Source organism: Orbicella franksi, chromosome 2, assembly GCF_964199315.1.
Source record: "Orbicella franksi chromosome 2, jaOrbFran1.1, whole genome shotgun sequence".
In the NCBI taxonomy this organism is placed as follows: Eukaryota; Metazoa; Cnidaria; class Anthozoa; order Scleractinia; family Merulinidae; genus Orbicella; species Orbicella franksi.
The window spans coordinates 21,982,624-22,091,677 of record NC_138146.1 but is presented as its reverse complement, the minus strand read 5'-3'; the positions used below and the strand labels follow the sequence as shown (position 1 = coordinate 22,091,677).

The following is a 109,054-nucleotide window of genomic DNA, read 5'->3' as shown; positions in this document are numbered from 1 at the left end:
AGCCTTTTTTAGCAAACAACCTACAACAGGTGGCGAAAACGACACAACAATCCAGTGAGTACCCTCACTTTGACCGGTCACCCCAAAACGCAGACCATGCAGACTGCAGACTGCAGACCGCAGACCGTGCAGACCATGCAGACTGTACAGACTGAGTACTTTTTTTTCTTATTCTTGTTTTTGCATTTACTTTTGAATCGCGTAATTCCAAATGGCTGTTGGAGTGTGACTGCGATCAAGCCAAAAAAAGCCTAGCGCATGGAAAGATCGATCACAGAAAACCGAATAGCATTTGAAATTCTCAGGGCAGTACGGTTACCGTGATGAGTTGATGCGATGGTTAATTTATCTGTCCTTAAGGCAGTTCTGTTTTTATGGCGATCTACGAGTGATCCCTCTTTCGCTTAGTCCACCGTGCCTGACGCATGAGAATACCTCGAGGAAAAAATTCATGCGAGCATTTTTTTTCCTCGAGGTTTACTTACGGTCATGTTCAACTAAGCGAAAGAGGGAATCAAATACTCCTGGTCTAATGGCGATTCTGTGCTTTGTGAAGCAAAAGCGATTTGTGGAGCGAGGTCGCTTAGAGTCACCGTCCTTGCTTTGTTTTATGAATCAGTTAAGAGGAGAACGAAGACTAAGAAAATCGAAAAAAAAAACAACAACAACAACAACAAATAGGACAAAATAAATTAAACCACAAACCCGTCGAAAATTGTCGCAATTGGCGCCCAGAATATATGGAAGTTTATATTTATGCTTGATTTTAGTACATTTAGGACCAGTAAAGGGAATTTCCCATAGAAAGTCTATTAAACGCGTGAATCAACAGTCAGATATTGAGTTTGTGCCGCCTGAGGATAAATAACAAACATTAGGACATATTGAAAACTATTTTGTTACTAGAAGCGAAAAAAGTGAGTCAAGTGTTAGGAAAAAAGCACTCACTCGGCACAGTCTGCATGGTCTGCACGGTCTGCAGTCTGCGGTCTGCAGTCTGCATGGTCTGCGTTGTGGGGTGACCGCACTTTGACACAGTGTGGATCTCCCTTTGAAAAAACTTGGCTACGCCCCTGCTTAACGGTTTCAGCAAATGGTGCGCAGAGATCGTGCGGTGATAAAGAGAGGGGATGCCATTGAAAGAGGAAATGAAAGATTCGAAAAGCGAGATTTAAGTATTTTCGCTGACTTCCTTTCAATAGTTTCCTGCAAAGCAAATGCAAAGCGTCATCATGGCTGCCGTTCATTTTGGCGCGCTGATGAAGTCATGATAACCCTATACAGCTTGTTAAAGAAATTGGCACGTTAATTGGGGCAGAGATCGACGACAGCCATATTGCTGCTGCTCACAGGCTTCCAGACTCGAAAAATGTAAAAAATCGAATGATTGTTAAATTTCTCCAAAGGGACAAGAGAGAAGAAGTATTTAAGAAACGCAAACATCTTGTTGGAAAGAATATTCGACATTTGCCTTCTTTACAAACTGAAATAGGCGAATCCATCTCTCGAAGTAACAAGATCTACATAAACGAGTCCTTGACCGGCTACCGTAAAAGGCTCTTTGGACGAATCAAGGAATACAAGAGGAAGAACAATGTCAAGTTCCTGTGGACCAGTAATGGCAAGATCATGCTGAAAGTTAGTGAAACGTCTGCCACAGAAGCTTTTACTACGCATGAAGAGTTTGAGGACTACCTCGACCAGATAAGCAATACTTAGAAAATAATCTCTTAATGTACCGCTCTAAATTGTCAAATTCTACGTCGTAAACACTCTGCAATTTCTTCCCTTCTATAATTTAGACGACAGGGAATTTAGCTTTGCTATTAGTAATTGGTCTAGGAATATAAATCAATTAATCGAGCTTGATCTTTACAACCTTCTACCAAATCCAGATAAAAATGATGAAGCTGACCCTGATCTAATGTTTATAAATACTCAGTCTGAATACTATGATATCCCTAAGCTTGATAATATCCTATGTAATGCTCAAGGTAAAGGTATTTCTCTTTTCCATTGTAATATTAGAAGTTTGCCAAAAAACTTGACCTTACTGAATGACATGCTGTACTCTATTGATTCAAGGCCAGACATAATTGCTGTCACAGAAACCAGATTAAATCCTAATTCGATCTCAAATGTAGACCTATCAAATTACAATTTTTTTCATAGTGATTCACCAAAACTTGCAGGAGGCACAGCTATTTATGTCAATGATACTCTTAAAACTATCCCCAGGCCTGACTTGATAATAGATCTTTCATCAGTAGAATCCTGTTGGGTTGAAATTGACCCTGGTAACAATAAGAAGCATATTATGATTGGCTGCATTTATAAGTACCCATCTGCAAATGTGGATGAATTCACATCGATACTCAATGAATTCCTGCAAGAATTAAATATGAACAGATATGAAGTATATATATTAGGGGATATGAATATTGACCTTTTAAAACATCACACACACCTGCAAACAGGTAGATACCTTGACATGATTTATTCCCACAATCTATTACCAGTGATAACAAAACCCACTAGAATCACCAGTCATACTGCGACCTTAATTGATCATATTTATACAAATACAGTTAACAGGTTGATCTCAGGGGTTATAGCCATTGATATCTCAGATCATTTACCAATTTTCTGCACAGTCGAAACATCACTTAGAAAACAAAGTGGGCAACTTTACTTCAGAGACTACAGTAAGTTCAACCCTGAATCATATCTTCAAGACATCAGTGCTGTGGATTGGAATTTCATCTCTGGTAAATGTAATAATTTGCATGAAACAACAGCTAGAACTATTAATACACTCAAATTAATTGTCAATAAGCATGCACCCCTAAAACAAGTGTCTAGAAATAGACAAAAGCAATTAAGAAAACCTTGGATCTCAAAGGGAATGCTCAAATCCATTAAAACTAAACATGCTATGTACAAAACCCATTATCTATCCAATGACCCAGTCAAAATTTGTGAATTTAAAAAATACTCAAATAGATTAAACCATCTCAAAAACATTAATAAGAAAGCCTATTTTTGTAAAAAATTTGACTTGTGTAAAAATAACTTAAAGGCTACATGGAAAATAATTGGTAATTTAATTAAAAGGAAGACAAAGGGACAGACCTCACCTCAAAGGATAGTAAGGAACAACAAGACTTTCACTAGTAATGAAGATATTGCTGATCAGTTTAATAAACATTTTGTCAATGTTGGCCCAAGCTTGGCCAGCAGAATTGAAGATAGCTTTGAAAACCCTACACAATATATCCTGTCATCTCCAGCTAATAGTTTTGTTATGTCCACTGTTACAGAAACCCAGGTTTCAAACTTGTTTAAGACATTAGATAAGAACAAATCATCAATTGATATACCTAATAATTTAATAAAAATAGCAGCTGAACCCTTATCAGTACCTTTCACTCAAATCTATAATCAATCAATACAAACTGGTGTTGTACCAAATATTTTGAAAGTCTCTCAAGTTACTCCGGTTTACAAAAGTGGTGATGTAACTGACCCAGGAAACTATAGGCCCATTTCAACTCTTTCACCTTTCAGTAAGGTACTTGAAAAATTAATTTATAATCAACTATATGATTTTCTGGAAAAACACAACATTCTGTATAGATATCAGTTTGGTTTTAGGAAAGGGCACTCAACAGAGCAAGCCATTTTTGAGATCACTGACACCCTCAAACAGGCAATGGATAAAAAGCTGGTTACCTGTGGTGTTTTTTTAGATTTTTCTAAAGCATTTGATACTGTGAATCATAATATTCTTTTATCTAAACTCAACCACTATGGCATACGAGGAATAACCCTTAACTGGTTTGAAAACTATCTACATAATCGCACTCAGTTTGTTAAGATTGGTAGCATCCAATCTAGTCCTGAAACCATTAGTTGTGGAATACCACAGGGATCAACTTTGGGTCCTCTTCTATTCCTGCTTTATATTAATGACTTACCTAACTGCTCAAAAAAACTATCCTTCCGTATATTTGCTGATGATACAAATATGTTTTATACAAGTGATAATCTGCATCAGCTTGAGTATGTCATGAATGAGGAATTGAAATTAGTTTTTAAATATTGTATCATCAACAAACTATCTATAAATCTTACCAAGACTAATTACATGATAATTTCATCTACAAGACTAAGACCGTATATACATATTCCTAACATTGCACATAAAAGTCAAATTAAGTATTTAGGTATTTATATGGATCAAAATTTACAATGGGGACCGCAGATCCAGCACATTAATAATAAATTAGCAAAAAATATAGCAATTATTAATAAATTAAGATATTTTGTTGATCTTCATACATTGAAACAATTGTATTATTCTTTCATATATCCATACTTATCCTATGCTATCATAAGTTGGGGTAGTGCATGTAAAACTAATTTACGTAAAATCATAACTAAGCAGAATAAATGTGTCCGAAGCATATTCTTTGCTTATAGCAGGGAAAATGCTTCACCATATTACAATCTTTTAGGAATTCTCAAATTTGAGAATGTGTACAAATTAAAAGTGGCTCTATTTACTCATAAAATTTTAAATGACTCAACAAACATTCCAACTATATTCCATAGAACCCTTACTCAGGCATCTGAAGTCCATACCTACAATACAAGATTTGCTGCGAATTTGAATTTTCATAGGCCAAAAGTAAATAATAACTATGGGTCCTCTACTTTCTCTTTTGTTACATCAAAACTTTGGGAAATTATTCCAACAGAATTTAAAAAACTGCCTTACACTTCCTTTTATAAGCAATATAAACTATACCTTTTAAATACTCAATATTACTCTTCAGCATTATGATTTATTCATTTAACTTGTTTATTTCGAATACTTTTGTTATTCACATTTTACTTCCTTTATTGCATTGTTTCTATTAATTGATGTGTCTTGTCTTTTATTTTTGAACGTGTCAGTGACCAACACGATAGCATATGCTTCTTTGGTCACTGAGCACATTTTGTTTTGGTTTTATTATTATTATATTTTCCTTATTTTAATTAATGAATTTTTTGTAATAGTGTGCGATAGTGAAATATGTCTGTAAATAGTGTCAATTAATAAAAATCTGAAATCTGAAATCTTCCCACAATCACTCCCATCACTTTTTGAATAGCTGTCCACGTGGCTCGCTTTCGTTTAGAAAGTCAACTAGTCCCGACTTTTTTTCTTTACTTTCTCATTTCCACTTGATGCACTAAATGTCTCTAAGCTTCGGAATCACTTCGCAGACGTAGTGACCAATCACAACCAAACTTTAAATTTTCCATGTCTTTCTCTTTTACCCGCGCCTCCCCTCCCTTCCCGTTTTGTTGTGCTACTTCCCACTACTCTTTGCAAGTGTATTTCGTCTCCGCCATTGTGCACGTGTGAAAGAAAACAGAGGAAAATAGAGCGCGCGCCACTTTCACAGGTTTGTTCTTCATCAGCGTGACCCAGCGATATTTCTGAAGGTGAAATGTTGTTAACTTGCCTCAACTTTTTTTGCTTGTCGCAGCCAGGAGGCGGAATGAGGAGGCGTTTTGTTTGACGACCTCGGCCTGCACCTGTAGTCGTCCAGAATAAGGTAAAGCGCGTGTTTGATTGCTTAGCAGTTTAACTTAATAACTACTAGACCAGTTAATGAAAAAGGAAATTATCGTTGCATATGTGTACATAAGAGTTTCCTTTGCCTTCGTAGAGGTACATTTACCTGCTTACCAACAGTGTTGTGGTAGGGGATAGGGGGTAGGGGGTGGGGACTCCGCATTCAAAATTAATCTTTTTACGATAAGCTTAAGCTTAAGTTAACGTACCTTCGGCTTACCTAATAAATAAAAGTCGTTAAGTGATAAATACATTGTACCAGCTCAAATATGTTTTCTGATTGGAGGAGAACATGTCACGTGTCACGGGTTAAAACTCACCAACTCCCTTGGGAAACAACAACTTGAACGTGATCAGGTCTTGCTCCTTGAAACTGCGGCAAATTTATGTGCCAGCCAGCATCAGGCAAACAATTTTTTTGCAGTTTTTCTTTCTATTTTTGGGTTGGAAGGTATAACAGAACACTCAATGACTGGCCCCGTGGGAAACGGTGAGTTTTGTTTCCCTTCGACCTCAATGTTCCTCTTGGCTTCACCTCGGGGAACATTGAGGGTCTCGGGAAAGCAAAACTCATTGTTTTTCTTGGGGTCAGTCATTAAGTGCTTAATAAATCCATTATGGGAAAAAATAATTTTGAGTCCAGCATGTTTGGGTGTGACAGAAACTAACAGTTTGCGGTACTTTAAAACCAATGATTGAATATCAGTTTTACGAAGGTTACAGTAGGAAGGACGTTTCAAATTATCAGAACACTGAATTTGACAAAAAGTAATTTTTAAACTTAGCAACCCAATAATATCATTTTTGAACAGAGCAACAAAACAATTTCCAATTCAGAGTCAGGAAACAAAACATTTATACCAAGTGATGAGAATAATAATATTATTTTGAGCTTAGCCGAACGCCACCCTGCATGAAATTATTTCGTGCAGAGTGACTTTCCGCTTAACTCAAAACCTCTTGTTCTGATTGTTCAAGAAGCACCAAGATGTTGGGCAATTTCCTGGGGCATGAATTTTTTTTCACCTTAAGGTTGTGCATGACTTTTTTTGGTGTGCATTATAGTTTGTGCATTGATTATTTTAACATCAAAAAATTGGTTAGTAGAAAGTTCTTAATGCTCAATTTTTTTTCATAGCTCAACTTGCACGATTTTTTTTCAGCACTTTTGCTGTGCAGGAATTTTTTTTTTGTAATTGCCCAACGCTCCATCAAAAAAGTAATGGTCCATCCTTAATAATATTGTTTTGAGCTTAACTGAAAAGTCACTGTGTGTAAAATTATTTCATGCAGAGTAACTTTTTTTATTAAGGTATCAGTATAACCCAAATGACCATCAGCGCTGCTTTATGGTTGGACGTTTGATGCAAACCCCAGTAAAGTATATAATTATTTTCTGAAAGCTTATGAATTGTAGATTACGAAGGTATATTCATTAAAATAAAAATAATTAACTAAAGGCTTTCCGAATGTAGTGTCTTATTTCCTAAAGTACAGAGGTTTACTAATCAAGTTTGTTTCCAATTTGATTTGAGTGGGAGGACGCAATCAACATCGCTATGTGTGGTTTTCTGTTGGCTGAGGAACGAAAGAAGCAGAAAACGTTTTTCTCACACACAGCTGGGAGTCTGGGTACAGGTGTACGGGGGGTTTCAGGTCACATGGCCTGTGTAAGGTTTCAGTTTTTGTTTTGCCATCCACTGTTGCCTGACATGCCCCACCCACCCACCCGTGAAGTACTTGTAGAATGTGTTAAGTTGAGGTGAAATTATTCTCTAGCCATTTTTTGTGTCATTGTAAGACAATTATGTTCTTATGTTAATTAAGGTCAGGCTGTGTGGTTCGGCTTGGCATGGCTCCCAGCGGTGTGTGAGAGGTCTTCTTGACACCTTTTTCTATAAAGCAGTTAAACTTTGAGAGTTGATAAAACATGCATTATATTCACTAAAATAGTCAGAACTTTCAAAAGAAGCCAAAAGTAAAACCTCACTGACACCGTTTTTTTGCGTGATTTTGGGCAATGTTTCCTCCAAGTTTCAGTGAAAAACATTGAAAACTTGCCAGAAACAAACTTAAAATGTGCTCTTCACTTGCTGAAATTTTTGTTTCGAGATACAAAGGAAATATACTTTGGGGCGTTCTTCTGGTGTAATGAGATAATTAGTACAAAACATGTGATAATAATGACATGTTTATTGATAAAGCGAAGACTCATTTTACTTTAACAATATCTAGCTCATATCAGTTACAAAGGAGTCTCAAATGTTGCCTCCAGCAGGAAATATCCTTTGCAAGATCTGAATAAAATAATTTTCGTTTCTGTTTCTTCCTTTTGATTTTGAAAACACCTTAGCTTAGAGATGCTGTAGACAACAAAAGAGCACATTCATAAACAATGTGTGTAATGGCCATGAGAATGTGATACTGATTGAACTGACATGTTACTGTGAAACGGCGAAAGCACCAATGAAGTAATGCTTAGAGAATGTCAAACATCTTCCTCATCCAGTGCAAGCAACTTCTCCTGCTCAAAGCAGGATCAAACCTTTGTTACTAGAAGCTATTGTAACGTATCAGCCCAATTCTGATTGAATGTCTTTGAAACCTTCCCCCGGCCTTTTCCTCTGTGGTGCTTCTTCACACTTGCAAATGGAAAGGAACGTTTACGTTTCTTCAATGACAGATTTATGTTTAATTCAACAATCTACAAATGTAGAACACTCCGAACAGCTTGTCGACAAACAAATGTTTGACAGTTGTAAATACACGGCAATTGGTCATGCAACCTTTTAATACAAAGAAATGCTTTTCGTTCATAACTTTGCTTTATAGAATCAATCTTTTTTTATGGAAATTTTTTTCAATGAAAGATCACAATGAGATCTATCTGAAAAAGCAAAAAACATTTTTTTTTGAAAAGTGGTCAATTTTGGGGTATACTGATACCTTAACTCAAAACCTCTTGTTCTCATTGTTCAGCAAGCACTGAGTTGCTGGTTCAACTTCAGGTTGAAGTTGTTATGCTGGTAAAGTCCTTTTTGTGTACTTTCCTTTTCTTTGATCTTTTTAAAAGGCATGTCTTAGAACAGTGAGTATACTTTAGTTCTTTTCCCCCAGGTGGCTGATGGGGCCAGATTGGGTAAATCCTTTAACTATATACTCAGATTTTTGGTGTAAACCCTAGGGCAGATTTAGGGGGATTCAGGAGGTTCAGTTGATCCCCCTGAATTAAAAAAAAAAACAATGAGACATAATAACACTCTGACTTGGCCTAAGAATGCTGGAAATCCCATTTCCAAGGAAGGATATCCCCGGACCCCCCTGCCTACAGGGGACTGCCTTTGGTGGTCCATATCTTGAACCCCCTTCTCTAAAATCCTGTATCTGCTCCAGAAACCCAAACACTGTGGAGATACAGCATATTATGTTTATCTGTACGAACTCTCAATGTTTTCTTGGCAGCTTGTTAGTAGAATTAGAATTTTTGCTTTAGTGGCAACTAATAGGGGACTTTAATCTTGTATTTCAGAAGAAATGTCAACAGGAAAGAAATTGGATCAAAACCTTGACAATAAGGATGATGTAGAACTAGACCATGGCAGGTAAGCAAAGTAAATAACAACTCTTGATTAATCAAATAAGTGATTGTTGGTCTTTTTCATGACTTCCAAAAATGTTCCCTCAAAATGATAATTCGTGATTCCAGAAAATATCCATAGCTATACCACGGGTGGCTTTTGGGAATTCTGAGAGCAAGGGGGGTTCTTTGAACTGGAAATCCAAAGGCATGGGAGGTACTTATGATTGGAATTCTGAGGGCATGGGGGGTTTTGTAGAGGGGACAGACCAGAATGTGAAAGCACAAATGAACTGACAACACTGTTGACTACTGCGGAAAACAAGATGTGTTCACGTTCATTTAGAGACGAAAAGCAATAAAATCTGGATCGTACAGTGGGCTCCACAGGCCTTAAAGTTGATGAATTTCTTGTCCTTAAATCATTTGCAACAAATGCTGACCCGTGATGTTTGTTTACCATGCGCCAGATACATTCATAAAGAAACAGCGTAAATGGCATCTGAACAAGTGTCAATACCATTTGTAATATCAAAGGTAAATTAAGCAGGATTTGCCAATGCATGTTCCAATTTCCATGGTAATTAATACACAAAACAATAATTGAAGTTTTATCCTTTCACTAGTTTAGCCGAAAACTAATTGCAAAATATCAACTGAAGAGGAGGAAGTTTTAGTCACTGAACATTTAGTCACGAATGTATGTGATCATAATTGGTCGCAATTTGAAGCCCTGTGGACAGTTGGTAAACTTCTGGGAAGATGTAAAAGTGTAAAATCTCTTTCATTGGAAGTGGTAGGGAGTCAAACTAGGATTCCAGGTGCTTGAAGTAAACAATGGAACTCTGGAAGGGTGGGGGTTAACAATTTTGGAATTCAGAGGGCATGGGGGGTAGAGCATTTTGGAATTTCCAAAGGCAAGGGATGGTTAAAATGCTCATGCCACCCGTGGTAGGGTATGGATATTTTCTGGAATCACCCATTTTGTTTTTATTTTGAAAATGGTCATAGAATTATTGATATCACTCATAAAAAATTATTATTTTATAAACAATTATGATTATGTAATTAACTATGTGAAAAGTGTTATTCACTTATAATTAACTAGACAAGTTTACATTTTGTTTAAAATACACGTTTCATTTGTAATGGAAATATCCATCCTTCAAATAACTATTTTCTTTCATACATGTAAACCGTCACTATGCTGATTTCATAGCATGTATTATTGAGACATAAAGAGGATGATTATGAGTATCACAAGAATCGGGCTTTTGAGTCATTCAAGAGCCTGTCGACACTGATGCGCTGACCATCGCCTCTCCGAGATGAGGATGCCAACATACATACATAATTTTGACTAGACACAATGCAAGCTGACTGACTGATGGACTCATGAATAGACTGATTGACTGACAGGTTGACTGTAAGACTAACTTATTGACTAACTAATTTACAGACTGGTGAGTTGAGTACTACTTAGCCCAAGATTAACTTCCCCTAAGCTACATTTAGCCACATTGCAAGCCTGCAAATAACAGTCAGTCATTGGGCAATTGTTTGGTAAATTTGAGGTTTTGACAGGGAAAAGCTTAGCCTGGTCCAACACTCTGACCGCGCATTTCTGCTACAATGAAAATGTTTCAACTAGCAATTTGTGGCCAAATATGGAATAAGTTATTATAATACTGCCACACAATTAACTACACAGAAAAGTTTGTTATCAGTTTCATTTTTATTCCATTTTATCATGCGCAATACGTTGTCTCTAATGTCATGTTGAATTGTAAAAGACACCACATCAGCACCACTATTCAGGCTACGTGTTAACTTGCGCTTGCGGTGGCGTCGTGAAAGATTGTGAAGCCCCATTTTGTCTGAATGACATTCGTCTGAAAAACTACGAAAATCTTAGGTCTTATGTTGTTGTTTGTTATCTGCAAGTGTTGTGGAATTAATTTTCAGTTGTAATTTGACCCCAATAAAATATTATGCAAATTGAATACACAGCCCAAGTTCTCACGTTTCATTTATCGACTTTATCTGAATGCAATTGCTTTCAAAACTTTAAAACCTCTAAAACGTAACCAAATGTTTTTTCTGGTCCATATGATCAAAAATCAGCTTTAAAGCTCTTCATAGTTTTTTTTACATCTGTGGTTCAAATATAGTTTCCATAGCACAGACAAGTTTTGTGAAATGCTGTGGCTAAATGACCGGCAGCTGGTCAAGGTTTTCAAATCACTAAATGACCAGCAGTCTGTTATTTTTCTCAAATTTAAGGAATCAAAGGAACCCATCCAATTCAAACTATCATATGTCGATTAAGAACTGCCAAGTGATAAGAACTGTATAGATTGCAAGCATAACGCTTAGTTTATGCTCGGCTCAGAGAGCGAGACCATGGTTTGTAACACTTGCAACTTTTTTAGGTCAACTCCTGGTCAAGGTTTTCAAATCACTAAATGACCAGCAGTCTGATATTTTTCTCAAATGTTAAGGAATCGAAGGAACCCATCCAATTCAAACTATCATATGTCGATTAAGAACTGCCAAGGGATTCAGAAGAGCTGTATAGATCGCAAGTCCATGACCGGCAGTCCGATATTTTTCCCAAATTTAAGGAATGAATGAGTTGCCAGTAATTGGATACCCGTGTTTGCATGAAGAACTCTGGGATCATTGGGGGGCAAACATTGCTAGTCGCTAGAAGGAAATGTATGGCAAAAAGTTGTTTCGAGGTACAAGAAAATAAGTTTTGAGAGATATCAACGCTTTTTCGATGTCGTTTTTATCGCGAATGGATTTTGGCAATGTTGATATGTGGAATATGTAAGTTTTTGTTTGAATAACCGTGAAATATGTAACAAAATCTACCGATAAACTCTGTTGCTTGCGTGAGGTTTATTGTGAAATTTACATCACGTAATGGTCTGAAAATATTACAAAATTAATTAGGTATAATTCAAGAGGAAATAACCCAGTAAAGCCTTTTAAGTTGTGCACAGGCTACTTTTGGCTTATTTGAAAGCACAGTCATACAAATAATACTGGAAATAAGCCCGCTGGTGATCATTGTGCTGTCTGGAGTTGATTTAATGACAAATGAGTCAGCACGACTCATGCTGTGTGGCTACTGTGTTGCTCAAAGCCTTTGTTTTGCTTTTACAAGCATGTATTTCAGTGATTTTCCTTTTCTATAACAGATCAAGGATGGCTCCTTGAATATATCTCTGAGTATTTGTATTTAAAAGTGCCATTTGTGCGTGATTATGCTTTCCAAAGTTTGGTCTTGACGGTTGAGTGAAATTGCCCGACACAAAGGGTAGTAGTTCCTTCTGCAATTTTCGATTTCTCTTTTAGAGCTTCTTTTCTGTCTTTACATTTAACTTCTCGGAGGGTCTTTTCTACCATTTGCTCTGGGTAGCCTCTCGAGATCAGGCGTGTATTGAAATTTTCAATATTCTCTTCAATGTATTTCACAATAAACCTCACACAAGCAAAGGGAGTTTATCAGTAAATTTTATCACTTATTTCATGGTTATTCAAACAAAAACTTACATTTTCCACTTATCAACTTTGCCAAAATCCATTCGCGATAAAACAATGGCGAAAAAGCGTTGATCTGTCCCCAAAACCGTGTTTTTGGGCGTCAAAACAACTTTTCACCATACATTTCCTTCTAGCGACTTGCAATGTCTGCCCCCTGACGATCCCAGAGTTCTTTGCGCAAACACGGGTATCTGATTACTGGCAACTCATTCATTGAAGAAATCCATCCAATTCAAACTATCATATGTCGATTAAGAACTGCCAAGTGATCCAGAAGAGATGAATAAAATCTAAGTGTCACAAACATCTCTGAGCCCAACGTAAACCAAGAGTTAGACTTTTGATCTACAAGAATCTGCAAGATTGCTTCACAGTTCTTATTCGAAATATAATAATTTGGATATGATCGGTTCGCTCAATTCCCTAAACTCGGACTGCCGGTCATTTAGTAATTGAAAACCGTGACCAGCAGTCGATCTAAAAAAAACGTAAGTGTCACAAACCATGGTTTCGCTATGTGAGCTGAGCGTGAACCAAGCGTTAGACTTGCGATCTATACAGCTCTTCTGAATCCCTTGGCAGTTCTTAATCGACATATGATAGTTTGAATTGGATGGGTTCCTTTGATTCCTTAACATTTGAGAAAAATATCAGACTGCTGGTCATTTAGTGATTTGAAAACCTTGACCGTCATTTAGCAACAGCATTTGTAAAAAGCGTGAATGTACAAATTAGTCACGCTTTCTAGTCAGGACCACTTCAAATGCCAATTTCATCTATTATTCAATTGACCCCGAATAGAATTTTCAGGGGAAACTTGCTTTCAGAAAAAGTCAAAGAATTCATTTCAGCCAAGTCTCTGAATGTTATCGTGAGTTTTTATACTGACAAGCTATCCATGTGGGAGATCATTTTATCATTTTTCCCATAGTTTTCCTTGGACGTTGTAGGAAACTTGATACACGAGAAAATATGGAGTACATGTGTGATCAAGTGGGAAGTGAGTGAAGGCAAACTAGGGGTACCAACGTTTGTAAATTTGTCAATTTTCAATGGGTAAGAATAATACCTGACTTATGTAAAGGTCTCCTTTCTGGTGCTAGCTAGTATCGATTTTCCACTCCGTTGACTTTACTTTTGAGCCATTTGAATTTGCAACCAACATTTTGGTGAAGGGTCTACAATGAAATGCCAACATGTCTCAAATGTCTCTTATTCTTAATTTCTAATGACAAGAAAAATTTTGTCGGACTAGACTGGCTTTTCGTCAGGTCAAAACTTGTCCTTGGCCTGACAAATGACCTGCTTATAGACAAAAATTATTTGCAGGCTTGACGTTGAAATCTCAAAATATCAAAGTGTTCAAGGTTTCCTGACTTTCACAGTTAAATTAAGTTTTTATCTAAAAAAACTTGTGTAATAAATGATTTGCGCAGGCTTGTGATGTTTAGGGGTGGACCATCAACTTAAGAGACTGGAAATTTCCACTAACATCCCATCAATACCTCATTAATTTTTCATACTCTTGCTCCCTTGAATGCACTGCTCTAATCTTTGATTACTACTCGTTTATGGATAGAGTAGCTGCATGAGTAAAATAGAGGTTTCAAAGGAGTGGCACATTGACACACTTCAATATTGACACAAAATCCAAAACAGGCAAATAATGTAAAACAGAGACTTGTATGCAAACGTAAGCACTACACTTGTTTAATGTTTGAGGCAAAAAATTCTCAGTGTTCTGTCTTGTATGAAACTGCAGTGCAAGTAACTTTTTAAACCTGCTCTGGGTTATTATACTTCCAGATGGGAACTTTACTTTGTCTCAGACCAATACCTTGGCCTGTATTTTTGTATCTAAACGTTGCTTATGTAAGATTTACAAACATTTACCACACGAGTTGATTACTGAGTTAATTTTATTCTACTGGAAGCTATTACAAATGTTAATTGTGGTTAGTGATTATTGTGGTTGGGTTGTCCGTTATTTCTCCTCTTGCAGCCAGGCCCTTCATTTCACAGAAAAATGGTTGCCCAGTGAATTGTCAAATTTCAGTATTATCTCAAAAAAAAATACTACCGGTATTACCAGCTGAGGGCTTCTTTTGGATGGTAAAATGCAAGCAATTAATTAATAATTAATCAGTTGCTTGCATTTCACTATAGGGTTAGTCAGTCCATCAGTTATTGATGGACTGACTGACTGACTGATTGATTAAACAGATTTAGTAGTTGTCTTACTTATTGATGAACAGATGGACAAACGGATGGATAGACAGAGAGACTGTCATCTGAACATACATGTACCAGTTGACAAGTTTAAATGTCAAAACCAGTGTCTGAATCACTCACTGACTGATTGCCACCCCCCTTCCTTCCTGTAACTACATGTAATTGACAAGCATTAATAAGATTATTTGATTAAATCCCTTTTATAAATGGGATGTTTAGTAGATGGTAATAAGTGAACTTGTAAGTTAAGTTTGTAAGTTAAGCTTGCAAGGTAAGCTTAAGTAATAAATGTTGTTAAGCTTGTCACTGAGAGTAATTGTCACATTGTAATCTTGCTTCTCCAGATCAAATACCCACAAGGACAGTGTCTCACAGCCTCAAGCAGCAGTAGAACTTGCTCTATGTTCTATTTTGCAATTCAACCCTTGGGGAAGCCAGTTAAACAGCACTTGAATAAGCCAAGTTCTGCTCAGCTTTGTTGACCTCAGACATGCAATCAATTCTGCCTTGGTCCATTTGCATAATGAATAAGAAGAGCTCTCATTTAAACAGTGCATTTTTCAAACCAATGGGAATAAATGAAATTGTTTTGCTTTTAAATTATTCTTCAGCCAAATTGGTTCAAAGATTGCACTCAATATGGTTTGAATGTTTACTTGTGAAGAAAATTGTTGAACTTGATGGATGACTGTGAAGCTGAATTCACTAATTGGGCTACTGTAATGATTGACTGGTTGATTCACTTACAGGCTGATCTTTTGACCAAGTGATTCACTACATGTATATGTCAGACAAACTAAACTATTATCTGACTGATTTTTACATGATTTACTCCATGATGGACATACAGTGATTTTTTGAACCTCCTGGGGAAACAAAAACTGGTTCGAAAAATTGGAGATCTTGAGAAATTGGTTTAAAATTACAGTGTTTGACTGAGGAGAGGGAAAGATCTTTGGTTCGAGTTATAGGGAGGTTTGAAAATATGATGGTTCCAGAAATTGGGATTGCGCTGTATTGACAAAGTGATTGAGTACTGAACTGATTGATGAACCAAATGAAAAACAGTTACATCTGAATTTAATTATTTATTATTACTCAAGAGCTGACGGGTGCATCAAGATTTAAAAATAAATTGTCAGATTAAATGCATCAAATTAAGAGATTGACAGGCTATTGATTGAAATTGATTGGTACCTCATTGACTGGAAGCTGATGGATTGAATGACGAGAGATTGATTGATTGATTATCTGATTGTTTAATGCTTTTATTGAGAAACTGGCAAAGAAATAATTCTAGAGATTGAATCGGCAAATTTCACACAGACAGACAGGCAGACTCACCAACTGATCAACAAACAAACAGATAACTGATTAGCAAACTGACTCACAAACTACATAGACAGATATACTGGCGAACTGTTCGACCGGTTCATTAGTTGATGAGTTGGTCCCTGATTGACACACTGACAGACAGAGCCACAAACCAATGGACCAAGAAACGGTCCAGTGATTGGTGAACTGACTCACAAAGCAGATAGACAGATATACTCGCCAACCATTCAACCAGTTCACTAATAATTGATGAGCTGGTTGCCTGATTGACAGACAGACAGACCCAGCAAACGATCGACTAACAGACAGTCTAGTGATTGGTAAACTGACTCACAAACTAGATATAGACATATTCTGGCCAATTGTTTGACCAGTTCATTGATTGCTGAGTTGCATCTGACTGACAGACTGACAGACGGACAGACCCAGCAAACGATCGACCAACAGACACTCTAGTGATTGGTAAACTGACTCACCAACTAGATATAGAAAGATATACTGGCCAACTGTTTGACCAGTTCTGTGATTGTTGAGTTGCACCTGACTGACAGACAGACAGACAGACCAACAATCAGAAAGACTGAGCCATTTTCGATCAACCAACCAAAAGACTACTGATTGGTAAGATGACTCATCAGCTAAATTTTAACTTCGGTTTTAAAAGAGAGCCTCTGTCTATTCATGTGCTCATGGGCTGTACTGTGCGGCGCTGTTTACAGCTTCTACAAATAGTGTGATTTTGATACAGAACATTGCATGTCTGAGTTATTTAATGCAGTTGAACCTCCCTTAGTGATCACCCTGTGAAAAGAAGCCATCTCGAGTTTCATATACGACTATGTTTTAAAGTTCCCAAAATTGTCTTACACAGCCAAGTTACTAACTTTTTGTAAGTAGTACAGGGGTGATGCAAAATTCATAGGTGGTCTCCTATGGGTGGTTCAGTTGTATCTTCAATTTATTTACTGTAAACCTTATGGGTACATTTTCCTTACCTCTCCTCCACTGAGTCGAATGTTATTGAAGTCTTGAAGAACGCACATTCAATTTTTCGTGTCGTCGAATTTTTTTACTTTTGCATCAAGTTCTTGAAAAAAAAAAAACGTCACTAGATGTCATTTGATTAAAATACTTATTGTTTTTCTGCATCTACTTCATCAAGCAACTGTAGACGGAATGAGGAAAGATCGCATATTTTTGGAACCTATTTTTGCAAGTCTGTTCGGAAAAAAAGAAAAGAACTTTAAAGAAATTTTTTAGTTATTAATTAGCGTTTCTTTTCAGTTGATTTCGGGTGTTTTTATAACCGCTGATAAACGGCCTTTCCCACAATTGTTTTGATCTACTGAAGTGCATAAAGAATTACACGGTGCGTGCAAACAGCATTTTGTTTTTACTAGTTGTTTTGCATAAATTTAAATTGTAGGTGTCACTACAGTTTTGCTGTAATCTGGAATAAATTTCTTCATGTCAAGCAGTTCAAAAATTGCGGAATTGAATTTGCACTCTAGAAATTTGAGCGTCAAGTTGAAAGGTTGGTTATCGTACAGTTGCTGGAGTTGTTTCATTTTGAGCGCTTAATTTATCGTGTGCACAACAAATTTCTTTCGGAACGTTTTTTCTTTGATTTATGAGCGAACATAAGCAGGACAAAGAACAAAAAATATTCAGTTCGTATCCGGCTTTAAATTTTTTCAATTTTACCGGCGATTATTTGGAAACCGGTTTTTAAAAGGAAGCCCAGTGGAGAGGTATTGGAAAACGTTCTCAAACCAGTTCAAGAGGGATGAACATTTTATTTCTCCTTACCGTGTCAATATATTTCCAAGTAGACGAGTTATAAGAGTGCTTGCGATACTGTCTTGATGTACAACCAAATTCTCATAACATCAGAGAAACGTCGGGAATTATCAAGGAGAAATAATGTGTTCAGCTTGGGACATATATAGGTGTTTACAGTAAATGTTGAGGTCTCGTTCAAACTTAACGGTGCGCTTGTAGACTGGTTTTAGTACACGGTTTGTTTCTGTTCCAATGTACGCCACAGATATGTTTAAAATTTAATTTAGAATCTTAAACAACTCGGTACGCGGCTTTTCTAAGGGTCGTCACGCAACCAGACGCGACACCATGTCACGCCTTTTTTCTTTGCGTGACGACCTCAAGAAGGGTTGTATGTGAAGAAAAAACTAAAATAGTTGGCAAGAAATGCTAAAAAGACGTATCTGTGGCGTACTTTGACATGAGAAACGAACTGTTTACTGAAACTAAGTGCCAATCGCACTGCATAGTTTTCTCAAGACCTCTCCAGAACTTGGCTTATTCCAGAGAGTTTATCTGGTTCACTCAAACGGTTGGATTGCAAAATAAAACAAAACGGGAGAGAAGATAACAATATTTTATTGAAATAAAATTGTCTCTGTTGTCCATTACTTTTATTAAAAAAAATAAAAGTAAAAAACCAAAAAAAAAAAATAGCCAAACTCGCCCCTGCTTTTGGGTTGCTTCCACTCTGCTTATCCGAGTCGATGTTGTTTCTTTAGTCCTCATTTAATATTCCAACTTTGAAATGCTGCTCTGTTTTATCTGACCCCTTCATCCCAGCCGGGCACAGTTAAACACTTGGAAGAGTTGACAGTTTACTCCCAAGTGGGATGGACAGCGTAAAGGAAAGTGAGAGTTTGCTCCCCATGCCTCCGGGGTCTCAGTCTTAATTTGTCACAATACCACACTCGAGTAATTTTGGAATTAATAAGTTGGAAATAAATTAAATGCCAAATTCGTAATTTGACGGAAGATGCTAATTCGCAAGTCAATGCATCGAAAAAAGTAATGATTTGCCAGAGTGCCAAGATATTAAATAAGCTCGCCCTCCCGGAATATTTTGGATGAAAACCTTTTTAACACTGGAAATTTCCGCAACCTGGACAAGAAAAACCGAAGCGCTAAAGTATGGCGCTCAATTTCAGTGCATCACCGTTGAAATCAAGGAAAGAATTGAACACAGAATCCGCCAGTCTGACCTCCCGACCAAACCACCGACCGACCGTCATTCCACAAACTTCACCAAAGAGCACAAGTCGCTAAAAGTCTCTCACCTGTGAAACTACTGCGGTCAGGTTTCTCTTTAAATTTGGATGAAAGAAATCGGCCGTGATTTATGATGAAAACTCAAAGGAAAAAAGTTTTAGTGTTGTTTAATAAATAAATTAATATAGTGCGAAGGTTTTAGTTATTTTATCTTATTCAGCTTGTTTGTTTGTTGTCCCATTGCAGATCACGTGATGTGACCCTGGAGAGTTGTTTTTGTCGAATGCAAATCATTCCAGTGCGAATGAGTAAAAAATTTTCAGAAAGACAAAAGAGCAATTCTCCAGAGAACATCCGTGATCTGAAACCGGCAATTAACATACGAAGCTGAACGGGTCTTGTTATAAAAATAAATGAAACTAGTAAAAGAGTATGCCGAATTGCTACTGAGAGCATTTGGCAGTAAGTAAAAGTCTTAAGTTCAAGCGCGCGAAATATATTTTTAAAGGCTAAAAAATAGGAATTTATTGATTAATTTTTGCTGTAGATGTTTATTTAATTAGCTGAAATTTCGACTTAATAATGGAAAAAATCCAGCCGACTCTATCATTTTTGTTGTAGTGCGAAAGGAAGCTAACAATAAGTTATTTTAGGTTACAATAGTTCATAATATTAATATTTACAAAATTCCCATTGCAAGAAAATGTAGCGTCCTACGCAGCCGTGACTTGCGCTATCACGCAACTTCTCTGCTGAAAAATGCGTGACTATCCAAAAAAACTGCCACAAAGTAGCATGAATTTAAGCGATTTTAATGAATTTTATAACAAAAGGAAGGAAACCCATGGAAAAAATTTAACCTGGCTAAAAAGGAAATGAGATAATTTGGTTTTATCAACTGGGTTGATAATGTGAATTGGCCACCGTAAAGAGATTCAAAGGCTGACGTTTCGAGCGTTAGCCCTTCGTCGGAGCGAATCCTTCGCTTCGCTCCGACGAAGGGCTACCGCTCGAAACGTCAGCTTTCGAATCTCTTTACGGTGGCCAATTCACATTATCAACCCAGTTGATAAAACCAAATTATCTTGTTATACTCCCCACCGACGCAGCACCACAGTCTCTTTAGAAACTTACCCCCTCTAAAAAGGAAATGTTCATGATTACAAATTTTAATTGTTATTGAAAAAGTAAATTTAAGTATTAAGGAACGCTATATAGATTTGATTTATACTTAAATAAGTTCTAATTTTCGTCCAAAATTCAAAGACAAAAAAATTGTTGAAGAAAGTAAATCAAAGTGCTTAAAATAATAATCAATGCCAGATGTTTCAGAATCACCCTTCAACAATAGGTTGATTAACCGTTACATGAAACGCTGCCGTAGTATTTAACAGTCAACCAGGCTATCAATGAAGGGTTATTCCTCAAACAACTAGCTGATTGCCAAAAAGAAAATTGTACTCTCGGAGCTTTAGGGACTCTGAGCTCCAGCTTCGAGAACTAAGGTTTCTGGGACTGTCTTGGTAACCAACGTGAGCTATGATTCGTTGATGATCACCAAGACAGCCATTGACCAATCACAGCTCATGTCTGGCTACCAACACAATTCCAGAAACCTTAGAGCCCAAAGCTGGTACTTAGTATCCCTAAAAGATATAGAGTGGCGTACAAATGAATATTATTCTTGAAGAATTAAAAACGGCTAAGTTAAATATTAGGTTAAGTGAAAGAGAAACTGAAAATACAGCTTCAAAATAATTTTTAAGTTGTGTGAAATGTTTTAATAAACAAAATTTCAAAATTAAGAGAAAACTTATGAAAGAATGTGTTTTTGTTTTCAAAAAGATTTGATTTGTTTATAATTGGGCCTGTAGGATTTAGGATATTAGAAATTTATCTTTTAAGTTTTAATTTTAAATTTAACTAAGAAAAGAAAGAAAACCTAAACCAGTAGCAACCCAATCAGAGAGACTTCAAGTGACCATAAGCTCAATTCGATGTCATTCGTGAAAATCCAATCAGGTCAGACCGATGAAATTCAGCGCCCTCCTCTGTCCATGCTTTCTCAAGAGATGTACCTTCCTTGAGCCCCACGATTCAGCACTCCTGTTTTACCTCCTTGGTTGCGGAACATTTCCTGATACATTGACTGCGAAAAAGCATCTTGCTAGGCCAAAAATGCCCAATTAATGGAGTGATATTGTGACAAATTAAGTGAAACCCTAAAGACATGAAAAGCAAACTCTCACCTTCCTTCACACTGTCCACCCCACTTGAGAGCAAATAGCCAACACTTCCAAGCGTCCAACTATCCCCAGCTTGAATTACAGGATCAGATAAAATTTCCCAGGATTTCTCAGTTGGAATATATCAGAGGACATCAGAAACACACACCTTCTCAGAGGCAGAGCTTCCACAACCCAGCAGGGACGTTGATTGGCTAGATTTGTGTCTTGGTGTGTGTGCCACCTTCTGTCCTGGAATTAAATAATCACCTAACAACTAAAAAGTAGATATGTGCAAGCTCGCTAGCAAATTATAAATAAAGTACTAAACGAAAAAATTGGCTGTTTCTTGGTGATAAAAGTAAGAAACTAAACAAGGTTTAAAACTTGATCTAGCCCGTTGATAGGCTGTGCTCAGGGTACTGAGCTGAAAAATCCTACAAGCTTTTTTTTTTACTTTTCTTTTTTAAAAAACAGTCATTGAAAAACCCAAGAGTGTTGAAAACGTTTAAAGGAAGTCTAGGACACCCTACGAAATATAAGGACTTCTAGCACCAAGAAAGAACCTTATCTTACAAAAAGCAAATAAACATAAATTAACTTTATCAACAGTCTGCATTAAGTAGATCTTAAGTACTGAGGAGCATCCAGAATTTTTTTTAGATTGACATAAAACAAAAACAACAACAACAAAAAACTAGTTTTAAAAGTAATAATGCAGACTGTTGATCTACCTTCCTTTAACCTGAACATTGCACTATTACTATTATTGGCCAGGAAAATTAAAATAAAACATGAGATGAAAACAAGACTTTGGAAACTGAGGATAGCCTTATTCCAACAAAGGCTGTAAGTACCTAATGAAAAGAAATTTTGCTTAATTTTAAATAGCTCTTTTCCATCTACATTTGTTTTTTCTCTTTTTCATATCATTGCCACTCTAAAACTTTTCCACAAGGAAGTGGTATTTTTTTTGTGGTTAAGGCTAAAAAAAAGTGTATTAATGAAAATTCTGGTAAGTCTTCACAGCAATAAATGTAGTCAAGAACATGAGGAAATTGAGGGGCAACGATAAGATTGACGGTACCTTGCTAATAGTTGCAACTAAGTTTTTAGAGTTAAAAATAAGTACTTTTCACTTCTATAGTTAAAGGTCTGCTAATGAGCTTGCAGATTCCCCTTTACTTAATATAAACAAAGGAAGCACTAATAAAAGTTTTTGTTTTTTTAAAAAAAGGACGATAAATTGCTAATATGAAATGCTGTATTTTGAAGTAGCCTGATAGTAAATGGATGTCATTTTGCACCTCACAAGCTGTAGTCATGACAACTGATCATGGAATGTAAAATGACGTCAGCTTACCCAGGCCAAATTTTGGAAGTGAAATAATTTTAATCCAAACTGTGTATAAATTGTGAATGAAAAATACTTGAGTGACTCTCTCATGAACATACAATTTATATTGGAAAATGACTGCTTCCCTTATTCTTAGCCTGTTATCAAACCACCATTCCCGAATAAAAATACCGAGGAGGAACAAATTAGGTGTCCTCTACACATGCATGCTAACTGTGCTGAGGCTGTCCAATCTCAGAATTGCCAATTTTGTAACGAAATTCTGAAAATTAATCAATGACCTTGTCCTGGGGCAGCAATACTGCATGCATAAGAAAAGCTCTACTCAAGACTCTTGTGTTGAGACCTTCAACCCTAATTTATATTGAACAAACAAGTGCAAGAGTAAGATTTGACAATGGAATCAAATTATCCAAATAATTGGATATATTTCTTGATTAAATGGTTCATTGGTTGGAGTCAGAATGTTTGCTGCTGCATGTAGCTCTCTCACTAATATGCATTCAACAGAAAAAATAGCTTTGAAAAGAGATATATTATTTACTGGCCAGGAGGTCTGTATGGGAAAAACTGTGCCAGAGGCTGTGTTGAGCACAATCTGAGGCCCAAGGCCTTGGGCTGACTCGAGACAACTTGCACAGTTTTTCCCTATACTGACCGACCTAGGCTGACAAATAATGTATTTACATTTTTCTTACTTCATTTGGTCTTTATGGAACCTTGGAGTCCTTGGAAAAGTGTTTTGCAAAAAAGGTTCATGTGTACCTGTTCTGTACCTAGTGTTGTTCAAAGTTGTTATAACAACTGAAATAAAACTACCAAAGAAAGAAGTCAAAATCTAGAGCAATCATCCATACTTTTGTTTGAATAAATGTACCATGTAAAGCACTTTTGCTGTAGAGTATTTCCCTTCAGTTGGCTCTCTATAATTCCATGCCAATTTTAACCCCCATCTAAGCAATCTGACTGATTTACAAGCAGCAAAATCTTCGCAGAATGTAAGCTGTTTACCAATTTATTTTGGTTTGCTTTTCAAAAGGTAAACTCATTGGACTTGATAATGTTGAATACTTTGATCTTCAAAGAAGTTTGTCAAACAATTGGCTAAGGGAAAACAAACCCTGTAAAATGACTAATATTGTTTCAGCACAATAATTTGGAAGTTAAAACTGCAAGCTTAGAAGATTGAACATGAAACAGACTGGCATACAACAGGATGAACAGTACACTTAACCATAATTAATAAAATTTTGTTGACTTTCTCTACCAGCCTTTTTCGCAAGATGAAGACAATGGACCTTAGTGAGAATAACATAAGGCAAACAACAAAATATACACTAGACAATGAATGCTGTAGTGAGAATGACATACAGTAACAAAGACTCTAAATCAAACCAATGAACCAATTAATCACATACAGCTAGTTTGATGTTCAGTTCCAAACCAGACATACAGACAATTTTTTTTTCTCAGAAAAGGCACTTGTTTGAACATTGGTGGCACACACACCTAACAATAGTATTAAACATAATGAGGTGGTGGGTTGCATTGGTGTATGATTTGCGCAGTTTTGGTAGTGTCTTAAGTTTTGGCTGTTGTGATACCTATTGTCTTAGTAGTAGATTTGAATGTCAGTGGCAGTCTTTTTGTTAGTTTGTTGACTGTTAAGTTTACGTTGAAGTACAGGGCCAGGTTGTTCCGAAGCCTGTTAATGCTAACCCAGGATTAAAAGTTAACTGAAGTATAAATTTTTCTTGCATACAAATGTTTTTCACTGCTTCTTTTTTGTGTATTTTGGGATAATTCAAACTCAAAACAGAAGACCAAACAATAAACACAAAAAATCCCACCACAAAGTTACAAAACTCAATCAAAATTCTCGCTTATCCTGGGTTAGCTCAATTGGGCTTTGAATAACCTGGCCCAGGTGTCAGGTCAGGTCAGGTCTTTGTAAGTATGTTTGCCTTTACCAAGTGTGTCCATTTTGTTGTAGTAGTCAGTCACTCCCACAATGGCAGTAGAATGTGTTGTGTTGTTGGTCATTGTTAGCTGCTTTTCTTTAAATTTGTCTTTTGTTAAGTTCCTGAGAAGCATAGAGCCAGTCTTCAGAGTTGGGTAAAAGGTTGTTGGTAAGTTGAGGGTGATAAGTCTGGTCCTTGAAGCTGATTGGTCAGTTTCCAGTGTGGTTATTGACAGTCGGAATACAAAGTTAGTTTACTGTGACTGGCCAGTAGTTGTTGGTTTTAATGATTGTCAGTTAAATCCATTGTTCTGTTTGAAGTTAACATTTGCTTTGCTGGTTTGTTGAGGTCATGAATAAGTCATTTGTAAGATGCAAGTAAGTGCGTGACGTGCAATGTTGGCAGTTTCAGTCATCTACATACACGCACAAGTATTGTTAGTCAGACAAGTTTGTGTTTGTTCAGTTGAAGTTATAGTTTGCTGATTGGTTTTTTTGAGGTCATAAACAAGTCATTTGTTGAGTGAAAGAAATGTAGTTGTTAGTATCAGTCCAGAAGTGTTTGTTCTAAAATGTTAGTGACTGTATGCTTTACAATTTGTATTTGTTTCCTACATTCCCTCCAAACCAATGCAAGCTACTTTGAAGAAACTAGCAAAAGGCTATCAAGCTAATGAAATAAGTAACTAACCTGAACAGGGGTTGTGGAACAACAGCTGGGTGAAAAACCTCCCCGTACGTCCACTTGCCCCTAGGAGGAAAACCCCAGGCCAGCTGTACCCCACGTTCAATGACCTCCCGGGCTGGGCCAATAATTAAAAAGTTAATTTATAACTACAAAACTATTCCTAAATCAAATTTGTTACATCTAAGTCTAGGTAAAATATTTTCATTTAACCAGATTGAGTATTTAGTAAGCTTACTGATCTGTGTGTACGTGTAGCATGAATATTTTGCACAAGTTTATTTTGTGCTTTGAGATCTTTAGCTTAGCTTGTAATGTAAAGCCTCAATAATTTCTGGGGGAAATGTGGAATCCATAATTTCATTTCTAATCACCAGAAAAACCAGAAAAACGAAACAACTGAACAAAATGTTAGCCTTACGAACAGTTCATGCCACACATGGTATTCCTTATAAGTTACCAATAATGTAATTATTATATTATTTCCTAAAGGTGTAAGCCTCTGACTTTCAATTACCACCTCACAATAAGTTTACCAGAACTGTGTTGTCATTTGGTCATGGCTGCTTCACTCTTTGGGCACAATCCTTAATGTCTGGCCTGTTGTCCTTCTTCTGCTCTTGCCAAATCCACACTCTCTTGTGATGTTCCTTGTCTAGTCAAACATCCTTTAATGAAACAACAAAATGATTCATTGGTAAAAGTGAAGAACAGTTCCCAAAAGGTATTGTCATCTATCATCTATCATCTATCAGCCAACTGTCTACTGACTATTCTGCGATAACTGCGGAAATTCTTGCGCGCTCGTTGGCTAATTTTCATCGTCAATATGTGGACAGACACATGAATTTATAATTTATGCGATGTACCAACGAGCGAGAATGGACAATTTGACATTTTGTTTTTTACAATAACTGTCTTATTTCTCGCGCAATGATCAGATCATTTTTATCATCAATAAGAGTACAGACGGATAAAATTTTAGTTCAAGTTCAACTTTCAGCTGTCAAACTGTCAATTTTTTTAACCAATGAGATTTTATGGACTTTATTAAGGAGGCAATCAAAAAGTGAGAAAAGCTATTGACAATGTTGGCGTCATTTTGAATAAAATTTACTTATCTTTGTTTACAGCAAGTTTACAGCGTCTTTTCCCCTCATTTATTCCCGGCATTTGACCATTTTGGGTCTTGTTAATGTGAAAAACAATTTGACGTCAGTTTCTTATGTGTCTGTTCTCTTATTGATGACAAATTTTGTCGTAACATTGTCAGATTTCACTGCGGAACCACTTGCCTGTGGCTCGTGGTTCCACAGCCACTTTGACAATGTTATGATGCAATTTATCATCCATAAGAGGACAGACGCATAGAAAACTGACATCAACTTGTTAAATTGATCATGAATTTCATAATAGTATTGTCAAAGTAGCTGTGGATCCATGAGGCAATAGCCCATTGGATCCACAGACGTACTCTGACAATGTTATGACGAAATTAGTAGCCAATAACAGGACGGACGCGTGAAAAACTGACATCAATTTGTTAATTTGCCATTAGTTCACATAATCATTCACAAAGTCACTCCATTTAACTGCACATGCTTAAAGCAGACAGAAATGAGAACACTTCATTTGGTGTTCTTTTGAGGAAAAGAAACAGACTAAGCATGTCTAACAATAAGCCAGTGAGTGTTGAGTGTTATGGCTAACAATGAATGGCTGGTCTCCTAGTTTTTTTCTGTCACCTTTCCAACAAATTCTCCATCTGAATTTATGTTCTTCATATCACAGATTGTTTGTTTTGCAGTTGAACTTGGAGGAGCTGAGGTCTTCAGGCCTCTGCAGAGTTCCCACTAGTTTTGATAGTTAAGGGTCCTTGGGATCCCCAGTTCTAAAGAATTGGGTTTTTTTTCCTTTTCAGGGGTCCTTTGCCTATAACTAAAATGTTGTGTTAGACTTAACCCTGGAAACTATTTGCTTCAGGCACAAAATTTTGCGATGGTTTAGGTTTACAGCTATATGTTTACAGCCATACACATTGAGACAAAATTTGTTTTTTGAACAAATCATATTTTAACCAGCCATTTAGGACAAAATATGCATTTCTTCACCTGGGTATCATCCATCCCCCCCCCCCCCCCCCACTTCCCTCACCTGTATCACTTTCAGGTTTCCTTTTTTCAGATTTAATCAATGTTGAAGGTTGAACGACACTAAATAAACTCTTTTGTGTAGACATGACCTGACAAGTGACAAAATGGTGGCTCAAAGGGCATGCCATGATTAACACAGAGATTTTTGGGTAGGGTCTGCCAGACTCAGTTTGGTAACCAGTTGGAACTTTTAACTGCATCCCAAGGACGCACTTTGCTAAAAAAAACTGTGCGTCCTTGTCATTTTTTGTGTGTATGGGAACTCTGCTCTGGAATAACGCATTTTAATTTGGATTTAGATGCCTCAAGTAGATCAACTGGACAGTCATCTTGAAGCAGCCAGAGGAAATATTTTATCATCTAAGTGATCTTCTGACTCCTTAAGTCCTCCTGAGTGCCTCAGAACCATGAAAACCCTTGTTTAAATGAAAGAATTCTTCTCCATCTGGTATTTTATTTGCACAGAGCATCAACTTTTTCAGTTAATTTTGGTTTTCTCTGCCCTTTTAACCAAAATAAGGGATGGTGAATGGTAAATGTGAGACTTTGCAAGAGGGTGAGACTGGCATATTTCTTTGTGAGCCCAAGACATTTTGACTTCCCTTTAAATCCCGATAGTGCCATATGCCACAAAATGTTATAATAAGCTGACTATTTGGCCAATTCATTTCAAATTTGGAGGCCAAAAGGATCTTTGAGAGATCTTCACATTGAAAGCATAAAATCATACCCCCCTCCTGAATCAGACTTGATTAACCACCCCTCAAGTTTGTGAAACTTTTACGCTTTACAATTTTACAGTCAAGTGAATATCTGATAAAAATCTGCACACCCAGAGCTGCAAATTAAGCTATTGTTTATGGGTATACCCAGTATATACAAGGAATAAGGTATTTTTGAACGTTTTCATTTTTTTACTTTGTAGACTCCTCAATTCAATTTGTGACATCTTGTATGTCTGTTGTGGTGATTTAGGACATACCCCAAACAATACCTTTCAGCTGGTATATTACTTGTGGTCTTTCAATCTACTGTTATAATTTTAGAACAATAAGGTTTTTCTCTGGGGCTTAAAGGGTTAAACTAGGAGACCTAGACTTAAAGTGTTTTAAATTCTAGCTCAAGACATTCCAAGATGAGCAGACATCATTTATTCCAAAAAAAATGACTCAGTACTTCTAGACTTTCTTAGCTTTGCAAAAATCGAGACTGTGAAACTGCTTTGTGAAAAACAATTGAGACTGCAAGACACAAATAACCGCTAAAATAAACAAGACTGCAATACCCATTAAATTTGACCAAAGTTTGCGAGACCCATGGTCTTTAAAGGAACATTCACCACGAAAATAGATGGAGATTCTCCAGGGCACGACACTAAGAGTGGTCAACTGGACATTGGCCAGTGAAAATAACACTTTGGCCTGTAAAAGTTTGGCCTGAAGAAACTCTTTAAAATCTGTCTTCACATTTCAGAATAAAACATTGAGAATTATTTGCATATGTCACTTGGAATACTTAATATCAGTTTTTTGGGCTTTTCAAATGAAAAGCCTTTTCACAATTTGAAAGCAGACTCAGGAAACAATGCTTGCTGCCATGCAACATACTCCACCATGCCTGAAATCAACCATCTTGGCCAGGTGTTTCTTAGGGCTGGTTCTAGTTGTGCTCAATCCTTCTCGGACAGATGAAATAAACACCTTTAACATGTGTCTCCAGCTCTTGCGATTTTGTCCTGTTTTGCTTGTTTCACTTTGAAAATTATGGCACAGAAGTGGTTGCAGACCTTCCAACTCTCATGATTTGGTTGTGAGACTCACAAATTCAGGACTCATCTCACAGTCTCACAATTTAATCTCAAAATCTCATGGTTTTCCACAATGAATTACAACCTCTATCAGAGCCAGCCTACATACATCTAATATCTGTATGTATAATTAGTCTTCTTTTTGTGTGTGTTTGTGCGCTCTTGCATGTCTTTTTCTTATTTTCTCTTCCTATTTGACCCAAATAAATAACCACTTTAAATCACTAAGGGTGGCTGCACAGTCTTATGTGCCCATTAAGGTTACTTTGGGCAGCCCTGTACTCTTTTTATTTTAACTTATTTTTGTTCATCTAATTTCTAATTTCTGGCTCAGTACAAATAAAGTTGTTGTTGCTGTTGCCTAAAATCAACTCGATTTAAAATAATAGTTGTGAATACAAATCAACTCAATTAAGAAGGATTGAATATTGTAATGTTTGTGTTTCTTCTCACTGGGAAATCTGAAGTGAGCTATTTTTAAATCTTGTTCTGATGTCCAATCACCGGGTGAAGTCCTCTGGGAAAGGCTTTGTTTCAAGTGTTCAAGATGGCAGAATGAGATGTCGAAGACTCTCCTGTTGGTGTTTCAAGTCCTAAGGTGTTAATTAATGCTAAAATAGCACTAATTATGGCAGTTTGAACACTGCTAGGAATTGTTAGCATTGAGATTCCTTTGTTTTAAAGCAGTTTGGTAAATATCACTATTTTGGACCCAAATCTCAAGACTTTTTTGAGTAAATTTTTGAGGCCTCAAGATTTGGGGGTTTTAGATGTTGGAAGGTCTGAAGTTGTCTGACTTTTTCTTGAGTGTTTCAAAACGAACAAGAAATGGGAATGAAGATGAAACTGTGGAACAACTTGAATTAGATCAGAAAGAGAAGCAAGATGAGAAAGAAGTGGAGAAAGAAACTTTGTTATGAAAATCTAGTGTTAAGTGGAAGCAGTTGTATCCTTGGCTGGACTATTTGAGCTAAATACTTGAGTTGCTTGTGCACCTGGCGAGTACAACTTGTATTTTGTCCAGTGAAATTCTGAATAAACTGGACAATGGATCAGTACACCAAAAAGCTAGTGTTGAGCCCTGGAGATGAAGAACCAGGCCACTTGGAACTCGTAAAGCATGGGGATCAGGCATGTCAGCACTACCAAGCTTGCATTTCTTGTACAATTTCTTGATTGCTGTGTCACTTAATGGATTTTTGCGAAGTGTGCCATCTATTTTTCCCTCAGTGGGAAGCTGCTTCAGATAGGAATTCAGTGTTTGTTGAACAAGTGGTTATCGCAGATGTCAATGTTGACTGTAGATGCTGATTGATAACTGCTTGGACTGACAGCAAAGTAATTTTCTTGCAAAACTACCATGATTTCTCTGAACTGATACTTAAAAACTGACTGAGACATTTATTCCTTTTGTTTACTTCCATGTCTTCAAGAGCTGTTATAAATAATAGAATTACGTTTGTTGAAACTATTCTGTGTAATGGAGGAATTATTGAAAACTTTTGTTTTTTCTGATAATATACTCATGTCAAAGTTGGCAAAATTTCCACTGGAATTTAAAATGATTTGCTATGACAAATATCTTGGAAAAGTTTTACTCTGAACTTAGCCGCATCTTTAGTGTTGTTGGGTATGGCATTCTCTTTTATCTTACAGTATCTATTTCATTATCAGAAACATCAAAAAACCCTGAAGCATGAACAAAGCACCCACACTATAATCATCTCCTGCTGGGTCATTCAAGCAAGATATGATGCAATTCTTGACCAATGATAACAATGAAACCTCTATAATCACCCGAGTAATCATACCAAAAAGGTAAAACAGGATAATTTATACTTTCCGGTGACCAAACCCAGCCACAATTTTTGCAAAGCCAGAAATTATGACCTGGCACATGATCTATCTTAAAGTTTCTAACACAAATGTGATCCCAAGAACCCTGGAAAAGATCTCTGTTACCTTCTCTAACTACCTTATTTTGCAGAGCGTAATTAATTAATCACTCTTTGGATTAAGTCTCTGTCTCATCTTTTTCATGTTTTTGAAGTTCGTATCTTTGTTTCTCCGCACAAAGATCCCTGAGCCCATTCCCTATTCACTACCAGTAAATGTCCACAGAATGAGGCCAAACACGAAGCAAGCAAGCATATCAGGGCTCAAAAAAACCTTGAAATTATTCCAGCTTGCCCTTCAGACAAGTAACTCGTAAATTTTACTTTCCCTGGATAAGTCTTAGTTTACCTTTCTTTTATTTAGTTGGCAGATAACTTGCCTGGGTCCTTGCCCATTGGGCAAGTGCGTGAGAGTGAAATGTTACTTGCCCAGCGGGAAAATCAACTTGTCCCGGACAACTGGACCGCACTTTTTTTTTAGCCCTGTATATGGCAAACAGTGTATTTACCTTGTGAGCAGGGGCGACTGGTTTCATTTCGTCCTGTTGATAATATTGTAAAGTAGAGAGTCAGTCCAATGTAAGTCTACCTCTGTACCTTCACATCTATCCAGCTTCTCCTTGGCCTGACAAAACCAATTGTCCAAAATAAATACAGTTAACATCTCAGGTCAAGTAACTAATGATAAAATTATATTAACCCTCTGTCATGCATACATGATTTCACAAATTATAAGAGTAATGTGAAAAACTCTGCATTCTATCGGCAGACAAATCTACGCTTCTAAATAAAAGATCTGAACTTGTAACAAAATGAAGGTGCAAGAACCAGTTCTATGCAGCCTATCAGAAGCAGGATCGCTCCACATGCCCTCCATGAGTCAGTTTAAATTTTGTTTTCACCGCCGCTAAGGCCACAATCTAATGATCGCTTCAAGCGTGAAACTTGACAAGTAACTGTAGTTTCTATCTTTAAAATTTGTATTTGTTTTCTCTAATTCAATACTGAAATCACCATTTTTTCCATGGTGTACACAGTACACCAGTGCAAAAAAGTAGGCTGTAATAATGCAGCTATACTGATTATTCCCAAGAGCAATGCAGTAAAACCCAAGGATCACAATAATTTTCTTATGGTGGCCAGTAATGTTGAAAAAAAATTAAACTTACAACTGCCTACAACCCACAAAACATCATTAATTTTATTCATTCTGGTCCAAAGAACAGGTTAAAAATTAACCAAAGATAGTCTTAGCAGTGCTCAGCAGCTCCATGTGTACTTCCAGAAAATACAGTATCCATACCCCCACCAAGGAGGGAATTTCACATAAGCCCCCCTCCTCCCCGGAATTTCCATTTTTTGAACACAAAAATAACCCCCTCTCCCCCTCTCCTCTGGAATTTGCACAAGTACACTGTATTATGTACACCCCCCCATACCCTCTGGAAAAAATAGTTTTGGCAAGAAAGTGCGTTTACGTTAAAGTAAATACTCCAAACACTTAGCTGTCTGCATTGCACGTCACTGCTGTTTATTTTCGATTGATCTTTACACCTGAATGTACACGCAAAGAGAACATACAGCAATTTATTTAACCATACTTTAAAAGAAAATAGATAAAATAACTTGTCAAATTACCTTCCTATACGACTAAGTTGCTTAGTAAAATTAATGTGGTACAATTTCCGTTCAAGGACTGATAAGATGCATGTGGATGAAATGGACACCATACTTTTATCATGAACACAATCGCTAACACACTCGCAACAAAAGCCAATTTTAGAGCAAAATTACATACAAATGAACAGAGATAAACAAGAATAAGAAATTCTCAAGTTTGTGAAATCGTGACATTGTTTCTACCTTTATAAAGACACTCATTTTCATGAAAGAAATCGATTGCCACTCATCAGCTTCGAAGACTGATGTAAAAACAAACTAGGCTTAAGTCAGAGTGCTTTTCAGTCCACATGGTGACTCCCTGTAGACTGGTAACAAGTACACGCAACAGCACGTTCTTCACATTTGTTGGCTTCCAAAGTGCTTTTTGAAGAAAGAAAACTTATTTCAAATATAATGTGAATCAAATTAAGTATTCAAGCTACTATTTTTCATATGAAAGATCTACTTAGTAGGTATGAAAGAATTTTTGAACGGCTAGATCGATACTTGAATCCGTATTGAATCGAAGAGCATCTGGAAACCAAATCGATCGTCCACCCCCACTCCCATCCGGAATTTCCTAGGTCTTTGTCACGCCACTCCACCCCTCCAGAATTTCCAATTCCCTCCGTGGTGGGGGTATGGACATTTTCTGGAATTTCTGATTGGCACAATGCCTTATTTGGTTCTTAGAAGTAAGCAGTTTTGATCCTGCATTACTACTCTCTAAAGTATTGACCTAACTATCCCTCAGTCAATACGGCAAGGTCTCGGTTTGGGATTTTCCTGTAAAGACCTCACTCTTGGTTAATAAATATGGGTTACTGACCAAGCATGAGGTCAAGATGGCTGGATATTGGCCAAGTCCTTATTTTGCGTGTTTATGGACTGACACGAAGTCTCGGTCCATAAACAAGCAAAAAAAGAATGAGGCCAATATCCGGCCATCTTGACCGAACAAGCTTGGTCAATAAAGGATTTATTATATGGGATAAAACACCAAAAAATGATCCTTGTACTTGTTTATCTTCAAGGACTGAAATGGAAGCCAGTTGCATGCAAAAATCAATGGCGCATGTACCTTTATCCTGATTGGGTGAATGCAGAAATACAAGCATTTCATTGGTTTACACTTTTGACAAGTAAATGTCTAACTACTGAATGGAATTAACAAATGTGTGAAATTGCTTAAAGCGTTATTAACCGCGCGGCCATGGGCCGAGCACGGTTCATGTTCTATCTGTGGTTTGTTTTTTGTTTTTTTTTGTTTTTTTTTTTTGTTGTTGGTGACCAGACCCAAACTTCCTCTTGGCCAAATTTTGAATCACACAACCTGTGATGTTTATTCGCCAAAAGCTGTTGAAACATTAATACAAGGACGATGTTACGGATGTTTTCTTTATTTGTGTGTAAAATATATTTTTTGGTTTTATCGAAGCGTTGGATTTGAAGGGAAATAATAAATATGCTAAAAATGCTGAAAAAGGTATAACGTCAGCCAAGGAATGCGCTGATGTTGCAGCTTTCATTTTCACTACGTGATAAATAAGATTGTGTTTACTTTGCAAGTTTATTTTGCCAGAAGCAACGGTCATTAATTGATTTGCAATTTTGCAAGTATTTCTTGTGGGTTTCAGCAAATGAAGTGAATTCGTTGGCTGTTTCATCGCAGCGTGTTCAGAGAAGGAAAATTAAATATTTGCAAGCCAAGCAAAGAATGTGTCAGAACGTGCAAGGATTACGTCATTGGTAGGGGAATAACCACCGTACTAAAGATAGCCGTGGATAACATAATTCTTGAATTATGTGACTTGTGTGACTACTTTGCTCGCTCTTTACTCATGGCAAAAACCAATTACATTTAGTAAGCTGTTGTTAATAGTCCTATCGTATCATTCATATCGTTCATGCCCATACGTATATACATATCCCGAGGAAAGTTCCAGATTAAGACGATTACGTCATTGGAGATTTCACAACAGCTACAACTGATGGTGCAATAATGCAGTTTGTGTTGATCAAGTGATGTGGTGTCTACAGTAATCAATGAATCATCAAGAACTGCTTTGGAATGTGCACTGCATTGCGCCTGTAGTGCTAAGAAAACAGTTAAAGTTTAAAAGCGCGGTTATAAGATCTAAAAGATCTTATTGTTTTGAACCTCAAAAATGTCCCAAAAAGGCTTCAATTTTCAACTCTTAACTTTATACCCAGCCTGTTTTATGGAGCTCAGTTAGGTGTAGAAATTTTCGTAGAGCTCTACAACTTCACGGTAGTATTTTGAATACTTAAGCTCTGTTTCTCTTGGATATGCATACACCGTAGAGGTGTAGAGGCATATAGTTATTGTAGCAAATATTACATCGCTTAGGAAACGTTGAGTGTTACGGATTGCAGTGTTTTAATAATTGTTTTCAATTTACAATTCTGCATGGAGTTTACCCTGGCTATGTTCTACGCTCTATGCTATATGTTCTTCCATTCACGATCAACACGCCACACTCTTAATTAAAGCTCTTACACTTCATGTTCCACCATCTACGCTCTACGTTCTACGTATTTACAAGTTTATTAGTTCAAGAATTTTTGACTACTCTCTAAACTAGCTTAGAGGCTTAAAAAACCACAGCAGTAGAGTGATAAAAATTATTAGGGTTACAAGTGCAAGTTTCTCAATCATCTGCGATGCTGTAATTTTTGTAATTGTAATTTATTGGTTTTCTTTATTATCTCATATATATTTACATGTTATTACAGTTTACAGTATTTTAACAATCTTTTTAATGTACAATTCTGTATTGAGTTTACCCTCTATGCTCTAAGTTCTACCATCTACACTCTGCTCTCTACGATCTACCAGCTACATTGTACTCTTCAATCTACGCTCTACGATCTACCATCTATCCTCTAAGCCCATCTACACTCTGCGTTCTACCAGCTACTCTCTTTGATCTATGCTCTACGCTTTACGATCTACCACCTACCCTCTAAGCCCATCTATGCTCTACTCTCTACATTCCACCAGCTACTCTCTTTGATCTACGCTCTGCGATCTTACCATCTACCATCTACCCTCTAAGCCCATCTACGCTCTACTCTCTACCAGCTTCTCTCTTCAATCTACACTCTCCGATCTACAATCTACCCTCTAAGCCCCTCTGCTTGGAAGGTTATTGGACTTTTTTATTTCTTTTTAAAAAAATTTTTAATCTTTTAACGAAGACTAGCGAGCAGCACAAAGGAAGACTTATTGTAGTTGTAAGCTTTTTCATTTATTTCTGACCCCGGGAGGGCACTTCCTATAAATGGGCTAATGGGGATGTGCTGTTGGATGGGGTCGCATTTTCACGACTGGACTGACTATAATGGGGTCGCCTTTTCAAGCATTTTTTATAGGGTGACTAGAATGGGGTCACACTTTTCCGGGATTTTGAGAGTAAGAAAATTCTGGCAAGTTGTGATTTACAAACGGAAAGATTCGCCGAAAAAAAATGTTACTGTATTTATTGCTGTTGTTTAATATTTGACAAACGCCTCCCATTACATTTCCGGCCTTGAAATCACAACCTAAACATTAACCAGTTGCACAATAGTCCAGAACAAAGTCCACATTCGTGTTACGCTATTAAATTGCCATTATGCGTCCATCGAAGTTAAGATAACTTGGATCTTCTTTTGCTGTAATAAGCATTTGATCTCCTTTGCTTGGGACTTGTTTGCTTTAAACGTGACATTGACAGGAATATTAATTCCACCTCCAATAAACATGTAATGTTACCATTAAAGAAGACTGTTTGCATTTCAACTATTTATGACGGTGTGTTTGTAAATGTTTATGGTAAGCAAATGTACCAGAATGTTTATAGTGTAGTTGTGAAGTAAAGTGTTCTTCATTCAGTTTATTAAATGTGTCAATTCATTACAGAAACACTTAGTTAAAAGGATTTATACGGTAGACGCAAAAACAGAAAGTGACTAAGTTGGGGTCGTGAAAATTACATTTAACCAAAAGTGACTAAGATGGGGTCTATAATTGGCCATAGAATATGACTATAATGGGGTAGGGGTTATGAGAGGCCAGCGGCACATACCTAACAAAGATTGATCCAAGTACCACCCCCCCCCCCTGGGTTTCTGACGCATTTCGTCTCTGTCTGAGACTTCTTCAGGGAATGATTACAACTAACACTGAACAGCATATATAGCAATGTGTCTAAGTTTAACTTCCCATGGAAGTGAATAACCACTGAAACATGCTGTAAACAGACATTACAAGAAATGCCTTAATGCACATGTTATTACTTGTTGTTATATTTTGGGGGCCATATGATCAGCATTAATTGTATGGCCCCCCAAAAACATGCTATTTACATAGATGTGCTAAAGCAGTAGTAGATTTATAACTGACAATACACTCTAAGTCTGGTAAATGTGTCTGGATAACCAGCTTGATGTTAGTGGTTCTGAGTTAAACCATTTATTCCAATTTGAAATGAACAGCAATCTCTTTGACAAATTACGACCCTAAAATCTAGTAAACAACATCTCCACATGGTTGCAAAACATCCACTAAGCGTTCAAAGTCACGTGACCTAAGTATTCACACTTTTTGAGTACACTATAACAAAATGTCATTCACATCAGTTAGCATGATTACAGTTAAAATGTAGATTTAAAGACTACCATTCTACTGTTGTGTGATTTACGTTTTAGCGAAAGCCATTTAGTTCTGTTACTGTATTTAACCTGAATAAAGGAATTAAAAACCCAACTGGGTAACTGTGAAGCCGGAGGCACTTCCAGAATTTCTCATGCTTTGCTAAAGGTTTAAACGTGGAGCTATTTCTAGTATAGCACATAAGTTCGCCTCTGATAAAGGCCTTCTTGTTGCTTGCGGGAATGAAACGACTCAAAGGGAATGTACAGATACTTTTTTTGTGGATTTTTATAGGTAGAAAACTGCAGAGCACTAAAATTAAGAAACTCTAATAGGATTTCTTAAGGACCCTTTCAAACAAAAGAAACTCTAATAGGATTTCTCTGGGACCCTTCCAAACAAAAAAAAATGTCTTTTTCTAATGTTTTAATTTTCTAAGCTTTTTTTAATTTTTTTTAACTTTTTTAACTTTTTTTTATATTTTGGGAAGTTAAACTTAGGCATGCTTAAATCATTCCCTGAAGAAGCCTTAGATAGAGACAAAGTGGGTCAGAAATAAATGAAAAAGCTTACAACTACAAGAAGTCTTCCTTTGTGCTGCTCACTAGTCTTTGTTAATAAATTAAAAAATTAAAAAAAAATTAAAAAATTCCAGTAACCTTCCAAGCAGATGGGCTTAGAGGGTAGATCATAGAGCATAGAGCATAGATTGAAGAGAGTAGCTGGTAGAACATAGTGAGTAGAGTGTAGATGGTAGAACATACAGTGTAGAGCATAGTGTAGAGCGTAGAGGGTAAACTCAATACAGAATTTTAAATTGAAAATGATTAAAACACTGTAAACCGTAATAATACTTTAACAACACTTTAATATATATGAGATACATGCAAGGAATATGCTACAAATTGAAATCAAATGTTACAAAATGGGCAGGTAACCATAACAACAATACACAACTACAGTAAAAGCTACAAAGTGGAAGGAAAAGTAACTTTCCATCACGTAGGAGGAGACTGGTGACGACAGCGTAGAGTCGTAGAGCTCTACAAAAATTTCTACGCCAAATCGAGCTTCATAAAATGGGCGCCAGTTGCTTAAGTTCTAAAGAAAGTTTAACCAATAGAGCAAGAAATGTTCATTTCATCTGCCTGTCGCTTTTCTGATCTTTAGGCGTTTGGAAGAATCATCGCTCGGCTCTGTGGCGCCACAAGGCTGTCGGATTCACCACACTCAAAAAGCTTGTCTTCCTCGGCCATGTTCTACAACAAGTTGTCGGCGTTTGGCACTCACACTGTCAAACTTCATCTTGGGAGTTTGAAGTTGTCTCCCTCATTAAATGTTCAAATTTTGAACCTCTTTGTTCAAGGAGCGTTGAAGACTTTGTTGAAAAGATGTCAAACTGACAGGCTCATACTCTGTGCTGTCTAATTTCTTCACGATTTTATAAACATTTGCACGACAGCAAATTCAGTTCTCCCTCAGGTATGTCACACAGTTTCTTATTCTCGTTTCCTTGGAAATAATATCGCTTCCATGGCTTCATGTAATTCTGTGTTTTAACTTAAGCTTACGGTGTTTGCCGCTTTTTGTTGCAAAATAAATTCATGAAACTCGTCATCATGTTTGTTTTCTTTGTTTTCATTCTTGCTGAGGGTTTCAGTTTTCTTGTTTTCCAATTCCATTGCTACAGAGACCACAGGAAATGTTTAACTGTCACAGAAAATATTTTTCACAGCACAAATTACGAAAGAAAATTTTGGTGAACGTGCCTCCGCTTCTCAAAATTTTTCCTTGCGGGACACAGCACGTAATCCCAAGCGGGCAAGATAGCTCCATCTTGCCCACTCGGGTAGCCAATCACAGCACAGGATTTGGTTCATCTTGCCTGCTCATGAAGTAAGCCATGTAATAAGTAGTTTTATTATATGGCTGAACTGGCGCACAGTGAAAAGGAGAACTCTGGTTGGTTCCCTAAGCAGTCTGAATTTGGACCATTAAAATTAATTTTGGCAAATTGCTTTTTAAATTCTTTGCACTAAACAAAAGTATTTTTATTTAGTAGAAATCTTTTTACCTCCATGTTTGGAGGACAATTTCAGGTAACTGTTCAGAAAGCAAATTATGTGAGAAATGTAAATAGACCTAAATAAATGTGCACGTAAGAATGAATTGCGGAGACACATCAATTTATGAGCACATATAGATGATCCATTATAATAAACACTTTATTACACTAGCTTGTTCGGCCTGTATTAAGAGAATATTGATCTCGTTCTGGGTTTTTTTTTTTTTGCAAGTTTGCAAGCCTGATAAACCTCCAAACAAAGGACCCGACCAATATTTTTGCCAAATGGACCTCACGCTAGTTGAATAACATAAGATTATATAAGCTTAAGCTTATAAACAAAGGAATACAATGCTTTCACAGAATTTCAAAGCTTTCCCACGCACAAAATCAAAAATTATGTAAATTAGATGTTTACATCAATATTTTTTTGCAACTTTTGACATCTTTTATCACCTTTTGTATTGTTTAAGATTTTCAAGAGTTAAGAATTTTGTCTTGCTCAATATAAACTCAAACAAAGACACGGCTGAAATATTTTTCAGTGAAAACAACGGTATACGAACGCGATGAATTTGAATGCTGAGCCCGGCAAACATTGCGCTTACAAAAACGCAACACAGTTCAATCAAGTCAATGCTGCCTTAGGAAGTAGCACGTGAGAAAGCTCCAGTAGTAAACGAAATTTCGTAAACAGTAGCTTAAGCGCTTAATCTTACCTTCGGTATGTTCTTGTACAAGCTAGAAATTGCCAGGCTGTTGTTAGTGTGCGGAATTACATGTGATCTCCATTTCAGAATTTTACAGACGCTGCAGCCATTTCTCTTGCATCCAAATACAACCAAACAAAGGCAAATAAGTTTCAAAGTGCAAGTGATACCACAAATAGCGTCTTTATCGCGACTTTGGCATCAAAACAAGCATATAATTCCCACAAAACAGCGTACTTCCATCGCCATGTTTGGACTCTCTTTCATTTCCAGTTCCCTCCCCTCACGGAAGTGGAAGCCGTGTTTTACGCGGGAACTTAGTAGATCACGTTGTTCTCTCAGACCGCGTGTTTTGTTCCTCTTTCCAGATACCGTACACTTCCGAAAGTAACGACCATCGTTACTTTTGGCTGCTTGTTACTTTCGAGGGGTCGTTACTTTCGGGGAGCAAAGAGCCTTATATAAAGTTGTTACGACAGAGCTCTTTTTACGAAATAAAAGACGGAAATTCGTAGAAACAGTTCTTAATACATGAGATGCAATTCTTCATTCCAGTTTAAATCTATGTTGCTGTCAAATGGATGAGCTCTGCATAAAACGAATATTAAGACAGGACGAACCCATCAGTCCAAATTGAAGTGCTGACATGGTACGTTAGTCTGCTTTAATAATATCGCAGTGCAATGGTCGAGTTTTCAACTTAAATTTTGAAAGGAACGTTCCGATTAAAACGCCCCTGTTGAAAATGATATTACTTTGAATCAAAATTTCCTAAAGTACGTTCTGCTACGTGATGAAAATTCTACGGGTTTTGTTTTAACTGTCGGCGCAACATTAACTGATGAATCACAAACTGACATTTCACATCTTTTCGTGGCATAAGCGATGCCTTCCTTTGTTGTAGAGTGCCTAAAATTAGGTTACCCGAAGTAATTTCGCCATCTCTACTTCGGGGAAGGGGAAGCGGAGCGGGGGGGGGGGGGGGGGGGTATTACTTTCGCAAGGCTTGCTATTTTCGGGGGGTCGCTACTTTCGGGATTTATTAGCGGCCACAGTTTTTGGACGTTACTTTCGGGGATCGCCACTTTCGGGGGGTCGTTGCTATCGGAATTTTACGGTAAATATATTTAAATATATTCTTTTCCTGCTTGCAAATGATGTACAATAGTAGCTTTTGACCAAACCTTTCGAGTTGATTATTTATTACACTTATTTCATTTTTAGCCTGTCCTTTCAGTAAACACTGGGGGTGGTTATCTTTCTGTATTTGGAATAATACTGGGGATACCGGGGACGTCTATTTCAAGCTCGACCACTTAAGCATTTATATGAGCGCAGCGTTGAAAATTCATGACGGAGTAATGGAAATACTTTGTAGTCCTACGCCTTTTAGATTTCGGTCAGATATCGATCTTTCTCACTCCTGGCTATGCCGCCAACGGTTTCTGGAGTTCTTCCGCTTTGCTTCCATATTACGCTATCGGTGGACAACACCTCTTTGCCAGGATTTCATAAAACGCGAAACAAGCTAAGTTAAGTTTCATTTCTCACATTTTCAGTTTTCGTGACAATTGGCCTGAACCTTGAGAGGAAAGTTTGCTTTGAAATTAGATGCAAATACTGGCCTCAAAAAGAGAAAAACCTTAATGGCAAATGCATAACAAATTTCATTTATGCCAGCTGAAACAGGCAATGGCTACAATTAATCAGAGTGCTTTAGGGTACTCGTAACCTTTCAACTGCATTTCCGTTTAAGTGCACTTTGCGGCCTTTAAGTAGCGTTCAAAGTTCAATGTACGCTAGCTCTTGCATAAAAAAAGTTTCTGAGGACCCTTGACTGTATGTATAAAAAAATATTGATATAACCACCCATATAACCAGCCTCCTGAAATTGTGCATTGCGACTCTGTTCATGAAAACTGGCAATCAGGTTTGTGAGCTGAGGGAACTCAGAGCGCGGAGGTGGGGCTCAACTTTCTCAAATGAATGCAACATCTATTATTTTAGGAATTCCTGCCAGGACTCAGGACTACTGTAGTAGAATAGTTTTAATAAAAGTTATGTGTTTGTAAAGTTTTTTTGTCTGTGCGTGCAAAAGCAACAAAAATGTTTAAAAAAAAGTCATGACTACTGCAGACCACAGGCAAAAAATGTGCCGAGAACTGTCTAGCTGTTTTAATTTAATTTCAATTTTCTTAAACACGACCCACAAGCTACCGAGCTTTAATTCAGTTTAAATAGAGCTTACAAAGGGTGTCTGCCTGTCTGTCTTTTGGAACTGCAAGATTCGAGATTTGCGCCTGGCTCAACAATGAGCTATCAGTCTATCAATCTACTTAAAAAGGCATTGCAATATGAAAGCACTCCTTTCTCTCCACTGGTGTCGCATTTTATGAAATTCTTGCTCGAGCATGCGCATAAATCAAAATTTTGAGACGAGAAAGTGACCTACGTCTTTAGGCTTTTCGGTTTTTTAATTTTTTTTCCGCCTTTCCTTTTTCTCCTTTTCTTATCTTTTTGCTGTAGTTGTTGACCTTCTACTGGGCTTGCTTCCAGTTCATGAATAAGAGCTCTTTATTATAAAATTATATAGAGCATGTATCAGTAATACTTAGTTGATTAAGCCCTTATATTAGAAACGACTGGACATTGTGGAGCTGTTATGTAACAAGTTGAAAAGAAGCAATGAGAGCCACAGTACGAATATTCATTTTCTGAAGGGTGAAAGGAAACGTTTTAGCTCACTGTAATATTATTAATAATAATTCAGATTAATGAACTGCATTTGCTGTCAGAGGCAGTCTCCTGAAAAGTCCACCACCTCAGAGAGTTCTCTTTTCTTGGCCTCATGATGTGCCCATCTTTCCTCGGCAAGCTTTGGTGTCACTTTCCACCGTTATGATAAATAACTTGTTTACATGCAGGACATTTCTTCCCTCCTGTGAAATACTAAAATAAAATTTCAAGAAAATTCACTTTGTTTTTAGATCCATTCCATTTTCAAACTAACTAATACACCTGGGTTAGCTTTATCATGCTGTGAAAAAGTTTTCCAAATAGTAAAACCAACAGTTAGGTCTGCCTCTTAGAAAACAGCACCCTACCTATAGTAACATTCTAGACTTCCTTCTAAATAACTGTTCTTTTACGAGCCACATAAACATGATTCACAATCTAGTTCATGCCGGCCGGGCATCCGTGGTCTTCCAGTGAAAAAATCCGCGAGAGTCACGACAATCCACAGCGAGGAGCAACTGTAAAAGAAAAACAAAGAAACTCGTATCAACAATCTATTATTAGCGCCGTCCTTTACATGTAAAGTCGGTAGCATTTAATAAGCATTACACCAACTTAAATAACAAGGAACGATAAAGGTTATAGATACCGAAAACGACTCATTGTCACCGCTGGCTACTGGCAAAGTAATTATCAATTTTACTCGAATGATTCAATACGGAAATTATTCACGATAGCAGGCAAGATGGCTTACAGACGATTAATATTACACGAGAACGAAGAAATTTTGGAAAAAGGTCATCTTTACCTATTTAATAGTCAAGTAATTACGCCAAAACTATATCGTCAATCAGCTGAGAGCCCAAAATTTGGGTTTATAGCTCACTTGAGGGAACAGCCGAAACATGTCTTATAAGTCATTGCTTTTATAGTTTCAATAATTGTTTTGTGTCACAGTGTTATTGGTTATTTCTGTATTAAAATATTTCAATTTTTTTGGGTCTGACAGATTTAATGACCACAAATCGTCCCTTTTATCTTCAGGACTGTCATTTGATCAATAGAGGAATTGAATACCATGCAGAGGCTGCCCGTGATTTCAAGGCATCTTGTTAAACCACCCTCCCAATCCACCTCTATATAGATCTCCTAGTTTCAAATTCTCCATCCCAGTAACAACCACTGATGTCAAAATTCCCCCCAAGCCTGGGCAATCTGAGCTTACCTTAAAACGATTACTCCATGCTGCCCGAAAAAAGACGGCATTTTCATAAAATTAGGATCTTGATACGCGAGTCAAATGTACTGGCCGAGTCGCCATCTTTGTTTCCACTGCTTTACCCCAGATCTCACTCGGTCAGTCGAGGACCGTAAAGTATGGGCACAAATTAAAGCCCGAAAATTTTTCGCGATTGTTTGCGGTTTTTTTTTTCCACGGTCCCCAAAAGATAGTTACCGCAAAATTTTTCATCGTAAAAATTTACTCCACTGGCCAAATAATCCATGCAAACTGAATCTTATTCGTGCGCTCCATTTAATTTAAAACGACTCTTTCAAGAAAATCTAAAGGTATAGCGTTGTGTAGCTGCTAAAAAGTTTACAGAAAAAAAACCGTCTTAAGATACATCAACCACCCTGGCGCAAGAAGAAATTGTAATAGAATGACTGATAACCGTGTAGTGTAATTGAAAAATTGCCGAAAATGTTGTATTTCAAATAAACGCGACTTTCAAAAAAATTGATACCCAGCTCGAAAAGCCAGTCTTTCACAATAGCAAAAATTAGTTCCCGCAAAATACAAAAAATCGCCGATCCGCAATGTTAAACTCCCGCAAAATTTCGTGCCACACGATAATACTCGTTTATGTATTGTACAAGTATAACCACCGTATTGTCCGGGGCATTTATTGAACAGTCGGCATAGTAATTAGACGGTTTTGTCCTCTTATTTTCGACAAACTGATTTTTCTCGTTAATACTTGAACTCTTCTAATTAATGGCAAAATTTAGCTAAAATGTCAATCGGTTTATACGACAGATTATTCTGTTTGGTGCCCCTCTCAAAAGTCGCGGAATAAATTTTGATTGATTGATCATTTGATGGGAATCAGTTACGTAAGGACATCTCCCTGTATTCGGTTATCCCCTGGTAATTAGAATAAACACTGGGGGCGGTCATCTCCCTGTATTTGGAATAAACACTGGGGATGGTTATCTCCCTGTTTTTTGGAATAAACACGGGGGGGGGGTTATCCCTCCGTATTTGGAATAAACACTGGGGGTGGTTATCTTTCTGTATTTGGAATAATACTGGGGATACCGGGGACGTCTATTTCAAGCTCGACCACTTAAGCATTTATATGAGAAAGCGTTGAAAATTCATGACGGAGTAATGGATATACTTTGTAGTCCTACGCCTTTTAGATTTCGGTCAGATATCGATCTTTCTCATTCCTGGCTATGCCGTCAACTGTTTCTGGAGTTCTTCCGCTTTGCTTCCATATTTCGCTATCGGTGGACAACACCTCTTTGCCAGGATTTCTTAAAACGCGAAACAAGCTAAGTTAAGTTTCATTTCTCACATTTTCAGTTTTCGTGACAATTGGCCTGAACCTTGAGAGGAAAGTTTGCTTTGAAATTAGATGCAAATACCGGCCTCAAAAAGAGAAAAACCTTAATGGCAAATGCATAACAAATTTCATTTATGCCAGCTGCAACAGGCAGTGGCTACAATTAATCAGAGTGCTTTAGGGTACTCGTAACCTTTCAACTGCATTTTCGTTTAAGTGCACTTTGCGGTCTTTAAGTAGCGTTCAAAGTTCAATGTACGCTAGTTCTTGCATAAAAAAAGTTTCTGAGGACCCTTGACTGTATTTATAAAAAAATATTGATATAACCACCCATCAAGCAGTAATTAACACGCAATATTTCAGACTTTGGCCCTGTTTCGACAGGTTGCTAAAAAAAGCCTACTCTAAAAGATGTCAAAATAGGAATGGCTTCTTCCTTTAAAACATAAACAAATTTATTAGATCAATACCCTAAATCCGCCTTGCTATAGGAAACGGAAAGGCAATAAATGTATTTTGTTTGGCAGCCAAATTGTGTAAGTTTATGTTATTGACACGTTGTTAACTGAAAACATCCTGATAGGCTAGAAGATAGACAAAATTCAATTTCTAACACCAAAATTTTTACATTTTATCAGTTCAATCTTGAATTTACACTGTATGATTTGATTCTAACTGGTGATAGCCTTCTATCACTTTCTATCAGCTCAGTGAGGCTCGTCTTATAAAGCTTCTCCCAAGATTTTTCTGCATTTAGTGTAAATTGACTAAATTAAATGACATTGCAATTTATATGCAGACCAATCCAGAAAAAAATTTATGCAGAAAGAAACTTTTCACACTACGAGGATAATCCTCAGTTGGCACGTCGACCGAAGCTTTTGCAGAGGGCGATTTTAATTCATCTTGAAGTAATCCTATATTATAACTGCTCGCGGCACAGGACACTCCAATACAAGCTTGCATAAATGCCCGCCATTATTTATATTGCTTTTGCGGTGTTGTCTGCGACCATCTTTTCAACAAGCATCGTGTTAAATGGCCTCGTCTGCCTGGTGTTTTACAAGAACAAACAGTTTCGTAACCCGCCCAATGTTTTCGTTATCAGTGTTGCCGCCAGCGATTTGTTGTTTTCAACGACCTCCGTACCACTGCACATTGTTGCAAACGCTTATGGAAAGTGGATTTATGGAGAAGAAGGCTGTAAAGCCGCTGCATTTATAACATTTCTGTCAGGACTGACTTCTCTGATGCATTTAGCAGCCGCTTCTTACGAGAGGTACGTTGCTGTTGTTTTCCCACTTACAAGCCGTAGAACTGTCACTTTCCAAAAGGCAATTCGCATGTCAGTCGCCGTCTGCTTGTACGCTTTGTTCTGGAGTGTGATGCCATTGTGTGGCTGGTCAGGTTTTGAGTTAGAAGGAGTTCGTACGAGCTGTTCTGTGAGGTGGAAGTCGCATAACAAAATCGATTTGTCCTACAATGTTTGTATAATATTCTTTTGCTTTGCATTCCCAGTTATTTTAATAAGTTTTTCGTACTTTCAATGCTGTAAGGAAATTATGAGTTCGACAAGAAGAGCGAAGAGTACATGGGGAAAGTCGTCCAGCTTTACGAGAAAGTCCTTTGAAATAGAGCGCAAGATTGTAGTGCTGTTTGGAGTGATGACCGTGGCATTTCTTGTGGCCTGGACACCATATGCCGTTGTATCACTGATTACAATGATTGCTGGACCTGACGTCATCAGTGACGTCGCTGCATCCGTCCCAGCATACACTGCCAAATCATCAGCCTGTTACAACCCTATTATTTATGTGTTTCTGTACAAGAGATTGCGGAGGCAGATCTATTTCATATTACGAAGAAGATCTAGTAGAACTAGCAAACAGTCAAACGAAAGCGAGACATGGAAGTTCGGCGAAAATTCAGTGAGGCGTTACCCCCAAAAGCACGTCCAACTTGTCCCAGACGGAAACGGCAATTTTTAAGGGGGGAAACACGGTTCTTGTTTCGGAGGTACCGTAAAGCTTGTTGAAAACCCCACTGTTTTAGAAACTCTAGTCAGTGTTACAGGACTTTCGCTAGCGTTACCGTTTTCAACGGAAAAACAGTTAAAATGGACATCTCTAGATGAGCTGCTGAACTATTACGAGAAAGCGATATCACAATAAAAAATAGAGTGCGAAGTCCAGCAAATCCAGTTGTCACACGCATAGTTTTCAGGATTTAATATTCTTTGTTAGGGTCTAATAAAGATTAAAGATACCAATAACGGCACAGAGATGATTAGTGGAGAGCACTAAGATACTGGGTAAAGCTTGACACATGTCAGTTAGACATTGGCTATAGAGTGTCAGAAAAACGGATGAGAAACAAACGTATGCGCCAACGAAAGATGTCTGATATTGAGATGTATATCTATCTATTTGCCATACAAGACCCTTTACTTCACGTTAAATCAAGTCAGGAAGTTAATTTGTCCGGCTGCGGACAATGTATTGAACGCCTTAAACATTAACAGCATATCATCAAAGACGTCTTTTGTCTCTTAACGCATAGAGCTTCAAAGTCACAAGAATGGAGCATTTTTTCTTCATGTTTTCTTACTTTTATTACAAAAGAAAGGAGTATGACTCTGTTACTAAAAATCATTCAACTAAACATGAGGAAGATTAATACATCACAGTTATAAAGTGAAAAACTAGTGGCTCTGAGTTAAAATAAATCGCCTTGAGTAAATATTAAACAATATATATTATACAGTTCTAAAAGCTGAAGCTACATAATAAGGCCATTTATACGAGAAAAATAAACCTAGGCATATTTTCCTCGTATAAATAGCCCTAATGTAACAAGTTAAAGTAACATTCCAGAAAACTTAACTCGTTATAACTAAATAACTTATGATATCAGTGTTACAAAATTGGATAGTTAAAGATATTTCTTGGATATGTCAGTGTCAACACTCCAGGAAACTAAAATAATTAAGAACATATTTAAGACTACAAATAGCTCTAAAAATGGCAAAACTGATGATAAAATTTGCCTGCAACAAAATTGATTAAATAACCTAAACTATAAATTTTAAAAAAATGGATGATTAAAAATATGTCTCGAATAAGTCAGTGTTTATTCGATCCGATTTGCGAGTATGCTATAGGTAAATGAAAAGACTCTATCTAAGTTAAAGTTTACTTTTTGTTAGTTCATCGCCCTCTTTTGTTTAGAACAATCTCTCCAATAGAAAAGCTTTTGTAGATTATAATTGTTGCGTCTGCATTAAGTCAGTTTCCCTGGGAAATTTTTCAAATGACTAAACACTGCAGTGAATCGTGGCCGTTCTACACTCCAGAAGCTTTCCCTTGGTCACTTTTTTTGCTACCTACTTAAAATTACACTTAATAAAGAATGCAGGTGAAACTTTGTAATATGTTTCGACTTTGTAAAAAAAGAACCGGCAAGGTTCGGTTTAGCCTTAGCAGCAGTATATCATTTCACCCGTTTAGTTTTATTCTCCCACAGAAACTTGAGTTTCCAGTTCCATATCTCCCCCGTAATAACCCGGTTTCTTACACGCAAAAAGCTCTTTAAACCTCTTTCTGTATTCCTGGTTAGAAAAATAATAAATGAAGGGATTCATGCAAGAATTAAAAAGCACAAGTACATTAAACCCCTTATGCAATGAGCTGCCAATCTTTGTGATACCAAAAGGACTGAGGATGTAAATGGTTTGAGCTGGGAAACCGCAAACTGTCAAGGCAATGGCTGCTATGGCGCACATGCGCAGTAAAGCCTTCTGTACCTTGCGTTCAGTTTCATTAGCGGTTTCCTTGGGGGTTGCCGGGAGATTCATTGTGATGTCACCAAATGTGAACCACGTCAAGAAACACGGAATATAGAAAGTAACCAAGCTGTACGATATGATGAAAGCTCGCGTTCCCTCCTTACCGTACGGGGCATTCTTAGTGACACATTTCTCCTCAGAAAGCCTTACTTCGAAAAACTTATTCATAGAAAGAATGCACGTTACAATAAACATGACCGCTATGTAGATCAAAACCCTTTTCCTACTGAAATGCTTCTCATATTTCATCGGTTTAAATACACAGAACCATCGCTCAATGGCCAGACAAGCTATGAGGAGAATGGAGACTTTTCCCATGGCGAACAGTAGGTATCTGTTGTGGAGAAGTCTGCAGAATACTTCACCTCCTGCTCCATGAGGGACTGGGTACGAAGACTTGTGGATGACATAACCAGGAGTGGCGACAATGAAAACACCTGAGAAAAAACAAAACAGAAAAACTGAAATAACCAAACAAGGACACTTAAAAGCTGGTAGCATCATTCGACACGTTGAATAGGAAGGAAAGTGTTGGGCGAGATTTTAATATCATTTCAGATATTCTGCTTCAGCGTTTGGCTGGACAATTTTGTAGTCCAGTAGGCAATTTGCTTCTGTTTCAAAGCAAGTCCTCGTGCGAAACTTTTCTTATTGAAATGACGAAAAGATATTACACATTTTCATTTGAATATTTCGCAAAAAGACTCTTTCTAATTAAAACAGAGGCGAAAAGGTAACACTTAAATGGCCTATTTTAACTTGTCATAATCATGACTGTAAACACATTTCGCATGCTTAATGAACTTAATGTACAAGAGGCAAACTAGGCATTTTATCGAGACTGCAAATTGGTTGGAAAGGAAAAACCAAAAATTTACCAGGTGAAACTAAAGAGCCGGCAAAACTTTGTTCTTTTACGCGGTTATTAAAAAAAAAGTTTATGCTTACACTGCTCATTACAAATAATGACAGGTAAAAAATAAAATCTTAGCACTAGTAGCCTTTGCTTTTTTCACTTGTGTATGATATTTCTTCTCATTTTCTGTGGGTGGATTTTCGAAGTATTTTAAAATATTATATTTTCTTTTTTAAAATTTCTGAGGGTTCTTCCGGTCCGAAGTGACTGACTTTAATCATAGGCCAGCAAACACAGAGCAATGTGGTAATACTTTGTTGACAAACAAGAGAATGGAGTAAAGCTGTGTGCCTTACCTGTTAACATATCTACCACAGCCAAACTAAATAACAGGATATTGTGAGGCTTCTTCAGCATTGCATGGTTTCTCAAAAGCATCACACAGAAAAGCAAATTGAATAAAAACGACGCGCTTGCGATCACGCTAAACGCGACCTGAAGAGCAACGCTTTCGTGGTCTGTGGATCCTGTTGGGGGAGGGGTGGTGTTATTTTCCATGTCTTGTCAGCTGTAAAAAAATTTAATCAAAGGAAATTTAGTGTTTACATACAAGAGTTTAATTTTGTGTAAACGACACGTCCTTGTTTTCTCAAAGGCGGCATATAAAAAAACACACAAAACGGTAACAAATCCGACGAGACCCATAATCAATTGATGTTTGACAAGTTGTAATAAGCAAAGGGTTAAAAAGTAAAGGTAAATATTCGTTACGTGGGCGAAAAATAAAACCAATAAATGAAAATTGAGCAATTAATAACTCTTCTCTCCGCTAGGTTTGTTTGCCTGTAAAACGGCCTCTATAGAAAAAAATTTTATCTTCACGCAATATCATAGAGTGTGGTTGCTTGGTTTAGTGTAGTAGGAATAAAAGACAATGAATATATAGTTAGTAGCAACATGTTGCTTACTCTTAACAGTAAAACAACACACTACTTGATTGTGTTTTTTCATGTGGCTAGTGACAAGTAAAATCCCAAGTAGTTTTAGAAGTTGCTCGAGTCATAAAGGTACGAAACTATGGGTTGATAAGGTAACATTTTTGTCTCACCTTGAAAACGTAACGACCTCTGTGATAGATATGTCAGACTGACGTACTTTGCTAAGACGAATTCGTTATCACAGATAGACAGCTTTTCACCCAAAAGGTCTCTCTGAATAGATCAAAGCTTTCGGAAGACTCAACCTAATTTACTCTTTGCCACACGTCAATGCTAAGTTCAATAAAGACTGATTGATTGAATGTGACGGAGAATAGACGGCTAGAGGTCGGCCATCATGAAAAAACTGATTACATAACCGGTTATAACTGGAGAAAATGGACATAACTAACTGAGGCGGGTCGGACAGCGCCAGTGACAAGCTCCAAATGCACGATATCAAGCTTCAAATGATCGCTCAATATTGCGATAAAATGCAAATTCTCGTTCCCAGCTTCCCAACTTCCCTAGAAGACTTACAAAGCCCGGAAAGAAGATGGAGTCGGGTGCTGAGTAGGTCAAGAAAGGCCTTGAGATAAACATTCTTGGACGAAAGACTTTTTGACATTTTACAAAAGCAATTGTATGAGAGAGTTGCTGAACTACACCTTCCCTGAGATCGCGGAACGTAAACGAAACATAAGCAGCTTTGTTCTTTAGAAGGTCATTTACTGGCTCTCCCCGAACGGGTAGCAAACGGCCTACCATCCTGGGGTGAGGACTGGAGGAGGAAATACTCAAAATACTGTAATCCTAACTTACTGTCATCAATCGTTTCAGTACACGCTCCCCGGGAAACGCCATGGAAAATGACCCAAAAGAAGTCAGAAAAACAAACATTTCGAGCAGCCAAGAGTTCTAGAGAATTATTGCTCGATTACCTGCGATCAGGCGGTTTTTGTTGTTGTTGTTGTTGTTGTTTCTTTTAGGCGTACTTTGGCAGTCTTGATTAAGTTTTCGTCATCGGAAACTAAACATTCAATCGATGGTTTCCGTTTGCCGATACTGACTTACCCACCATTAGGAATTATCCCGTTATTACGTCTTCACTGTATACAATAAGCGACATTCGTGATTGGTGTTTGCAAGCACTCATTTCTAGAAGTATTTGAATTTCAGATTTTAAAAGTGAAGTAGGAAATAACATTTTGTTCATAGCAAAGGACAATTGAACAGGTTAATTGATACTTGTGTCAACGTAAATACTATAGGATACAAACATGCAATTCCATATGAGCTCCTTTGCTGGGAAGTCCTACGTCCTACAAAGCTACAGGGTTGTCCTCATGTTTCTTCACGCCAGGAGAAAAAATAATTGTTTTTCGGCGGTGTGAAGTCACAGGCTGTTAGCTGATGTATCCATTAATTTCGCCAGTAGCTATAAATATTTCAAAATTGCAAGTAATGACAGGCCTGTAAACCTAATCCGGTCAAGTGGCGCAGTGTCGACAAGGCTGTGAAGAATATTTTGACTTTGTGTTTTTTTAGGAGTGCTAAATGGCTTCCAAACCCATTACAGAGCATATATTCCAGAAAAATATCAAGTAAAAGATAGGCACGTAAAGAGTGAGGAGTGGCGTTTTACAGCAGCTTTTAGAGCTCGTTGTTGCTTGTGTAATCTTCACAAATGGACAGGCCTTCGTCGAGGCCTTTGAGATGGCGTGATTTGAACGCATTCTTATCGAGCAAAAGTGGATATCAAAACTGTATTGAAAATGAGTACGAAATAGTGATGTACTGACAAAAAAAGAGCTATTTCACTTTATCCCCGATCAAGTTTGCGTTCTTACCTTACTATATATGCCAATAAAGGGTTTATTGAAGTCTGGACCTGATCTATTTCACCCATGGGATATCGACGTGTCATCAAAAATAAACAATGTATAGAGATGATGACTTCCCTATTTTGGAAATAAACAGTTAATTACAACCAGAATGAACAAAGTGTTGATTCACTGAAGACTTACCACGATTAGAAGCAAACGGTTAAAGGTTAAAACGCCAAACGGGTGTCTCACTCGTCTGTACAAAGCGTCCTTTGCGTCGCAAGCTTTGTCCATGTAACAGGGTGAGATAATCATTGCCCGAAGCGCGACGACATCTCCTCCGAAGAAATAATTCGTTTTCCGAACTGATCATGTGCGAGTGTCGACGAGAAACACGATTCGTCCATCTGGAGAGGTGAAACACTTAAGCACACTTTTGCTCCTTACTGACCTGGAGTTAAACAAACAGAAATTGTCAGCCCTATAAGTGAATTTTATATTTAACTTGGTCCTGTAAGGCAGCGAACATTCCCCATGTTCAAGAAAATAAGATAAACCGAAACCAAACGATATTGCCCGATTTATTTTTGGTTTAAAACATGGCGAAGAATGTCTAGCATTCCAGCACCTTATCCTTCACAACCAAAACTATAAAAGGCAGACTGTGTTACTTGTGCGTTTTAACCGTCCAAATTTATCCGGTACAAATCCACAGACACTATTCCCAAGCTTGGGGCTAATTATCACTGGTACGTTATCGTTTTGTTGTATATTAAGTAAGCCATCCGAAGTCCTCCTTCGATTCCCCTTCAAAGCCATCTCCCCATCACTGCACCCCTCCAACATGCATGAAATAAATGAGCCTCCTAACAAGTGACTATTCAGCTTATGTCAGTCTCTGCGCGCAGACGCTGTGCGTGGGGTTTTCATGTAAGTCGAGGCTCAAAGCTCTCCTAAGCGATCATCTATTCCAGGAAGCATAAAAAAAATCGTAACTAGAGCTAGTAGAATACGAAAGATGGTGGCCGGGCTTTAGTAAGAGACCACACACTGAGACAATAGAAGTTGGTCTCTTACTAGCGTAAAGTTAAATATAGAGTATACATGTTGAACCTAAGACATCTTGGACGTAACCTTGGTGTATGACGGCTACCACGAGTGCAATTCTTCATCCAATAAGACATATCAGTAACCTACAGCCCTTCTTTAATTTTAATTAACATTGCCAACCTTCCAAGGGAAATCTCGAGAAATCATCAGTGTATATTCTATTTCTCAGTGTGTGAAGTTTCTGAAGTGCAGTTATGATAAAGGAGTCTCAAACTCTTACTATATTGTTGACTAAAACAATGCAGACTTTTTGAATTGCCGCTTGTGAGAACGAGTAAGAATTTAGACTGGAGCTGGCGTCCTATTAAATAAACCAGAGCTCGAACCATGGCGGTCATAGAGAGTCAGTAATAGGCCCAGGGTCAAGGGTTATTCATTTCAATCCTTTTCAGTAATTATCTATAATTCGATTAAACTTTATCCATCTACACGAAGCATTGTAGATAAACAGTTGAAATTAACTGTGTCCGAAATCTCTCGATCTCATTCATTACATTCAATGTACTAAAGAATAATTCGCCACGGTGTTACGCTAGCAATGCCAGTCAAGATACCACATGAGATAACATGTTAGAAAGGACGCCGGGTCGTATAATTAGAGAAAATTCAGCTTCGTAGGGCAAATCTAATAATGATATGTCAGACACTCACTTCTACAGGGTGTGTTTTCAAACCGAAATATTAGATAATTGAAAAAAAAAAAAGTTTTGAGTATTTCAGTTCTCTGAATGTTCTGCCGCTGAGATCGGTTGCAACACAAAATACTACTTACAGTGCTATGATTATTTACACCACTTACAATTTATTTATACTTACACCACGTGCAATTATGATTGCCTTTTTCAGTTTTTACACAACTTGCAATACGATTACTTGCAACTTAATTGTGATTGGCCGAGAGGGGGAAAATTTATCCATAGCAATTCAGGGCAAATTGATGTGGGAGCGTTCAAAATTTTCTCGGTCATGTAATAAATGAATTACCGTATGATAGTTGGATTTTGGGAAATTCTTCAGTACCATTACACCCATCTTTTTAAATAAGGAAAAATTCTTTTTACAAAACATATACTATAGTATTCGAGGTGCTGTAAAATAATCACTTACATCACATGACATTAAATTACATTTACATAACATTAGACTTTGCTGTGAACTAGATATTACATTTCTTAAACTACGTTCATAAGAACCTATCAAATGTACATTTTGAAGAAATTAAATTTTCACTGATTGCTTTAGCGTATCACTTGTTGAACTTTTAAATTGCCGTATGATCAAACTTTTTAAAAGATAACAGTTTCAGATAATGCGATTCACCGGTACCACCCGAGTCGTTTGAAGGTCTGCGAGAACTACTACTAAGCGAATCTCTCCTCCGCACCACGGTAAAGAAAATACGCTGCCGCAATCTCTTGTACAGAAACACATAAACAATAGGGTTGTAACAAGCTGAAGATTTGGCAAAGTACGCTGGGACGGATGATGCGACATCACTGATTACGTCTGGACCGGCGATCATTGATATCAGTGATACAACAGCATATGGTGTCCAGGCCACAAGAAATGCCACGGTCATCACTCCAAACAGCACTACCATCTTGCGTTCCACCGCGAGGGCCTTTCTCGTAAATGGTGATTTCTTTCCCCAAGTTGTCTTTGCTCGCCTGGCTCCTTTCCTAATCTCGCAGCAAGATTTGTAGTAAGAGGCGATCATAACACTCACTGGCAACACGTAACATGCTAGTATCAAACAAATGTGGTACGACAAATCCAGTCTGTTACGTGACTTCCACCTCAAAGAACAGCTCGTACCAATTCCTTCTAACTCAAAACCTGACCAGCCACACAACGGCATCACACTCCAAAACAAAGCATACAACCACATGGCGACTGAACCGCGAGCTGCTTTCCGCCTTGTGAAAGTTCGCTGACTTTTATATAGGAACACCAACGCAACATATCTTTCGTACCCAGCAAGAGACAAGTTCATTAATGAACTCAGACCGCTCCAAGTAGTGATAAAAGCTGTCGCCTTACAGCCCTGAGGTCCGAAAATCCATCCTCCATAGACGTTGGCAACAAACAGGAGTGGCAACGTGGCGACTGAGTAGAATAGGTCACTGAGTGCCACGCTCACTATAAAAATATCCGGAGCTTTTAGAAGCTTTTTGTTTCTCAAAAACACCAAACAAATAAGGCTGTTTAACACCACGCTTGTAACACAAATAACAGCGGCGACCGCAGCAAAAGCCACATAGATTGAAGCAACCATATCTCCGTTCTCATGAAAACGTCCTTACAATTGTTGGCACAGCTTCTTTCCCTATAAGAAAGAACGCAAAATCAGATAATTCACACATTGAAACTCGTGGGTGTGACATGGGAACAAAAAAAAAAAAAAACCTGACCAGCCCTTCGGCGGAATCACTACGAAATAGTAGGATAAAAACTATATACCGTTCAAACTACACATTTTCTGAGACTTATTTCGGCGGCAAAAAGGAGGTGACTGCTTATTTATAACCACCGAGGGAATGTGAAAGAGCTAAAAAATCGTCGTGGCTTTTAATTTGAAGTGACCTCGTTATTTAGTTCACGCATCTGTCATCTCATGCTGAAAACTTAATAACATGAGAAAGAATATCGCGTTTCTGGGTATTATTCTAAGTGAAATTTTATCTAAAATGTTTTGATCGACAAGATTTTAATCGTGTTTACAGAGTGTTCCGTGATCGAGACTCAAATTAAGTTAAGACACCTGTCTCGAACTGACAACATCTTAAGGTCACGAGAATGATCACTCAAAGATTGATAGTTTTTCTTGCACTTCACAGCATGTAACTATTTGCGCAAGTTATAGATATACAGCTCTAGGTCAGACGCGAGACAGCGAAATCCGGCTTTGTTTGGTTCTGTAGGTACACGAGGTTGTCATAGACCTTCGAATAGAGTCCGCGTGTTCGCTGTACTTTTTAGCCGACTGTAACAAAACTGAGACAGGCTTTTTTAGATATGAAATGTCGCGAAATTATGAAATACCAGTTTTGGTATACCTTTGGTGGCGTTTTATGGCAATTCAGATATCAGAAAAGAAGCTGTATTATTGTTTAAAAATTTAGTCTCGTAACGATTGGTGTTTCCTAGCAGCTGGTAGTTTTGTAGGAAGGTTGTAAATAAGAGGCGGGCTCGCATCGATCTCTCGCATGCATTCAACCCGATAGAGTGCTTTTTTGGCCAGCAAGAAAGAAAAAGGGTAAATTTGAATCAGCAAAGCTTACAACGCCGCTGCGACCTCAATGTTCGGAAATTCGCTGTTGTTTGTAAGTTTAGACTTTTCTACTCGAGAATGGATTAAATACTTCAGCAAAACGAGCCGGATTAAAAGCGAGATTTTCGAAATCTTCATCAGTCGCGGCGGTGGAGTGAATATTTCGTCTCAAAAAGAAAAAGGGTAAAGTTGAATCAGCAAAGCTTACAACGTCGCTGCGACCTCAATGTTCGGAAATTCGCTGTTGTTTGTAAGTTAAGACTTTTCCACTCGAGAATGGATTAAATATTTCAGCAAAACGAACCGGATTAAAAGCGCGATTTTCGAAATCTTCATCAGTCGCAGCGGTGGAGTGAATATTTCGTCTCAAATATATGTTAATGGCTTTTACGATGGTGGAAATTATTCAAAGGTCAAAGAAGCAGTATTGAAGAGCAAGCAACTTCTTGTCAAACAATGCTGAATGGTACAACTGCAAAAAGCGAAATTAAACAACAAAAAATTTTCGCGAGTAATGCGACTGTGTCAGTTTTTTTTTTTCAAATTCTGTGGGCTTCGTTGGTTGGTACATTTGCGCGATTTTCTTTGTCTCCCTGTAAATAATACATCGAATAACCGAGGTTTAGGCAACCAAACTACAGCTGGCAAAGACCTAACGTAGGACTCTTTCTTGAGAACACGATGAGCGTTTTGGTGACTCTAACATCTGTGCATGTCGGCTAGTTCGTACATACAATGTACATCAAATTTCACCACCAAATACTGTACTTCCTTTGTTGAAAACACTGAATTCTTCAGATGGAGACAAAAGTTGATGACCTCTTGGGAAATTGATACGACTTACCTTCAATTCCGATGAAGATCGATTTGACCAGCAGCATCAGCTCACAGCAACTCGGTGACAGAACTGAGGCCGGAATGCTTCACCTTTTTCCTGTAGTGAAATGAATATTTCCCAAACATCTAAATTGCTTCTAAATTGCCAAGGTACATGTAGCTGATAATTCAACTATGTAATCAACTGCCCGCACTTCCAAATTTACTTTTTTCCCCTTCCCTCTTTTTCATAAAAAATCGAAGCAACGACTGATAGATTTATTCAGTCGGCTTACTAATATTCTAGGTCGTGAGACCCGACAATTTTAAATTGAGCTGAGGCGCCGTGAAGACCACGAAGACAGGCACGTCCTGAGAACATATTACTATTTGCGATTCAAGTCAGAACACCTTATTAACGATCTTTACCCCCTGTTAATGATTCCATCATATCCTCGAGTGTATTCTGACCTGGACAAAATAACTAACTCCCAGAGAGTTTCATTTATTAATGGAAACCGTTGATGGAAGCGAGCTTGATTATTCTGCTACAGGTAATTGGCAATTGTCTTTGGGCCTTTTTGTTAAATTTCAATTACCTTTTTCGTTTGCATTGTTCGAGATTGGAGACTCTGTCCTCTTTTCTTTTTAATTATTCTTTCAAAACCATTGCCGGACTTTGATTAAAATAGTCAAAAGAATAACAAATTAGGCTCTTAAAAGAACTAAACAACCTGCCGTCAGACTGGAAGAAAGGAGAAAACAAAACCGCCATCGGATATAGGGCGACATGTATAGGCCAACGCAGGTATACCACAAAACAAGCAAGGTTAATATGCAAAGGGCTATGGCTGCCTGGTGTTGGCATCTTTTGGGTACAATACGTGTCACCTTCGCTATTATTGACAGGTAACTGTGTTTGCCAGTCAGGCTATTAAAGAAAGTGCAATGTGGGGGTAAAAAGTACATTTTGGTTTTGGGAGCGTGGGAATTTTGACGGCCGGTCAGTTTATAAGCCATCATGAAAACCTGGACGGGAGGCAATGTCTTATCGACACGTCTAATTTTATCCCTTTTAGTTTAAAATGTTGATTAGCATCCAGGATTTCGTAAACCGAAACACCCCAAGGAACATTAAATGTTAAATTCTCAACTGTATTATCAGCCCAAAATCCCAAACAAACGTGCACACACGATTATCAGTCAATTTTGTAAACTATCCAAATGAATTCTTAAATTGGACAGTGTCCAAAAGCTTCGAACGCAGTATAATTAACAGGTAATACGACCATATCTTGGTCCAATATGAAAATAAATTGCATTAAAAGACAAAATCGTCTGACAGCCAAATTTAGATCCTGAGGGTTGCGGCCTCGTCCAATTTTAGCAGTCCTTGGGATTTTTATCAGTTAATTGTTTCCAAAGTGGACACTATGTTTTTATAATTTTCTCGAAATTCGGTTTTCAAAGTAAATGCCTCAAGAAATTTGGTTCGGGATTCCGTGCTGTTTCATACCTTAAAGGCTGTAGGCTTCTAACGAAGTATTCTTCATATTTACTATAGGTAATCGAGGAGTACAATAAGACTGATTTTTATCTTACATTATAATTCACCAATAAATTTTCTCCTATTCTTATTGGTTTAAACTGATCACGTGGTGTGATAGTTTTCGTCCGCGGAGAGACACTATCAGACCTTATAGTTCACCACTAAATTTTCTCCGATTCTTATTGGTTTAATTTGATCACGAGACGCGATAGTGTTCATCCGCGGAGAGAGACTATCAGCCCATTGTGCCCGTCCGAGGAAAATACCCGGATCGATAGTACTCGTCCGTGAAAACTTTTCTGCAGACAAGGACAAGCGAACCCATAAAAAAATAAACAATTGAAATTGTATCAAGTGGGTTTTGTTTATTTTCCTTTTTCAATTTTACATTTGGCTTTCACGGCTTTCTTCCAAAAAAGTTGAAAATAATTCAATATGATTTTTCAACTGGCGCGGGGAAGAAAATTCAGTGGCGAACAATAAAGACAATAGAGTGTTTATGTCTCGGAACTATCGGTCTGATAGTTGCCCCTTGAAAATTTGATGTTCTTAAAACTAGCATATTTACCCTCGAAGCTTCACTTCTCGGGCAAATATTTGTTTTAAGAACATCAAATTTCCAAGGGGCAACTATCACCCGATAGTTCCTCGACAGAAACACTCTATTGTTTACATAGAAACTGGCTTGAGATAAAAAGGAGAATTGATAGGTTTCCTCAGCAGTCTGAATTTTGCAATACGGACCACCAAGATGAATCGCGAACGAGTTAGTTCAGGTGATTTGCATTTTGAAAAATTGCACAAACGAAAAAACGACGTGAAAAGTTACTGCTGTTTCCGTTTTCAAAAAAATCGCGTCCATAGGAAGTGTATGGGAATCATTTTCGCCCGTCCACGCGAAAACGTTAAAACGATGGGAAAAATATACGTTTGGACAGAAGGCTAAAACAGGATACGTGTGAGCGGGGCCTGAAATAGGATGGGACGTGTTCCAGGTAAATGATAACCTGCGAAAACAGCCGTCCCTCTTCGCTTCCCGCCCCGAGTAGTGTTTCGCAAAACGCCGCTCGGGGCGAGGAGCGAAGATGGACGGCCGTTCTCTCAGGTTAGGTAGGTGACGGGCACGTTTAGAGTCATTACAAGCTAAGGGTTTGGATTTTCATCAATTCGCACCTCCACATTTCTCGCGGAGAACGATGAAAACGTATTAGTCTGAATTCACGTTGTCAACCGTCTTCTCGGCGAGAAGGACGTCCGAATTTCCATTCCGCGATCCATTGAACCAAAATTCCCGGAAATTTCGGTCTAAAACTGAATGGATCGGTTCGGTCCAACCGGAAAAGTTTCGAAAAAATTGGTCCACCTTTCGAGGTGGGCCACTTTTCTCGGTTGGACCGGCCCGATCGAAATGGACCGTTCCATTTGACCATTCCGACCCATTATCAATCCCAGTACCTCGCTGTTCGGTATTTTCAATATACAACATGGAGGAAAACACTTATCACTCCAACTTTGATGGATTGTTAACAGCGGATCTATCGGTGTTACATCCATGTGCAGTTACAACAGGTCTGTAGCTGCTTCGCAAGCCAAGTGTATCTTTTGGCTGTTAACGGCTCTTTTAAAAAGACGATTTTCCCGAGAGAATTTGCAATGTTCTTTTCGTCAGTCCAAAGTGGTGTTTGAACTCATACGGCAAATATCTGGGAACGGTCTGCTCAAAATAACCCATTTTACTGGTTAAATTACTACGCATGAAACAGTTCACACAATACCATTGATATCACCTTCGAAATCGTCATCTAGCTCTTACACGAGCAACAGTGAAACTCGTTTTGCGAGTGGAAAGGAACGAGACCGTTCGGACCCATCACGATCCATTCGACACCTAGAAATTGTCGAACCTCAGCCCGGAAATTTTGGTTGAATGGATCGCACCCTGTCATAATTTCGTCCCGTGACGTCACGAAAATGATAGGTAATCTAATTCGTTCTACTCTAGATAGAAAACCGTCCCTAATTGGTTGCAAAAGGTAAAAGTTGCCAAATCATACCCGTGCTCTTTTAAAAAACGGCCAGGCTAGCCATACAACTAAAAAGCTCAAACAAGGCTTCCTCGAAGTCGGAAAACTTTTTTAAAATCCCAAGGCAAGCAAAATAAACAAAAATATGGGCGAGACGCACCCCGGGAGGTTTTATTTCTCAGTTTAACCTCAGATGCGTCTGGCACGTAACGAGTGCAGATAGGAGTTCAGATCTGATGATACCGAATAACTCTGATAATTCAAAATAAAAACGTTTTCTTTTCACCTCACTACCTGTTCATTTGTCCTTCTCACTTAAGAGTCAGTTCGGCCCGCATTTCCATGCGAAATCAACATAAAATAGTCGTTACTTACAAGCTGTTATGAGGGCTGCACCGCTGCACAGGGCATAACCGGTCCAAATAGCATTCGAGAAAATATGTTTTATCACTAAATAAAGCTTCCTCACCTTTACTCCATTGCTTTCCAATGTTTTCTAACTAGTTTAAGCCTCGTTTTTTTTGTTGTCCCTTAAAGTTGTTCAAAAAAGAATCCTAGTTGAAAATAAACCTTGTGTTCAGCTTGGAGACAAGTTTTACAAGTCGTTTGCATCTGTTGCAGAAAGCAAGTTTGATGAAAATCTTCTTACGCAGTCAGGTTCAAAATTGCCATTTCGCGTGAATCTTCCAGAAATCTGTTCACTGTGCGAAACATCATCTATCGATTGAATTTCACATCTACACAAATTATTAGATATTCTCTTATAGCACACTTTGGTTATCTTCCCAAAAAGAAACACACAGCGGGGAAATTTCGAAATGATAATTCGTGTGTGGATGTTATTTCTATCTCCAGGGTGTGTTTACATTCAAGTCCTGCCGGTACAAATTAGAAAAAGAGGAAGGCCAATCACACTGAATGCAACAATTATTTAAGCCGAGAGAAGAGTTCATTAGCAAAAACGCAAGCTCTGCAGTACATTTCCAATCAAGCAAGACCCCTGAATGGATATGCGACAAGTTTTAATCATTGATTTGGTTATTCATCGGGTGGAGGTTCCCAGAAGTCTACAACCATTGATTACCGGATTCAGACGCGCGTGGCCCGACTAGCACGGGGTTTATGACGTAATGAAATATAGCAGATTTTTTCATGTAGCTTATCCAGGCGTCTGGTCTCTTGGGGATATGGTATGGCACTGGGTAATTCAAAGACTACCTGTTTATCTCATAAGAGCAACAAAATCGTCGTTATTCCATTTTATTTTTTTTCTCTAGACACCACTTTCCTAACGGTTCTCTTCTCCCTCTACGATACGTTATGGAGAATATTTCAATATTTTTTAGGAACAATCAGTAACTGTTCCCCTGAAAATTCGCAATTTTCCGCCAAAATATTTAATAGAGGTTAACTCTGTACCGCGGTTATCCCATTCAAAGGACATCATTTCATGTGAAAACCACTTTTAAAAAGTAGCATTCAAAATTCTAAAATAGTATTGTAGCTATATTCCATACAAAACCCATTAAACTATTGCTTTTGATGTGTAAGGTTGCAAAAGGGATTTTCTTCAAATTGGAGCGGGCGTTGTCCCTTGAGCAATCCGTAAGCGAGCAACGCAGAGCTATGCAGTCAATCTTGAAGGGTTAGTTACATTTAGACCTGTTGCGTACATGAAAAACCCAATGACGACTAAGAAAAAGAAAGTTCCCGAGATATCATCACGAAACAAATGGAACAAGGGCGGTAGAGATAAGTTAAAATTAATACGGATTACGAAAATTCAACTTCAAACATTTTGGTTTCAGTTTTCAAGATGCAAAGCTCTGTATTGCTTGCTTATTCATGCTTTATTTGTACAGTTTATTTACAAAATACTTTCGTCACTTCAGTACGTTAACAGCACTGCGACAAAATTCAAATTATTAAGTTAAACACTGTTACCAGTAGTACATTTCGCGAAGTTCCCATTTACTTTTAAAAATTATTTCGTCATAAAAGTATTACGCTTTCATGATTACAAGCATTTGTCAAAAACCTGGCATTACGAATAGTTTGTTGTTAGTTAAATACATGGTGAATACGTATGACTGGGTTTTTAATTTAAATTCGTACAAGTTAAGAGAAAATGGAAACATGAACAAGGAATGTGATCGATGAATGAACTCTTTATACATTTCGATAAAATCAACGCAACTATTTCAGTGAAAACCACTTTCTCTTAGCTTTACAAATTCGTTATAAAATACAAAATATAATTTTTTTCTACAAGTTTTCTCCCTTCTACTCTTCTAAAATACCCTTCTGTCATAGGTTATTGTTAATATCGATATTAACTTGTGCGAGGGAAAGAACTTCATGCCGCGGAAGCAACGAGATGGCTTTCGTTTTTTCTGTTTTCCCTAGCAACTGTCTCCATGGAGACGATTTTGTTGGTGTCGTTTTCTGCTGCTGTTGCTAAGTGCTTTGTTGGTGCTGAAGGCAGCAAGTGGCCGACTGCATCAAAGATGTTTGCTGCAGGACCATAGTCCAGGAAATCTTCTGAATCCAGATCTTCAACAACCGACAGCAACACGCGGGAACGGACTGGAGATACACACATAACACATCAATACTGCCGAGTCTGAACAGAAACTTATTAACACATGACGTACAACTTGCTCTCATTTTCAAGAAATGAACTTTAGGAGCCTTACGCTCGAAATACTGAACAGTTCTCTTAAAAGAGCTAAGTCACGGTTTGTGCATCTTCAAACTTCAAGGCTAAATCTTTCAAGTTTGTTGGTTGTAATCCGTGTCAATCTTCTCCATCATTGACCATCCTTGTTCCTTTCGGGTTTATTATTATCTCTTTGGTGTTTTTCTATCATTCTTGGTAAACTACTGTTGTCAGGTTTTCTTCCATTTAAAGGTGAATTTGTAAGTGGCCAAAACAAATCAAAAAACCGTGATTGAGCTCCGTTAACACAACAATCAGATAAAGCCAGCTAACTGTAACAAGAATTCTCACACAGAACTGACACCGCACACTAGCACCCACACTCCCAGATGTGGGTCAGAAAAACGTTTTCCTCTCCTTTCGTTCCTCCCGCACACTGATTATTGGGACGCGATAGAGATAACTCAGACATACTTTACTAGTTTCAAGCTAATAAAGTGCTTCAAGCAGGAAAAGTAAATTGGTTCAACAACAACTGATTGTATGACCTGTGCACTGAAGGCATTCGCCCATGGAGTAAATCCCAAGTTCTTCTTCATATTTGCCGAGATTCAGATTTCACACCCCAAACAAGAGAATTCTAACCCAGTAAATGTCACTTTCAATCTTTAAGACACGGAGAAGATCAGTTTGAAAAGAAATAACAGAGGCTGGAGAGACATGCAGCCAGATTAAACAGTGGTCATCTGACAGACAGCACTGGCATCCCTTGATAACAGCCTTATGTGCCACCTTAAGCACAAAGAAGATTAAGGTCACATCGACCGCATTCCTCCTAAAAAATACATCAGCGTGCGTGCTTTTGTTTTACCCGCAGATGAAATGCGCATAAGACCCGCGGGCGTTTTTGGCTAATGTGTGAGCTGTGCAACAATTTTTTTTTTTTTATCACAGGGTACAGCAATGAAACCTGTAATGTCCAATTCACGTTCTTTGAATTGTTCCTCACCTGAAGGCGTACTGTAGTCTACAGCTCCTTTACTTGCAGAGTTACTTAATGACGGCAAACTGATGCCTGTAGTTGATAGAGGGCTCCAGCTGCCGAGAAACACGGCAAAGCAAAGCACTACAACCTATAGGATTCACCCAAACAAGCCATAAATTAGGGTTGTTTAGCAATAATTATCATAAAAAATCCCTTTCATGAATCACAATAGGCCATGTCCAAGTTGCCTTTTGCCTGTGTCGAAACGGATCTTCGTGCGAAAGCATTCATTCGCCATTTCCACATCCCCCATAATACACCTTGTTTGCCCCCCCCCCCCCGCCCCCCAAAGTTCTGCATAACCTTTGTTTCCCATTTCTCCAGGGTATTACAGTCGTCCCAAGAGAAACTGAAGACAATGCTTCTGCAAAATTATGGGGAGGGGGGGCAGACAAGGTGTATTATGGGGGGATGTGGAAATGACGAGTAAGGAACTGTATTTTGCCAACAGTTTTAATTTCATGCAAATGAGACTCATTTTCATACGAAGGGTTTTGCACGAGGCCTCGTTTTGAAACAGAAGCACAAGGTAACTTGGAAATGGCTTATTACAATAGCAAATACACCGTAGCTCAGTTAACCAATCAGAACCTGATGCAGAAACATAAAACTGGTACCAACCATAGGAAATGCAAAATATTGGTATTGGTGTCCCTGGAGATTATTTACTGAAAAACACCATTTCTGTTCAAGCTCACCTAACTGACACAATTTTTGAGACGGGGCAGCATTTCTTTTTTATAAATACATAATCGTCTTGCCCAAGGTCTGGAATGGTAAGCGTCTGGCAAATTACAGGGTCTGGGTGGCTGAAACAATTCAGAGATTCTCCAGACATTTAATTCTGCTCCAAGAATAATAAAAAGCTATGTTTTTAGCAGTTTCAGAGGAAGAAGCACCAATCCCTTCCAAGATTTGCCTTCAACACCTTATTTGCTACAAGGTCCCTCAATGTGTAAGTAAATTATTGTCAGTGTAAAATGCAGACTGCAGACTGCAGACTGGGGGGTAAAAGACTGCAGACTTTGTAAGTATATATCATGTTACAGTATTTCCATTAGCGAGTACTGACCATAAACAGATTCATTCAGACTAATTGCAGTGAAGGTCTGCACTCCTGTTAGCCTAAATAATGTTCCAGTCAGCAGGTTTACGGTTAGTTCTCAGTTATAGACATGGTAACTTGATTCAGCTAAAAAGTCTATAGTCTGCAATCTGCATTTTACTAATGGTCTGCAGTCTGCATTTTACCCTCGGTCCACAATCTGCAGTTTGCAGTCCGCAGTCTTCATTTTACACTGACCATAAATAATTAGACAAGCAAGAAATCTCACCATTAAACAGGTACTTGTTTGTGTTGATCTTGCAGTCACTGCTCGTGGAACTTTAGCAGCTATTAGTGACTGAAGTTTTTGAAGTTGACTTATAAGTGAGCTATAAAAAAAGAAAAGGAAAAAGATTCAGAAATCCATGCTTAATATGAATACATGTACAGTGGAACCCCATCAATCCAGTCACCAATGGGCAGCAAAAACCTGGCCCTATTAGTGGGGTAGCCACATTAAAGGGGTTCTTTAAATAAGTTAAATGACTGACTGGGCTTTGTTCTGTCCTGAATAAAGTAGCCGTAGTAAAGAGGTGGTCGTATTAGGTGACACTCTACTAAACATTAAAATCATCACAAAGACAATGAGCTAATCACAGTAAAATGTACCTTCCTCTGACAACTTACCGATTTGTAGTTTCTAATGTATCCACTTTTTTGCGAAGTTCTAAATTCTCAGTTGCACAGTTTTCTACTCTGTATAGGTAAAGAAAAAATTGGGATAACTTTAGTTTGTTTCAAGACCAGATTGAGAATGAAGAGAAGAGGGCAAGTCACATGTAGGAATGAGCACGAAGCTGTCAGTACATGAGTTATAAAAGACATGGCTTGCTTGCCAAGAGACAATGCCTCACCTTTTTTCTAATGTTTCCATGTATTCTTTCTTTTTACGTCTACTTTCTTGTGCGGAAATCTGCATAACAGGTAGAAATAAAGAAATCTGTAAATTTTCAACTAAATTTACATGTAATCAATCAACCAGACAAGACAAACATGTACATCCAATAGTAAAAAAAAAAAACTGTACCTTATTTTTTATCTTGCGTCTAACTTTTTTCAAGGCTCTTTCTTCGACCTGCCAAAAAAGAGAAAAGCTGGTTTACAAGTGTATTCGCTTGAACATACACCCTGTTGCGGTCAAAATCCATTTCCCTTCATAACATTACTACACCTTGTCAAGCAAAGAAGTGACAAGAATAAGTGTTATTGTCTAGTGACACTGTCTTCACTTACAACCAGAATCTCAAAACAAGAAGATTTGAATGGAAGTCATTAAGAGATATCAAAAAACTGTTCAAAGATTAGGTATGAAGGGGGTAAAATCAGTTATTTCATTTAACCCTTTCATCTTTTACTCCACACATATGTCTGTAGAATAAACACCAACTTGTGTTTCACCATTCAAATGTATGTACATTTAGCATGCACGTGTAATAATAATATTAACCAACAGATTCCATGTTGCTGTATGTCTGGTCAGTTATACATGTAGATCACAAATGACGTCAAAATGCGGTAAGAACAAAAAAGTAGCACAGGAGGTGATAGCAGGTTTAAAGTCTTGAAAACCATCTTAGTCTTACAGTGTGTACCTTTGTTAAAGGAAGACCAGTCGGTACAGGCAGACCTTCTGCTATAAGAGTTCTTCTTTCCTCTTCTGTTAAATAGAATGGCTGCTTTTCTTGGGGGTGCTGCATGGAGGAAAGCAGGGCATTCAGATTTAAGATTACCTAAATGTTAAGGCCCCTCATCTCTTCAGTGTCTTCCCACTATTGGTACCTATCTTTGTGTTTGTAGTGAAAGGATCAAGATACAAAAAAAAATCTTGAAAAAGGTGTCACCTAAGATATCACTTGCAGGCTGAATTTTTTAAGGTTGAATCCAAATGGTATCAGCAATGCAGTGATGAACTTTAGTCACTGGACAAAGGCACAGTGTACATACTCACATGCACGTATGTTACATTTACATACCTGAATTACAGGGGGTGTTGTCTCTCCTGTGCTTGATCCTGACATATCATTGTCTTCTAACATGTGGGGAGGGGTGGTAGCAGTGGATGGAGGGGAGTGAGAACCAGAGTCGTAACCTAAAAGGGATATATCAAAACCTCAACATTACTACGCAATCTGCTGACTAACAATTGAGTTCGCAATTGGGCCAAACTTAGTTTTGTGATACAATACATACAGAGATTATCTGACCATACACATGAGATGAACTGCCATCTTGTGACTTGTTGCATTTTGTTGTTTTAGATAAAGTTTCGCTGTTACTTGTTGATTTTGACCAATTCTGCATAGTGATTATTAAGACATTAAAAGTGATATCAAAAATGTTATTTATTTAACTTAGCTTGTAATCAAAGAAGATAATATTACATTATTCAACATATTTACTCATTTTAAGTTCTTGCTTTATTGCATAGTATCTCCAGCTTACATGAACAAAATTTAAAGAACAAAGTGTGTATCACACATACATGTACACATATTTTAAAAAAAATGCCTTGCTTTTGGTGCTTTTTACTCCATCTCAAGAAAAGTAATCTTATGGTACATGGATGTAAAATGTTGAATGAAACATATACAATTTCTACGCAGTGCTCACTAAAGTTCTTAAAAAATAAATTTCTAACATCTTTCAATACTAAACAATGGATATCAATACGATGAGAAATTAACCTAACATTTTATCACGCATGTGGCAACAAAAGGCTGGTATCTTGTTAAGTTAAAATAACTTTTCAAAGGTTTAACAGCATCGAAACAATTTAAGTTCAAACACTACAAAAAAATATAATTCATATTATGCAAATATGAGTCGCAACTTTAAAAAGTTTAAGAGTAGGTGGTAAAATTTATGACTTCAAATTATACTTAATATTGAAGAATATGGACAACAAAAATCATGTCAAGAAGTTGGAAGGATGAAGCCAATTGAATACTAAGTACCTTCTATTAATAGCAAACACTGTACATAAACTGAAAGCAAGGCACTTTTTTAGATGAATATTACACTGTATTCTTTAGAATTATTTCGTGCTCTGACAATATCCCCTTGTCAAACATATATTATACTGAACAAGAAAATTTCTTTATGTGCTAATATTTTAGGAAAAACTTTTAAGATGTTGGTTTCTCTTGGAAAATGAAAGGTTAAAATGCTTTGCTAGCCAATTTTGTTCCTATGTTATCCCATCAGGACCTGTCTGAAGTGCCATGACTTCAACATAAAATGTCTTTTGCCACCACTTTTAGTGCACTCATGAAGTCAAGTGTTGAGAACTTTTCATAAATCTGTACCTGATTCAGCACAAGTGACTGACAAAAGGTCTATAAATTAACAATACACCATAATGATTACTTTATTGTTGTCAATAAAATAGCATTTAAGTAAGACATTTACTAACATATTGTATTATTTGGATTACTCAGCTTCTGTTAAGTCAAAACAGATTGAACTTTTAATCATGCTAATTGCCAAGCAGCGCCGAATGATACAAATGTTTCTTCAAGTTTAAGTTTCTTTAAGAAACTTTTCATCATTTTAGTTGCTTTGTCACACATTCAAATTCAGTCTTGATCACTACGATGCCTACCCAAAAAACACAATTACACTGTACATGTACCTCAGAGAAATAACCAAACACTTTTAACCATACACTGTATGTCAGGCAAGCTACAGTACATGCAACAAAGCATCCAAAACAATGAATTATCCCTGCTTGGTTTTCACAACAAGATAAAAAATTCAGTCCAGTTTGAGAATTATGTTTAAAAGGTTTAAAATACTTATGGATGCTTACTGTAAGGTCTACATGCTCTGAGTGTTGCGTATTCTGATTGGATAGGCAGCGCAGGATAAAAATACCCATCACCAGAGGCTGAATAAAGAAAGGAAGGGGAAATAATGAGTGGATTGCCGAGTAGCAAATTTATATTGTACGTATGTTCACATGGGATTGCAAGGTAAGGAAAAAACAGCTTGCAAAATGACAGGGAAGAGGAATCAAATAGAATAAGCCACAAAACTTTGACAAGTCTTCCAAAAACCTTTCTAAAGACCAATTAAAGCATCTCTCGCCATGAAGCTTAGATAAAAAGGAACACTTTCCTTTCTGAAAGGCTTACAGATTGAATAACCAAGGATAATGTGCTTGAAAAAAAAGCATGTACAGGTGCCTAAAACGTGCAAGCAAATTTCCTTCAGAACAAGGTTACATTTCGAAAGAATGAACGGTACTGTAAATGTAAACTAATGACAAAGAAGTCTGGCCATTGCCTCCCATGGACCATTGGATAAAAGTCAAAATCATTGACAGAGAAGCCTGTAATGTACGTGTACTGTCTAGTGTGATTGTCCAGGTGAGGCAAATCTTTAGAAAGACTGTTGCCATTAATGATGTTTAAACAGCCCTGAGTTTGTTGGTAATAGAACAAGCAGTGATTTCCATATAACAGATGAAATAATGTTTTCAAAGTGACAATAGAGAGTCCAGAAGGCAACTACACTGTACATTTATTTTTGAACAAAGTGATGTCCAGATTGTACATGAAAGAGTAACTTGATCGCAAAAACACCTTGAACATACAGCTGTATGTCACAATATTGAATGGCAATGCATAATTTGGAGGGTCTTTCCATAATTTAAGAGTCCAAGATTTCATACAGTTGTATCTGGCATGTACACCTGTAGCTGACTATTAAGTTCCTATCTCAAGTTTTGGCATAAGTAAGTGTACAAGACATTGTTGTTCTTGGAGAAAACTTATTTTGTCCAACATTGGATCCCAGTACTGGTACAGACAAATCAACTGACTTCTCAGTTTGCCTACAAAGATACCAGTGAGCATTGATGTGAGGAAGGTCTGCAGCTGTACATGTATATGGATTTGAAATGCAAGCAAGTCCAAGTTGTTCACTTAAATGGTAGCTTATACTGTATTATTTTACTGAACTGTAATGAGGTTAGAACATAGCTGTTGAAGAAAATGCATGCATGATTATTGTCAAGTGAATTTTTCTGATACAAATATTTTAAAAAAAATACCATATACAAAAGTCATGTATTTTATCACCTGAAACCAGACACTTGATGGCTATTTCTAACAGACAATGTAATACTTAAAGAACAGCAAAGTTGTGCTGCTTTTAAAATTAATAACTTGACTGTTAATTTACCGAAAATTATGCAGCAAGTTGTAGAGCATCACACTTCTCTGTTGGATACCAATGGATCTCCAGTGTCAATGATACACTGAACTTTTTATAGAATTTTATTTTAGTTATAATTTACAGTTATTTTACTTTATGCTAAACATTAATCAGTTGTAAAACCCAGTTTACAAAAATTCGAATCTGTGATATATTTTTTAGGTAACAACCAAAGTTTAAACAGCTGGTATAATATTAAGCTTTTAGTTCAAAATATGGAAAGAAACCATGCCGTACAAAATGTTAAAGAACTACATAAATTTTATGCCAAAATGAACAAAAAGAAAAAGAAAACCTTAGGGAGAGAAAACAGAATTGTCTCGAGGAAAACAAGTGTTTTCTGAATTTTTCCAGAACTTTCAACAAATGGCACAAACATGTAAACTCATCTGGATCACAGGGATAAAAAAATGTAAAATTCAAAGAATGAAAGTGACTTATCAATTTATATATATATATCGAAAATAACTCTTTTTGAGCGACCGAAAGAGCATGCAGCTAGGAAAAGTTTTCACAATATCTAAGAACAATTATGTTCCCATGGAATCTGAATCAGGCGTGAAAAAAGCTTTTACAATATGGATGATGGTGGGGTTTGAGTTTGGAAGGACTTAACTCGCGCCGCCGCCAAAAAAAACAAAGTCATGGATTTGTAGCAGTGTAGAGTGAAAGGCTTGCTATCTTTGTAACAACAAAATAATCCCCTCTTATGAAGAGTAAACTTGATACCTTTGATATAAGCTTACGGTTCAAAGATCGTTCTCGCGACACACAGAAGACATAAAAGCTTTGAAATGTAGCTTTACCTGCTATAATCGCTCATCTCACAGAAATTCATTCCCGAGCTTTTTTGTGTTTCTTTTTCTTTTCAGACGGCAGGAAACCTACAAAGTTTCCTTTCTTTTTTAATGAATGTCTATTTCCGGAAACAAGAGATCCCTTTCTTTGGCCCTCGCGAGAAGTCACACAAACTTTCGACCATGTGAGAAACAAAGAGATCAGTATTTACCAACAGGGGATAAAACTTTAATGCCTTCCTCATGGTTTTAATCCCATTAGTTGTTTATACAGCCATATTACCATCATTATAGCTGCCTTGACACGGAAACCCCATAAATGAAGCCATAAAGAATGAAGTTATTTCAAAGGAACGGAAAAAACAAGTTCGTGACTTACCGGACTCGCTGTCTGGGCGATCGGAATCGTTCTCGGAATGTGGTGAATCCGGTGAACTTTTTTGTCCATCATTCTGTTCGAACAATTTTAATTCCGTCGGCTCTAGCCGACTGTTCATCTGCGGTACGAAATTTTCCTGTGGTTCGAACAGAGCGTCTTTGCCAAATAGGTGAGGTTTCACGTCGTTTTCCAGTGAATGCGACTCTATCGTCGAGTCGGGAGAAAGGGGTTTGTAGTCCGGTGTGCGAGGAGCTAAAGGCGTTGAGCAATACAACGACTCGTTGGAGCATTCCTCCGGGAAGCTAGGCATTGAATCCATACTAAGACCGTTTAAGCTTAGATAATGTGACTTCGCAAGCGAGGTGTAGGGTAAACTGCTTGATGTGTAATCCGGCAAAGTGTTGTTGTAGGAAGGAACTTCGTCGAAAAAGCCTGAGAGCCAGTCCACGGGAACTTCTTCATTACTGTGGTGCTACAATGAGACAAGAAGAGATGTCAGGAAAGAAAGAGAGACGTAATTCCCAGTAAGACATAATATGCGAGTGGTTTTACTACGAGTTAGTAATGAATGAAGTCCGCACTTACCATTGAATGGAAGTTTGTGTCGTGAAAGTCGTCGGACATCATGTTGTCGAATATACCAGAATCGGACGAAAAAGGCTCCTCGAATCCCGGTTCCTTCTTTACTATACTTAAATCTAAAGAGGAATGCTCCATGCCGAGACGAAATGCGAAGGAAAAGTGGAAAGCCGACGGACTACCGTCCGAAAGTAGTCGTAGAATTTTTGTGACCCGTCTTTGTTCGCATGGCGAAAAGACTATCGTTCATTGAAGAATAATTATCGACTTTGACCAATTAGAACGCCCAATTTAATACAATAAACGCTATATTTGGAAAAGTTGAAATATATTATCATAATTAGCTTTCCATAAATTTCGTCTCACAGGTGATTTCTTGAACTTGCTGGTATGCCCCTGAAGTGACTGTGGGCGAAAACGTTGTTCATTGGTCGCTCAACTTTGCAAATATTCAATCATTTAACAATTGCCTCTTTCACATCTCGACAGACAAAAACATTGTTAAAATGGAGGATGCGTAGCTACGAGACCTCTATCAAAGTAAAATCACTCTGGCAAATAAAACGAATCTGTTCAAATCTGTAGCTGAAGGCGAACTCTGATCAATGAAAATAGCGGATCTTGCAGATTTAAGCTCAAAGATATATATTTTTTGCATTTTCATTTTCGTAAAATAATGAATTAAATTTACCCATAACGAAAGAGTTGATATTGCTAGGTTACTGTCCGCATTGTCACATTCAAGGCTCTCGGGCAAATACATTATCAAGCAAGAAGATCAGATGTAAACCACGTGGGTTCGAAGCGCGGTTTACGATCGAAAGTTGTGCCTTACCTTGGATCTAGATAAATTGAAAACTCTAACACCACTTTTGTGTTGGAAGATTCCTATTGAGATAGGGTGAAATTAAAATGAATTGGCTTCAGCTACTGAACTAGCTAGAAAACAGTGGCAAGAAAACCCATTAGAATAAAATGCCCGGTCGTAATATCACAAAAGTCCAGTCCAAGATAGCAAGAATAAATATTGAGCAACACGATTTTCGCTTTGCTATAAAGATGAGTTTGTTTTACAGCAATCTACTGCTTCCTCGACACCGCAGCAAACATAAGCACAACACCTGAAGCTAGATCTTTCATTTTTTACTCGTTTGAAAATGTAAAATTCGCTGAGTCAAATTATACGGGGAATTATAATATATCCCTTCGTTAACAAATTCGGCCTCTGACCCCTAGTTAAACCGACCGCTCATCAGGTTTTTCGAAAATATTATTTGTTAAAATTACAGAGATTTGTGACTGAATAAAGTTGAAACTCTTTGATCTCTCTGAGGTAGAAATTCTGTTTGTTCACATTAAATTTTTTTCTGATTTTAGATTTTAATTAAAAATCAATTAATATACACTGTCTTGACATAAGCCCAAAGTACACGATTATTTCGTTCCGTCAAAAAATAAAGTCTCGAAAGGAATTATTTTATCGGCGTATTGTTTAATAAGAGTAAAAAACTTTTTGCAAGCTTTTGAAAAGCACTAGCGTGATTTCGTTTTGTGATATTGCTGCAGCAATTTGCTGCGACAAAATAATTTGCTTAAAATAGCACGTTTAGACTGGTTTTAAAGAAATGCAACAATATCTCTTTAACCTAATTGAGGTATATTTTGATTTTCTTTATTCTTGGCCCTTTTGGCCACATCTTGACACATTTACTGTGCGAGGTTTATTTTCCTTGACAGAACAAGTATTGGCTCACTGTCAAAAAACTCCCACAACAATCTGTGCAATTCGCTTTTCCTAGCTATTTCAGTTTTGTCCAGGCCTATATAGAATCAATGGAACAAGCACACACTTTCCCCATGATGCACGCCGGAAAAAGAAAATTCCCTCGCAGTACGTACCACATAACTTAATTTCAGAAGATGGTCTTTATACTTTTGTTTTGATTTTAATTGTTCTGTAACAAACTATGAAAGCGAAACAACGGCAAATATCATGTCGACTGAGTACAGAGAGAATTAGATGGAGAACGACCTTTGGACGAAAGCGTTTCCGCGCCGACGTGATGTTTCGTAGAGTTATCACACCACTTATCTATCTGGTTGTTTTGTGAAGGCGGCTATTTAACAGCAGCGTCCCCGTACATTTTCTCACAAGCTCGTTTGTGACATTACACGGCTGTAGAGTGGATATTGAATTTGTTTTCGGAAGAAGTCAAAGACCCCTTTCGTCATTACGTGGGTGGTCATGGGGTTGCTTTCTAAATGGAATGACATACTGTGTCTTTGGAAACACGCACGCAATTTCATCATCATGCAAACTCTACAAGAGGGGGGAGGTGAGGTTGACTGGGTGAGTGACAGCCGAATTTATTAACAGGAAATAAAGGCAAAAGTAAATTGTATAAAAAAAAATACCGGCTCTTAATTTTTCTATTTGCTTTAATTTTTTTCCTCCGCTTTTCTTCGTCAGTGCTCCAGTTACGAATTCTTCGTTTTAGGTCAGTTAGTTCGGACTTTTATGGATGGAAGTCCAGTTACCTGCTGTCCCAGCAGACTATGCGGGTAGTTTAAGAAACTAACCAACATGACTAGTACTAACTAGCAGGCTCTCCTCAGATAGCCTCCTACGCAGCGCAGACGATCTTTGGGGTCGTCACGCAATCTTCTCCCCCACCAAGGGTCAGTTAGACTACGAATGGTCCCTCTTTCGCTTAGTCTGTTGTGCGTGACGCGAAAGAAACTGCGAGAAAAAAATGGCCGCGCGAACTGCATAGGAGACAGCGGCCCAGAAAGTATGCACGCAGCTATAGCTAGACGACTGCACTTCAAATTCTCAAGTGAAATAGGAAATTCATGACTGACTGGAGAAACAAAAGAAACCCGGAAAATTTCAACGTGAACTATATAGCTGATTTTATTGCATGAAGCATCTAAATCAGTGGTGTGTTACTACCCAAGATCTTAAAATTCATAGCTGCTGGACTAAGCGTCGACTGACCGATGCCGGGCTAAAGTAAAATGGCCTTGTTGCAAAGAAACCAGCCTATGTGTCCTGAATTGTTGCGGAAAAATTACAACGTATTTTCGCCGTGTTATCGATATATTGCTCAAGCAGACAGTCTCCAAAGGCTGGTTGGCTTTGAAAAAGTTAACGCAGTGCGCACGCGTGAACTCCCCTGAAAAAATGCTGTCTTCCAGTGATGGTGGAATCTCGCAGATCAGGAATAATGTCAGAATACATTTGATGATATCTGAGGAAAACAAAAAGCATATAAGTACACAAAAAATCACGAGAATATATGAACTAAATGTAGGAAGATTGGTAAGGGAAGGTACGTTTTTTATTGGGGGGGGGGGGGTGGATGGGTCGGGGTATTTTAGAAATTTTTTGGGAAAAAAGTCGTGGCCCTCCCACTTCCCAGAGTGGATTAATGCATGACCCTTCACAAATACCTACACAAAAACATCTGACCCTCCCCACACCTCCTCCAAGACAAAAATGACCGGAAGTGAAAATAACTAACCGGAAGTGTTACTCGCATAACCGTGTCTGCGCAGAAAGCAGTTAATTTTATACGGGTTTGTCGCTCATGGAATGAACTACCTCTTAACATCAGGGAGTCTAACACCTTGTCAGTCTTCCGCAAGAAATTGTTTGCTTATTTTTACAATAAGTTCAGTGCTAATTTTTTATCGTGATTATCTTATTTTTTTAATACTAGTAGTAATCAGAGATTATGAGAGTGCGTTCGACGCTCTCACTTTAATATAGAATTATATATCGTAAATAAATGATTTCACTAGCCGACTTTCAGCCTTTGTCTATTGCTAAAATCGACATGTTTTCAGCAGCAACCGAGGTTTTACAGTCAGATATGCCTAGTGTCAAAGTCCATGCTAGTGAAGAGGTCACGATTTGTTGATACGTTGCGTGACGCTGCCAGTTTCTGTGGTCTCTCAAGTTTCACAGAATATTTAAATTACGTACATTATTCTGAGCTAGCATTTGCAGTCGCGTGTTCGTTTCGCGACTAATTCGAGTATTTCCCCTGATGAATAAAGTAGTCTTATGGATCTTGCCTTCAGAGTACTTTTCCACCGATTCCAAACAATAAAATTTCGACCGGATAAAGACTGAGCTATCTGTCGCGACTGGAACTAACCAACAAATGCAATCAAAATGTAGCTGTTCCCACGGTTATCATCCCAAAGCCAAGTCGGGTTAATAAACAAGGACAATTCCCTCAGATTGCGATAACTGCTGCTGTCGAAGCGTTTAAATTCGCCAAAATCTAACGCTGAGAGCACATAATAGCGAGGCGTACAGCGACTGAATGGAAAGAAGTCAAGAAAAAGATCCATCGGAAAGACGAGCACACATGGCCTGCTCACATACTCACATGTTCGCCACATGTCTTATCACATAGCATTAAACGGTACCAGTACCAGTTTACTGGCCGTGACATGCCCCTGCAAAAATCAAGCGGGGTGGCCATTTTGGTGTCCTTACCGGAATGTGGTTTTTTTCAGCCTAGAACCGTGCACAGGGAAACCAACTCTGAAAAGCCACAGGTCAAAATTAGGTTTGCGTTCCACTTCGTCGAACGCAATGAGTTGCGAGTAATTTTTAACTAGGTATACAATCATACAATGATACACTAAGGCGGCTTATATTAAGGAATCTTGCATTCTGTTTTAAGCTGTCCTCAAATTCATTGGATTGACTTGTTCAATGTAATGTAATTTGTAATTTTTATTAAAGATTAAAGATTAAATTGCGTGGTATGTGATTACACGGTGAAAACTTGAAAATGGGCAAGGATGTGCGAGGAATAGAAAGAGGGAAATGCGCTTGTGGTGAATGCGAGGATTTCATGAGGTCAGATGGAGCAACTTGCTCAGATTAAGGGATTCTTTGAGGAAAGTGAAATAGTCAGTGGGGACAGTGAGGTGTATTAGAAAGTTTTCAGATACATACATTGTCCCCGAAAAACTTGTGGCAGAGTATGTTGAGAACCTTGCCCAGATAAAAATGCGCAAGGAAAAGAAGAAAGAGGAGACTGAAGGGGAGTGAATGGAACGGCTGAACTGGGAGTACAATGACATTGACTGGGTTGGACTGTACAACTCCGATAAGCTGTCGTCCTTGTGGGTGGACGAGCTATCCTTGTACTTTTCCCATCACAAGATCACCTTCAAAGGGAAGAAAGCTGAAAAGGTCGCAATGATCAAAGCGCATATAGGCAGCTTGCTGTACGATTCAATGGAGTGTCAACAACCTCGGCAGCCCCCGCTAAGAAATGTGCAGCAGCAAGTGACCTCATCACTTTCCGAGGTTGAAACTGACTCGCAAAGTGATGCAGTAGATCGAGTCGTCGGTTCAAGCCCGAGTAGCTTAAATAACGAATCGTCACTGGAGACTGATTTTACACCAGAACCCTGGGCGGAAACATTACCGCCCTCAAAATATGGACGAAAGCAGGCCCGGGTCGAGAGAGACAACTATGTTAGTTGGGACAAGATAGTTTTTTGATGTAATATTTCGACACTTGTAAATAATTTAGATTAATCTTGACTGGTAGCTTTGCTTGTATATACAAAATTTAGGTTTCTATACACTTCGCGTGTTTGTTAACAAATAAGCGTCAACTAAGCAACATGGAGTAATTTTTTTCCTCGCCAAAAAAAAACTGACCCTCCCCCGGTTGCGAATAAAACAGGTTTGACCCTCCCCAATTTGTAAAAAAAAAATTACTAATGACCCTCCCCTCCGAAGCCCCGGCCCACCCTCCCCCCAATTAAAAACGTACCTTCCCTATACTAGACGGCGAATAGAACAAGGTCAACGACACTATTTATATTCCTGATCAGCAAAGTAATAAGTATGGAGTCAAAGCCAGTCAATGGAAATAACTTATACTCAGGTCCGCTCAAAAATCCACAGTAACTTCGTTCTGTGTTTGACTTCTTAAAGATTAGGAAAATCCGGGACGTGAGGGTTTTAAATTCGGTTAACCCTGTACATTTAATCTCGTTTCCGACCGACAAAACAGACGGCGGGGGAAAAAATAGCTGGCGAAACTGTTTGACACCTAATCCGACAATTCTGCAATATAAGCCGATTAGTATACAGCGCGCCATAAATTAGACGTAGTTGGTTTCTGGCATTCATCCCTAGTTAACCAGAAATCCTTGCTCGCCAGAAAAAAATTCAGAGGTTATCCGAAATACAAACACATTTTTTAGACGGCTTAAGATAAACATACACAACAGGTATTTTTGAAAACATTTTCGGCTATGAAAAGTAGGTGGCTAAAAAGTATTGACATTTTTACGTTTTTGCCCTAGGAATAGCTATAGGCCATTTCCAAATTACCTTTAGCCTCTCCCTCAAAGCGCGTCTCGGCGCCCATCCTTTCATATGAAAATGAGATTTCATTCACATGCAAATTAAATTCATTTTCCTATGAATGGTTGTGCACCAGGTCTCGCTTTGATAGAGGAGCTTAACTCGGAAATGGGCTATTGTAAAGTCCTCCCGTGTCTCTTCAGTCAACTCCAACTTATTTTCCAAACGCTACCTTTTATGGGCATCAGTTTTGAAACGTACTCCCAGCATTCCAGTGGCGCAGTATTTCCTTTCTCCCGGTTGGTCATGTGATTTCAAGTCTGTTTTTTCTCGTCCAATAAGAGGGAGTCTTAGATAGTCAACACCAGCCAAATGCTTAACCGGGACCAGATCCACTCGAAGGCGACGCATTTCGTTCAAGTTCCTGTTCTCAGCATGAGTAAACTTGAGGTGCTTTGAATCTCCAAGTCCTAAAGTACTGTAGTTATAGGCTGTTAACGCAGGAATGTATTTACTTGTAATTCTAGCATGATTCTCATTACTACGCTTTGTAGTTGCGTTAAATTGCAAGGTTTGCTCTTCTCGTACAACTTGTTTAGCTTTGGTATTGTTATCCTGTAAGCGATTTGTTCTTGAGAAGTCCAGCGGAGTGTACGTGGGCAGTGGAATCTTGGGGTAATTGAGTGGTGTTTTGTGCATGTTGTTAAGTCCAACTGGCCAAATGGGCCACACTGCTGATAGTTCTGAGTCATTTGCCATTTCTTCCTTCATGAGTTTGTTTTCCTGCGACAAAAAGGTATCAGCAGCAAATATGCTCTCAGGATGTACACGAGAACGTACCCGTCATGATGATGATGATGATGATGATGATCGTCATCGTCATCGTCATCGTCATCGTCATCGTCATCGTCATCGTCGTCATCATCATCATCATCATCATCATTATCATAGGCCTTGGCTTGTCGTGTACCGAAAAGTTCGGCGCACAGATTGGAGTATATTAGCAAAAAGGTCTGCCCCCTTAAAAGACGAGCTGTTTTAGTGGCTGTGTGAAGAGGCGAGCTATCTGAGGGAGTGGCGGTATGATTAGTAGTATGGTGAATTGGATAAACAAATGAAGCGTTTTCAAGTCGATGTGTCACATGACAGTTGCAAAGGATCCTCCAAAACTGTTCAATATTGCTAAGTCCATGATACAGTCACTAGTCTGTGTGTATCGAATATAATACGAAATTCTACGATAAATGACCGTTGCAAAACTTTCTTTCAAAAAATTAAGACACTAGTGAAAAAAAAAAATAGTTTTTCGATCCATTAGTAACAAAATTAAAGAGTCAACAACTATTCTTGAACATGGATTATATGGAAGTTCCGCCATTTTGAAAAACAAACTTGATTACCTCTGTCACGTCGTCGTCCTCGCTTGATTCGTCGATCTTGACGTCTTGTTGGTCACTAACTTCCCAGGTTTCCTCCTCTTCTCCTCTGAACCTAACAGCACTGTTCCCTGGTCCTTCTTCTATTTGCACCAGACTATGTTTGGGTTCTTTCATGGTGTCTTGGTAGACTGAAGTGCGATAGATCGAGTTTGACAGTTGTTCCAAAGCTTCCTCCGTTGCGGTCTTCAGTTTCTGACGAACCACCAGAAGAACAAGAAATGATTCATTTGCAGTAGATACGTTGTAAAAATAAGACTAGTTTCTTCCAACTCTTGGAGCTGGAAGAGCCTGACCTCAGCCTGTCAAGTGTTTAGTCACTCTACGACTAGATTTTGCGATTAACTTGTAGAAGCACAGTAATCACCCCTCTAGGATTGGATGCTAGTCCATCACAGGCTATACCACCTGGAAATTTTCCCAAAGGGAGAGGGGGGGTTGTCAGGTTATCCCGAGAGAACCGATGCTCTTTAATACTCCTAAGAAGAGAGTGGAAATGTACGACTGAGAGAGAGAAAGAGAGTAGTGTCTTGTTAACGTAATTAACGACACCGTTCAAGCTCGTTACCTTACAAGTTTCAATTGTAACATGTTAATCAACAATAATTTTAACATTTTACAACCGCTTCTAAAAATGTAACGCTACACAATACTTTCAAGTGTAAAAGAAAACACAGACGGATTATTTTAGACCAGCAACGAGTGATCGCCTTCTTATGAAATTTCAGGGACTTGATTCGTTCTTTAACCTTACATCAATTCAGGATTCTTGTGACACGTATCACAAAATGTTTTCTTGTCCCCACCCAAAATGTTCGTTAATACCGTTATGTAAATGCCTAGCTTACCTGTTTAGGTTTTCGTCGGCAAGAAACTGAAATTAAAAGCAAAATTTCAAACATGAGAATCTAAGCTGTTTCCCCAAAATGTTATGTCACCTTTTCTGACAAGAACTGGTTACCGAGGAAACTAAGATTTCTTATTTTGTTTTCAGCATGCAGTGACGTTCTTAATGCATGGATGTATCTATCAATCGGTTAAAAATTGTGGAGTGGATGAGGGAATTGTGGAGGGAACTGTGTGGAGGGTATCTTGTGATAGTTACTCTTCTTATTCTTCTTACCATCAAATTTCGTGCGCTCAGGATCAAATCTTGGAAAAACGTCAAATCGACAAATATGTGAAGTGTAGGCATATCCAGGCCATGGTTCTTCTAATTGTTGGTGCCTTAAAAAGAAGATGCTGTGTTATTCAGACGGCAAACTTTTATTCGCATTTTTCCGTGGTTTGGGTCACAATAACAAATAATAGTGCCGTAAGGCAGTTTCGTTTATCCTAGTCCATCACTAGTTTTTGCACGGTTTGCGGGCCTACCTTGCACTAACTACTTACTTGGTGTTGAAGGGAGCTGGTAATCTGCAAGAAAACAGAAACAAGAGAGAGATATCAACAGAGACTGATCTTCACATATTTGTAAAATTTACGCAAGTTTTCTAGCAAAGCAGAGTCTTAAAAGAAATATCTATTTAATGCCGTCGAGTAAAATTAAGTGGAATTCTCGAATTTCTCGATAACTACACCATACCAACTTAGCATAATTTAAAATGCAAACTAATCACCGCTGAACACTAAATCATCCAATTACCAAAGCCGAGCGTGGTCATTGTGAACGTACTTCCTGCAACGACGGGAAGACCAAGACTCTCGGTACATGCAATGCCGAAGGTGTAAAGAAAGATCGCTATTAATTTATTTCCCTTGCAGAAAGCTCATTTTAAATCATAATAGAACCAAGAACACTTACAGTTGATCATTAATCCTGCATCCGCTAAGCCTCAGTGAGGTTACAGCGTAGGGTTGAAAACACGCATTGCTAGAAAGAACAATGTCCAAAAGTCTTGTTACGTTTACATAGGCTGGAGCGATTGAATAGATTGTTCCGACTGAATACCGCTACTGAAACATTGCAGCTGTTTAAGTTAATCTGAATTAACGGTGTATCAAGACCGACCCTGTTAGATGATCATGTCGCATGAACATTCGTTTCAAAAGAAGCCCGCAGGTAAAATAGCCCGAAAATTAACACGGCCAGATAAAATCTACGTGAAAACTACAAACCATACTTAAACTTGGACTTAAAAATTAGGTCTTTTAGAGATCGAGACCTCATCAAGGATAGCGCGAATGCCTAGCTACACTGGTCGTCTCAATATTCTTCGCTCTTATCAACGATACTATCCTATAGTATCTTTAGTGAGTTTCTCCATTAAAAGAGTGTCACTTTGTGATGGTGGGAATTTTTACAAAACGTGACTGAGTGGACTGAGGGGAGGGGATAGAATGCGAGCTCGAACTGTGCGTAAAGCGCTGTCTTAAAACACGCAAAAAAAGCTGCATCACTTACCAGTTTGTAATTCCACTGGAATAATGTCTGTGGCTGCGACTTGTGACGATATCTTTAATATCACGAGGAGCCAGCTGGGTCAAAACGGGTAGCTTCCCTACCCCTCCGTACTCGGTGCTCTCTGTTCCCCATCCTCTTACGTTATTCGGTCTTCGGAAAACCCTATAAAAATCCATTGAAATATAGTCGAGAAATTATATCTTGCATTTTATATATGTGGTGCGAGCCTCGAATACACCATAAAGGCCAGTTAGAAAATAGTTTATGCAACGAAACAATAAGAAATCAAATCAGCACCAATTGTGCTGTAAAGATTCAGTTTGCAACTCTGTTCGTAACAAGCCTTTCTAAGGATCGTTTCTTTTTCTAAGAGGGCCTAGCCTCTCTTGGAACGAATGTTTTCCAATATATATGGCAAAGCTTTCTTCCCTACTTTGAAGAGATAGGCCCCGACAATTAACGAAGTTGCTCTTCTTGATCTTCCGTAAGACGCAATACCTATACCTTAGATATTTGCAATTTAAAGACTCCAGTATCAGGCTGCGCCACAATAAACACTGTTGGCCGCAGTGTCGTATGAAAAATCTATTTTCATGTATCTCATCCATTTGCCGTGATACCTTGGTCACTTAACTTTTACAACAAAAATGAAAGTTTAATAGCCAATGGTTCCTCTTGAATATGCGTTTCCCCCCCTCCCCCCCCCCCCCGCCTAAAGTTTAAAAAAAAATCATCACGAGAATTCTTAATGAATTTTACATAGCGTCTACTTCACTGTCAAATATTATCCTTTATTTTCAGTTGAGAAAGAAGATAATCCGATGGAATTTTCCCTTGCTACTTAAGTTTGACGAAAACCTGAAGATTCTGAGTGTATTCGAGCAAAATGTCGGAAGAAAAACTTACAGGATTGCTGCAAGCCATTTTAACACCATGGATAGCGTGCGCGAACAGTTTTATCCGTCTTATCCGCGTGCACTGGAACGTTTCCTACATAGTCCTAGTTAGTTCAACCTACCTCACAGAAGGAAAAGTAATTCTTGTGGCTACTCCTGGTGAGAAAAGATCTGAGGACAAAACGGTCGGAGAAGCTTGTACTTCACTGCTTTCTGAATCTAACATGGCATGTTGTACAGTCTCCATACAGCCATCAATAATGCCATCTAAAACTAAAAAAAATTCAATTACGTTGACGTCATAGAGTTATTATGTTACTAGTGTTACAATTATGTAGTCTAATTCTACCTCCGTCCATAAAAAAGACGGAAATGAAATGCACTTTGCCTTTCTGTTACATGCGTTTGCGTGAAATTTGTCCATGTGTTTAATTGTATTAATGGCAAAAAACGTAAGCGATATATACATACACTTTATTTCCACTTGAATTATCAGAGTAGATCTATTGAGCTAATATCTTCGAGAGAGAGAAATTTACAATAGACGTAATTAGATCGCTAAAATAGTAAAAGTTCATTTTCTTTATGCCTATCTTGAAATCTTTTAGTGATGTTGTTCTCATCCTGTTTGAGGCGAGGGCCAAATTTTTGCAGCGATGCCATCTTCTCGCGTGTTTGACGCCTAGGAACAACTGCATAACATAAGCTAGAAAACTGTTGCTTCCACGGAAGTTTTGAAGGTCGCAATAACAGAGATTGAAGTTATTTGTTATTGGGTTGTTACTTTAGCATTATATTCCTTCCAAATGTTTGTTTTCTGCAAGGCGTTTCGCGCCACTAGTTTCCAGTTCGTTAAGACAGCTTCTGTCAGCGGATTCATTCAATTTTGTCAAACAAACATGGTTGACGATGAGAGCTTCACGATTTTGTTTGGTGGTTTATCTGCAGCTCTTGTTCCTTTTCGTTGATTTGTTCATCAATTCTTTTGGAGAGCTGTTCCGTACTGCCGATGTCGTTCTTCTCGTATTGTACATGTGAGTAAATTTTTTATTACTAAGTATTTTATCTCCATGGGTGTTTACGCGGGCATTTCCGATTCGAAAAAATGTTTTCACTCTCGACTCGATGATTGCCTTTATTGTTCTTAAGTGAACTATTTATTCAGATTAGAATATTTCGATATCATTTCGAAGAAGGTAAGCGGTTCTTTTTAAGTCATTTCCTAGCTCGTATGGTGGAGCAACAAAACCACATTCGGTTGTTTAGTAACCGAGTTGGACTGCAAGAGATATCGTGGTCAACTTGCCAATGTTATCAGATTTTCCACACGTTTCTCGAATTTATAATCTTTGTCTGTAGTTCTGAGTAAATATTTCACCTCCACAGATCAGGCCGAATGAGTCATAACTTATGGCATTTTTGAATACCGCAAAAGAGTCAATATGCCCACGCTAATTTTTGTTGAGTTCATTTGCGACATATTTTTGACCTCAACGACTTCTTACAATTGGTAAGTCGTTGAAATCGCATCGGTGTAACGTTAATATAGGTACATAAGACAAGAAATGAAGATTTTTTAAAAAACTCTGGTGAGAAAAGTATGAGAACAAGTGGAATCTCGTGCACGGGATAACATCGCAGTCGATTGAATGGCTACATTGTTTATAATTTGTCACAGCTGGGAAATTCACGGGTTCGTCTATGACTTTGCGATCAGTTGTGTCTATAACTTCTTTGTAGGGTTTTACAGTTTTGAGGTGTGTTCTAATCTTAGGTGGATTAAGGTTTTAAGATTCTTTCTTTATTTGGCTTTGTAGAACGTGCAAAAATGTCCTGTGTTTTGAACACTTTTGATCTATATCCTTCTCTAATTGATTTAAAACAACAAGACCGTTATACTTGTCTTCTCTTCTACTGTTTTTTTCTACCGCTACTTCCTGATCGTGCAAAACATACCTTCCTTTTTAGTTATTTTAGTGCTATTGTATGTTATTTGTGTTCGTGTAACATGTAATCTGATACTTGCACAGATATTTTTAAGTTAACTTAAGCTTTTTGAAAAACTGTATGGTAGGCATATCGGCAGTATATTTGTTGAAAACTTAAAGGGACATATTTTCAGAGGAGACATGACATATAACACATATAAGATAATAACAAAAGGAATTCCAAATTCAGAGTATAATCCAACAACTTTTGGTATTATGGGTATTTTCGGTATCATTTTGACAGGGCAGGGTGCTTAGCTTAATTAATGTTTTTGGAGTTAAACTTATTGATGAGCTCTAAATCTGTACAAGTATGTATATTATTTATGGCCACACAATGTCATGTTTCGACAGTTGTTTTGCTTGAATTGCACTCAGAATCAAAAAGGAACACCGCATTAAACAATACAACTGTTTTCTTTTACTTAAAAATGTTTTTCAAGTCCACATACCTCAGAAGATAATACTACCGCATTCTAGACTATAAAGGATGGTGACAATGATTATCCAGTTTTAGGGTCTATCTCAGTCTGCAATGGGTGTTGGCATGTTGTCAGTGATATCATAGTCAATTTTACATAAGGCTTGATTACCAGCCGTCAATCCCGCCGATCAGTGAAGGAACGGAAATCGAGCCTGATTTTACATGTAATCTCAGAAAATTTGGTTTTCAATGCACCCACAGTTCTTTTATTCACTCTTGACAAAGTACTGTCACATAAATTATACTTGAGCTTACCACTAAGATTTGATAGCTTAACTGTGACAGACTGTTATGTTTGACTCTACCATTAAGTGATTAGTGTAAAAAAGGACCTGCAAACAAGGAATTAGAGCAATCATAGTGTTAAAAATAACCAAAATTCCTTAGTTGTTGTTTTACTGGTAAACTCAGTTTATTTGATTGTGGAATATTTTGAGGACAGCCATGTATTTGTTTTCCTTATTTTGAGAAACTTCAATTAACCAATTTACATGACTGTATCTTCAGTCACTGAATTAAATTCATTTCTTATGTGTTTCATGAGTACTGCAGGTGATATGAGATCTGAGTGATGCTGTATTTTTGCTTCCTGACAGAATTCAAGACTTGTGCATTATCTTTGCTATCATTGTGGTATTCTTGGTGTTTTTCAACACGTACATTTTTCAAGCTGGATTGGTGTCCCTCTTAATCAGAAAGTTCAAGACAACCATAATTATCTCGGTATTGTACCTAGCATTATCTGTGGGCCTTCATGTATGGACCATGGTAAGTGCCCTTTTTTGTGTTAAACTACTGTAAGGCTTATTCATCAGCATTATGTAATATACCAAACACAAGAGACTGTAATCTTTATTAAAATAAGAAATGAGATACCAAAGCAGAGTCAATGTTTTAGCAATCAAAAGCTTTTGACACTGTCACAGCATCTTTCTCAAGTGAGTATGGTGGAGATCTGTTTGTCACGTGAGCTTGGGTAGACTACATGTACGAGTAGTCCCTCTTTCGCTTAGTCCGTTGTATGTGATGCGAAAGAAAACTGCGAGAAAACAATGGCCGTGTGAAATCCTGGAGGCGAGGAGCATGCGGAAGGAGGGACTACCGCTTAAGACCAAGAGTTTGAATTATGCGTTGCTCTCACAAGGCAAAAATATGATTGGCTTATGTTAGGAGTGTTGACAACATGTTGTCAACATTCGAGATACATGTGACGTCTTGCAGGAATGTTTTGGAACTGGAGCAAATCAAAGCAGTACCAGAGCAAATCAAAGCGTTGTAACTTGGAACTCTCTTCCAACTTGTGGACTGTGTCCTCAAGGTGTTCTCCAACAGCAGAAAGTGTCGATCTAGTATTGTTAGAATGTTCCTATAATTGGATGTTAACGGGTTGGGCTGTTTCTCCAGTATGCTTTTTACTGCATTTCCAAACAACATGAGAGAGGTTGAAAATAGGATGCACAGAAGACTATTTTTCATGAACTTCGAGTTGTTTGAAAATGTGGTGAAACACCGTCTCGAATGTTTGATATATCTTCTCAATCAAAGCTAAAATGCAAGGAGAAAACAGAGAAATAAAATTGCAAAAATCTAATATGCTAATCATCAGATCAAGTATCCAAACACCATGATGACCATGGTTATGATTCCCTTTGTTTGATCTTGATGAATTTTTAAATGCGTTTGAGAAGATGCAATCCATACCTACAGCGTTGCATTGGGAAGCTCAATCCAAGGCAGGGTTCTTATTCCGGATGAGGTGTTAATTTTCTTTTGGCGCTTATTTTCATTTTGACCTGGATAGAGGACTGGACCCACATTTAAACCAGCTGGGTGCTGATGTGGCTCCGTGACTAATTAAATATTATACTGTACAATTTTTAATTACTTGTCAATGTCTGACCTAAAAATTCAGAGCATGTTTTTGACTTTGTAATTTCTTCTTAAAGGTAAATCATTATCAATTCAAATTGAAAAAAATTATATACTTGGTACCATTAGTGCTTTAGACTGTTCACAGCCCTCTATTTTCTCATATTTCTATTTGATCGTACTTGCAGATAGAATCATGAGAGAACTGGACGCCAGCGCAAAATGGAAGACTTGACTGGGTAGGGGGTGGGGACCTAGGAAAATAGAGGGGCTGTAGACATCTTTGGAAAAAAGTGAATTCCCCGTTTCTCCAGAAACGAAAAATTCCCATTGGTTGAGAGGTGACAAAAGTGTCATCACCTTGACGATGGCTGATCATGATTGCATCCAGGTGTGTTTTGCGGCTTGCAGCAGTTGTCATCACTGACACGTGCTGTGATTTGTAATAGAGCGGTTGTTTTTAAAATAGAATCCTGTTAAGAGAAATTTCAGCGTTTCTTTGCTCAAGGATGGACAGAATGATAGAGGCTGCTGTTCACCTTCTTTGGTCGGAAGACTTTGTTGCAATTTTGCTGATTTTTGTGCAAATGTTGAAACAAATCAGGAGAGTTGAAAGAGCTTAGGATTCCTTCCGTCGTTTTGTCAACAAAGGAGACAAAGGAGGACATGCTTCTGCTGATTGGCAAAGAGAAATACAAGCTTGTTTTCGGAAGACAGCAGAGGACTTTTGGATACAAAATTCCAAAATATGTTATAGACTGAAGATTCTCCACTAATAATTGTGTCACGCTCATTGTAGTTGACGAGTGCCACACCGTGTAACACCTTCGGAATATAGTCCACGCAGATATCCTACAAAAATAGGAAAGAGTGCTTGATTTGGGCTTTCTCCTACTTTTAGCAGCTTTTCTTGGAGTTGAAGAAATTGTCTGAGACGATATCCTCGACACACGAACACACATGTGATGTTGTTTGCAAACTGATACTTGTGATCAATTAAACAAGCAATTTACCGCTCAAATTTAATTGGTCCGATTTCGTTAATTGATCAAAGGGTGGAGCTGTTAGTAACAAGGCGATAACAGGGGGAGGAGCCTAATAAGTCCACCTTTTACCAAAGATGTCTACAGCCTCTCTATTCTTCTTGCTTGCTTCGCTATTCTTCTTCCCCACCCCGCCGTGCTTTGCGCTGGCTTCGCTCGCTTTTTCTTTGGTGTGCATAAATAGAGAGGCTGTGAACAGTCTATTAGTGCTTAATCAAAGTGGGGTACTATCAGTGGTATGTGGAAGCAAAGTCTATCTAACAAAACATTACAAACCTTTGAATAATTCTTTGAAAATTTCTTCTTTCAGTCGCTTCAACTTCACGTTTGAAATATATAAATTCTAGATTACTGTGTGTCAGACTTAGAACTGTAAATAATGTTAGCTCTGAGGAGTTAACAGTGGAGTAATTCTGTATCAACGCTTGGGAAACATACAGAGCATTACATGTAAAAATTACTCTCATTCACTTAGATCTTTTGTTTGTCTTGCTTATTTAGACTTTAAAATGGGGTGATCCTCGAAGGTTTGTTTGGAATGAAGCTTTCCAAGCACTCTTTGTTTTTCAACGAGTTGGTGAGTTCTATGCACTATTTTCTATTACAGTGGAATCCTGATTTCTCAAACCCTCAATTTTTTGAACCTCCCAATAACTCTAACCAAAAGTCGTTCCCTCCCCTCAGTCGATCACTGTAATTTTACTCCTGATTTCTCAAACTCCAATTTTCTTGAACCAATTTTAGTTTCCCTTGGAGGTTTGAAAGATCAGGATTCCACTGTATTTTATAAATTAAATTTTCTCAAGTTGTTGTTCACAACTGTAACTTTTTTATAGGATGGTTTTAGTCCCTATGGTAACTAACTTGGTGCAGCTAAATTTTTACATGCATTAATGCGCATGCTTCTGAACATCCAGTGCTGCTGGATGTTCAGAAGCATGCGCCATATAAAATTATATGATTATAATTATTATTATTATTATTATTATTGTTGTTGTTATTGTTATTGTTATTGTTATTGTTATTGTTATTGTTATTGTTATTGTTATTGTTATTGTTATTGTTATTGTTATTGTTATTATTATGTTGTCACCTTAAGTTATGGATCAATCATGCCCAAAGAAATTTTAAGATAACTGTCAGAGTTTCCTTGATTAAGCACTCATCAGAATTAAATCACCTACCTAACTTAAAGGAGCTCAGTCGCGGTTTGCGCATATTGAAAAGTTTAGCCTCAATTTTTCAAATTTGTCATTTGTAATCCGTGTTAATCTTCTCCATCCTTAGCCATCCTTGTTCCTTTATGGTTTATCATTATCTCTTTGGTGTTTTTCTATCTTATTAAACTGTTATTTTCAGGTTTCCTACCATTTAAAGGTAATTTTGTATGTGGCCAAAATAACTCAAAATACCGTGACTGAGCTCCTTTAAAATATTTTTAAGCATCTGGCCCTTAGCGTCCTGAAATTTTTAAAAAAGAACAAAATATACTCATACCTGAAAAACAAGGAAGTGTAAAATTTGTGTGTTAACACCCCAAGAAAAACAATTGCAGTCGCATTAGTCTTTAACTGCTGCTCACTTATTTTAGGAGCTGTTTTGTATTACTACTTCTACAAAAGAACAGCTCTACGGCTGGGAGACCCAAGATTTTACAAAGACTCACAATGGTTACGAGAAGAATTTACAAGGACTCATTAATAATTATCCACTGTTTAAACCGTTGAAATATTTAATATACTCCCTCTAACCAAGAGAGGATAATGTTAGACACTTGCAGAAAGAATTCATTGTAAATGTAAGAATTTCATCAGTTGCTGTAAAGTAGAATGTAATATCTGCAACTGTGTTATCAAGATGTTACAGCAACAATGTTATTACAGTGCTGTGTGGAAATAGGCATGACTGATTATTTCCTGGCTGGACAAGTTTTAGTCTAATATCAGGAGGAAAGTGTGAAGAGGAAAGCGTGAAGAGTAAATGCATTGGCTATAGGAATGCATGAAGGTTAAGATATGAATGGAATTATGGATTATTTCAATAGCCCCACTGTTATGTTTTACAACTCTGCAGCTCAAATTGATTCAATGCTGGATCAGAGAATTCCATTATGAAATTTCAATGACACGTATTTTAAAACAATTGCTTTTTCTGTTCTCTCTCTCTTTCTCTGAATTGCTGTTTATACCTCAACTTTGCACCTGAAAGCCATTTGAAATCATATAATGCCTTGTTTTGTTAGTTGGTCAATCAGAATGTGAGTTTGCCTTAAATTACAATTTGAGAAATAAGACACTTAAATTTACAACCATGTTTCTGCAGACATCATCTTCAGTGTGACTGAAATTACCATCTCTTTGAATTTATATATTAGTACATTCATATACAAAAATAGGTTACCACGGATGCCTAATAATGAATTGCATTCAGAAAAATTAAAGAGTGATGAAAGCAAACTGATGTTAACTGGCCAGACGTTGAAACTACTTACAAGGAAATTTAATTTTTTTTTCAATAGCAAGTTTTAGGGGATTTGAACAGTAGATATTTAATAATATTATTAATCATTCCCTGTAACCACACAGTAATTTATAGTGTGTAAACGCAGTCAACTACATCTTGATGTTGGATTTGGGGCTATTCAGAACATGTAAAGTACATTGATGTTAGCCTTGGACTAAGTTATTTAAGCAAATCCCACATAGTGTGAATACGTTCGTACGAAAATGTAGCTGGATCCATTTAACCATTGTTTATTTGACCGGCAGCAATGTTTTCCAATATGTGGTTTATGAGCTGTGCTATGTAAAGGTTTAAGCTGAATTCAAAGTGAAGTATTAGCAAAATATAAAGTTATTCTCTCCTTCCAAATTAAGGAACAGTTGTTTCATATCAATATTAATTATAATACTATAGCATTGTGATTTTTAAAAGTCAAACCATGGATATCTGTTCTGACTGCTGTATATAGACTACAAAATTTCTCTTCCATAAAAAATTTAAATGTTAGGTTTCTTTTATTAAAATGTTTGATGTAAAATACCCAAGTGGTATGTATGTGGCATGGTATTCTCTATACATAAACAATAGCCTCCATTTGGCGCGAAAATATGCTAAGATATTTGTCCGCGGACATGATCTGTTCCGAGAAGCGAACAGTTTTCCGAGGGCGTAGCTCGAGGGAAACCGCGAGCTTGAGCTTCGAGGAACAGATTATGTCCAAGGACAAATATCCTAGCATATTTTCGCAACACGCGCAGTTTTGAAAATTGGGGAATATTCTCGGATATTCCCCAGTTTTAGCTGGGGAATATTCGGTCACGTGACGCGTTTAGAGCAATCGCGCGCGAGCGAAATATTTGATGGATTATAAGAGATGATAGATAACCAACGAGGCGCATAGCGCCGACTTGGCTATTATCATCTGTTATTATATGGCTAGCTCCGTGAGCGGGCAAGATGAATCAAATCCTGCGCTGTGATTGGCTACCCGAGCGGGCAAGATGGAGCTATCTTCCCCGCTCGGGACTACCTGCCATGCCCCGTAAGAAAAATTGCCCCGAAAACCATGTAATAAATCCTTTATTGACCGAGCTTGTTCGGTCAAGATGGCTGGATATTGGCCTCGTTCTTTTTTTTGCGAGTTTAAGGACCTCGACTCCGTCTCGGTCCATGAACACGCAAAAAAAAACTTGACCGATATCCAGCCATCTTGACCTCACACTTGGTCAATAACCCATATATATCCAACAAGCGCGAGTGGAATGATTGTTCTATTAAAAACGCCCCCAAAATATAGAAAACTAAACTAAACTAAAAATAAAAACGACCCACAAAATTACGCGTACCCTTATAACATATTTGTGAGTCTGGTACTTTTGCTCATATACCATGATGGCTGCGCGAATGAAAACCTCTTGAATTACATTATCCAATTATCCAGCTTTTAGCAATGACGGTCACACCATGCATTTATAAGACCAGGTCAGAGTCCTGGCCATCGCTAATAGAGCCATTAGAGGGGAATGGTTATGAAGCCCAACAAAGTTCTTTGTTGTATGTTTTTGTTCGCTTTTTTGGCCTTCGCAGTGCACAGAACACAATAGTTGTTTACTTCAAACTAAGGAACCAACCAATAGAAACCTTTAGTTCCACAATTCATGAATAGCCTATGGGCGCAAAACAAACAATTGTTCACGGTCGTGTTCTTTCCAACATAAATCTTGTCGTCTTTGTTCCGTCCTTTGAATTTTTCCGGGCGTAATAACCAGTCACCTTTATTAATTAAACCAAAACTAACCACTATCATAATCATATCGCGTGGCGGATACAATAAAAAAGGGAGGGGTGGGTCCGGAGTGAAGTTGAACACAAAAAAAAGGGGCGGGGGGTCATCGTCAATGACTTGAAAAAAATTTAATGCTTCCTATGTCTGCACCCTATAAAGTTTCGATAAAAAGTACAACTGTAAGCGGCTTTGCTCCGGTACATGGAGTGCTCAATGCATGGAGTACACAATGCAAGTAAACCCGTGAGTAGCTAAGTGTTTATCAATGAGCTCAATAGAAAGAATCGAATTGTTTCTCTGAGTTTTCAAATTCGAATTCAACCGATGGACACCCAACATGATGAGGTCGCAAAATAAAGCGGGTGATAAAGCCCTGCTTGTGTTGCTTACCTATCATTCCCTTTGATCAAAGATCTGCAAACCACAAACATGATTTGTTTCCTTGTCTATCGCAACAGGATGTCGGCGAAAGCAAAGCCCTATAAAGCCTAGTATATTCCGAGTCCCAGAACTGGTATTTCCCGTATTTCCCGATGACAAAACTGCTAGTGAAGTGAAATCAACTTTGAAGAATGAGAACACATGCCCGGGTCACACGTAGACCCTTTTACGCAATCACTTGCACAGCACTTATCGACTCCATATCCTGTCCACACTAGCTTGACGAGATACGTTTAAATAAGTTAAAAAATTGACAATCAGAGACAAAAGTAAACGCTTGCGTTTTCGATGGGATTTTAACTAAACTCGTATTGTGTCTTAGGAGTTCGGGCTAGTTACTTCACTATACTATTTGCCTACATGGTATTTCTGACCAAAGTACTAACACAAGTGCGTTTGCGCAGAACAATGATTGTCAAATATCTTTTGTTCATAAACGGTTTTTACACGTGTCTTCAAAAAAGCGCAACAGTAACACGTGACTTTGTTCCATTAAGGGCGTGTATTTTTATCGACAACGTGGCGCAAATTTGAAAAAGCTATTCCCAGCGCTCGTGTTAGTAACGAGTCAGCGCTACCTTAGCTGGGGAATGAAGGAAATACGGACGATAAAGCTTTAAGAAGAGACAACTGTCTTTACTTGTTAGTTTACACGTTCTTTGAGTCATAAAAAAGATACGCCTTCTTACGTAATCGGCAACAGTAGCTTTGCTCACACAGATAACAATAACATCACACATTGACCTATTTTACATGTAATAAACTGAAGGAAAGCATTGCCCACTCTCAGTGTTAGAGAGAAATTCTTGTTATCGAGTTCGCCTGTTTGAAATCGTACGCAAAATTATCAAAAAGGGCGTGGCAGGTTTGACACTTGCAACCTTACTGACGGCTCTAAGTAATCGTATTTACTCAACTGGTGGTTAAATGCACTAGATTTTGGCCAAAAAATGAACGAAGACAGATAACATATCGTAATACGGCAAGAATACAGGCAATTAACAACACTTAAACTACTCTAAATGTTTGTTTTACTTTTTTCATCCAATGAATCAGGGTGTTATTTCTGGCAGTGTAATGAAAGGAAGTCATTGAAGAGGTCATTTTAGCCTTAAAAGCCGTCATAAACTATCTTTTTATTGTTAGAAGATAAAACTTTGCAATGGAAAAGCTACATGCAATCGATCACTCTCCATTACTCACGCCATAAGTACGTAGAAAGCAGGTGATGAAAGCAATGAAGATCGAAAATTCGCTACTCAGAAAATAATATTTTGCTGTGGAAAACAGATTGCTGTGTAGTCAATCGGCAGAAGGTTTGAAAGATTTTAAATCAAATTAGGTGAGTGCTATGTCTACTTCTACATTAAAATCGCCATCATAACTTAATTCTGAGCCGGAAAGAGCCAATTTATCTTAGAGAAGCTTTTTTCAAGTATTTCTGTAGCCAGTACGTTCTATAAACCACAAAAATTCTTCTTTCAGTACGAATGTCGCTTCACCATGGTTTCCACTTTTACCTGGCACCAGAAAACTTTGCATTCACCTTGCCTTGCTTTCGTAATATCGCGCTTTTATTAGCAAAATAAGTGAAACGGGAATGAAATATTTTTGCAGATTGCAAATCAGAGGATTTATTAAAACGATCAAGCCGTCAAATTCACTTGCAGTTTCGCCACAAAAATTGAGACTTAGACTGACGTTTGAAACAATCTTCGCCTACAAATGAGTATTGAACAACTATCCTTTGAGTTCATATAAGACCATTTGAACAAGGAAGAATAATGTTACCATTTTTGGAGAGGAAGAGAGTTCAATTTCCCGGTCTGCGAAAGTTCAGGCTAACTATGATGGCCCAAAGGAAAGATTAAAAATCAAGTGCTCATGAAAATTTTCAAATTTTCAAAGTTCTCAACCAGTTTTACGCCCATGGAAATGGTGTCTTGTCTTTTAAGGTGATTCCTCACATTTGCATTGCGCATTCTTACTGCGCATAATTTATGGCGTCATTAGCGCGCGCTCGTGCGCGCGCAAATTGAAAAGATGGCGGATTTGCCTTGATATTGAGTTCTGTCAGTTGAAAAATGGCTATAGCTCACTAACGAGCTCGGGCACCCCAATTTTTTTCCTAGTCGTTTTAATCAACTAATCATTAGCTTTTCGTGAGAAAAGACTGATCTGATTCCTATTGCTGAAAATTGAAGAAATAAGGAAAATAGCAGCTGCACTGTAGTCTTCTCTATTTACATTTTGATAGCCGTGGCAAGCAATTTGGTTCCAATATTTTATCAAGGATTCAGCTGTCTGTCAAAATCAAACTTAAAGAGTTTATTTGTGTTCGACACAAGTATTGACTGTAGTTTGAGGCGTGTTTTCGTGAGTCTGGGCTCACAAAGATTTTACTGAATAACTTGGAATGCGTTCTTGTAATAAGCATTAAATAATGCTACAATGGGACATTTTCAATGCCTTACTGGTTCTTAACGAGCATGGGCATCCCCCCCTTTTTATTTTATAATTAAAGTTCTCATATGATAAATATTCAGTGGACAAAGTTTGAACAAAAATCTATTGACAGTTTTATTTCAGGGGAATTACCTTAAGTTGTTCTTTGAATCTATAACTAATCATCTTTATCTATCCTAGTTGCTTGAGTTTGCAGTACCGTTTGTCCGTTGCGATATATTTTTATTTTGTTATCCTCACTTATAAAGTCGCCTTTTTCTTCTTTAGAAAATACATCGTACAGTTGTATCATTACAATCGTCCGTTTAAATTTCCTACTAAAGTAGGACTGATTGTCCAGACAGCCTTAAAAAATTAAAACATTCACAGCCAAAGGAAAAAAAAATGCAGTCAAGTGTTTTATTTACACTGATAATTTATTCTCATATGTAAATTCTGAACTTAAATCGCTGACCGTCGAACAAATGGAAGGTACAAGAATACGGAAATAAAAGAAGATCTGACATTACATGGAAGTCGGTACTTTTCCATTGCATGCTTTTTTAACTTCACTTAACAAAAAAGGACCACAATATAGATGAATCGTAAACGAATCAGACTCTGATGTCGGTGAGAATGAAATCATTTGACTGACAACATGTTAGAAAAAATGCTCAGTGGCAATTTAAATAAATATTCACAGCAAAATCAGGAATCATTTTCACATAGTGTAATTTGTAGTGTGATGTTCCCGACGTGATGACCGTGATGACGACAAGGCCAAGGGAAATTATTGAATTAAATAGTTGCGCAAAAATAACAGAAATTTGTTGGATTTTTTTTTTATCATTTTCTAACTAGTCGGAACGGGTTTCTGATATCCAGCAACCTCTTCAGAAATGAATACTTTGCGTTCCTTCAGATTTGATTTCGATTTTTTCCTTTAAGTTTGTATCATGGCATTGTCATTGGTGATTAATGGCTGTACAATTACGACACAAGCAAGATATAGCTTCAATTAATGTTGCAGGGGAAAGTTATCCACTGAAGACAAATAGGTGTGACAAACACTTAAACAAAACAACTTTAAAGAGATCGTTGTAAGTCGGCTGTCATCTTAGTTTGAGAGATGAGAAGGGAAACAATTTCGGTTTCCTTCCTGCCGGTGACGTTTCCTGGGGTAATATCGATGGCATTCTGGCTTAACGACCGCAAGTAGAATTTGTTTTCGCTTTTTTTTTGTAGAAGCCTTATTTTTAGCATAATTTGACATTTGGCAATATCAAGAAAGATTGGGGCAATCAAGTGATTTTCCACAGCACTCTGATCGAGAACCTCTTATTGTTGCCTATAAGGAATGCTCTTTTTTGGTTAACAATTGATAACATCCACTCACACATTTTAAACAGTAGTAATTTACACACCTGTATTACACCATAACGTTTGTTCATGCATTGTGCAAACAGAAAAATCGTCGACAACATAACTGACATTACGTCACTGAAGATGGAGGAACTCGGCGCAAACCAAAACGACAACGTCACTGCAAGCAGTAGCATGACACAGTTCTCTGCTACCAGGATCATCCAAATCATGCTGTATTTTATTCTATCTTTCGTTGGAATAGCAGCTAACAGCATGATTTTTCACACGCTGCTGAGCCGTAACAATCCGAGGGTCGGTGAATACCTCATTCTCAACTTGGCACTCACGGACCTGGCCACGTGCGCTGTGAGTGTTCCATTTGACTTGGCGGAACGTCTTGCAGGGGGATTTCCATTTGGGTCAATCATGTGTTACGTTGTGTATCCCTTACAGACAGTCCTCATGGCCGTATCGGTCATCACGCTGCTCTCAATGAGTTTGGAACGCCGCCGTGTTGTAATGGAACCGTTTGCACGCCCAAGAGTTCTTCCAAAGACGACCAAGATCGCCATCTTGGTCTCGTGGATCGCCCCTATCCTGGTCATCATCCCGTACGCACTTGTACTGAGACTTGATGGGAAAAATTGCCTGGAAAAATGGTCGGAGTCTTGGCACGTCAAAGTTTTCACTCTTACCAATTTTACCGTGTTCTTCGTCATACCGATTGCGGTGATCACCACGTCTTATATCATGGCTGGCAGAAAAGTGCGAAAGGAGCTTCAAAACCTCGACGACATGTTAGAGGGAAAAGACAGATCGCACAGGGAATACCTCAAGAAGCGCACAGTGCAAAAGCTTAGAATTACCAAGGTTTTTATCACGGCTGTCGCGGCTTTTATTGTTTGCATGCTACCGACGCACTTAGTTTGGATCTGGCACGATTTTGCCCAAGGAGATGAGAAAGCGTACTTCAAAGACATCGTGATCTTCAGCAACATTTTAATGTATTTAAACAGTGCATTGAATCCGTTCATCTTCAGGAGTGTGAGAGGGAAATCTTTCACTCGGTTGATAGCATGCTGTTGTAAGAAGTTTACCAAGAACTCCGCCTCTACCGCGGGATTATTATTTCTTCCTCAAGTTGAGCGAGAGAGGGCTATCAGGGTCACCAAGTCTTTCTCCCGAACCTCTGATGTCACATTTCCGACAGTTGACGTCTGTTACGAAACGAGCGTCTAAATAAAATAAATAAATAAATAAATATATAAATAAATAAATAAATAAATATGAGTAATAACGAAGAGGCAAGATTTGCTGTTACTCCGAGTTTCGTGCTTACGCACTCATCAGACAGTATTTATATCCTATTATTATATATCCTGATGAGTGCGTAAGCACGAAACTCGGAGTAACAGCAAATCTTGCCTCTTCGTTATTACTCATATACTCAGCTCTACACTATATGTGTATTGAGCACTATTTTAATGGGATCTGCTACTTCCTCATATGGTTAAATAAATAAATAAATAACTTTATTGTTTAAGAGATATTATTATTGTACATGTGCCTTTTATGAACTGCAACCCGTAACAAAAACTCTCAGGTGTATCGTAATTTTACAAAACGTGGCCTGAATTAATCTAGCTTGGGGCAGGCTCACCTTTGAGTCACACGCGCGAGTCCGCGAGCAAAGAAATCCAACGAGGAGGCATCTGGTGAAGAAGTTTATTGAATTAATCTAGATCATTCTAAACTTCATGTTAACGCAGCTCCTAATTTCTGTTAAAATAATTAATTAGATATATTTACTTTTTCATTTCGCACATTGTTGTATTTAAAATAACGAGAGTGACGCTTTCAGTTTTGGACCTAAACTACTGAGGTAGAAAGCGACATTCTTTGTGTATCCGGGCAGTCTTAAGGTTCTCCATTCAAAAGCACTAAGTGGAGCCAAAAGATTATGATCCTGCTGGAGCATGATAGTACACATGCCCTTAACAAATACAGAGGTGACCCGGCTAATCGAAGTGAAAACACGCAAATTTGTGAGAACCACTGTCCCCCCACCCAAAAACCGTATTCGATCGTGTCAGTGAAGAAGATCTAATCAGCTGTGACTGATAATGAATGAACCAAGGAAAAACGCAAGGCTGATCAAACGGTTTACGAACCATATTACATTAGTTCCATTACTTCAAAAGGTATGGTTTTTCTTCTTCTACAGAGTCCTACAAAGAAGAAATGAAAGCCACTGGCTTTCAGTATTAGAATTGGTATTATAGTTTTCCTTTTTATTCGCTAAAGAAAGCGCTTGTTTCCATTAGACATAAAACAATAGGAAGGACCAATGCAAGGGGCGTACCGCTTACAAGGTTCTTTATTATTGGCCAAACGAAACAATAGATACAGAACACAAACAATTTCCCCAGCCCTTAGAACAAAAGAAGTGCAGATAAACAAGAATGAAACAAAATAGAGGTTCGCAAGAAATGACTTCGCTCCAAGACAAAATTAAATCGCATAATTTCCGATATACTCCCGGGGAAAATAATTTACATTTTGAGCATTTTATGAGTGTAAATTTTAGACCGTAAATACACCTATAAAATACGTATTGTAAAAATTAGTTAACCAAAAATTAAGGAAAATTATGGATGTGAACTCGTACGTTTTTCGTGGTTTGCGATTTTTACTCAAACTGAAATCTTGATGGCGGCGTTCAAAACTCGATATTACGATAGAAGCAGCACATTTAATGAATCGCATATTATTTCCGAAGTAAAATCTAGTCTAATTTTGTGAAGAGCTATCTTATAACTCAAGTGCGCACTACGGAAGCCGACCTCAGGTTGTCCAACACAACGGTAAATACCAGGCTTTGCTAGCCAATCAAGGCGCAAGTTTTCTTCATACATATTTGTTTTTGGCATCTGTGTGGACTACTTCATCAAAAGTTCTGTTTTGCAAAGAAAAGTGGCCATTGTCAACACCGGCAATCTATCTCACGGAATTAAGTCATTTTGTCACAAAAGAATGGCATCTGTTTACCGGAAGAAAAAAACTAGATGACATTGGGATATTTTGCTGTTTAAAAATTTAATTAAAGCGGTTCGAAAGGTAAAGCTTCATCTTCAAATAGAAGTAATGTCAAACGTAGACCCTGACAGAAAGAGATTTTAAACTGCGCGACTAAAATATCTTGTTGCCGCTCAATCAACAAAACGCTTCTTACTCTGAGGGCCAGGAATGGAAAATGGGGCGGCGAAGCTTTCATCGATCAACCAACAAAGGTGAGTCACTAGCCTTTTCAGTTAATCTGTTGGTAAAAAATACGACAAGCTTGGAAGGGAAGCTATCTCATGACTCTGCATTTATTTATTTTTATGTTTTCTTCTTGATGAAGAATCGATCTTTTTAATACACGAACCACGTTGCTAAGTGCGTTTTCGAATTCTGTTAAAACGGAGTATTCTATATTATGCTCCTGTACCTGGCTTTGAATAAAAAAAAACAACAAGAAAACGAGAAATGGAAACGGATAAAAAAAATAATGTACGCGTTCAGCTAGTGAATCAGGTGGCTTTTCAAAGATAGGATGGATTGTTGATCATTTTTAATGCAAAACCTTATTCGACAGCATTATGTTGCCAGCCATATTCTCGGACTATTTCCTGACCAGAAAACAATTTTTACGACCATCAAAAGACCATTCAATCAAAAGTAGCCAATTAACGTTAAATAAGGGTTAATACCGTGATTAAACTGGATTAAGCATAAGACAGGCCAGATAACCTACGAAACCGGTGGAAATGTCTGCGTTTAAAGCAACAAAACGGAGAGCCATTTCTGTGTTTACCTGACATTTTTCTGTTTTCATTTCACTTGTCCCATTAGCTTCTGACTGAGAGCAAATATACTCACCTTTTCTTTTTCCAATTTGTTCAAACGTGTGATAGCTACGAAGTTTCTGCTTTTAGGCAAAAACGTTTTGCAGGCGTTTTAATTGAAAGATCCAACAAGAAACAAAATAAGTATTTTTATTGCAACTGAACTTTAGAATGCATGACAAAAAAAATTCATTAAAAATTTAGTATTTTTTGGACATATTAATCTCAGAGATATAAGTTTATACCTGGCTTCAGTAATGTTGTGAAGTGTTATAAATCTTGTGTTCAAAGTTGGCATAATCCTATTGTGGAAGAGAAAGTAACAGGAATTCTAATAGTGTGTCATTTCACTTTCTGTTTCGAGTCAATGTTGATACTAGTGTACTGTACAACTACTACTAATTCGGCAAAGACGAAAACACTTGTATAGCCGTCAAACTATTGAAAACATGATTTCCGTTCGCAAACTTCCATCAATACTCAATGCTAATAATAGTAATTATAATATTTAATTCCATTTTCCTAAAGGATGTGTACTGAATTAACAATTGGCGGTTACGACGTTAAAACAGTGGTCTATTCGTGAAGGTAGGTGGAACGATGTTGAAAGTAGAATCGGCCACTGATTTTTACTTTGAACAGCTGTATGCTTTGGACAGCTTTAGATTGTGAATAAAAGGGTGCGTTTGTTTGGGATTATCCGGATGAGGATCAATGATCCAAGATCACAGTCAGATCATGGTACATCAAAGAAGCCGATAAATCCTTGTCCGGAGTGTATTCATCAAGCGATGAATTCTTGTCCAGAGTGGATTCACCAACCGATGAATTCTTGTCCAGAGTGGATTCATCAACCCTGAATTCTTGTCCAGAGTGGATTCATTAACCGATGAATTCTTGTCCAGAGTGAATTCATCAACCCTGAATTCTTGTCCAGAGTGGATTCATCAAGCGATGAATTCTTGTCCAGAGTGGATTCAATAACCGATGAGTCCTTGTCCAGAGTGGATTCATCAACCCTGAATTCTTGTCCAGTGTGGATTCATCAAACGATGAATTCTTGTCCAGAGTGGATTCATCAACCTATGAATCCTTGTTCAGAGTAGATTCATCAACCGACGAATCCTTGCTCAGAGTGGATTCATCAAGCCCATGAATCCTTGCCCAGAATGGATTCATTGGTTTCTTCAACGAACCATGACCCGAGTGATCTTGAATCTGGATCATCCCAAAGGAATGTACCTTAAGCTTGTTTGTATGTAACTTAGACCTGAATTGACGATTACTTTGATCGCGGAAGTTTATTTGAGAGACCTGAAGAGGTAAAATGGAAACTGGGATTTGCCTTACTTTTTTTTTCACTTGGAACAAGGGATTTGGGTCAGTGAAGTTGGGAGTCACTGGGAGTCACTGGGACTGAAAGGAACGGAAATGGTACTGAGATTTGGGTAAACAATAGGCTGCGAAATGGGCTTTGGAAACATTTGGGCTAGCAAATGGGACTTCGACCGCACCTTTCATGGTCTATCAGGACTCTCATATTTAACAGGCTTGCCGCCCATCTTCTCTGGACTGGTTTCACTGAAAACACTTTTAACTGAAGATAAAACAGACGCTGCTAAGACTAAAGAAAAAGGGTAATAAAACACAATTGCCATTCGCAAACTGCTATTATCACTCTATATTCAAAGTCGTTAATGCACTTTTGGAAAGCTGTGTGCATATGTTTTTTCCAAATCACGGAACAACTTAAATTGCCAGGATTGTTTCTACAGCAGAGTTTAAACCATTCCATTGGCAGAATATGAAATAGTACCAGCAGGAAAGCAACTGTTTAATGTCTGTTGTTGACGCAACTGCGGCTTGGTGGAGAAAATTCAAATCTGCATGATATCGTTCCAGTTATAAAGGTAAACTCTTTTTTTTTCATGTTTCTAACCTTAGTTTTAAGTCCAAGCTATAAATTCAAAGTTATAGTTTAAGAGCGGCATACGTCATCAAATATATTTACATTGATTCTGAATCCGATTCTGAAGTATGAGTGTTGAGAGAAATTCGAGGGTCTTCGAGTATGTCTTCTTACGATAAACTTGTTTTCAAAAACAAGATATGCCTGCTGTTTCCATAAATACATAAAGATTTCCAGAAACGGAACGACAATTTTAAATTTTACAAACACAATTCAGCACCTAGAAACTTCTACCTTCTTTAGTGCGAATATTACAGAAGATGCAAATTGTAATTTATCCCTACAAAGATGACTTAGCTTGTACAAGTCGCAAAAAAGGGGAATAAGTTTGAATAGTTGTATTCAATCCTGTGACGTGTGTGCTACGTATCAAAGACTGTGAGATAAAATCTACAGTAGAATGCCCATTTCTTAAACTGCCAAGGGAAACAAAGCTTGGTTGAGAATTCGAGAGGTCCAGATGTCGGGAGTAAATAACAGTGAAGCAAATTCGAGGAAACCGCTTTTGGTTCGAGTTATCGGAGGTTCCAGAAATCAGCACTTTACTGATATATCACCAAAACGAAGTTTTGATATTTTAATGAGCAACATCTTGTCAGGCAAAATATAAGTTTCGAATTTCATGCCACAATATGTAAATCGCATTGTGTTTGCTTGCCGAAAGAAAACTGTCATCGGATTTCAGTGTCCTGTGATTCACTCGTTGCAGTATCTCTAAAAGGTTTATATCTGTTAAATCACCAACAATAAAACTATGTAAGACCTTTCTAGATTTAGACTTCAGGGGTTCATTTAGTTTTTCTATTTACATATTTATTGGTTCTCTAATAACTAGCCATGTCTGACTATCCGCTGACTGACTGATAACCGGCTGAGTCTCCTTGATAACAAGCTAAGGAGGCCTGCAACCGGTACTTGCAAGCATGCATTCAACTAGATCGTCAACTGATTATCACAGTTTCTTCGACCCGAAGAGTATTTAAAAGGCAGCTCTTTTTTTCAGACCTCTGCAAAGGTATGGTTAATGTTATTCGTGCTCAGTGTGTCTGTAAGTGCAAAGATTATTTTTATGATGAAATCGACTTACATTTTTTCGTCGAAAACAAAGCTATATCTGCTTATAAATGATCACAACAAAATGTCTTCTACATAGGTTTTAAACTCAACACAGTTAGATTATAAAGTTAAGGGAAAAAATGAGCAGTAACCGCAAATGAAGATGTAAAAATTGTTTGAGTTTTCTTTAAAGGGTGTGGATCTGCTTTGACATTTTGAAGCTTTTCATTTTTCAAAGCAAACACGTAATCACTGATTAAACGAGAGGCAGATAATCTGACAGGCACTGAAATGAAAATATAAGTACACTGTAGCCTCGCGTTACACGGTGTATAGTTAAATTTAAATTTACATGGAAATTACTTTCCACGAAATTTCTTTTTGAGAACTCCCGCGTTTAACCCTGAACATGCTTAAAGGAGTGAAATTATGAACTCATGTGTCGTGGACACATGTAAATGGTCCTCAATTTCCGAAACGCCGCATGAGACTCTGTTTCATTTCCTCGGTAAGTCTGCAAGTCGTTGGTGGTTATGTAAACATTAATTCTGTAGCTGTTTGCATCGTTTCAGGAACATATCAACCGCTTTGTTTCGTTAGACCTTCAGGTACTGGAGAAGCTAGTCACTTGAAAATTTTACCGAAAAAATAACCATTGCGCTCCAAAATGTACGGTTCTTGTAACGTACCCTTCCGTTTTTTAACTGGCCCCATTTTCAGTCGCAAAATGATTTTGAGGGGACGTGCGAAGCTGATGAAACACTTCACAGCCTTTATTGATTACCACCAAGAAATGAAATTGAGAGACATATTGTGCGAAGCCTTAACTAGCCAACTCAGTGTATTATGTTTAAATAATTAACAACTCTTAGCATCAAAGATATATTTAGCAACTCAATGAACTAGAGTTAGGCTTTACTTCGCCTTCAGGTTCTCGCCTGCTGAAACCTTTTTTTGTCCAGAGGAACAGTTTACATAGAAACCCAAGTGGTTAGTTGACAAAAACATGGAAGTGAAGTCCTAAGGCTCTTCCAAATTGTGTCATTCTATTTGACGATGTCAAAAAGTAATCTTCAGACCGACGGAAACTGCTTGACAAGTAGATAACAAACCACAAAGAAAAGAGGATAGTTAGGATGATTAGGAGTGTCGCGAATGAGTGGATAAAAGAAAATTACTTTCAAACAATATTCTGTTAAAGAAAATCCGCTCGCACGTTTGCATTTAACTTTTCTGCTTATATAATTACTAAGTAATAATGCCGTCTTCTCGTGTGGTCATTCATGCTAACTGAATAGCTATAGCTGAAAAGTCTTTTGCATGTCCTGAAAAAAGCTGAGGGCATCACTCAGATTCAGTTATGTTTTCCTTGAACCAAGGCCAAATGAACGAATTGTAGAAAGAGCCTCTTAAATTAAACTTAATGAACAATTGATTCGTACTTTAGCGCGTATAATCGAGTTAAGATGCACGGAACAAGTTTGGAGAGCAGGAAAGAAACGTAGGAATTGCTCCAGGCGGAGCCGAGAGCAACTTCAGCTTCTGGCATGCTCTCCAAACTTTCCAAATACATCATAGCCCAATGATGAACGCTAAAACATGAATTAATTGTTTTATAACATCATTGCCAGTGGAAATGCCGAACGCGCATCATTGGGATTACGAAGCACGCTAAGGTACACTGAATGTAACATTAGCTTTGCTTGCTATGGATGGTTATTACAATACTAAATATGCCAGGGAGACGTTTTAGTGGTCTTTTACGCAGTAAAATCAGCTTTTATGAATAAATTGATAGGTTCTTTGACTCACTGTTAATATAACAAGTATCTTGCAGAGCTTGAGGGCCAAGCTCAGCGAAAATGTTCGACACTGACAAACTGATAATAAAGGCAAATCAGAAATTCGTCCAAATTTCTTGGCTGAACGTAAAAAAATTAACAAAACGGTATTATCTTCACGAGCGTCAAAGCAATTCATATCTGTATGTTACTTTGTTAGTTCTGGCAATTATAATATTCACGATGCTGATAATGCCAGTCTATTGTTATCGTTTCGTGATTGGTTAAGTGGACTTTTCGACTATTCATAATAATAATTACCTATCCTCTATCTCCTGTATCCATCCACCTCGTGGTAAAACGTGATCACACGCGGGTTTAATGTGGATGTCAAAATCGACATATTCAGACTGTTTGTTGAGCATTAGGGGGCAGTGAAGATCGATTCGATCCACGTTTCTATAAGGGACGTAGAAAATTAGGCATAAAAGGTTAGGATTTGAGCCAATAAATAGATTTTCAAGTGGACGAGTTGGGTTTGTGCGAGCCAAAGGTTAAAACAAGTCCGCAGCAGTTTGGTCCTCAGTCTCCATTATCAATCAAATTCATGAAGACAAGTATCATGTCACGTTTGCTTGCAGGAAAACCCAAAGTATCAAATTGCAAACGTTTGTTACAAAAACAAAAATATAAGGTTACATTCGCTCGTTGGCACGTCCGTTTGTAGCACATAAGTAGAGATGTAAGCAAACCCGAGTCGGTGGAACTAAACCCAAGCAAACCAGGGTAGAACTAACCTCAAGCAAACATATGTTCTTCCTGACAGAAAACAATCTTCCCGACCAAGAAAAAACTCTACAGAAAAGCAGAATATTGGTGCATTTCTTCTCAAAACTTGCACTAATCGGCAAGGAACACAACACTTGAGTATATGTTTTCCTCTAGATTAAGTTTGTTTCTTTGTTGTTTTCAATTCCTAGAAGTGATGTTAAGTCTTCTCACTGCACCCTGTAACACCATAATAGTGGCTTATGTGCTCTGCATGATTCGCTGGACAAACACGAAATGAGTCGACAAAGTGTCATAGTGAATCATAGTATAAATGACAAAAAAGAACATGATTCTTGCGACGAATCAGCAATTGCCAGACTACGTGGCACTCAGTGTTTGCTAGTAAGAGTCGTGTCAAAAGCACTGAATTTTATCATTTATTCTCCTCGGCGTTTTACTAAGATCATATCAGCAAGCTCATCGAATAAAGTTTTGATAATCAGTGTCCGTAGAAAGGTGTGGATAGAGCACGTCGCAACTTTGTCCATTCATTACCTGTATGTCGTTAGAGTTTCGTGCTGTACAGACAGACGAATGAATGTTTACATTGTAAATTTAATATTAGTCATCAGGCATTCAAATAGCGCGGAACCAATTCTCCCATTAAGAACTACTTTTATTCTCATCTCTT

At 37.9% G+C, this 109,054-nt stretch overlaps 7 protein-coding genes and 2 long non-coding RNA genes across 15 annotated transcripts; 4 read left to right on the top strand and 5 right to left on the bottom strand.

The window, feature by feature from the left end:
• The first annotated feature begins 5,350 nt into the window (after window positions 1–5,350).
• LOC145478669 (uncharacterized) lies at window positions 5,351–15,443 on the top strand. Of its 3 annotated transcripts, none has more exons than XR_014048308.1 (4): window positions 5,351–5,456; window positions 5,545–5,609; window positions 9,159–9,231; window positions 15,335–15,409. It is a non-coding gene; the product is annotated as an uncharacterized LOC145478669 (long non-coding RNA). The 3 variants fall into 3 exon arrangements; XR_014048307.1 differs by having other exon boundaries at window positions 5,355–5,456; window positions 5,541–5,609; window positions 9,162–9,231; window positions 15,335–15,443; XR_014048306.1 differs by having other exon boundaries at window positions 5,356–5,456; window positions 5,541–5,609; window positions 15,335–15,443.
• A 3,318-nt stretch (window positions 15,444–18,761) lies between these two features.
• LOC145478670 (uncharacterized) lies at window positions 18,762–41,351 on the bottom strand. The gene is made up of 3 exons (XR_014048309.1): window positions 40,541–41,351; window positions 31,947–32,062; window positions 18,762–26,250 (listed from the first exon to the last, which is right to left on the bottom strand). It is a non-coding gene; the product is annotated as an uncharacterized LOC145478670 (long non-coding RNA).
• Window positions 41,352–46,610: 5,259 nt separating this feature from the next.
• Window positions 46,611–48,021, top strand: LOC145468869 (melanopsin-A-like). Its single transcript, XM_081452566.1, has one exon. It carries the CDS (start codon window positions 46,806–46,808, stop codon window positions 47,823–47,825), a length of 1,020 nt encoding a protein of 339 aa, XP_081308692.1. The 5' UTR covers window positions 46,611–46,805; the 3' UTR covers window positions 47,826–48,021.
• A 1,096-nt stretch (window positions 48,022–49,117) lies between these two features.
• Window positions 49,118–53,653, bottom strand: LOC145478668 (G-protein coupled receptor 83-like). 3 transcript variants are annotated; one of them, XM_081456767.1, is made up of 3 exons: window positions 53,542–53,653; window positions 50,894–51,105; window positions 49,118–50,118 (listed from the first exon to the last, which is right to left on the bottom strand). In XM_081456767.1, exons 2-3 carry the CDS (start codon window positions 51,093–51,095, stop codon window positions 49,346–49,348), a joined length of 975 nt encoding a protein of 324 aa, XP_081312893.1. In that variant the 5' UTR covers window positions 51,096–51,105; window positions 53,542–53,653; the 3' UTR covers window positions 49,118–49,345. The 3 variants fall into 3 exon arrangements, with proteins under 3 accessions (XP_081312893.1, XP_081312894.1, XP_081312892.1); XM_081456768.1 differs by lacking the exon at window positions 53,542–53,653 and adding an exon at window positions 51,646–51,845; XM_081456766.1 differs by lacking the exon at window positions 53,542–53,653 and having other exon boundaries at window positions 50,894–51,390.
• A 1,704-nt stretch (window positions 53,654–55,357) lies between these two features.
• On the bottom strand, window positions 55,358–63,185 carry LOC145478667 (pinopsin-like). Of its 2 annotated transcripts, XM_081456763.1 has the most exons (3): window positions 60,724–63,185; window positions 58,566–60,604; window positions 55,358–56,776 (listed from the first exon to the last, which is right to left on the bottom strand). In XM_081456763.1, the coding sequence occupies exon 3, from the start codon at window positions 56,723–56,725 to the stop codon at window positions 55,712–55,714; it is 1,014 nt and encodes a 337-aa protein (XP_081312889.1). In that variant the 5' UTR covers window positions 56,726–56,776; window positions 58,566–60,604; window positions 60,724–63,185; the 3' UTR covers window positions 55,358–55,711. The 2 variants fall into 2 exon arrangements, with proteins under 2 accessions (XP_081312889.1, XP_081312888.1); XM_081456762.1 differs by having other exon boundaries at window positions 58,566–63,185.
• Window positions 63,186–63,193: 8 nt separating this feature from the next.
• Window positions 63,194–74,122, bottom strand: LOC145478665 (uncharacterized). Of its 2 annotated transcripts, XM_081456760.1 has the most exons (11): window positions 73,898–74,122; window positions 73,313–73,784; window positions 70,728–70,805; window positions 68,893–69,008; window positions 68,512–68,610; window positions 67,947–67,994; window positions 67,774–67,832; window positions 67,547–67,615; window positions 67,149–67,248; window positions 65,779–65,902; window positions 63,194–64,696 (listed from the first exon to the last, which is right to left on the bottom strand). In XM_081456760.1, exons 1-11 carry the CDS (start codon window positions 74,027–74,029, stop codon window positions 64,467–64,469), a joined length of 1,527 nt encoding a protein of 508 aa, XP_081312886.1. In that variant the 5' UTR covers window positions 74,030–74,122; the 3' UTR covers window positions 63,194–64,466. The 2 variants fall into 2 exon arrangements, with proteins under 2 accessions (XP_081312886.1, XP_081312887.1); XM_081456761.1 differs by lacking the exon at window positions 70,728–70,805.
• Window positions 74,123–75,489: 1,367 nt separating this feature from the next.
• LOC145478664 (uncharacterized) lies at window positions 75,490–81,917 on the bottom strand. Its single transcript, XM_081456759.1, has 3 exons — window positions 81,641–81,917; window positions 80,473–81,023; window positions 75,490–77,142 (listed from the first exon to the last, which is right to left on the bottom strand). The coding sequence occupies exons 1-3, from the start codon at window positions 81,791–81,793 to the stop codon at window positions 77,040–77,042; spliced, it is 807 nt and encodes a 268-aa protein (XP_081312885.1). The 5' UTR covers window positions 81,794–81,917; the 3' UTR covers window positions 75,490–77,039.
• A 3,934-nt stretch (window positions 81,918–85,851) lies between these two features.
• On the top strand, window positions 85,852–93,407 carry LOC145478663 (transmembrane protein 138-like). The gene is made up of 4 exons (XM_081456758.1): window positions 85,852–86,010; window positions 88,045–88,216; window positions 90,862–90,937; window positions 91,952–93,407. Exons 1-4 carry the CDS (start codon window positions 85,886–85,888, stop codon window positions 92,059–92,061), a joined length of 483 nt encoding a protein of 160 aa, XP_081312884.1. The 5' UTR covers window positions 85,852–85,885; the 3' UTR covers window positions 92,062–93,407.
• A 5,576-nt stretch (window positions 93,408–98,983) lies between these two features.
• LOC145468858 (bombesin receptor subtype-3-like) lies at window positions 98,984–100,156 on the top strand. The gene has a single exon (XM_081452553.1). It carries the CDS (start codon window positions 98,984–98,986, stop codon window positions 100,136–100,138), a length of 1,155 nt encoding a protein of 384 aa, XP_081308679.1. The 3' UTR covers window positions 100,139–100,156.
• Window positions 100,157–109,054: the final 8,898 nt, after the last annotated feature.

Excerpts from the sequence above, each read along its gene's own strand:
- LOC145468869 (XM_081452566.1), top strand. The coding sequence starts at position 46,806 with ATGCCCGCCATTATTTATATTGCTTTTGCGGTGTTGTCTGCGACCATC.
- LOC145478668 (XM_081456767.1), bottom strand. The coding sequence starts at position 51,095 with ATGGAAAATAACACCACCCCTCCCCCAACAGGATCCACAGACCACGAA. Across the intron at positions 50,119-50,893 it reads TGTGGTAGATATGTTAACAG|GTGTTTTCATTGTCGCCACT; the intron begins GTAAGGCACACA and ends GTTTTTTCTCAG.
- LOC145478667 (XM_081456762.1), bottom strand. The coding sequence starts at position 56,725 with ATGGTTGCTTCAATCTATGTGGCTTTTGCTGCGGTCGCCGCTGTTATT.
- LOC145478665 (XM_081456760.1), bottom strand. The coding sequence starts at position 74,029 with ATGGAGCATTCCTCTTTAGATTTAAGTATAGTAAAGAAGGAACCGGGA. Across the intron at positions 73,785-73,897 it reads ACACAAACTTCCATTCAATG|CACCACAGTAATGAAGAAGT; the intron begins GTAAGTGCGGAC and ends GTCTCATTGTAG. Across the intron at positions 69,009-70,727 it reads CAGAGCATGTAGACCTTACA|GTTACGACTCTGGTTCTCAC; the intron begins GTAAGCATCCAT and ends TATCCCTTTTAG.
- LOC145478664 (XM_081456759.1), bottom strand. The coding sequence starts at position 81,793 with ATGAAAGAACCCAAACATAGTCTGGTGCAAATAGAAGAAGGACCAGGG. Across the intron at positions 81,024-81,640 it reads AGGACGACGACGTGACAGAG|GAAAACAAACTCATGAAGGA; the intron begins GTAATCAAGTTT and ends TTTTTGTCGCAG. Across the intron at positions 77,143-80,472 it reads AAAACTGATGCCCATAAAAG|ATATCATCAAATGTATTCTG; the intron begins GTAGCGTTTGGA and ends TGTTTTCCTCAG.
- LOC145478663 (XM_081456758.1), top strand. The coding sequence starts at position 85,886 with ATGAGAGCTTCACGATTTTGTTTGGTGGTTTATCTGCAGCTCTTGTTC. Across the intron at positions 88,217-90,861 it reads GCCTTCATGTATGGACCATG|ACTTTAAAATGGGGTGATCC; the intron begins GTAAGTGCCCTT and ends TTGCTTATTTAG. Across the intron at positions 90,938-91,951 it reads CTTTGTTTTTCAACGAGTTG|GAGCTGTTTTGTATTACTAC; the intron begins GTGAGTTCTATG and ends CACTTATTTTAG.
- LOC145468858 (XM_081452553.1), top strand. The coding sequence starts at position 98,984 with ATGCATTGTGCAAACAGAAAAATCGTCGACAACATAACTGACATTACG.